The sequence below is a fragment of the Melanotaenia boesemani genome, chromosome 5, assembly GCF_017639745.1.
Source record: "Melanotaenia boesemani isolate fMelBoe1 chromosome 5, fMelBoe1.pri, whole genome shotgun sequence".
NCBI lineage: Eukaryota > Metazoa > Chordata > Actinopteri > Atheriniformes > Melanotaeniidae > Melanotaenia > Melanotaenia boesemani.
Window position 1 is genome coordinate 22860535 of NC_055686.1, and position 105342 is coordinate 22965876.

The following is a 105342-nucleotide window of genomic DNA, read 5'->3' on the forward strand; positions in this document are numbered from 1 at the left end:
ATTCTGATCTTAGACCTATTCTCCCCTGCTATTCACCTTCTATGGTTCATGCTCTTTCAGCTTAAATCTCAAAAATGACTTCTTAACTCCAAAAAGGTAATTTGACAATTATAATGGTTTCCATTAATTTCTGGCTTTCTCAAAAGACCATTCTTCATCTTACGTCTCATCATTCATTCACACCTTCATTCCATCTTCACTCTTACACCATAAAACTCAGTCGAGTTTTTCTTTTCTTCCTTTAACACATTACTTCTCAGAAACACAGCCACTCAACCTCATCGCTGCTTTAATTTTTCCTCCTCTTGCACTTTTCCTTTATGTCTTAAACACCACTCTCCTCTTCTTTTGTCCTCTTGTCATTCCCAGGCTTCAGTGAAGGGTATATGAATGAGTGGACCATGCAGCGGCTGTATTTTCAACAGGGCTAATAAGGCTCGTGTTTTACCTTTAGCGAGGTCAGAGAGTGCATCATTCCTATGCTGATGTACAGCTACTGTGCAGATCGAGAAACATGGAGCAAGTCTGGCATGCATTACTGCCATTCAGTGAAAATTAGCATTCACTCCACATAACATGTTGTGGCTGCTTTTATCACCTCTGGCTGCCATTCGCATGTACAGTTTTGTCACGCTCGGCCACAGTGGGAATCAAACCACTAACCCTGCTAGCATTGCTGTCACGCTTTACCAACTGAGCCATACAGAGAGCGTTCCACTTGCATGGGATTATTTAAAAATATGCTGCTGCACAGGGCCAAGCGCCAGCACCAATTCCTCAACTGGCTTGCTAGCTCATGAGTTTATGAAAAGTAGAGCTCTTCCCCAATTTTACACACAGGCTTCAAGTGTGTTGGAGTCCTTTGGTGCAACCAGCATCCAATCACAGCCTAGTCAAAGAAAATGCTAAAAATGATGATTGGTCAGGAGTGGTGTGTCTTCAGCAGAACATTTTTCGCTTCACAGCCTACAGTAAAGAGTTTTGATTTGTGTTAGCAGGGATCATTTTAAGGTGTGCAATGTGGAAAATAAAGTGTGCAAGTTGAAGCGCCACACACACACAAAAAAAAATTGGAAATGCTAAACAGACCGCTTTTAAATAATAAACATTTTTAAGAGCTTGAGAAAAGGTATTCAAACTCAGCGGTTTCAAAACACAGACTTTGTCGCAACACCTGATCCTATGAAATTACAAATTAGACTCTAAATAACCAAAACATGTTATCCCTGGGTATGATGCAGGATCCAGATAATGAAGTCCCCAGTGAAGTGTGTTTCCCCACCCACCCCCTTTTTAATACATATTTTGAAAATTGTAGATTTGAATTTCTTAATCTTTGGGCTGCATGGTGGTTTGGTGGTTAGCATCGTTGCCTCATAGCAAGAAGGTCATATCTCACCAACATTTGGAGCCTCTGCCAAGCTGATGGGCACATCTTTCTCCAAGTCTTTGGCCTCTGCTTCCTCAGTGGAAGAAACAATGATCAGATAAAGGAGATCCACAAAGTGTTCCTTCTACCACTCAATGATATCCCCAGTTCATGTCAGCAGTTCTCCACAAAGTCCAAGAACTACCTGGGATAGACCCTGCTTTCTCTTCTTGAACCCTCAACCAGTTTGCCAGAACTTCTTTGAGGCCAACTAAAGCCTTTCTCCATGGCCTTACCAAATTCTTCCCATGCCTTAGTTTTAGCTTCTGTAACCATTTAGATTTGTGTAGCGATTGATGTATCTTGGATCAGGTGATGCACCCAAAAAAAAAAAAGGCTTTCAGGCAAAAAATATCTCTGAACACCAGAGTTTTGAATAACCAAAAGATTTATTACAAAAAGTCAGGCATCAGAAACAGATTCTGCAGAAACCCTGGAGGTCTCAGGATTAGTATGAAAACCTACTGAAAATATGTGTTATTATAGCTTCCCAAGATCAAAGACATTCCTCAAACTCGAAGTGAGCCAATCGTAAGCAGACACATATGTTTACATATATGATGTTCGTGTGCTGAAGTCTCTAAGACACTTAAAGCCTGGTACACACAACGATTTTTGGGCTGTTTTAGTCCCAATTTTGCCTCATCTCGACCTCGGACGGCAAACGCCCGATCATCATGAGATTTCCCTGTCCAATTATCATTTGGTCTGTCATGTGTTACGAGCCGATTTGTCCCGATAATCCTCTCCGAAACGGATTGTAGCCGACAACTGGGAATACTGAACATGATCAGCATTATAGAGCCGATTTCTGAGGAACGCCAACGACTCGTGTATTCTGACTGCATGGATGGTGACGTGATATGGAATGTAGCCAAACAGAGAGCCAGCTGGATGGGGAACAAGGAAGTAAATAAAGTCCGTGTTCACACCGTCTCCAGACTTATTTTTTTTCTGTTAACAATAGTCCCAAGACCACCATCGTTCCCTCGTCCTATAGATCCCCTTCCATGCTGTGTGTTGTGCTTTCCGATTGTTACCATGTTTCTTCTTTCTTCTTCTGTCGGTTGTTGCTATGGTTCTTCTTCTACATTTCAACGTTTGTCCAGCTTGGAGGACTAGATTGTAGATGAGTTGCGGGACAGCATCTTTATGTGTGTGTTGTTCTGTGATTAGAATATCGGCGCACAACAAACAACTATGATCAAAACTGTTTAATGCCTGATTTTTTATTTTTATGTGTGAGGTCTCGAACTGATAAAAATCTCATAAGATTAAAAAAAATCGTGTGTACCGGGTTTTAGACACTAAGAACCTTATATGGTAAAAACATGAGTATGCCTTATGGAAAGCTATGCTTAGAAACTATATCATCAAAAGAATAAGATCCCAAATACAAGCAGCTGAAATGAACTTCCTTTTTGGAGGGTGGCAGGGCTCAGCCTGAGAGACTGGGTGAGGAACTCACACATCCGGGCCAGCCTGGAGTAGAGTCACTCTACCTCCATGTCAAAATGAGTTTGGGCATCTGATTAGGGTGCCTCCTCATTGCCTCCCTTAGGAGGTTTTCCACAGCAAAACAGTCAAAATTTGTTATCCAAAATATGAAATTCAGAACATCAAGGAATTTTAGTCTATACTGCATGTAGGATTATTTGATAGATTTCTGTAATGTTACTAGATGACAAAACTGTTTTAAACATTTTTAGTTTTTGTCTTTTTTTTTTTTTTTTATTGAAACAGTTTGTTTTTTTTTTAACTGTAGGACTAATTATAATTTAAATTACAAAAAAAAACGTCTATATTTCCCTATGGGATTATTTAAATATTTTTCCATTGTACCTCCCCTTAACCTGTGTTTTGTTTAAATAAATTTTTCAAAAAAAGGTTATGGCACATTAGACAGAGTGAAACATCTACATACAGCTCAATTCACTTCAGTTCACCCATGTCTGCTTCTTGAAAGAAAGAGATCAACTCACAAAGTTGAAATTCTTGAAGACCTCATTTCTCCCATGTTGCCAAGGCCAGACATTTGCTTTGTGTCTTCTTTAAGAGTCATTTTTTCTGTTTCACATTAGCAACAACTTCTGTGCTTAATGGAAAAACTTAAGAGTTTTGCTTTACACAACAAACTAGTTTGAGATATATCACTTTAGATTGTTAACAAATTATGTATTTTTTTCACCCCCTTATTTAAAAATGGTTAAAGAAAATGGAAAAACTCCACAATAAAAGTTTATGCTCCAAGCATGTGTGGTTAAATTTGACAAACAATAGATGCGCAGAATGTGGACCTAAATTCAGGTTAAAGAGACAGGACGCCAAGGTTTAATAAAAAATAAAGACAAAACAGGATTAGGAAGACTGAAACATAGACTTAGCACAAGGGAAAATAAACTACGCTGATCCAACATAGAGTGACTGAAATCGAGGGGTTTATTTACTGGGAACAACTAACGAGGAGCAGGTGAAGCACATGAGCAGCTTAAACCAGGTGTGCCGATGAACAGGAAGAAAAACAGAATACACAAGCGAAAAGATCACAATATGAAACTGGTAACCAATGACTCAATGACAATGGAAATTAAGCAACAGAAATAAAACTGTAGCAAATTCAACATATTTAAAAACAACATAAGTGAAGTAATTAGTGAACTCTGTGGCTTGGCATCATCCACTTAGCGCCACAATGACAGTTTTTGAAATTGACATTGCAGTTTGCATTTTTGTGCATGATAATCATAGAAGTGCATGCCACAGATGTGAAACTTATGACTTATATATAACCAGTTTCATTAAATAATCCATTTAACACTGTTATTCTAGATTAAGCATTTTTCTATCCTTCAATGCTGCAATCTGAGTCATTTAACACAGGACACACAAATTTCAAAAATAGAGGGAACACCCCAAGAACTAGGGATGTTTCTTTATTCCTTCTCAGATGAACAGACTACAAAACAATTAAAACTATTCTGAAATAATGGTGGGGAGACAAAACTATGTAATATCTTTTAATATGTTATACTAAAAGAATTTTTCGAACATAATCTAGTAGTACGAGAAGACAAATGCTACACAATGGTTGATAAAAGAAAATTACCGGTGACTATGATTTAATAAGTATTTGCTTTCCTTTTTACCTCATACGTCATGCTAACCAGTTTAATTTCCTAAAATTTATGGTAAATGTGTACAATTCTTAGGATTCACTTACAAAATGCCCCCTTTCTCAATTTATGCCCCAGCCTGGCTCCCTACAAAAGATTTCTAGGCAAGCCCCTGGGATCAAGGATATTGTAGTTCTCTATTTTTTATGCATTGTACCACAGCATAAAACAATTTTTTTCAGGCTCCAGCAGCCTTGAATAGTGGAAGAGAGATATTCAATGCAGGCAAAAATCATGGGAATGACGAGCAGTTAAAGGTCACGGGTTATCTAGATAAGGTAAGTCAGCCTCTGTACGCTCCAGCTCAACCAGCTGAGCTACTCATTGCTCCCAAAACCAAATTTCTACATAAGTAGAAAGTAGATGAAAACTCATGGTTGGCTGGCCTATTTTACAGTTTTTACAACTTTGATTTGCATCAGGACCCACATGTAATGTGTTCTATCACTGTGGTCTGTCGCTCTACCAAGGTTCATGAATTTCAGCCTGATTCTGTTGTTTTAAAAGTTCTTTTGTTGAGACACATGGCAGCTCTTCCATACTTGAAATAATTAAAATGGGTGGCAATAGCATAAAATTATATGAACCATTAAATTATCCAAAAGAATACAAGCATAAGACTGGACCATGTGTTATCTACACTACAGAATAGCCCAAACTGCCTTTTTAGGTGCCTTTGGGGAACCATTACAATAAAACCGTGCCTCAGAGTATCAGCTGAGGTTTCTTTGTTTCGCTACCCAATAGACCTCTGGCACTTTGTTCGATCAGCTAATCACTGGAATGATTTGATTTGTGCCAAGTGTCTACCTTCACTTGATTTAAAGATGTCTTAATCACAATAACTGAGCACCAGAGTCACCAACACCAGCTCATTCAGAGGTGGTACATGTCACAAATCCAGATTACTAAGACAACATAAAGTGTTGTATAAAGTAGAAGGAAACAATCTGAAATAGCAGGAAAACATAGCGTCAACATTCCTATTTTGTCAGTGACACTTGTTAGTGTTGTGAAATAACATGGAGATTTAAAAATCTCCCTCAGTGAAAAGACAAGCTGCATGCATCTTTTATACAATCATCACTATTTTCTATTTTGTCTGACCACAAAGGATTTTACAGTCCAGGAGGCAACTGAGACCACTTCTCTCTCTGGATTGCTATCATTTATATGCTCTTTTTGACATACACACACACACACATACACAGGTGATACGGACACTGTAGTCAGTGTATGTCAGTTGTGTTAATGATGCAAGGGTGGAGCTGCTTATCTGAGCCAGACAGCCTGCACAGAGCTAGTCTGCCATCTACTGAGGAAGAGAAAAGACATCTTTAACATCTCACCTTCATTGATGAGAATGATGCAGATATTCATCTTTACAGCAATTATCTGCTGAACTTCTAAGTTGGGTCAAGGAAGCTATGAATTTTAATATCTAGATTCAACAGCAGACCTTCAAGTTTTATCTTCTTACAACCACCACCAAAATCTTATTCTACTTCTATAGAACTTTTAAAGATTCTTCATTGGATTATTTTTATGTTGATAAGTCATGGCACCATCACACATCTTTCTGCCTACAAATACACATTTGAAAAGAATTACTGACCTCTCTTCATTTTCCTCATGCATATGGCCAAGACCACCAGTTTTGCATGAGTAGATGGTTAGCACCATCTACACCATGTGTTAGGCTGTGAAGCCTAATAAATTCAAATTCAAAGCTTTACTCATTCCAGCCAAACCTAGGAATGGAAAATGTGCCAAAATTTAATTGGTATCATTTGACATTTCATAAGTTCCACACAGGTTCTTCAAAACTGGCTGGAAATGCAACAAGTCACATGAAAATGTCCTATTCCAGTGAGCTTTGAAGTCAAACCTCAATTAAACCAAGAATCAACAATTACGTCTGGAGTGCTTACACAACAAGAGTTAACACCCCAAACACTGGCACAAGACACTTAAAAGTTTGAATAGCTTATTCAGGCATCCCAAACTCCGGGTTTTGAGGACCACTGTTCTGCAGGTTTTTAGAAAATGCCACAATCTTCATAAAAAGTTCATAATTAGGCCTGAAAATAACTATGGACTCAGGAGCGAACCAGACCAAGCAGTTAGTCAAACTCACAGCTTCTGCTGAACATACAGCTGAGGAGGAAATAGTGAAAAAGAGCCAGAGGGAATTCCAAATGGGAGAGACAAGAGTTAATTTACACAGGAGAAGGATCCAGGATAATCAGGAGTGTCAGAAGGAATAGAATTGATTGAGGAGCTTACTTTAAAGCAGGAGGAATCCTTTGAATAGAGGGAAGTAAGACTGCTGATAAATCCAGGTAGACACAGGATGACCGGTGGAGGGTAAGCAGGCAGGGTTCTAAAAAACTGAACAGGAAAACATCGAGGCAGCTGACCATCTGGCAGAGAGCAAGGCTATAGCTGATCCTTTTATACAGCCAGTGACGAGGCAGATGGGAAACAAGTGCGTCTGGTTGAAACAGGAAACTTCTATTCTGCCCAGAAGACGGGGCCTGCTATCACCTTGGTCTCAGGGAAAGATGGAAAACCTAAACAGCAGCCAGATTATGACATAGGACTTAAGAACAAATTCATTCGGTTGGTGAATGAGGCTCATAGATGACATATGCTTTACCAAACCAAAGATGTTCTCAGTCTATGAAGTAAAAGATTGGGCTGAGCAATACTGCAAATTTTCGTAGAGAACCGATACCAAGTAAATCTAGGGTATCGCAGATGTGATACAATACAATACGATGCAAAACGATACAATACGATACCATACAATACAATACGATACGTTTTGCTTTAAATTTTACAATCATTTAATGATTGTCTTTAAGTATTGATGATGATTATGATCATAATAAAACACAGCAAAAAGCACAATTTTTTGTCATACCATTTTTATCAACAAACTGACTGACAGGATTGAGAAATTTAAATTTAATCTTTTTGCTTTTATACTATATAAAATAACATCAGTACTGTAACAAAATAATAAAATAATTCTGTTAGTCCCCTTTATTACACACAATTGTTTGAGAAAAATGGCAGGTAAGTGACGCTAATGCTGTAGGTGACGTAGTTCCGGGGGAGACGGCAGATTCAAACTAGGCGCGCCCAAACATTTCTACTTTCATTCGATTGTATTTTGTGCCAACTTAATCAAAAAATATTCTTTAAAGTAGGACTATAGTGTCTTTAAAAGGTACACTCTGGAGCACAGCGGGGAGGATTTGGCCAGCCTGACAGATTTTATAGATCGTTGTTACGACAGAATCGTCATGGGGAAACCAAACAACACCTCCACCCCCTCCACCGCATCTAAGTCCAAGAGACAGCGAAATGAGGATTCACCTGGAGCTATTTCACCACCGGGGAACGACTCAACAGATGTTCTGATCTCCATAGATAAGAAACTCAGTAGTTTTGATGCGCGTTTGAGTCTGGTAGAAATTCTCCACAAAGAGTTCCAGGCGCTACGTGAATCATTAGAATTCAGCCAGAAGCAGGTGGAAAGTCTGGCTGCAGAAAATGCCGGTCTCAGAGAGACAGTAAAATCCCTCACCGAGGGCTTGACCCGTCTCTCAGATGAAAATAAGAAGATTAAGGAAACGGTGATCGATCTGCAGGCGCGGAGCATGAGAGAGAACCTGGTATTTGCAGGGATTCCAGAGCAGACGGAGGAGGACCCCGAGACCACGGTGAAAAACTTCATCAAAACCCACCTGAAGCTCCCGGAGGAAACGGTGAAAAACATCTCCTTTCACAGAGTCCATCGGCTCGGCGGGAGGAAACCCGGGTCCAGCAGACCAAGACCCATCGTAGCGAAGTTCGTCAGCTTCAAACAGAAGGAGCAGGTGAAGAACCAGGGCCGCGAACTGAAGGGGACCAACTTCGGAGTAAACGACCAATATCCGAGAGAGATTCTGGACCGACGGAGAGTCCTGTTTCCCATCAGAAGGAAATCTATGGCTAATGGCGCTCGCGCTGTCATCGCGGTGGATAAACTGTTTATTAATGGACAACTGTACCGCGACCCGGACGTCACTCCGTGGCTCTTCTGATCCCAGGTGCTGTATGTCAATCTCTCCAAATGATCACTCTTAACTCGCCATTATAGATCACTGACAGTAGAACACACTGCTCGTCTCACCACAGCCTCGACACCTAGATCGATGTATTTTTTTCTGTTTTGTTTTTATATTTCACACAAATACTTTTCTCACTTTTCACTATCTTTCACGCTTTCACTGTTAATTGTAATCCAGCTCGTAATATCAGCAGCGCACGCGGCCGGTCGAAAAACCGTCAGGACGCACAGCCGCACCATACATGATAAATATAAACACTCGCGTTTTATGTATGAGAGAACACGCATTAAGGTACATATACGGACATTTAACATACGGACAAACGCGCGCAATCAGGCTGCATGCAAACACGCGCGAACACGCAAGAGGGGCGCACAAAGACACACGCGTCAGTAACACGCATGAAGCATTAAACCGTTCACAATAACCATGTTAAAAATCGTCTGTTGGAATGTACATGGAGCCGGTTCCAGGGAGAAGAGGTTGAAGATCTTTAATAAATTACAGGAGCTGCAGGCTGACATTGTCTTACTACAAGAGACTCATTTAACAAACTCAACCATAGACCTTCTTCAAACAGCTCAGTTTCCTCATGTTTACTCAGCTTGTTACAATTCTAGGCAAAGAGGAGTAGCTACTCTTATTAATAAGAGACTAAATTTTGACATAGATAGCACAGTAGCGGATCCGGAAGGCAGATTTCTGATAACTTTATTATCTATTTGTAATATCAAATTATGTATTACCAATGTGTACGGCCCCAATGCAGATGATCCCTCCTTTTTCCACTCCCTGTTTGCTACACTCCAGAATTATTCAGATAACAGAATAGTGCTAGCTGGTGATTTTAATGTAGTCTTGACTGAACAAGATCGCTGCAGCACATCAGGTAGTCATCGAGTCTGGCAGTCGTCAGAAACTATCAAACAGTACATGAAGGATTTTGGTCTTTGCGATGCTTGGCGCTCTCACCATCCTAAACTAAGAGAATACACCTTCTTCTCTTCAGTTCACCACTCCTTCTCTAGAATAGATTATATATTAAATAGTAACTCACTAATGGGCGACATTTCAGAGACTCAGATACATCCAATCAGCATTAGCGATCACGCACCAGTTTCATTCACTCTGAGAAACAAAAATAATAAACCGATTGGTAAAAGCTGGAGATTCAACACCTCTTTATTGAAAGATCCTGAGTTCATTGATTATTTTAAAAAAGAATGGTCAATTTATATAGAAAAAAATGACATGCCTGAAACTTCAGCGTGTCTCCTATGGGAAGCAGGAAAAGCAGTAATGCGAGGGAAAATAATTTCCTTCTCCTCACATAAGAAGAAGAAGGAAACAGCAAGAGTTTTAGAATTAGAACTCAGGATTAAATCATTGGAGGAGGCTTACCGCATTTCCCCCGAAGAGCACACAATGAATAATATAAGGAAAACTAAATTGCAGCTTAAAGAAATTATAGATAAAAAAACACAGTTTTTAGTGCAAAGACTTCGCTTGGAGAACTTTGAACACAGTAACAAATCTGGAAAGTTTTTAGCAAATCAACTAAAAACAAACAAGGAGAAAACAACAATCTCCTCTGTTAAAGATCAAGACGGAAACATCAGCCATGACCCAGACAAGATAAATGACACGTTTAGAAGCTTCTATAAAACATTATATGAATCACAGATTAATCCAACAGATGAACATATTGAACAATTTTTAAACAACATTAATCTACCAAAACTAAAAAATGAAAATAAAATAAATTTAGATGCACCTATTACTGTAGATGAACTCCACGAAGCTCTCCAACATATGCCCAACAATAAAGCCCCGGGTCCAGATGGTTACTCAGCAGAATTTTACAAGGAATTCTGGACAACGCTAGCTCCTACATTTTATAATATGTTGTTAGAAATACAGGAAAAACAAAAAATACCGCAAAATATGAACTTAGCTAATATAACACTATTGCTAAAACCAGGCAAAGACCCCACACTTCCATCCAGTTACTGTCCCATATCTTTAATAAATGTAGACCTGAAAATAATTAGTAAAGCTCTTGCCAGAAGGATAGAAAAAATAACCCCTCTTATAATACATCCGGACCAGACAGGTTTTATAAAAGGTCGACATTCATCTACTAACACACGTAGACTAATTAACCTCATTGATTACTCTACTTTACATAATCTAGAATCCACAATCATTTCTCTAGATGCAGAAAAAGCCTTCGACAGGGTAAACTGGAAGTTTCTATTTGCAACACTAGACAAATTTGGGTTTGGACCTTCTTTCATAGAGTGGATTAAAATATTATATAATAACCCAAATGCATGTGTGAAAACCAACGATCAAACTTCTCCAAGCTTCCGCTTACAGAGAGGCACCAGACAGGGCTGCCCACTCTCCCCCTCACTTTTTGCCATTTTCATAGAGCCGTTAGCAGCTGCTATTAGACAAAATATAGAAATTAAAGGAATCCAGGGCAAAAATATAGAACATAAAATAAGTCTTTATGCAGATGATGTATTACTCTTCCTTCAGAACTCACAAACATCACTCTCTCAGACAATCACGGTTATTAATAAGTTCTCATCAATATCTGATTATTCTATTAACTGGTCTAAGACTACAGCCATGTCCATCAACTGTGACCTACAAAACATCCCTAATATCAAAATACAGACAGGAAACATTAGATATTTAGGTATAAATATTTCCCCCAGATTATCAGATTTAACAAAATTAAACTATGTTCAGCTACTAAAAACAATAGAAGATGATCTCTTACGGTGGAGGCGCTTACCCATCTCAATAATGGGGAGAGTTGCCACCATTAAGATGATGATCCTACCTAAAGTTAATTATTTATTTTCAATGATACCCACTAAACCCTCCACCAGTTGGTTTAAATCTCTGGACTCTTTCATATCCAAGTTTCTTTGGAAAAACAAGCCGTCACGTATCAGTCTTAAAACCTTACAGCAGACTAAAGATAGAGGAGGACTGGACCTACCAAACTTTAATAACTACTTTATAGCTAACAGGCTGCAGTACATCTCCAAGTGGCTCAAACCCAGTTATCTGGATGAGCCGTGGCTAGATGTGGAGCAGGCTTTGTGTGAGGACTTAGTCATCTCTGACCTGCCGTTCATCAGCTCAACCATTAAACCATATAAGTGCTTTAAAAGCCTTAACATCCGTTTTTCCTTAATGGCTTGGTGGGAATTCTGTAAGATAACCAGATCTTCCCTCTTTCCATGTAGACTTACACCCATCTGGAACAACCCTGACATCCTGCAGAACAAAAAGATGATAAACTTCACTCAATGGAAGACTAAAGGAATACAACAGTTAGGACAGATAATAGAAAATGGAAACTTTGTATCTTTCAACACAATTGTCTCACAGTATGGAATCAACAGCAATAAATTCTTAGAGTACCACCAACTAAAATCAATTATATGTAAGAAGTATACCCCTGTACAGTTAGACTTGCAGCTTCCTGTCAGAATAGCAGAATTCCTGAATCATAATACTCCAAAATTATTATCAAAAATATATAGATTACTTGCAAAGCTAGAAGACAGGATATCTCTCCCGACTTCAAAATGGGAAGATGATTTATCTAATAACTTTGATCAGAAAAGATGGTCGCAAATATGTTTAAACACGTTTAAAATGACTCAGAATTCAAATATACAACTAATACAATTCAAAATTCTCCATAGAACTCATTATACAGGACACAGGATGTTCAGGATGGGCCTTTCACCATCAGATATCTGCCCACACTGCTCTGAGAACACCTCTGATAGCTACATCCATGCGCTGTGGTCCTGCACACCTGTCCAAAGGTTCTGGATTAAGGTGTGTGAAGATCTCTCAAAATGGTTTAAAACTAGTTTTCCTGCAAACCCCACACTTTGCCTACTGGGCGACCTGGGTGACACCAACATAGGAATACACTCCATAAACTTGGTCCTCGCAGTCTTATGCATCGCAAAGAAAACTATTCTTGTGAACTGGAAAGATAAGAATAATTTGTCTATCCAGCAGTTTAGAAATCTCCTGTTAGATCACATCAGCATTGAGACAATGTCTGCCTCCTCCAGGAACCAGTCAGATGACTTTCATTCCCTCTGGTCCCCTGTGACTGGCTACATCACTTAATGTAGGTGGAGGATTGCGGCTTCGCTGGGATGGGGGCGGATGTGGGTGGGGGGTCCCTGGTGGCTTCAGGTCTCCGGTTGTCTCCTGGGTGGGGATCTAGGCTGCTCCGCTGCTGGGTCGGCTGGGGGTTCCGGTCTGGGCGGGCGGCATTGGGTGGGCCCCGGGGTGGGGCTGCCTCGTGGCGGTGGGGGGTGGCTGCCGGGGTGCCTGGGTCGGTGTCCGTCGGCCCCTGGCCGGGTGGCCGGTCGGGCCCGGGGTGGGCCGGGTGGGGGCCCCGGGCTCTGGGGCGTCGGGTCTCCCCCCGCTCCTGGGGGTGGGGGGTCTGCCGCTGCTGGGGGGGGCTGGGCCCGTCCGGATGTGCCGTGCCGGGGGTTGGTCCGTGCCCTGGTGCTTGGTCGCAGCCCCGGAACCTGGGTGGGGGTGTGTTTGTGTGTGGGTGTGTGTGTGTGTGTGTCTGTGGGTATGCTGGTGTGTGGGTGGGTGTAGAGGGACGTGTGTGCCGTATGTGTGTGTGGGTGTGTATGAAGGTCTGGGTGTGTGCGTGTATGTGTGTGTGTGAGTAGTGTGCGGGTGTGTGTGTGGAGGTCTATGTGGGATGTGGGTGTGTGTGAAGGTATGTATATATGAGTGTGTGCACGTGGAGGTCGAGGTGTGTGTGGAGGAGTGAAGGAGTGGGTGGAGGCGTGAGTATGTATGGAGGTGCTTGTGTGTATATGCAGGTATGTATGTGAGTGTGTGTGTAGTGGTGTATGTGTATGGAGGGGTATGAGAGTGTGTGTGTATGTGGGCACCGGTGTGTGTGTTTATAGGTATGTGCGTGACGTGTGTGTGTGGAGGTATGTGCACGTATTGAGGTGTTGGTATATAGAGGTGTGTGAGAGTGTGTGTGAGTGGCTGGGGAGAAAAAAAAAAAAAAAAAAAAGGGAGTGTGTGCGTTTGCAGGGGGTTAGGACGTGTCCTCTGGGGGGCGCCCTGGCTGGGTGTTGGGGGCGGGGGCCTGGGGTTCCCTTCCTTCGCCTCGCCCCCCTCCCACTCAGAAAGAGGAAAGTGGCCCCTTGGGCTGGTGGCTGGCCCCTGGGGGGGTTCGTGGCGTGCCTGGGTTGGGGTGCCTGCTCTGGGCCTGTGACGCCCTTCGGGGCCGGCGGGGGACGGGGGCGCCCTAAGCCACTGGCGGGTCGTCTTCCAGGGGGGAGGCTTACCCCCCTCTGGACCTACATCTCCTGACCCCTCCCCTCCCCACTCTTCACTACATACACAGGTAGGGCCGTGGGGGGTGTGCTTGTTGCGCTGGGCGGGGCAGGGGGGGTCATCATAGTGGCCCCGTTGCTTCGCCGAGCGGCAGCATGCCTCCCAGCTTTTAATTCCACTTAGTCACTGAGCACAAATAACATTTGCAACATACAAACACGTTTTGGGGGGTGGAACATGCGAGGTCAGGTGGGTGGGACTGCTCAGGTGGCCCCACCCCCTCCTCAATGCAGTTACTGCCCCCCAATTTTAACCCTCTTTTTTTAATTGCAAACAGCACATAATATATTCCCTCACTAGTGGGGGAGGGAGGGGCGATGGGGTCTTCAAGCGCCCCTGTCTCCATGGATGGCCCGGGGGCGGGGTGGGCCGGGTGGCCTGTCGCGTTGGCCCGGGGCGTGGGCGGGCTGTCCCGGGGGGTTTGGCTGCTGGCCCTGGGGGGAAGGTGCTGTTTTGGGGGTGGGGAGTGGGGGACTGGGGCGGGGTGGGGGGGGTGGGGGCCTGGCTCGTGTCTCCTCGCCTCCTGGCTGGGGCTGTCCCCCCGCGGCGTGGGGTGGCGGGAGGATGGTGGTGGGGGGATGGTGTTTGTTTGTGTGTGTGTGTGTATGTGGGGGGGGGGGGGGGGAGTGGTGTGTGTGTGGGGGGATGGGTGGTGGAGGGATGGTGTGTGTGTGTGGGAGGGTGGGGTGTGTGGAGGTGGATGTGTGGTGTGTGGGAGGGGGGGTGGTGTGGGTGTGGGAGGATGAATGGTGGAGGGATGATGTATGTGGGGGAGGATGGGGTATGTGTGGGAGAATGTATGGTGCAGGGAGGGGGAGTGTGTGGGAGGATGGATGGTGGAAGAATGGTGTGTGTGCAGGAGGATGGATGGTGTATGGGAGGGAGGATGGTGTGTGTGTGGGGGAGTGGTGTATGTTTGGGAGAGTGGGTGATGGAGGGGTGGTGTGTGTGTGTGTGGGAGGATGGGGTACGTGAAGGTGGATGTTTGGTGTAGGAGAGGGAGGACGGTGTATGTGTAGGAGAATGATGTATGTGTGGGAGGATGGGTAGTGGAAGGATGGTGTGTGTGTGTGTGTGTGGGAGGTGTGAAGGTGGAGGATGGTGTATGTGTGGGAGGATGAGTGGTGGAGGGATGATGTGTGTGTGGGAGGATGGGGTAGGTGTGGGAGAGTGTATGGTGGAAGGATGGTGAGTGTGTGGGAGGATGGATGGTGGAAGGATGGTGTGTGTGTGGAAGGATGGATGGTGGAAGGATGGTGTGTGTGTGTGGGAGGACAGAGTATGTAAGGGTTGGATGGTGTATGTGTGGGAGGATGAATGGAGGAGTGGAAGGAGAGTGTGTGTGTTTGTGTGTGTTGGTCTGGGGGGGGGGGCAGGACTGGTTCTCGGGGTGTGCGGCTGGGCGCTGGGGTGTGGGGCTGGCCTCTGGCGGTGGCCGTCTGGGCGGGCCGGGTCCCCCCGGGTGGCGTGCTGGCCCTTGGCCTGAGGGGGTGGGGGGTGTCCCTGCGCTCCTGGGCCCGGGCCCTCTGCCCCGTCTGTCCCGGGCGGCCGGTGCCCGGGGGGGTCGGGGACTGCTGGCCTCGGCCTGCCGGGGCCGGTGCCCTGTGTCCGCGGGGCGGCTCCTGCTGGGGTTTCCTGCTGCTGCCTTCCTGGGCGGGCGAGTGGTCGTCTCTGTGGACCGGTCGGGATCTGTAGCCTACGGGGGGGCTGGTGGCCTGGGTCTCGGGACCGCTGGCCTGACTCTGGCCTCTGTTCAAGTGAGGTGGCATCTGCATGATCACTCTGCATGGTCACTCCTTCCTGAACGTCTCCACACAGTCTTTGCGTCGCCATGTGGCCGAGTTCTCCAGCATATCCACACAGGTTTCTCTGCGCGTGTTCTTGAATACAGCAGTTTCACTTATATCTATTATCATATTTTTTTTTCTTTTTTTTTATTATTTCTGTTCTTATTATTATTATTACTCTTACTCTTATTATTATTACTACTACTATTATTATTATTACTATTATTGTGATTATTATTATTGTTACTATTATCAACTAGTTGTGTAATGACCTACTGGCCAGGATGATCTTAGCTATATATGTTGCAAGTAGTATGGATTACATGGTTTTCTGTATAATGTTTTAAGTCCCCACCCGCACTCCCCACACCCTTTCTGTCCCTCTCTCTCCCCTCCCTCTTCTCTCTACTTTCTTTTCTATCTCTCTCTCTCTCTGTCCCCTCCGGTCGAGTCCAGCATTAAGAGTCTGATTTAATAAAGTTTTTCATGTCATCAAGAGGGACTTTATACATGTAGTATAAATCCCTGCTTGATAGAGTAAAATTGCCCAGCACCAGACAGCAGCCAGACAATCATTCTGTTTGCAACGATGCTGGACAAGACAAGTGAAAAAAAAAAAAAAAAAAAAAAAAAAAAAAAAAAAAAAAAAAAAAAAAAAAAAGGAGTGTCAGAAGGAATAGAATTGATTGAGGAGCTTACTTTAAAGCAGGAGGAATCCTTTGAATAGAGGGAAGTAAGACTGCTGATAAATCCAGGTAGACACAGGATGACCGGTGGAGGGTAAGCAGGCAGGGTTCTAAAAAACTGAACAGGAAAACATCGAGGCAGCTGACCATCTGGCAGAGAGCAAGGCTATAGCTGATCCTTTTATACAGCCAGTGACGAGGCAGATGGGAAACAAGTGCGTCTGGTTGAAACAGGAAACTTCTATTCTGCCCAGAAGACGGGGCCTGCTATCACCTTGGTCTCAGGGAAAGATGGAAAACCTAAACAGCAGCCAGATTATGACATAGGACTTAAGAACAAATTCATTCGGTTGGTGAATGAGGCTCATAGATGACATATGCTTTACCAAACCAAAGATGTTCTCAGTCTATGAAGTAAAAGATTGGGCTGAGCAATACTGCAAATTTTCGTAGAGAACCGATACCAAGTAAATCTAGGGTATCGCAGATGTGATACAATACAATACGATGCAAAACGATACAATACGATACCATACAATACAATACGATACGTTTTGCTTTAAATTTTACAATCATTTAATGATTGTCTTTAAGTATTGATGATGATTATGATCATAATAAAACACAGCAAAAAGCACAATTTTTTGTCATACCATTTTTATCAACAAACTGACTGACAGGATTGAGAAATTTAAATTTAATCTTTTTGCTTTTATACTATATAAAATAACATCAGTACTGTAACAAAATAATAAAATAATTCTGTTAGTCCCCTTTATTACACACAATTGTTTGAGAAAAATAACGTCAACAGTGCAAATTAGTTAAACAAAAGCAAGGCCTTCTATTGTTTGGCTCTTATTCACATTCTTTGGCTTTTGCCTCAAAAGTCCTCTGCAAGAAAAATATAGACGTCATCACGCTGGTATCGAATGATACTGATACTACCCTTGATATCGATAATATATCGATATTTGGATCAATCCACCGAACTTTGGCAAAAGATGGAGTTGAAGACAATTTCAAAATCATCATGAAGCACAACACCAAACATAGTTTACTGTTGTTTTAGCAGGGGTTTGGGAAGGTGGAGATGTGATGGGCAGAGATCCAGTTAGGACACAACTTTAAATGGGAAAATGTCAAAACAATAATGATGTAACTAAACTATAAAATACCACAGAGAGGTTCAAAGTCAATGGAAAAGACAGCAAGATACAAGCATCAAACTAAGCTTCATAAATTCCACCTTTGTTGTCCAACCACAAACTCAAAATAACAAGCAAGAAACTTAGAAATCAAGATTAAAAAGTCATCTAGTCACAAAGTTACAAAAACCCACATTCAACTTTAAAGTCCTGAATTATAAACCGAAACTCTTTAATATAATACATCAAATAAGAACTCTAGACAACAGCTCATGTTTTAGTTTGACACACACTGCATTTTACATATATATATATGTGTGTGTGTGTGTGTGAGTGAGAGAGAGAGAGCGAGAGAGAGAGAGTTAATGTCAGATCATTAAATAAGTGTGTGTGGTTGAGTCAGTTCAGATCTGTTCAGGTAGGAGAGATGTGTGTGTCATTGACCTTAACTGCCAAGAAAACCAGAAGTAGATAAAAGGAGATGTGTATCAACCTGAGGCGAGAGAATAGAAGAAGTCAAGACAGATCTACACTAAAAAAGACAAAAAAAAAAAAAAAAGACTCATCTGAACATGTGTATCCAAGCAGGTCAAAGAGTTAGTTGAGTCAGCTTTGTCCACACTTACTCCAGGGATCAGCTCATTTCCAGCAAAGTGTGCTGAACAAGAAAAGTTTATCAAATCCAGACTTGGAACAGCTATTTTCTATATTTCTCTGCCTCCTATCTGCTTATATGTTAAGAAAATGGACCAAGTTCACCAATTATTATAATTACATAATTATCATTTTGCTGCTGCATGATTTTCTTTCTCTTGCAGCTCTCAGGCATGCCTCCAAGTCCAGGTGGTAAAGGGTTATTCTGTGCATTTTCTTTTTTACTGCTCTGCCACAGCACCTACAGTTCCACAAAGTTTAAATAGATGTGTTTGGATGTCTTTTTTTTTTTAAATGTTTGTATCCAAAGCTGTAAACCTCACTTCTGAAAAGCAAATCAGATTTCAGTTACTAATATAACCCCACAGCCCACTTAAATGTCACACACAGAGTCACTTATCAGAGTGAACCTACGAGTGAAGCCGTGGATTAAGGAGTAATGTATACCTTCCATAACTCCCACACAGGCCTCTTAATCCTCTCATATCCCATTTTGGCACAATTGAAGGGATTTGCACAAGTTGTACACTGCAGATGACATCAAAGATCTGCTTTCCTTTTCTTTGTGCTTTTTCTCTCTCCTGTGTGAAATGCATGATTCATCAAAAGAACTGGTCCAAAGTCAATCTCCTTCATCGCGTCCATGTGTTGCATCTACCTGTATATCTTAGCGTTTGTGCAGTTATCTCGCCTTGTAGCCAGAGCTGAAGATATACAGCAGAAACTTCATCTTTTCTGTTTCATCCTGCACAGGGGCTCCTATACTGTGTCACCGCTGAGCTCAAAGGAGGAATCTGTGACTTGATAAGTCCGGGTAACATCAAGGAGAAGAAATGTTTTATTCATTGACGCAAAGCTCCTGAATTCACTCAAATCAAATTCGCCCGCCTTTGTTTGAGAGATCAAGCTTGAGGTTTGACACGTATAGAAATTATTGGATTTCTTAGAGGTAGAAGAAGTAAAATCAAATCAAAAGAGAGAGAAGAAGAAAGTTATGAGCGTGGGAGAGAGGAGGAGAGGAGGGGGATGTTTGAGCGGGGTTAATAAAAATAGATGTGCTTTTTATAAATGTTAGAATTTACCTAATAGCTGAGTATGTTTTCATAAATGAATCATTACTGTTTTTTAAAGAGGGGGAAAAAAAGGTTTATTACACAAATTCTAGCATTTTGTGTTTCATTTTTCTCCAGTTCACTTTTTCACTCTGTCGCTGTCTTTTGATAAGTCAGCCACTCTCACATTCGGGTGACCTTGGCACCCTGCTGATTCACTTGTTTTCTTTCAGTTCTTTCATCCTTAGCTTCGCTCTCCTTTCAGATCCCATTCTTCCATTCCTGCACCTTCCCACTCTGATCTCCTGCTGTCACAGAAATTCAAATTCCTCTTGAGCGGCGCACACTGAGGTCAGATTAGATTTGCAAAAATTTAGAATTTGCTTTATTTTGTTTACAGCGATTCTGGGGCTGCTAAAACAAAAAAAAAAGGGGTCTCATCTCATGATAAAGACGAGCTGAGCCCTGTGGGGAATTTAAAACAATTAACAGATAGTTTTTATGAAGCATATTTGGGCTTTTATCTCATCGACCAATTTTTTTCTTTGCTTGTTTTCTCATTTCTCTCAACTCGCCGTGTTTCACCAGTTTGAGTAAATAAAACCAAGCCTGACTCGACGTGTCAGCTGTGCTCATAAATATGACCCACGTCATTGCAGCAGTGTCAGAGTTAGTGTTTTTTCTGACCTCAACTCCTATGCAAGGTTGAAGCTACATAACCTATGTTACTATAACGACATGCAAATAGATGCCAACACAGGCGGCTTTTTGTGGTTGCGCGCCATCATCAGATTTCTCCTGCTTATTTGGCTTTTTTATTATTATTATTATTTATTCATAGCCTTTCAGTCACGATTCAAAGATAAAGAAGAAAAACATAAATCAAAATCTTGACAGCCACATCACTACACAAAGGAAGAACAAACTGAAATACAGTAAAGATCTTGTTTCATTTCACACACCTCCATAGCCACAGTGTAGAGAATGTCTTAATAAAAGGCTCTTTAACTTTTGTTTACTTTACCCTTTTCTCCTCCTCCTCAATTTGCACAAACCAGGTGCAATTCATTGGCAATAATTGCAGGGCGGAGCATAATGTTTTATATTGGGGCTCCTCCTGCTGCTGCATGGCTGGTTTGCCTCAGGAACTTTTGGTCGCCTGTTTGCCTGCGGCAGTTTGCTCGTCGTGGCTGGGGTGGCCTGCATCTAGTGATGGTTTAATGAAGCCCTGTGAATGTGCTGAGTCTTTCATTTATCCTTGTGTCAAACTAACATCATTACCTGCATCAGCTTCACCCTCGTAAGTTGGCTGTTCCTCCTGGTTGTTCCTCCTCATCATTGGGCTGGTTTGTCTCCTCAGTTACCCTCCAGGAGTGTGGGTATCCATTCTGATAATAAACCAAGTATTCACCAAGTTTTCTATCATGTCTAAACTTAACGATGGTAGTAAAATGAACACTGAAGTAGTAAAAATACACTTTTTGTCAAATTCCTAACTTTCTTCAAACTCCAAATGTTTACTTTTTTGGAAGTAAAAGGCACTTTTTCTGTCCATAAAGAAACACATAAAAGGCAGATATTTTTCTTCCAGGACAAAAATTTGTAAAAGTATAGTAGTAGGAATAGTATAGTAGACTATGTCAAAGCTACTCTGAAGTCCTCTGAGCAAAGCTACTTCTGTAAACAAAGAAAAGATAGCCTGGTGGGTTTTACAAGCGGCTGAATTGGGAAAATGCAAAGCCCCCCCACCCCCCAAAAGAAAAAAAAAATAATTTAAAACAAGGATTTTATCACAAACAAAACAGATTTTTTTTTTGTTTTTTATCAAAGTACTTTCTGGCACTTGCCATGTCAACATTAGAAATAAGAATTTGTTCTTAGTGTTTGTTGCCTGGTAAAATAAAGGTTTCATTATAACTATTCTCATAGTCATGCAGAAAATCACTTGAATTATTGGATTCAATAGCTGACTGCTATCAATAACATCTAATTGTCATACAGTATCTTGCTTTTGGACTTTTTTTTATTATTTATAAGGGGAAAAAAAGACATTAAGGCTGGTACACACATAAGGATTTTCTAAATCTGAAGAGATTTTTTTAACTATATTAAACATGTTCAATACTTCCAATTGTTGGCCATGACCTGTTTCGGAGCTGATTGTTGGGACGAATTTGGTTTTCACATAGTAATTGTATAGGAAAATCTTATAATAATAATAATAATAATAATAATAATAATAATAATAATAATGATAATCAGCCGTTTGCAGTCCTTGGTCAGGTAGGGGAAAATCAGGACAAAAACAGCCTGATAATCTTTGTGTCAGCTTTAGATCTGTACTCTATGACCATGTTTCTTAGGACCCACTGCCCTGCATGTTTTTGGACCAGGGCTGCCCAAGTCCGGTCCTCGAGATCTACCATCCTGCAACTTTTAGATGCAACCCTTCTCCAACACACCTGAATCAAATGAATGGCTCATTACCAGAACTCTGCAGAGCTGAAGGACATGCAGATGACATCTGATTCAAGTGTGTGGAAAAGTTGCAGGATGGTAGATCTCGAGGACCAGACTTGGGCACCCCTGTTTTAGACGTAACCCAACTTTAGCACACCTGAATGAAATGAAGCAAAAGAAGTTGATGAGGAAGTTCGTTAATCTGAATCAGGTGTGTTGGAGTAGGAACAAGTCTAAAACATGCAGGGCAACGGTTACGTAGACTACAGAATCTGCAATTGAATTTTTGAAATTTTTTTCCACAGATTTATCGCTGCTGTCGGGTGCAAACCTCCTATCTCCAAAACTGTCATTTTTAAAAAAAAATAAAAAAAACTACGGTTTTGTAATAACTGGACATAATGTCATCAAATTTTGACTTGTGTTTTACATCATATATCTTTGGTTAAATATTTGTAAAACAACAGACAGACATAAAGGGTAACCAATAGTACTGATTAATAAGGGAAAACAAAAATCATGAATTTTGGCCATAGGAGGTTTTTGCCCGACAGTAACATTATGTAAAATACTGACCCTGGAGAGAAATCAGGAATCAAATGAAAACATCAGTCATTCCTGTTTTTACTGAGCAATTTATCTGTGATGGACTAGTTGCATGTAGATAGTTTATTTAACCCTTTCAAATATAAGGCTTTATTTAAAAAGGCTTTTTAAAACCTAAAGGTATTTATTTTAAAGACAAAACAAAACCCAAGTCACTCCAGGTGAAAAAGGGTTAATGGAGCAGAGGACAAACGGGGGTTGAACTGTTTACGAGGCAAATTTACAGACAAGGAGCAGGTGAAGGGCGGCATCCAAACCTTGAATGAGTTTAAAATAAATTAAATAAAATGGAGGGGAAAAAAACAACAAAACAGGAACAAGTTGAGGTCATATACTCATTAGAAAAACTAAGATTAGCAGTCAGAGAGCTTGTCATATGGAAATTTAGACAATCTAGCCAAGAACAACAGAAACCAGGGAGTGTATACAGACCGAGTAATGACTGATTTAAACCAGGTGTGGATGGTAGGAACAAAGCAGCGTTAATTAACTAAATACAACACAGGTGTGGACAAAGCTTGAGAGGCAAAAACAACAGTAATAAACAAAGACCAAATCTGACTAAAATAAACCAAAACTAAAAGTAGAGAACCAATAATCATTCCTAAAGCATTTTTTGATGTGTGTACAACCAAAGCTAATTTCCATCACCAGCCCCAAGCATGGAAGAATCCAGAATAGCCCTAAAAATACCATTTTACACTAAAGTCAACAATAGGTCACATAAACTGGTTTTCCAACCAAATGTATGATAAAATTTTGCTTCATTTTCTGAAAATCTGCTAGATAAAATGTATGTGATTTCCATTCTATGTTGTCATGTGACTTGCTTTTAACTTTAGCTCAGCCTGGAAAAATATTCAGCTCACAATAACAATTAAGCAGGGAGAAGAATGACAGCCATTTGAGATAGCTGACTGGTTTCTAAAGGCAACGTCTGCTGGCATTTTATCAAACCCCTTCTACGCTGGAACTCCCTATGTTAATCTAATAGGTGCTGTCACATCTCTTAGACCTCAGCATGGCTCAGCACTAACCCTGTTTAGACTTCATCATGTCTTCTGACACCCTGTTGACAGTAACAACAGGGTAATTGCACAGGAAAAAAATTCTTGACACCTATTAGAGTGGCCAATACCTCCTTGCTAGAAGCTATTTTTTCAATACATGATTGAAGGTTACTCTGTGACTTGTGTCTCATAACGAGCTTGACTGCTACTATGAAATGTAATTTTAGATGACAGGCAAAAAGACTACAATCAGAACTCGGCTTTATGTGAGTCATGAGATGAAGTGCTACAGTTCCCTATGCTTTATGTTCATTCAGAAAGCCTTTAAAACGCCATTTTTTATGTCATTGGTTTTCCTAATCAGTCAGCTTTTAATGCCCTATAATGATAAAACAAAAACCAAATTACAAAGAAAATGTGGGCAGGATTAGAGCATAAATCATCATAAGAAACCACATTAAAGCATGCCTCTTAGGTTATTCCTAGTCTTAGATCCCACACATTTAGCTGTGAGTCAAATAACTGATTTTCAAATGTGTTTCTTGATTAATAAAACAGTAGTTGGTTTAAACTGGTTTGCAACTGAGATTTAAAACCTATCTACAACCACTACTCAGCGTGAGATGTGACAACACAAATGTTTAATTCATCCTTGACAGACATTAAGACACCCTTTAATCCAGTCTCTTCCTGGTACAAACTTTACGGACATTATATGACTGGCTCTAAATGAAAGACTGTACACTTCTTAGAAGGATACTTCACTCAGGCACCAAATCTCTCAAGTAGATGAGATTTAGGATATACGTTTTGTAAGGACTGAAACTGAAATGATCAAATTAGTGACCAAAAAATGGTAAGATGTTTAGTTAAGACCAAACTACAAATTGGCAATTTGACCACAGCATACTTCCTGCAATAATTGCTACCTATTGTGGAATATATCTACGCACCATTCCAACACCAGCATTTCCACTATAGAAATGCATCTGACATGGACAGTGTTCTTGTCCTTGCTACAATATGCTGTGGTTGTTGTAAGACTATGGGTCTAGAAAACATAACAAAGATATCATGATTTGTTACCAACCCCATTTATTGGAAATTAACAACTGTTTTCACTCCTAAAATCACTAAAACATACATCAAACCAATTACACTAACAAATACATGAAAATAAATTAGTAAAAGGAAAAAATACTGAAAATAATAAAACATAAATGAGTTAAAAAGGTATAAAAACCAACAAAATAAAACTGAATAAGAAAAAAGCATCACCAAACTACTGGGTATTAAACGCATTAAGCATTTCTACTAAAAAGAGGACAGGTGTAATGTGTTCTTGTCCGGAGTTGCTTGGTAAATGGTAAATGGTCCGTATTTATATAGCGCTTTACATTATACATCACATTCACCCATTCACACACACATTCATACACTGATGGCGGAAGCTGCCATGCAAGACGCTCGACCACGACCCATCAGGAGCAGTTAGAGGTTCTGTGTCTTGCCCAAGGACACCTCGACATGAACCCGACTTGGCCGAGGATCGAACCGGCAACCCTCAGGTTACGAGACGACCGCTCTACCTTGCTGAGCCATGCCGCCCCTACTTGTTAAAAGTCTAGCCTCCTAAAATCAGCATAGTCATCTTATATTAAATCCTCACCAAGTTTTGTGTGTATGTAAAACCTAATAAAACCAGGACTGAAAATAAAGAGAGTAAAAGAAAAGCAAAGCAAGAATAGTTAAATTATAGGTTCTCTCCTAGGTGAAGCCAAAACCTAAGAAAGTCCTTCCTGCCACCTAAAACTCATGAGAAGACGCATGAAAACCTGAGGAGTAAAACAAGTAAAAAATGAATGATTTCATTGGGGGGGGAAATGATTAAATGCTGTGCTAAACCTCCTGATGGAAAGTCTTACAGCTGATTTATACCACCACCACCCCCTCTGCCTCCCAGTTTGGATTATTTTTACAGCATCTACAAATATATGGTGGTTTTAACTGTTAACGTCCGTTTAATGACATTTTAATCAAGTAGATCAAAGATGTTAAAGTTACAATTTTGCTTCACCCTTTCATTAAACAGACCAAATATGACTCATATCTAATTTTACCCTCTATTTTCCTTTTTTTTTTTTACAATTTTATTGTTTAGCTCTTGATCTATATTTTATATGTTGTCATGATTTCATATCTATTTTTAATACCCTTTAAGAAGCACTTTAAACTCCTTCGTCTTGTGTTACCTCCTTATAGATGAGAAATTCACAAGTTTTCATCAAGTGAGATATAGCTAGGGTTTTACCTTTTTCCTTAATCCTACAGTATTTAATCTTTTTGTGGGCACACTTGGGTATTACCACTCTCAGTTTATAAGCATCCAATCCCCAGGTGTTTAAAAAGTATATTTTGTAGTCAGCTGGACAGCCAGACCACAAGTGTAGGAAATTAATTTACAAATAGACACATTTATGATCCTGTCTCACCTTTGTCCCTTAAAGTGTCTTAAAAACTTCAATACTGTGTAAATCGGAGTACTTCACAGCTAACATATGATCACTGTCTGCATGTGTAAAATTATACATAAAATGAGAGCGAGCACACTGGTGCTTGTAGGGTTGTAATGCTGTCTTTTTCTATCAGCTTGTATATGAGGATGACTAATGTTCAGCTGATGTGATTCCTGTGATCATCTATACAAATCTGATTAAGCTCTGTCTAATCACACCAAATCAATCAGAGTAGAGTCATTCATGTCAAAAGATATTTAGACAGCTCAAGTCTGGATAAGATTTTTTTTTTTTTTTTTTTTTACAGTTTGTTCATTTCTGTTAATGGGGTCTTTGATCTATTTTAGCTGCTGTAGGCCCAACAAATTAAACTCGTCATTGCTTGATAAAAAGACACATGCAGCACTCAAGTGTTAAAAAATATGTTAGAGGCAGTTTTAATCAGACTTACTTTTGCTAGAAATTGATGATGAAATTTTCTTTTTTGACACCCTTTCTGTGGTGTGAACAAATTGTGCTGCTACAGTGGATGCTGTATGGGTTGCCCTGATAGAAAGTCTCATTTTATCAGTAGATTACTTTTTGTCACAGAACAAAACAGAGACTTTCACTTCATACAAATATAGTAGCCTGCTATATTTTTGGTACTTTTGTAGAGGGCAGCAGTTGGGTGTTGGCTATTTCATGTATCAGTCAAAGTCGGGACAATATATTCATAGTACAGATATAATATAAAGCCAGCTTATCAATACACATGGAGCAATGCTATAATTTACATTCACATTGCCTCCTTGTTGGTATACCAGCATAAAAGGTATACCGTGGTCCCTCATGTATTGCAGGGGTTGCGTTCTGAAAACACCCCGCAACAAAAAAAATCCACAAAACAGCAAGACCACAGAAGATGAACCGCGATATGGCAAAGGACCACTTTACGTGCAACTTTATGTTTGTTAATAATGACAGTGTTGGTCATTCTGATCAACACACTACAGGCTGCATTGTTGCTTGAGCTTAGTATGTTCTGTGAGACACAAACAAGAATCCAAATAATATTCAAATAGGGGACTAGCATCTGCTTCATAGATGTTAGCTAGCATTATCTAACTTATATAGTTTGATTATCAGGTATGTTTATACATATTTTGAACTCTGCTGATCCCCAAATACCAAGTAAAGGTCTTTTGGGGGCAACATCTACAAGGAGACGGAATAAATTTCATTTTAAAACATTTTCTGTAAAATTGTATACATCCACACAAAACCACTGGAAAAGTTTTATTATATATGCGAGACCTATAAACTGTGCTGTAACGCTGCCACAGAAATACACCAAAAACAGAAAATAAGACGTGGAACATGCACATAAATTCTTGATGTTAAAAAGTTTATAAAACTAAGATGGTGGAGAACAGAGCTAAAAATACACATTTGCTTTAGATTTCCAGCAGAATTTGCTGTAAAAGCCATATTTTTTCCTTTATTTCGAACATCTAAAGAAGGTATACTCCAACTATATATTAAGTGTATGCATAATTAATAAAGAAAGTAACAAAAGTTGAAACAAAAACAAAATTAGCTTAAATGAAGTATCTAAACAATTATTAAGTCAAAAAGAAGCAGTATGAAGTATCAGCTTATTTATTTCTGCCCGCTTTACTGGTTATAATTTGCTCTTCCTATAGATATCACACTAAATTAAAAAAAAATCTGTCAAATTATCCAGATAATAAAATGTATAATAAATAAATAATAAATAAGCATATAGCCTAAACCTCTGAATAGTTCTGTATGCTAGGTACAGTGTATACCTACTCACATTTCCATACCTACATACCTATACAGAGACATTTGTACATTTTACTTCTTAATTTTTTTCTGAAATTAAAATCTCCTAATGTACTGTGCTCAGCAGCATGAATACAATATTGTAATCTGTCATTATTGCAGCCACTAGGGAAAGTTTGCATGTGCAAATTAAGTGAGAAGTGGGGTTTTGGTGTGATTAGTTCAGAGAGCTGCATTTATCTGAAATGATTAACAGGAATGTCAACAATTCTCACACTCTGTTTGCTATGATTGAAAAACGTACAAATCCTCCTATACAGATAAGCCCAGAGCTCCTTTCCACTGAGAAATGCAACCAATTTGCCAACTTTTTTAGCCAAAAAGTTAAAACAATTAGGCAAAATATTAATTCCACACAGTCACACAAGAAAAGTAGTCTGTGTCTAAAACCCGGAAATAATTCTGATGTTATGTCGCAATTTAAAATGGTTGATTTAAAAATCCTACAAGAAACAGTTTGGCATTTGAAATCAACAACAAGCACTCTGGACATGATACCATCCGACTTTTTAAAAACAGTTTTTACCTCAGTAGAAAGTGATCTCCTACTGATAGTTAACAGCTCACTGGCATCAGGCATTTTTCCCAAGTCACTAAAGATAGCTGCTATTAAGCCACTCCTAAAGAAAAGGACTGTAGATGCCTCTATAATGAACAACTATAGACCTGTCTCTAACCTCTCTTTTATTTCCAAGATTATTGAGAAAGTTGTATTTCACCAGCTTAATGACTTTTTAAATGAAAGTGGAAATCTTGATAAAATTCAGTCCAGCTTCCGACCTCATCACAGCACTGAAACAGCTCTGGTCAAAGTGTTAAATGACATTAGGTTGAATACTGATTCTGGTCAAGTATCAGTCCTGGTTCTGTTGGATCTCAGTGCTGCATTTGATACTGTAGATCACAGAATCCTGTTGCACAGGCTGGAAAACTGGAGCGGCCCTTAACTGGTTCAGGTCCTATTTAGAAGGCCGGAGTTATTTTGTTACGATCAGCAGCTATGAATCTGAGCGAGTGGCCATGACTTGTGGAGTCCCCCAGGGGTCAGTCCTTGGACTCTTCTGTTCAACTTGTATATGCTCCCTTTGGGTAAAATATTACAGAACTATAGCGTTAATTATCAAAGCTATGCAGATGATACACAACTTTATGTGTCTCTGTCACCAGATGACTGCAGTCCAAAAGACTTAATGTGTCAGTGTCTGGAGCAAATAAACACCTGGATGAAGGAGAATTTCCTACAATTAAATGAAGACAAAACTGAGATTATTCTGTTTCGTAGCAAAGAGAAGAGGGTCAGCATTGGAAAACACCTGGAGACTCGGGCTCTTAAAATCATCAACCAAGTTCGTAACCTTGGAGTCTTGATAGACTCAGATCTGACTTTCAGCAGCCACATCAAAGCTGTTACTAAGACAGCTTTTTACCAGCTAAGAAACATCAACAGAATTAAAAGTTTAGTCTCCCAGAAAGACCAAGAGAAACCCATCCATGCATTCATCTACAGTAGGCTGGATTACTGTCATGGTCTTTTAACAGGACTTCCAAAAAAGAGCATTAAACATCTGCAGCTCATTCAAAACGCTGTTGCTAGAGTTTTAACCAGGACTAAGAGATCTGAACACATCACACCAGTTTTGAAATCTTTACACTGGCTTCCAGTCAGTCACAGAATAGATTTTAAAACCCTTCTGATTGTTTACAAATCCCAGAATGGTTTAGGCCCAGAATACATCTGTGATATGTTCAGAGAATATAAACCTAGCAGAGCTCTTAGATCCAAAGACTCTGGTCAACTAGTCCAAACCAGAGTCCAGACTAAACATGGAGAAGCAGCATTTAGTTGTTATGCTGCAAACAAGTGGAACAAACTGCCAGTGGAGATTAAACTTTCACCAAATGTAGACATTTTTAAATCCAGGTTAAAAACATTTCTTTTCTCATGCGCCTATGCATAAAATCTGCATGTTAACTTCTTTTCAAACTTATCTTCCTTTTAATCATTTTAATGTAATTTATTATTTTATTGTGATTATGTGTTGATGCCTTTTACTATTTCTAAATATCTGTAATGTCTTTGTTTTATGTAAAGCACTTTGAATTGTTCTGTACATGAAATGTGCTTTACAAATAAACTGCCTTGCCTTGCCTAAAAATACATCTTGGTTAGAAACATGGAAACACAACAGTGGCATTTTCAGATATATTCACCTTGTGACCAGGGCCGGTTCTAGGAATGCATACATGAGGGGGCAGGCATAAATTTGAAGGGGGCATTATGAGTACATACTTCAGCATTTTCTTGTTGTTGTTTTTTAAGTGTTTCTTTAACGGAACTGTGCTGTTAGTGGAGTCCAACTTCAAAGAAATGGATTGCACTTTGTCAGGCCTCTACTCTAAGACCTGTCCAGCTTGGGTGTCCCACCTGAAACCAAAGCTCCTGCTGGTATAGCTCTTAGAGTCACTGAGGCATGCAAACCCCCTGACCACAATAAGGTGGCAATCCCTCAGGGGGGGAACAGAAAATATCAATAACAAAATGAAGTAAGAAAAAAGAAAAGAATGATCCATTATCAAAGCTTTAACAACCAACAAAATAACAATTGCCCTATTGGACAGCCATTAGATGTCTAAGCATTTTGAATAAATTTGAAACTAATAACAATAAACTCAACTATCTGTGTGTTTGTTTCTGTCTGTATATAGACCATAATGATTAAAGAATCATAACTATCAAGCACAACAATAACAGAGCAAAAAATTAAACCCCCTACCAAAATAAGGCAGTGAATCTTCAGGGGGAAATAATGATAATAATAAATGAAAATGAGTAAAAACTAAATGATCCTTCATCAAAATTTTAAGAACCAACAAGGCATACATGAAGCTCTGAGCTGAACTGCTGAAAGCAGCGGGAATGTAGAGTGAAACTTTCTGTTATTTTTTTCTTCAAACTAGCATGCTGAACTAAAGGCTGGGCGGAGCTTGAGGGGTCTCATATGCGCAGCTCGTTTTCCCTCAGTCTAGTACCGAGGAGGCAGTCACATCTATGGCCCGTGCGTGATTGATCACTGCTCCTACTAACAGGCGTAGACACGTTTAAATAGAACAGAAACAAACCCCAGTTGACAGAACAGATGCAATAAATACGTCTGTTATTATAAGTATTTATTCAGTATCGCTACAACACATTTAACAGAGCTTTACTCTATAAGTTTTACCGCTGGAGCTCAGCAGCCGCTCTCTCTACGAGGGGGAGAAATATGACACCGCAAGATCAGGCTGTATGTCAACTCATTTGCATACTAAACACTGATTGGTTGTTTTCTGTGGTGGTGGGAAGGACTTGTTGAAGACAGTACAATGGATCCTGTGAAGCTCCGACACACAGAGTTCAGTACAGAGGGGAGAGAGCGTTTGGAGAGATTTGCCCATTTCGGCGCATTTGATTGAGGGGGCAGAATGTTTGTTTGAGGGGGCACTGCCCCCTCTTGCCCCTGCATAAAGCCGGCCTTGCTTGTGACCCTGTTTTAAAAATGAGCATTTTCTTGCTTCCAAACTGCAAATTCCATGTGGACAGAATGCTAAAAATCCTTAGCAGATACACTTAAACCTGTCTCCATGTGGACATGACCTGGGACTCTGATGTGTTGCAGGTGTCAGCCACTGTTTTCCTTCAGGGTTTGTCTGATTCCTGTCGGACTGGACTAACTTCTTTTATTATTTAAAAGTTTTTGGTTTGTTAGACTGTCATAGTATTTTTTTTCTTTCTTTTTTGCTTGTATGCACTATCTTTTGGCAGTTAGTTTTGTGTCAGCAGCTAGCCATTGTTGACATTTCAAAGTCTGTTGAACAGTGTTAGCAACATTAGCTAAAACCCAGCAGCTCAGAAATCTCTAATTCAGCAAGAATGATATTAGAAGTTTGCAGGAAGGTTTATTAACTTATGTTACAGTAAGCTTAAACATTGACTCCCTACAAAAGTGATGAATACACCTAAATTCTTCATACTCTTACTTAAAATACTTTTTTAGCACTAAATATTCCGTTATGTTTACAGCTAACACTTTCTGTGTAGCTAACTGAAGCGCTAATTTAAAGCTAATTTTTATAAATCTTGTAACACAGATGTAATGACAGGTTGAGTAAAATTATCTGAGGGTGATGTTGTAAGCTCAATATTGAACAAGACACAAACAAAAGTAGCCACTTCAGCAGAGTAGAAGAGAAAAGGAGGAAATGGTTTTGGGGATTTAAAAAAAAGTATGGTATGTTATACATATTACTTCATCCCATGTTAAGTATTTGCCATGTTTCTAAAAGTGAAAACATTCACATGATTGAAAATGAATAAATTATGCGCAAAAATAATTTTATTTTGTGTTTAAACTCAGTCAAAAACAAAAATTCTGTCATATTTACATTAAATTTTTTATTTAACCTTGAGAAGTGGAGCAAATCAACTAATCAGATGAAAAACATTTTAGACCGGAAAAGAGATTATTTGAAATGTTTCAATCATTAACATTTATTTTTAAGCAAACATTTACTGTTTGTACTCAACGCAGTACATAGCAAAGTCAAATCCAAAAGATGTGCTCCAGTGGTTGTTCAGACCCCAACTCCCCCTCAGGTAAAGCCTCCACCCTCTAAATCTCTGTTTTGGCTCAGCTCTTGCAGAAAGAAGAACACCATGGTCCCATCTGGAATTGTTTCATTATACCACAAACTGGCTGCAGGTCTCACTGGTACAGTTTTGGAGCAAAAACATTAATTTGCACTGAGCACGTCTAGTTCCAAAGATGACTTTGTCTGTCCCAGTCTGGGTAAACATGGCAGTTATCAGCCCTGACTAGGCTAGGCTGTTTATTATAATGGTTGTGTGGATGTGCATCTGCACTCCAGCATTCACAGATGACGTTTCCTTCTTTCCAAATTTGACAAGGTAAATTAAATAATTTCTCTATTTTTGACTCTTCATTTACTTCACTCCTTAGTTCTAATTTGGCTTCTTTAATGGCCTTTCCCTCTTTCTTTATTGCAGCTCTTTCACACCCCATTCATGTTCTGCTTCCCTTTTAAAAACATTCTATCTTTTCTTTTTTTGTGTGTGGTTCAGAAAGGTAGATGGCAAGCCCCAGTAGGTCACAGTGCATTAACCACACTAATAAACCCATTACACTGCAATGGAATGGGATCCAAACGAGAGAGGAGAGAAGGTTGAGTGATGAGGATAAAGAAAGGAGAAAGGCTGGTTTTGGCAGAGGAGTGGTAGACTGTAGAGTAGAGATGAGGTACTGTGGCAGGTTGGGTAAAAGCTTCACTGTTACACATTCACTTTATGTATGTGTGCCTTTAAGGCTAGCTCTATCTGTTCATTAACTTTTTCTACCAGCATTCATTAAGGGTAGGATCTGCCATCTTGTGCCATTGCATCACTTTCTACTCCCATACACAGCTTCTTTTTCTGAGCATTAGCGTCATTGTGGGGCCAATTACCACACTGCAGTCTCGTTCAGGGGCCATAAATATCTGCAACGTGTCCCCAACCTGGAAAGCTCCTGTGAGGATACGGAAGAAGCAGAGATGAGAAAAGTAGGAGGAGAATATGGAACAAAGTTGCAGCTGAATGCAGTTTAAAATGTACTTTTCTAGAGAATCAGATCCCTGTGAAAGTATTTGTTGTGGCATGAAAAGCTGTGGGATTTAAGCACTGAAATGTGTCCTTTTATAATCCAGGAATAGTTTTGGAGCACTAGTTAATTGGAAGGGAACAAACAATACAGTGATAGATAAAGGAAGAATTTGCCTTTAAAAAGTTGGATTTAACGTCTTCACCATGATAATCAGGACAGGTCAGAGGTCTCTATGGTAAACAGCTGCAATAAGGTCCTCTCAGCACCTGCCAGGTAACCTGAATATCATAATAACCAATGCCCACAAACCAAGAGAATGCTTTTATTTCTCTGTAATGTAATAAAGAAACAGCAGCTTACAGGAGTGTAGCGATCTAGTTGAGATCTGGAAAAGCAAATTTTCTGAAAGAATTGCTTACAAGAAACCCATGTTTGATGGTAAAAGACCTTTAGGCATATACAGAAAACAATTCTGTCCTCTTCAAAAAATGCATCATCGGATCTTTTTATTAGAACATCTAAGCAAACCTAATGAATTTGAGAGCAAGACTCATTAGTTACCTATTGGCTGCAATGTACAAAAGCATGTTTAAAGAGAAAAGGATTACATTATTTTATGAAAAGAACTTTGGATTGAATAGATCATGATTTGGGCTTGTGTCACTGCCAATGGCGTAGGGAATATTTCACTCACTGAAGAATAGATTCCAGTAGCTGGAATAGGCTCCAACCCCCCGATGACTGCATTGAAATAAGCGAGTGTAGACAATGGATGCATGAATGGAAGAATGGATTCCACTGAATTCCAACTATTTCTAGATGAAAGCATCCCCCTCATCTGTAAAGACAATTACGATAAGAGGGCATCCTGAACACAGCTAAAAAAAAAAAAAAAAAAACACACAATTGACTCTTAAAAGGTGCACAAAACATCAGCACATGCAAGAGGGATAAGAACCTGATTGAACCAAAGTCCTTTACAGGAAGGAAAGAAGAAAAATGTCAAAACAAGTTGTGAAATGCTGTTAAATGGTAGTAAAAAATAAATAAAAATAAAAAAAGTGTACCTGTACCTGAGTGAACATTTGACTTACTTATCTTAGAGCCAAGATTGTTGTTATTCCATTGATGTAAAGCATTATAAGATAAGATCGCCACACCAGGTACAATCAATGCCAACCAAAATCAATCCAGCAAAACTGTAGTGAAAATCTATAGTGAGGCATCCTACTTATCCACTGATCAATATTATCAAAAATCTTATGTCAGACAATTCAGATAAAATGCTGCATAATTTAAAAGTAGTACAAAGTTGTTCCCAATCCTCCATCTAGTCTGTCATAGCTTTTTTTTTTTTTTATTCATGTGAAATCTTTGATACAACAATCTCCACCAGGAGTCGGCATCCTTCCCTCATTCTTAATTAAGTCAAAAGAAATATCTTGTTTACAAGCTACAATAGCCAACAAAAGCTGCATTCAAAAGAATTACTTTTTTAAAGTGTCTTTCTGGGAACCAGTTGAAAATGTTCTGTTACTGATATGAAATATCTGGTGTGCAATTCTACAAACAACACATCTGGTTTGCAAGGATGATTCTGTTAGGTACAAGCACTGCTGCCTTTTTTACAACACTTTTGAATTTAATTTGCATGTGCCTTGCCAAGATACACAGAGTGGCAAAGGTAGTTAAGACACTAACACAATACCACAAAAAGTTTGCACACAACCCATTACAATGAAGGACTATGGCGTTCTCATACTTTCTGCTATATGTTGTACAGTTGTAAGCAAAACCTGTCCAAGACACAGCCTTACTGATTTTGTATAGGAGAGAAGCCGAGAGCAGCCATTGCTGCCATGATTTATTATTGATGCCACTATTTTAAGATCACAAAGCTTGTTTTTACATGATTGCAAGTTATTTTGTTTTTGTTTTTTTTTACATCATATGACTACTTACAAGAACTGGTTATCACAAAATAACAAGCTTTGTTATGTTGAGATCATGAAGTGATAGAGGTGAGCTTCAAAAATGAGCAATTGGGACGTCATTTTCTCAGCTTACATACTGTAGTTACCTTAAGTTGCTTATTAACCCAGCATTTACACTGGCAACCTGCTCAGCTGTGAGCATATTTTTCCACATACTTGCTAGTGGACCACGTTTGTTACCAGAGAACTCCACTAGAGGGCGCATTAGAGCTCTTCAAACAAATAGATATGCTGAATTTGTAGGGTGTAAACAAGACAATAAACATGGTAACAATAGAGAAGATTAACATTAGCAGCAGTAAAACAAGCGTGCTGTGTCTTGGCTTCTAAACGTCTGGTAACTTTTACATCTGTCCAACATCATACCTTACATCCAGTCAAATTGGTCTTAACACTGCCCCTAGTGGTTACTTACACAATGCAATTTCTGAGGGATAGACATAGCAGCATAAAAAAACTCTTCTACAATGGACCAATCAAATATGTTGGAGATTTTAAGATAGTTAACTCTGGTCAGAAAAATCTGGTCTGGTTCACAAATACATTTTTTTTTTTCTTTTGTAAAACTCTGAGGACAACTGTAAGCCAGCAGTCCTTTCCTCGTTCTTTTATCCAGTCTGCTGAAGGGTGATGGAGTGAACCGAGCTGTAAAAGTTTGTCTACTTTATAGACAACAAGAGAAGAAAGACTATGTGCCACTGAGTTTCCTGCTTCATTAAAAGAAACTGCAACAACACACATAAACACACACAGAAAGAAATCATTCAGAAGAGTCTGGCTTTTCAGAGCTTGTCTTTTTCTTCTAAGTGAATAAATACTTATATACTTTCACAACCATAAACTTTTATAAATTCATTATACTTGCCACTTTGCACAAAGTCAGAAGATTATCATGCTTAATAAATATGTTGACACCTTTAAGCACACATCTTATCAGACTTTAATTTTTGCTCTCCATGTAAATACGTCTTGGAGTTTTCAATCAGAATGATTTCCATATTTGTCCTTGTAAACATAGCTTTCTTTGCCATTTTCATTACAAAATCTTGTGCATTTAAATGCTGCTGTAATGACGGACACGCAGTGTGTTAAAAGTATTGGTAACAAAGTAGATGCATAATACTCTGCTAAATATAACGGGCCACATACATAATAGCTCTTTAAGTATGAGCTGTACAATATCCTGTAGATTTATGTATGCTTTTTTTCAATTAATAAATATTTAGTATGTGGTTGGTTACAGGTTTATGTCTTAGCATCCTTTTAACGCTATTTAAGTGGCTATTTTTTATAGAAATTGCAGTAAATGTCAGTTTGCTCTGTATGCTTTTAAGCAGTGAATCTTCAGAGGGGAAGTCAGGAAACAAGATGCTGTTTTGGCTCATAAAATCTCACTGTAAACCTGAGCTGGCAAGAAAGATACCAAGTAATCAGATATAAATTATCAGATTTAGCAGGTAGGAAACACATATCTTTAGCAATGGACTTCTCTTCATGTCTTTGCAGAGATGGCAAGTCTGACTCTGGTTCATTACAACACGTACCAACAGCCAGCAGATCTCACCGTCAGGGAGTGGCTCGTGCAGCTGCTTTCCTCCGGTGCTCTGCTGACACCATGTGGCCGTTGTAGGAATTGCGCCTTCCAGCTGGGGAGGTGCTGCTGTTTGGTTGTTGTGTACACTAGCACCCAAACAACATTCATCACCAGCAGACGTCCCCGCTCCTCTCCTGGTGTGCCAAATTGATGAACCATCAACACAAGTTTCATCACGTTCACTTTATATTGATAAAGCAATCATGCATGGTTTTCTTCTGTGTTCCACGGTTTTCCCCCCACTCGCAAGACGAATGAGGGGTGTCAGAATGTGATTTTTCCCCACCCTTGTGCGCTCTGCTGGTAGGAGGGTCAGGGCTGTTTTTCTGTGGGGAAACAAAGAAGCATCACAAAACTCTGCGCTCAGCTGGATGTCGATCAGCTTGAAAATGTGGAAGAGCTTCGGTGCAGCGACGTCTCAGATAATTGATTTATTATTGAATAAAGAAATGTGAAAGTTTTGCAACTATTTCAAGTTTGATTTTTCTGTCACATTAATCAAATGCAACATTAAAATACTTGCTTTAAAGTTATCCTCAATATTAGATTGAGTCATTTGTAAAGGTGTAGTAATAAAAGCTTATTTTTCAGCTTGGAGGAAAATGAGCATTAATGCAGCAGCAATCATGACTCAGAAACATCTTAGATGCTTCCTTTCTTTCTATTTTTTTTTATTAATTCTTCTACAGTATACAAATATTCACACACAAAATGTTCTCCAAAAAAAAAAAAAAAAACCTAATGTCTCGTAAACATTCGCTTCCTCCTCGCCTTATTTTCTTCATTGTGTTGCATTGTCCACAAACTTTCATACATACTTTTTTTTTTCTTCATTATTGTTTAAAAACAGGCCACTGGATCCTCAGGTCATCCTGGCACATCACGTCATCCAACCCTACCCCCTCTCCTGATGTTGCATTTGAACATGTTTTAAGCTGCAGCAGCGACAGCCAGGTCCAGGATGAGTGGAAGCAGCCAGAAATCACAGTGTGAAGCTCTTGACATCAGTGCGCTCGGCGCAGGCCCGAAGGTGAGGAGCAGGACTGTATTGCATGGGTCGGCTTTGAGCTTAGTGTTTGTTGTGGTGGGGAAGGGGGAGGGGCTAGTTTTGCTGCATTGATTTGCTTCTTCTTTGAACAAATATATTCTACTGTTTGTCTTTTAAAATAAAAACTTTCCAACAATACTTCTCTCCATTCTGTGTCCTTGAATGCAGAAAAGTAGCATTGCAAAGCCGATTTAACCAAAGAGGAAACAGTGACTCAGAGTTTAAGAAGGAGGTAGGAGGGCAGGAGATTCAAAACAAGACTGTCATGTCATATTTACTTACTTTATGGCTACAGGATGCAGTTAATCAAGTCATAAAGGGCAACCAGAGAACAGATAAAGTGACTGGTGTGGGTTCAATCTTTGATAACCTAATTTAAAAACATCTAGAAGAATATAATGATCTGAAAACGTGGACATCCATAAACGGCGGCACTGAAGACACATCAAGTAATTTTGGCTCTGTGTTGCATCTTCATTGCTGCTGCTCATGCATCTCGACATCTTTGCTGAATATGTTCTCCGCCAGCTGCGGTTCTTTCCTAAAATACCAGGAAAGCAGTAGTGCAACAAACATTTAGCAGGATTTTTTTCTCTCTCTCTCTCTGAAGGAAATGAATCAAGTACTGAGTTTAGAACTCTTCACAAGATGAACTAAAAGAGGTAAACACATTTTACCTTCTCTGTGGGAGTTATTCATGAGCTGCTGCCACAAACACAGCAAACATGGCTGTACTATACATCAGCAGTGAAACTACACATTGTGTTTAAAACTAAATGTACAGACTGCACTTCCAGACATTTTAAACAGTGGCTTTCTTTTGATTCAAACTCTAAACATGAAGGAAAGACAATGAGCCGGTGCGAGCTTTGAGCTTTCATTGACTCTTCCTTGACCTTTGCAGGTTTCCCTGTGAGTGAACTAAAAAAAAAAAAAAAGCATTATTGTAAAATAAGGCTACCGGTCTGAGGAGCGTTTAAAGGCACCCAGACTGAGCTACATTCCATCTCTGATGGTAAAAAGAAGAGAGAAAATGAAATGTTTTATCTTACAGCGATGTCCGTTTTTTCATATATGTGATAAAACAGCTCTTGTAATTTTAATTTTCTCTCTTCCTGCCACTTAAACACACACGCACTATTTCAAGCTGCAAGTTTTTATTTCTTCTTCTTAAATAAGCCTTTGAGTTTAGAGGAGGAGCGCTTGACTTTCTCTCCATTGTCGCTGGAGTCCTGGGAGGAGGTGCTCTGGAGCTTGTATTCCCTTCCCAGACTCCGGCCCTCTGAGTCCAGCGAGGTAAGAGACGGATAACGGCCTACGTTGGGCAGCATGCTCGCCGGCAGCTGGCCGTAGCTGTAGGACTTCTCCAGGATGCCGTTGTACACGCCCTTTCCTGTCTGAGAGGCCACGCCGCCCTGCGAGAGAGGCATGCTTTGGGATTCGGACATGACACGGGTGAGATCAGGCGAGCCACTTTGTGCAAACTGGTGGTGCTCCAAAGCCGGGGAAGGTGAGGTGGAGGGCGGGCCGGAGGGGGTGGTGGCTGGGGTGGGAGGCAGAGGAGGAGGCGTGGAGTCCCTGAGACTACTGCTGCTGCTGCTGCTGGTGGTGTGGGTGGACGCAGGGAGTTCTGGGTTCTGGCTGAACAGAAGCAGCTCGTCACGGGAGATCTTGCGGTAGGGGGTTTCCGAGTGGAGCTGCTTGCGACCCATAGAAGAGCCGAGAGAGTCTGTGTCAGAGCCGCCCTCCTGAGTCGGTTCCCTGATGAAGAAGAGGAGATGCACCAATAAGGCAAACATAGGGAATATCACCACGGTGTGAAGATGACTTCACGCATTGTTACAGTTTGTGTTATTTCTGCAGCAGTTTTTAATCAGAAATGTTATATTTTGCACAGACAGAAAGCATTGGGGGAGGAGGGGGTTAAACATGACTGTTGTTCATAATTTCTATCATTTATAATTTTAAAATGGTGTTTTTAGTTTTTCTGGTGCATTTTTGTTATTTCCTTCCTTGTGTTTTTAGCTTTGTTGTGATTAATTGCAATAAAATGACAGACATTAATACTCACATGGAAACTATAATATTATAAATGAATATATATCAAAAGTGTTATAATTTTATTATTTTGCTTGATGTGCTTTTTGTTTTTCTGGCTACACAGTGGTGTGGTAGTTCCGTTATTTTTTCTTAAGAAAGTAAAAATCTGCAGATGTGATAAGGTCTGTTGGCATTTTTAAAATAATAAAATAATTTTCCTTTAGCAAAGAAATCATTGAAGTATCCTCCATGAAAGAAAGGAGACAGTTCCTCACAGCTGCAAGTTTCAATGCGACGCTCCGTTGTGTTAATACAGTTACGTCATTATTATTTATGTGGATGAATATGAGGACGGTGGAGTGAGAATGAAGAGACTGTAGCATCTTTCCTTGTTATGTCTATCTAGAAAAAATGTCTCCACTCCTCTATTCTGGCGCGCAACACGTACACAGAAAGCCCCTAAACTTTCCACCCCCTTCCAGCTTGAAAGTGAACAAGGTTAACGTGGGTGTGGTTTTCTCAGCGAGTCGACCCTTAACGACGGCTAATTCAGCATCCACCTTGCATCCTAGCTAAACTCTGAGCTCTCTCCAGTCAGAAGAAGTACATGTCCACTTTTATCTGATCCCTTGCTTTGTACTTTTCTTTCTTTTCCTCCGATAATGTCCACTTAGGTGTCTTTAGTGAATCAGCCACGGTGTGCAAAACAGCCAGTGTGCTGATATCCAGTTGCTAACGTGTGGTGTGTAAAGTAAAACTCTGCTGTAGTGTGACGCAGCAGCCCAGAAACGAAAGTTGTCAAGTGTGGGTTTGTAGCATTGGATGCTGCTGGGCAGCGACAGCTCCAGGAATGTACATAGTGGCACTGTGCCATCAAAACCAGTCAGAAACAAGTATTTTTAAGGTCAGAAAGTTATAGTGCGACTTTAACCCCATTACACTTCTCGCTATGCTGTGCTATAAAATATGCTGCCTTTAGTATCAACTCCTATTAGGCCTGAGAAGAGCTGTTACAATATTGTTATTATATAATATAAATGATTAATGTGGTCTTTGAACAGACAACCAAGTTGTTCGGCTGGTCCTGCGACTTATTATCAGGTGCGATATATATGAATATATATGCGTGTGTGTGTGCATGTGTGTGTATGAAATTATTAAAATTTTTATTCATTATTAATCACAGCTTCAAATTAATCATGATTAATTACCATTTGCAGCTATGCCTGAAACCTGCCTGTTTTCACTGTATTGTATCAACAAAAAGGAATGTGTGTTTTTATGTACAATAATGTGAAACTTCATCTGTGGCAGGGCGGCGTGTGCGTGGCAGTGTGAGTCTTTAGATGTCTAATGTGATATATACATTTTCATACTTTCTCAGCAGCTCAATCAGCTGTTTATTAAGTGTAATAAAGAGACTAGTTCTCCCTCACAGTTTAGAAAAATCCTGGAGGAAAGCCTGGTGTTACGTTAACATACCGGACACATATTCAGCCTGTTGTTCTGTGTGCTATTGTGCAGTGGAATAACTTGCCTTTCCAGGTTAAATGTTTGTTCTTAGTCTTGGATTTTGTAAAATAAATTTCTAAATAAATGTGACCTATAGTCCAATGCGACTTTTAAATGTTTTGTTCTCTCTCTCTCTCTTCATGGCTCATTTTTCGACTAATGCGACTTATACTCCAGAGCGACTTATAGTCCGAAAAAAATCGGTAATTTATTAACATTGAGTATTAAAATGGTAATGTTACTTAATTAAAATCACACATAAAGATTAGTGTTTAACCCAAGTTTAGCTCAGCAATGTGAATGTTTGAACAAAACACCTTTGAGTCCATTCTGTTAAACCATTCCACGGCGATCCGGCCACGGCTACATACCCCCTCCTATCAGTGCTGAACATGATATGTTCGTCGTCTGCCTCAGGGTGATAGGAGAGGGACGAGCCGGCCATGGAGAGCAGGTCTGGGTCAGGAGACATGAGCGAGGACTGCGGGGAGCTCAGCAGGCTCCGGCGGGAACGACACAGACTGCTGTTGCGCGTCAGCGGGGGGCGAATCAATGTAGCTGCTGGGGAAAAACATGAGGAGGAATTAATGGGGATACTGGAGCTGTTTTTCAAGACACACAGCATCTCTTGCTGCTTTACTCACTGGTGAACTGTGGAATGATGGGAGGCGTGTCCTCGTCCAGATCGTCTACACCACCTGCGATGGGATAGGGAGGGACCGACATTCGTGGCATCACCACCCAGCTGTGGTCTGAGTAGAGGCTGGCCGTCAGGCTCGGCAGGCCTGAATTATTGACAACCGGGAAGCCGCAGAGCTTCTCGATCTGCTGCCAGCGGTGAAGCCGCTCCCTCAGGCATGCTGTTACTTCTGACAGAGCTTTCCTGGAAAAGACAGACAGCTGAATGATGATCTAAACTTGGCAAACACTGAGGTGTCTCTGTCTGATGCAGTTTTTTGTGTGTGTGTGACACAGTAAGAGGTCATCTTTTCTCTGATTAGCAAGGATTTACAGTTTTTTGGCACACAAGCCTGGTTTGATACTGAACTTCTGCCAAAGCAGCCACACTGAAGAGTTGACTTTGCTTTTCTTTCTTTCTTTCTTTTTTTTAATCCTTTTGAATACAAAGAAAGTCTTTACTCGGGGCCAGAGCCTGGCCTTCATGCCAAAACTTAATAAGATAGTATCATTTGAGATGTTTGATAAAGGTTTTTCTGATGCAATATTTTCTCTGATTACCTAAGTGAAGTGTTTGATCTCTAAAGAGACAAGTGACCAAAGCTGAACATAATTTGGGGACCTAACCACCTGACAGTGTAATGAAGCTCTGACAAACTCTAAAATGTCCAGATTAACCATGATAGGCAACAAAGCAGCATTCATGTTGGATTAGAGGCCTTAGTCTTCGTAAGATGTACCTAATAACATGACCTAGTACTATCATAAGAATGAAAATGACAAAAAGAGTCATCTAACATGTTTGGTTACACACACACAGTAACTATTAACTAGTGCTGTATGTGAAGCGTTCTTACTTTGCTTCTAGTATCTTGTGGTCCACCTCGTCCAGTGATGAACTGTGGGCAACATGAAGAGTTCCAAACACAGAACCTCGTTTCTTTTTTATTTTCTCAGCCTGAAATCACAACAAAAGTAGAAAAAGTCACGTTGGCTGAATAACTAAGTTGTACTGAACCATCACCCATTTTTCTGTAGTAACTCAGTGTGTTGTCATTCTTGTGCACCAGTACTTATTATGCGTGTAAGAAGGTGCAGAGTCTGTATAACTACATAAAACTGCAAAAATTAACAATTACCCTACAGTACAAAGGTATGAGTTCAAATTAAATTCAATGACATTCTGACTTTAGAAATTAAAGTTTACTAATTATTTCAGTTCAGTCCATCACAGGAAAATTATTATATTTTTTAAAAATATCCTCAAAACTTCTCCAAAGAGACTCAGAAACAACAGGTTCTTTTGGAAATATTTCTTTCACACTGAATTGGTGTGTCATTCATCAACGAGCCAGCTCCTAAGAGCCAATTCTTTAGAGAGCCACGTCTTTAGCCTTCCCTTTTCAGCTGGATTTAAAAGCAAGCGCATCGGAAAAAACTGAAGAAATTAGCAAAACCTGTAAAAGAAGCTGCATTTCACTAATATTGGGGGCGCAGAGTTGATTGCAGTGACATTTGAGGTGCAAACTCTAATATGAAACTGTCTAATCGGAGAGCAGATCATTCTGCAGCCTTCAACTATGCTGCAGGTCCTGAAAGTAAAGTAGAAGTAAAAGATTTTCAGTTCTTCTGCGATTCAGACACAGTCATGAAACTAATGTTGTGTATGAAACATTCAGTTTTACAGGTCTATTTCACTTTCACCGTCAGCAGAGTTAAAGAAAACAAACTTATACATAAATAAACACTTTTTTTTTCTTAGAGGATTTATTTAATTGGGTGATTTTAGAACTAAAATACGGCTGCTCCAGCTGGTAATTTCATTGTTGGACTGAATTTGTCATTTGTAACTGATGTTGAAGTCTGGCTGTACATGAGGTCTGACGGAGTGCAGAACAGCAGGGATTAATGGAATTAAGATTAATGTGATGTACGTGTTTTGGGAAGCATCTTCAGCTTAACCCTTTCATCCTGTCTAAAGTGACTTACCCAAAATAAATGGAGTGGATTTTCACAAATACAAGGGCTGTATGTATAATCTTGGTCTCAAAATAAAAGCTAAAACATGTGAGATCATTACAGAAGTATCAGAATCAAGAAATCTTATGACTTTGTGAAGTTTTTCTTTGCTGCTCTTTGGCTGCTACAATTTTCACTGCACAGTGGAGATACAGACATCTTTGTTTCTGCTTTTACGCGACGCCATGTTTGTGTGGTTTAATCGTACTAGTGTAAACCTCTTAATGCGAGTCAGTTCCTGGGAAAGTAAGTTACCTCATCTTTGGCGACGCACAGCTGAAATTCAGCGCTCTGCTTCTTGATGTTGTAGTACTGAACCTCCACTTCGTGTGTGAGCTGCAGCCACATCTGCAGAGCTTCAGGCACCGAGCGCTCCGACTGAATCTCCTTCTCGGCTCGCTTCAGAGCCTTTCGCACCTACACAGAGGAAATGTAATACATCACAATCTCGGGTTGGCTCAGCTTCACCACAAAATGTTAAGAAAAACTCCTTTTGCATGATCGTTGATCAAACACATTGCAGCAGGTAAATATAACTGTTCGCTGAAGTCCAAATGAACTGTGCTGACTAAAAATGAATCCAGTCCTGGCTCGACTAGGAGGAGAGAACCCATTACTGAGAGCAACACTTGGATATATCGCTGCTGTGCTTCTATGCGAAGGCAAATGAAGCAATCTTGGGGATATAAAACGTAGATATTTTGGGGATGAAATGTAAACTTAACATGGAAAATATAAAATGAATCTTTCATTTTAAAGTTACACAGCCACGGTAATGAATTCTGATATGGCCTGTGTCACACTTTCCTGTCTGTGTTCCTCATTTCATTCTTCAATGTTTCATTGTAATGTATATTTACATAAACATGACCACAGTGCAACAGTCCTCCCAAAGAGTTTATCAAGTCTTTAATGTGAGACTATAAGATATTAAATAGGATTATGTGTTCTTTTCTTTAGAAAAACTGAGCAGGATTTGGTCTGTAACAGCAGCTTTAGGAAAGAACCAGCCTGGAAAGTCGTACCTGTACTAGCTCCTCCTCTGCATATTTGAGCCTGCTGAGCTCACACTCAGCACCCTCTCGCAGCTCTCGGAGCCTGTGAGCCTCCTTTTTAGCCCCACTGATCTCATCCCTCATCTTCTGCTCGAGGTTCTCCTTCTCCACGGCCACCGTCCGGTTCTCCTCCTGAGCCTTCTCCAGCCTGGAGGGAAAAAAACACAACATATAAATGAACTAAACTGCTGAATAAAGTTTAAATCAAAGCTAGTGTGAATAGTTTCTGTGTTCAGTTACAAAGAGAACAAGTCTGCACAGAAATCTACATTTTTGTCTCTTACCGACTCTGCATGTCTAAGAGGCTTTGCTCAGCGTGTTGCAGGCTCTCCAAATCTTTCATCATCTGGGAAATGTGCACTTTGCTGGACTTGTTCTGCATGTAGGCAAACCAACAGCCGCCAACACCGATCACTATGGAAACCATCAGGACAAAGTCTTTCATCCAGTTATGTTGTGGACCTGCAGGTGAAGGGAGGAACAGGGGAAGATTAGTAGTTTTATGGTACTCATGAGCAGCGATGCCTGAGGAAGTTGCGGTTTTAAAACAGGGTGATTACTTACGGAGGGGAGGCCCAAAGAGCACTGCATCTAGTGCCTTTAGGTTTAACTTTTGTTTGTGCCGTTGGTCTAATATCTTTAGCTGCATTGACATAAACGACGGTTCATTTGCCGCTATTCTGTAACGGAGAAAAATGAAGATAGAAACAGAGCACGGTGATGATATCCTACAAAGCAGTTTTAACAGGTAGATTTGTGTCTTTTTGCATTAAAATCTGACTGTGATGTCATACTTCCAAGGCTTAAAAAGAATAAAAAATGTTAAATTTTTTTAATAACAAATCTTGTAAGAGGAACCGGTGGAAAACAGATCACCAGTTAGACAGCATAAAAGGTTGGGAAAACTGTACCCTTTAGCTATAACATCACTTCACGAGTCAGCGCCAATCAGCTCTGAGGCGCAACATGAAACCCCTCAATAATCCGCCACCTCCCCTGTTACAGTCTATTCATTCAGTACATGCAGTCTGAGGCGGCTCACATTCCACATGTCCCACCAGTTTTTTTTCAGTAACCTCAGCCCTTATATAACAACTTCATCTTCACTGGAGGGCTTTAAAACGATCAGTTTACTGCATAATGTAACAAGCATTTGGAGGCTGTGAGGACAAGCTGTCTGTTAAGAGTGTGATGAAAAGAAACCTCCTGAAATCAAGAGAAGACGTCCAAGTACTGCATATCTAGACATTTTTTGCCTGCATTGCCTTCTGCAACCAGCAGAGGGCAGCAGTACACAGAGTTTAAAAAAAAAAAAAACAACATATTTCTTTGGATGCCAGAACTACTGCTGTTCACTCACTTCACCGGTTGGTAAAACAGAACTAACACATCTTAATTAGAGGAAACGTCTACTGAAAGTGAAAATATGATAATCTGTTTCTTGTTATGCATGTTAGTGAAGTAGAACAAGGATGCATCACACAACTATGCACAGCTTGTGTAGATGGGATGGAAAAGACAAAGAGCAAGGTTGTTAGAACTCCGGCGTACTAACCGAGGTAAAGTGTTCCCCGTGACCCGGAAGTCCCGGAAGTTCTTCTCATACTGCGGCAGCTCCACGGCCTCCTTCAGCCACTGCACCGTGTCATCCATGGTCCAGTTATGGACTAATGAAGGGGGAGAGAAACAAAGAAGAAGAGACACTCAAAGAAAAGTAATCTTTGAACTCTTCAGTGAGAAGAAGTTCTTTGTTCTAGCTGTTAATAAATAAATATTAATTACGCTGATATGTGTTGAATGCTGCTTTTTTAAAAGTTTTTTCTTTTTCTTTTTGTATTTTATGAAATAAAAAAGACATTGAAGGCAGAAGTGATAAAGAAATGTTGAATATAAAGTGGAAATTTTACAAGACCAGCCTTCAACTGATTCAAAGCCACTGCTCTGGACTTGAACTGTGCTTCTGACTTGTTTTGATTGTACACCAACATTCATTATGTAACTTCCTGGAGCCACTGTAGCCCTGTGGCATTTGGAGGCTGAGAAACTGCTTTTCACAGCTTCATTTTCCAGTTAGGATCATCATATAACAGCTGTGTTTTTTTATTTAAGCCAGAGTCAGATGCCAGGAACTGAATGTCAACATAAGGAAGCAAAAAAAAAAAAAAAAAAAAAAAGAGGCAGAGCATTAAATAAGACAAGCGTTAACATCGGACTGATTTTTACTGGTTTGAGAGAGCTCAGAGAAGAGACAGGACATGGCGGATGTTGAATTCGCCTTCGTTGGGGGGCACGGAAGTACAAAAGTGCCAAATTTCAGTAGTGCAGCTTTAAAACTGAGACCTACTATGAACTAACAGATCTGTACAGTGGCAATAAACATTGTCATAAGTTTATCTGGTGTTTACAGAATGAAGGTCATTCAGTTAGATTATTATATAAAAAGGAAAGATTTTGGTTGGATGCATCTTCATCATCACTGAGGTGCCACTAAAGAGTAGCTGATGTAAGATTTACATTTCCTTAAACTTTACTAATACAAAACTAAGCTAACAGCTAACATGGTAATCCTTTGCGGTGTGTACATATTTTATCCATCCACCCATCTTTTTTTTTTATACCCACTTATTTCAATGCAGGGTCATGGGGGGTGGAGCTTATGATTGTTATTAAAGTATTTATCTGAACAGAGAGACCTGAGTGATCAACAAACTCGGACACTTCCTGGATAAGAATGACAGAATGAGGTTATGTGTTTGACGATAAGAGGAAGTTTAAAGAGGAAGAGGAGGAACAGTAAAGACAGCTTTGTGAGCATCTTATAAAAAAAAATCTTTTTATCCCCTCTCTCTCCAATTTGACCTCAAACAGTCTAATAGTGGAAATATTAGCAATAAACGATTAAACTAAATATTGATAATGTGCAAATATGTAAACATATCAGAGTCAAAGGCAGAAACAGGTACTTGGCTTCACCTTCGGAGGTCTTCCAGCCCTTCCACAGCTCCTCCACTGTGATGTGCTGGTCCTCACGATGCAGGTTGCTGTGCTTGTTGGTTTGCTGCTGCTTCATGTCTTCAATTATAAACTGGAAAAAGAAGAGAAACAGCTGAGCTGCCAAACCTTTTTGGTAACATCACAATATAGAAATCTGGAGAATGTACAGATGACTGTGCTTGTGTGGTAATGACAAAGAGCTGCAGAGAGCTGGCTTTGCATTAAAGTCTGGCTTTAGATCACACATGCACACACTCTCTTTTTCCTTTGCTTTCTTCCTTTTAGGGGCTTTTTAAAAAGAGGCAGAGAGAGAGAGAGAGACCCGTAGCAGAGGCAACACTTCCACCGTTGTGTGAAAATGTGTGTGTGTGTGTGCTTTGAGCTTCCGGCTGTTCTCCTTTGGTTTCTTACAACTAAATACCCCTGCAGAGAAAACCATAGCAAACAAATCTACTAAAGCGTTGCCAGAACACCAGCAGCATTAACAAGGATTGTGGTTAACTACCAAACATCTCAAAGCATCCATCTTGGAGGACTGTGTGTCTGTGTGTGCCTTGGGCATAAATTTAAACCTAACAACTTCCGTTTAATTCATACATCCTGACTGCTTTTGATTACTAATTAGCCTTTGACCGTACTGCCGAACAACTGTAGAACACATTGCTTCTCTTTTCCCTTTTTTGTCCACAATTTCAAAATAAACCCGCTTATTAACTGTAGTGGTACTGACTATCATCTCTTATTTTTTTATCTACCATTAACCACATATCATCAGTGGTTGTGTGAAATTTCTGGTTTCTTTAAGTGTTAAACTGGACCTGCACCAAGCAAATGCTCCAGCATCATCACCTTGTCCAGTGATTTCAGCCATTTTCTTGCAGTTTAGTCACAAACATTAAGGCCTGTTTCTGCCTCTTTGTTTTTCACTGATTTATGTTTTTTTAGGCATATTGCTTTATGTTTCTGGCCCAGATGTTTTGACATCTTTCTTGATCTACCTGTATGTTTCTCGTTACAACTTTCCCATTTTGTTTGTACTCATTACAAAATTTTAGACACAGCTGTCTGGGAACATCCAACATCTTTTGTCACACTTCAAGCTGAATTTCCACAGAGTTTTAAAATCTTTCTTAATGTTTCCACACAGTTTTCATGTTTTTGGGGGACATATTTTAGACGTACTATCCGGGTATAATAGCTCATTTACTCTGCAACACTCATAACTGCAGATGTGTTTATATATTTAGGATTGTGCAGGTACTTTTTTTAAATGACTCCATATTTTTCTCCTTCCATAAAATCCTTAAACAGATACAGTAAAAATTCTATTTCATTAAAAGCTTTCAAGGTATACTTTATAAAGCCAGAAGAAGCAGCTATTGAATAAAACATGTTTCTGTAATTTCTTTTTTTTTTTTTTCCTAACTATTTATTTTTTTTTTTACCGGAGTTCCATGTTATTCTAATTATTTAAGTGCTCACTTTATGTGTAGATTTAAAATTGGTATTAGGGAGAACCAATTAATTTAAACTTATGTTAGTTATACGGCAGGTTGTACTATTTTTTCAAGATTTTTCCATCTTATTCTGCCCTAGGAGCAACCTTTTATTGTGTGTGTGTGTGTGTAAAAAAGCCGTTTCCCTGCACCTCATGGTAAGCTAGGCTACTATTTAGCGCCAAAGGAGAAGCATATTTTCTAAAATGTTTAATCACATAAATATATATTTAGACATGTTCATACTTTTGGAAGTGAATACTATGATTTAAATAAAATACTAACAACTTTGAATGTCCAATAATGCATTTATTTGAAGGCTTTTTTGTTTGAACATGCAACAAATGAGAATGCTATCTAGGCTAAAGCAAACATGCAGGTCTGCACCTAAATACTTTTGACAATGATTCAGGGATACATTTAGAAAAGTTTAACACAGAATTATTTGTAAAGTTGCTAAAGTATAAAAAAAAAAACCTGTAAATTCAGTAAGGAGATTAGCATACTGTCTCTATTGCTAGCATATTCTCTCTGTAGCCTTCATGTCAGCAGCAGCAGCAATTTGAATCAGGTAAAGATCAATTCAACAGCTGCAGCTGAGGACATTTTGGCATTTCAAACGGATACCAATCCAAGTTACAGATCAATACGTTTCACATCTGACTTGATAAAAACAGCCCAGACTCTCGCATGACTTCAACAATTTCACAAAACAGATTTTATCAAGTTTTGACTGCACTAACTTCCTTTGAAATACACCCTGGAAGCTTTTTAAGACACATCTGGAATTACAGTATTAATCATGACACAGAAATGTAGATGTGGCAGTCAACATCAGAACCTACTGGCACTTTCACGTCTCTGGTGCACGCTCAGAGAACCTGAGTTAAAGGAGTGCTGTGAGTTTGACATCGAATAAATAATGGCAGTCTGGTGTCGAAAGTCTGTCTGCTACAAATGTTTCCTGCATTTCTCCTGTCACAGATTTTTTTTTAATTTCTTTTGCTGTCAAGCATTGCTCAAACACCCCTCTGAGATTCAAGTCTGGTACATCTACTCATTTAAATGTCTGCATATTTTAATCAGATATTCAAAGGGATGCAGGGAGGGGTACTCAAGCTCTCAAACAGAGAATTTACAAATTCTTAGTGAACACATATGCATTAAAATCTGTAACAGAATGAATGAAAGTGCGGTAAGGACAGCAACTGACGCTATATCAGTAACCCAAAGGTCAGCATCTATATCCATACTGGCATGGAAAGAGATTAGGATGCATCATTTGATGCAAACTGTGTTTATCGGGAGTGTAACTTCACTGGCACACAAAGAGCTAGTGTGTTAAACAGGGTATGAACTCACACCTGAGTGTGGACACTCATCGCTACTGCATTTAAGACAGCACACAGGGAAAATGACAGTTTAGTGAAGACTGGTGTCTACAACTGTTCCTACTGCTAAAACATAAGAAATAGCCACTATTTATTCACTGTAATCCAGATTAACACACAACTGTTCTGCTGCAAAGTCTTCCTGTATAATTCCTTTAATACCGACATTTATGAAAAGATTCTTAGATAATTTCTTTTTCTTATGAATTGGCTTGATATGATCACAATTACTATACACTGGAATAAATTGGATTATGAAATTAATTTGATTTATAGCATTATAAATAAATTACAGTGAATGTGGTTGAATTAAACTATAATTGGACTAGACTGTATCTTTAAAGGCGAGACTTGAGATGACTTTCTCGTGACTTGGTGATTAAATAAAATTAAACTTAATTCAATATACTGTACATGTATATGCTACAGCTCTGCATTAGACACATTAATGTTTAGTTTGGACCTTGTTCCTCAAATTAATTGTGTTAATGTGCTTGCAGGACATAACTCATATGGTCAGGAAGACACTGATGACTAATCATATTATAAAAGGATCTTGCACATTTGAGAAGATTATCCTTCAGAACTGATTATTCTCTGAATGCATGACTGTAGAAATGACTGATACTGAACTGAAAACAACCCTAGCAGATTGGAATATTCACACAGGGTTTCCCACGCATAGACCAATGTGTGGTGTATGCCACAGCTATCTTAAGAAACATCTTTATTAGCTCTTTTTCAGACTCGTAACGCCTTAATGTGGATCAACCTGCAAATCACTGATACATGAACACAATGACAGCTGATTCACCCGCTCCTCCTCTCCACGCTCAATACACAAAGCCTATCAAAAGTAAGCCCGAAGCAGCAGAATACTTGGTACGGAGAAGAAGGTCGACAACATCTGGAGTTTAGTATGATGTACTGCGCTCAAACATACCTGCCAAAAGATTATTGTTACTCAGAAAATGTGATGTTAGTCTTATGAAATAAACGCTATAAATACTAAACATCCCGCACCCTAAGTCAGAATAAAATGTTGGTAATGCAGCAAACAATGTTGTAGCGATCTCGCTATGGCAGGGGTAACCCGGCACAGCAACCCCCACTATGGTAGGCTATGCAGCTACAGTTCCATGGGTGTTTTGACACCAACACTTTTCATGATGTGAGGGTCCAACGCCCACACCTTTGCCCAAGTTTTTTTTTTTTCCCTGGAGCAGTCGCTCTCTGCCTCTACGCCTCCTCTCCTCCCCCCTCTCTTGTTGCTCCTTGAATGAAGGCATGACTGCTGCTGATCAGCTGACTGGCTTTTCTGTCGCACAGGTACCTTTCTCATGTTTATCATAGAGCTTAGGTTTGGGAGGAGGAAACTACCAGGGTGTTGACTCGAAACGTAGCCCGTTTTGATTAAATAGCCTATTGTTTACATTTATTTGACATTATTTTCATTGTTAGCTGTGGTTTGCAGAAGCCACAGCTGTGGAATCTGCTGGTTATATTACAGCAAGATGGATCGGGTTAAGATTTCTAGTGAGAGTGAAACATCGGGACTGAACCAAGGGGATGTACTCTCTAAACCATTGGTTTACCTTTTAGAAACCATGAATGTGGCGAAGGGAAATTTTAAAGATGTTCTGAAAGTCAGAGCAGGACCCTTGACTAACCAGGTGACTGACGTGTAAAAGAAAGAATTTATATGCAGGGGCGGATCTAGAAAAGTTATGATGAGGGGGCCAAGCAGGGGCACAGATCATGAAAAGGGGGGTACCAAGGATTTTTTTTTTTTTTTTTTTTTAAAGGGTCCAGATTTTAGAAAGTAATTTTCTGATTATTACTAAGATTATTACTAACTTAAGTGGTCATCAGATGTTTAATGTGCAAAAACAAAACCAATTATATTTTTCAGTGTTGATGTAGAACAACATATAAAGGTGCATTACATGCTGCATTCACCAATACTAGGGACATCTGAAGTTTACTTAAGTGAAGGTTAGTTTACACTTATTATTTGTTAGCAAGTAAATACCCCAACCACGTCTTTCTATGAAGATAAACAGCCCTCTGATGGTAAAATAGGTATTTTGTTCATTCGTTACCCCCAAGCCACAGTTATGGTCCAGAAGATAAAACTGACTTTGTTCAGTAGTATGATACTGGAGTAGCTGAAAACATTGAATAACCCCCTTGTAATATAACTTGCAATATAAAATAAATGCAAGTTCTTTTCTTAAAGAACTTGAAAGAATAAAGGTTGAGCTAAATAATTTAAAATGCTTCTTGTAGCTTTAAAATGGCCTCAGCAGGCGACTAAAGAACGATAGATAAGCATACAAGTGTATATTTAATATGGCATCTCAGAAAGTGTGTGTTTGAATGGTGCACACACTTTGCATACACCCCAATGATGGATTCCACCGACCACCGCAACACCACAACACCTGATTCCCTCACCAGCACCAGGGAAGCACCACACATTGCCACCTGGTCTGTGGGAAACACTCATTCACACAAGCCAAAAGGTTTTTCTACAGTTTTTGTTTGAGCCTCAAAAACTCTTTCTGCCACATGAGTAGTGGACAAAATGCTCAGGAGGAAATAAGAACTTTGCAGAGTTTTTTTTTTTTTGTCTTCTTGTGTTTCTTTTAGAATAGAAATGCAAATTTGTTTTTTCACTGTGGCAACACCAGGCAACAAATAAAATGAGCAATCTGCCGAGTGAGTGGCGGGAACACAGTGTATGCAACACAAGTCCAAACACAAATCTTTGTAAGCCTTTAATGCCCACAGTACTTTAAGGACCCCCCCCCAAAAAACAACAACAATCAAGACCTTAAGGATATAAACAGGTGATATTCTCTGGTAGCTTGTCTTTATGATAATGTTTGCAGTTTTTCCTTTATTTTAATCACAAGTGAAACTGTGTTTAGTTTAGAATGAAGACATGCATTTTTTTTTTTTTTACACTGGCTTTCTTGTTTAAGAAAACCAATGAAGACATAAAGGCAATAGGTTTGCACAAGTTAAGCAAAGATTGTCCAAAACATGATGAAATTAACTGCACAATCATTACTGGTGACTGTCGGAGCCGCTTTGCATGTGGTGAAAGACAGCGTTGGAATGTTTTATAGAGCCATATAAAGTAAGCGGAGAACCACAAAATGTAAAGATAAGTCTTTGTGTAACCCCTAATTTCCACCAGGTGTGTGTGTGCCGCAGTTTTGTTCCGACCTCCGTAGCGCGTCAGTCCACCCCAGGATGTCAGGTGTGGAGCACACACGAGTGCAGTCCACCTAGCTGGATCAGCGATATCATGAAATAACAGGAGAATCTTTTTATTCTCCACTTCCAGGATAAATATGTAGTCGTCCATGATGAAAAAATTAACACTGAGACACTCTGACTGATTAAAAATGTAATGTTTATGTGATCCAGTGAGAGCAAATCTGCAAATGGGCTTTTATTTAGAAAATTACCGAAAGCTTTTACACTGCTCCCATGTCTGATTTCCTGTCTGCCCCTATCTGAACTGCTGAGTTTGACACATTGTGGATGCATGTTCCATCAAAAATAGACTTGACGTGTACGTTTAGCGGAGAGCCGTGACAAGGCGCTTCTGGGACGCTTCTGAGAAGCACCACGGCGCACCCGGTGTGAACCAAACCACTGACTAAAATGGCTGTGGATAGATGCAGAGGCCGTGGCGCAGCCGTAACGTGGCGCACACGCACCCGGTGGAAAATGGGGGTGAGAGTGTTTTGGTGGCTCAAAATTATGATAGCTTCCTACAGAAGGTATGATGAAAAAGACTCGTTATGGAGCCTGTTAAAATGTGGAATTTCTGCAAAGAAAATAACAATAGAGATAAAAAATCTTTGGATTAAAAGATGATGTTAAAACTCTGCCTGATTATCAACCACCAGTCCTGAAAGGACAATGATACATCCATATGAACTCACAAAGAGGCCTGGCACAGCAAAGTGTGACAGTCAACAGCAGACTGAGACAGACTCACACTTATACAGCAGCAGACAAAGATATTTGTTCATACCAGAGTCCTCTTTTTTTTTTTTTCTTGGCAGCGAGCGGTTGGGTAGTGGTGGGGGGTGGGGGGTGTGTGGGTTGGGTGCGGGGGCTGTCGATGACATTCATCCCATGAGGCAACACTCACATCACTCTGCACACCCCCAATATCAACTCTGTCAGTCTATCCACATTTAATTTGCTGAATATTATTTCACCCACTGCTCGTCTTCCATCGCAGCTGTATGTGATGATAACTTTACTCAGCAACATGCCTCCACATTAATGAAAGCAGCTAGTAATGTGAAACTAAAGACAGAGTACAGTGATTTTGATTAATTGTTATTAATATGTCATGGATTTGAGACAAAAGGCAAGGGGCATTTAGCTCTGATTTATTAAGACACAAGCACCTGGGAGCAAAGATGGTTTATCTGAGCAGTCTGACCTGTAAAACCATCACTCTCTGTGTCTTAATTGGTTCATTGAAGCTTGTTACTTTACAAGATCATGAACTATATAACCTCTATGGCAATATTTCACCACATTTTGTGGGAGCTTAGTCAAACTAAAATTTATTCATTAGAAAACAAGTTTTGACAAAAATAACTCATAAATGGTTCCAACGTATTAAACATAAAATAAACACATTCTCCTCATCATGTGGACATTTACTTTAAAAAAAGAAAATAGGAAGGGGGCTTCTGAACATGTACTAAAGCCCTTTTCATCCACTTACATACACTTAAACAAATACAAACCCCACACACTTTATTGCTCTGACTTACACTTGACCCTTCATCTCTTAACTGTGTTTCAGACCAGATGTAAGGATCCACTCTCCACACATTCAGAAAATAAAGTAAGAAAAAGGATCGGCGTTGGGGTGGTACCCTCAAAGGAACTGCTGTTGTACTCTCAACAGTGTACAATTATTTTTACCCTTTCAGTTTATACTTTACAAAGACGAGCATTGCTCAAATAGGGTACAAGATGCCCCCCAGAGGTACAATACTTGTCAACAGAGGTACATTTAAAGGTAGCACCTTTGTACGACTCACTGTCTAAAGGAAAGAGTCAAAGACCAATAACTTCTTGCTTTTTAACCTTGCAGCCATGTAGCCAACTACCTCTGTCCTGAGCAAACTTACCATACCTAATTGTGTATTATGTTTATTATCAGAGTATTTTACCAGAGGGCACATTATCAAATTAAGACAGGATGAAGCTGCTGAATTTAAAAGATGTAAAAGAAACTTAAACATAAAGAGGTTAGTGTTTGGTTTATTTTGCCATAATGCAAAAAAAAAAAAGACAGCAGACTATCAACGTTGGTATTTAAGACCCCTAAACCAACACATCATTTCTTTTTAGTTTTTCATCCTCCATCCAATCTTACATCCAATCAATTTAGTCCCTATAGTCCCCCTACTGGTTGCTCGTTGTGAAAACATACCACAAATTTCTAAAGCTGTGCAAAAACATAAAAAAAAGGCAAAATTAGGATGCAGCTATGATTGACAATACAATCAATAATAAATTCTCTGTCTATCTACTCAATCACAAACTTTCTGCTTCTACAATGGTTTTGCATTCATCTCCTGTAAGTGTTTGTCAGTGGTAAAGATACAAATTTCACTGTGGTCATTATTTTGCAACTAAGTGCATAACCACACTGTAAAATGATGTCTGAAGAAAAGGGCCCAAACTGCACAGTGTTGCCCTGGGGCAACTAACAAAAAACTACAGTTTTAATATACAGGTAATGACAAAATAAGTCTTAAAATGATCAAAACACTTCTTTACATGTTCATGAACACGAGGATATATTTTATTCAAATTTACCACAAATATAAAGTGATGTGTATCTTGCCATATTGTAGTGGGGTGCATCATGTGGCTCTGCTCCACTCCCATATAAAAGAACACATGCAATTCAATCCTGCTTTTAATTGAACGGAGTCGCATCTGGTGATATTTAAAACTTTTTACCTCTTCAAAAAACAGTAAAAGGGGCAGTGTGAGGACCAGATATGTGGTTTGTTGCATGAGGGCAACACCATGTGATAGAGGATTGATTTTGACATGATTTTATTAAGTCGTCCTCTTAAGCAATAGAGGAACTATTCTTTCTAAATTTCCAACAAGTTCAATAGCAAAAATGAAACCTCTTTCTTTTGGAGACATCTTTCCAGGCTTTTATTACCTTCCATCTCCTTTACTGCAGCTCCCTTAATGTGGCAGTCAGATGGTCCTCCCTGTCTCGCCTCTCAGGTACCAAGAGGAGCAACCACAGTCATCTTCCTCAGTTATTACTAAATTACAACCATCTTTATAACATTTCTTAAAAAGTTGTTTAAATGTATTAACTATAATAAATTGTAGGCTTGTGGATCACAATGAGCAGCTGTGATATGCTTCTTAAATTCTTATATCTGCATTATTTACTGTCCTAAAAGAAACCCACCTCATACACATGTTACAGCCTACAAATCACAATGGATCAACAAACTCACAAAACATTTAATAACACGTGTGTAGAACTAAAAAATATAGTATTTCATATTATAGTGTAGTACTTGAAATGTACATACCTGTACATTTCCACAAATGTGTAGTAATCCAGACCACTTAAACTAACTCACCTTACAGTATAATACAAACTAAAGTCTGATTAATGTTATTAATTTTCCTACGTACCCCAAGGGCAATGGGTGCCCCCCATTTGAGGAATGGTGCTTTAGAGCATTCCCATGCAAGTCAAATACTTTCAAGAACCTTCTTTTAATAAATAAACCATATCTTAGATCCTCTTTGCAGCTCCTCTAGTTTCCCTCTCTTCACATCAGTCATGAGTAACAAGTAATGTATATAAAGCACGTCTTATGTACATGTAGGCTAATGTTTTTCACTAAGATGTTATGAATGACTTGTCAAGAACTAATAAAGTGGCATGCAGCAGCAGCAGGACCATTGCCTCTTGCTTTGACATGATTTGAGTACATGCAATTCAAGTGATGCAACACGATCCAGTCGAACATCTTCTTGGCAGACGGGCAGCTCTGCAACCCCGAGGCGGAGACATGCACCTGCCGTCCCCAGTGACTTCGCTCAGCAACTGACCCCCAAACATCATTCAAAACCCCTGAGAACGCCCCAGAATCTAAATTACTGTGTTGGACCATGTTAAAGTGGGCAAATTTCTTAAAATAAATAACAGTTGAAAAGTCAGATGCTGTCCGATTGCACTGAAACTATCTTTGCATATTGTAGAGGGTTGAGTTTCTGATTAGAATATATTTAGGTTGAAGAGACAGGGAGGGGAGAAAGCTTTAACAGTTTGATCTAAGATTGGCTTTATGGGTAGAAAAAAAAGCCCTCTCTGGGATAATTCTGACACAAAATCATAAATACACTTATATTCACACACCTTTTAACATCATATCACTGTGACAGCGTATAATAATGCCCACTGCGTTACCCTCATCATGCCAAGTGATTCTGACAAAAATGTTTCATTTAGCTTTCCCAGAGCCGTTTGTGTTCATCTAAATATGCATTTCAAAAGGATGCAGAGGCTTTTATTGCTCCACATCCCGACTGATAACTGAGATATTGGTGATGCTCATTTCCCTGACACTCCCTCGTTTGCTCTCGGTGCTTAAACACTCCAAAGCAACTGTCAAAACAACCAAGTTTACAGACAAAATGCCTGAATAAAAGGAGGATGCTCAGGTCACTAGACTCTCATACAAAGCATATAAACAGCACCTCTGAGGATTCCTTCAGCTAAGACAAAGCAAAAGTACTGTCTTTGCCTTGCTAGCTCTTTTTTTCTACTGAAACTCATGAGAAGCTTATTACCCATGCCTCTGTTCACTTAAAATGAATATATATGGACAATTAACTGAAAGCGTGAACCAGAGTCATATGAATAGAGGGGCTTGAGGTATCATGAGGTTAAACAATTAGCCTTGTTGCTTTTATTGGACATTTATTCTCCTCATTCTTTGTGTCTCAGAAGTTAAAGCTGACGTACTGCTTGTTTTCCACAATCACCAGTAAAACAAAACAAAAAAAAAAATCAGTTTCCTGTTGGTATTTATTTGTGACTTGTTGTTTTGAGGCATTGAGATTGGCTTTTGGCTATCAGAATGACAAAATGGCCATTTCTGGTCATGAGTATTAGCTGGACAGGGACACCTGATAGCTGATTGGATAAAAATCTTTATCTCTATTGAACTTTTTATTTGTTTTCATCACCAGCATACTGATCAGAAATGATAAATCTAACAAATAGTTGGTGTGTTTAGTGAGATTTTTTTGTTTTGTTTTGGGGTTTATTGCCTCTGGATGCCTAATTGCTTTGTAGACGATTGAACCACTCACACTGATTTTCTATCAAACCAGTTAGCCAAGAAAAGGCAACCAGATGACCCTGTTGGTAAAGTCTTGTCAAAGCCAGTTAGGAACCTTAAATCAATATCATATAATATGAGAAGAGCTACTATCAACAGTTTCTATTATCTTTTCTATCAGCATAAGAATGTCTGAAATGCTTTTCATCAATAACCACAAATACCACCAACTCCTCATGTCAGTCATTCTCTCAAATTCTCGACTACAGGAAGCAGGAAGTACGACAGAGTTATTTGTTTGACGTTGAAGGTTTCAGTCTGGTGACACAGGGGCAACAGGGGTGATGAGGTCTTGTCACCCGAAGGCCAGATGCAGGCTGACATCCCCTGACCCCACCTTATTACTGCGTCACTGCCAGGAAGTGTCTGACCTGACAGTTTATTTACTCTCCATCCCAGAAGTAAGGATGGAATCACAAACCCTACTCTTACCATTAACACTACGTTGCTTCCTGGATGGCTTAGATTAGAATTTAAGGTGTCATTTTCTACTTTATAAAAGGCACATCTCTGACCAGATAAGCCCAATATCCAGACACTTTTCTCTGGAAAAGAATGGACTAGGATGTGTATCAAAAAGGGCTGGTGTAAATGTACCCTTAAATTAAAATAATCTGTCCTTCTGACAAAAATAGACTGGGCTACTTATACTGAGCTTTAAATGTTCACGATGTAAAAGAAATTACTGAATTTTTTTTTTTATTTGTATGCATATGTTACGGCTGCCTGTCATTTCACTAACTGCCCTCTCATTTTGCATGGAAATGCCTGTGTGACGCCACTCATCTGAGACTGGTCATGCTCTACACACCTTGATTCCTGCCTACTAAGGATTGGCTCCATACGCCACGCCTCTGCCTTCATCGAGCTGATTGGATAATTGCCAGGCCAATCATCATCCCTACAGTCACCTGATAAGGAAATAAAAGCCATCTGCAGCTGTGGAGTCTGGACAGTCTGCCGTTGGTCTGACAGCTTTGGTTATGAGCATGTGCTTTGTTTGGTGGTTTTGTGAAATAGAGAAATATAGTTTAGTGTAGATCTCCCACAGTGTTAAAACTGTTTGGGCTTTTGTGTTCTCCTTTTGTGGTTTATTGACAGATAGTCTTGTTTTTCTTTTGTGATAAGTCTTAAAGCCCTTTTGGCTTCTCCCTTAGTTATATTTTGTTAGTTTAGTGGTAAAATTAGAATGTGTTGGGCTAGTTAGGATTGTAGTGGTTTATAATAACTCTTTTGGTTAAAATTTAGGAATTTGAGCTGCTTCACCTTTTGTTACTATATAGATTACTTGGCCAGTTTTTGTTCACTTTTTTTTTGGTTATCAGCTTTGTTTTTACTGGCTTGTTTTGTGTTAACTTTAGAAAATAGTTCTTATATTGATTTTATGATTTAAGCAGCTTCGCTAACCCCAGCACTTGATTCGCCACCTTTGTCCTTGTATTTATCCTCATTCCCACTTGTATCAATAAATTCTGTTATCTCCCGGTTTTACATCTGTCCACAATTCTCATTCTTTAGTTACGTCCATCATACCCCTGCACTGGGTCGTAACAGCATAAAGCAGAAAATAGTGTACACCCTACTACTATTTAGAGTCTCAATTATAGAATTTACTTAACTAAGACCGTACAGTCACTTTTTGGATATCAGAATTAACCTTCAAAATTAAATGGGAAGTTTTTATAGTTAGAAAAAAGCTAATCTAAACAATTCGACATGTTCTTTCTTGAACACTTCTACTGGATGAATGCTTGATATTTTCATTTTGAATGAATGCAACCCGATAACTGATCACTGAATTAATGTATGGATGTAGACTGATGTGTTGTTACGCCCTCCGTAGAAGGCATACTATAGATAGAATAGAAATATTTTCCTTTGATAAATTTTTGCAAAACTTTTATCCTTTCCAAAAAAGACTTTATGGCCAGTGGAGGGAACAACTTTGCAAAACACAGGACTAAAATAACATTGCTGATCAGCATCTTCCCAGATATGATATAGAGTATCAGATATTTTAGGAGATTAAAGTAACTGCTGAGGTATTAACTCATTAGATTTCATTAGATCAGTTAATCAGCTTTAGTTTCAGAATTTAACAGCCTACTGGGAATCTGCTTCTCTATCTTTTGTTTATCTTACTGATCTCACCATCTAATCAGTTTCTGTTAAATAAATTTATTCTTTTCTATTAAACCTGAAAGAATTACAACTGCTCTAAGGCTTTCTGGTTACAGGTTGTTATTTTTCTTAGTTTTTTTTTTTAACCATGGTTACTTTCAGGGACCTTCTCTTCGATCACGATCTCCTGCTTTCATGACAATGTCCTCCTTTCAGGGAGTCACTAATAAACTTAACTAATTTGATGAAATGAGCATCAACCATGTTAGGAAGCCGTGCTCAAACTTCCAACAGAGGTCAGAGAAGATGTTGAAAATCCTTGATAATGAAGAACACATAAAAACAAATCCAGGTTTCTGCAGGAAGGAGAGACACACAGCTCACTGCTCCTTACAAAGATAACAGGTGAAAACAAGCAAGGGGGAAATTTGTACATTACTCCTATATTTCACACGCAGGCATCGCCGGTGCATGTCCAGACACGCATCCCTTTAATGTGGGCAGGGGTCCAGGTCTGGCCCTGAAACCCTTAAGGTTCTTCAGTCAGGACTTACACAGCATCAAGCCCTTAACTCAGACGCCACCGGAGAGCTGCAGGGTATAACCATCTCTCACACCAGCGCTTCCGTGCCAACACATACACACAAACTAGAAAATGTGACCACGGGCCCGAGTCGATTATTAGCAAGAGACACACAGGTCACGGGGGGTTAGAGTGCTCTCAGATGTCAGTCATACCCTTCTAGTCCCTCACATAAAACCCGTGCCTTCGCTACCAACACACATGGCAGCAGCGGTGTTATGAACACCCCTTGAGTTGCTTAATCTGCAGGAGAGAAAGAATAGATTCCCCAAACATCTTCACAGTGATACTGTTAGATCACAAAGGCACCAAACCTCATTCATACACATCTTTTAAAGACAAAACTATTAATCATAAGTAAACATCTTCAGCTTTTAATGACACAGTAATGTCTGGTAATGTAAATAATGATCAGTGTGCGTGTGTATGTGAGATGCTTTGTCACAATGCTAGGAATGCTGACTTGGCTGTCTTCTCTGATGACTAACTCCTAAATATTAAAATGATTTCACTTTTAGTCTGACCCACTGCCACCCGCTGTAACTCACTGTTAGCATTGTACACTAAATATTTACTCGTGCCGTGTGTGGTCGTTCCCCTTCAGAGATGATGAGAAACTGTCTCCGTGTCAACACTTCAAACATTTATGGCACCGCAGTGCCAAAGCTAACATGGTCAAATATTCACAATACAGAGAAACTTGCAACCACACACTGAGAGTAGGGTTTTTTCTCAACATTTAACTTAATATTTATGCACCACACTGGCATCAAGAGCACCAGTGATGGCAGGATCCTCTGCTGCATGTGATTTACAGTCGGTGCATGCACAAGAAGACGCAACTTTGTGTGCAGCATGAAGCGAAGGTCTATATGTCATTTAATAAGACACAACAAAATGTAAACAAAATAATATTTGTGTAATGTTTGGTCATTATTATCTGTACTACGTTTGTTACCAGAAGATTCCACTAGGGGGCGCATTAGAGAACTCAGCTGGACAAGACTTGTAAGGTGTAAACATAACTATGAATATGGCAAGAATAGAAGAGGTAGGTATTTAATTAATTTTGATATGCGGCAGGAAAACAAAAGCAACAGCAGTATCTTAGATGGTATGTAGGGCTTTCAAACAGGCCTGCCCCATTTTTCTGCTGTCAATCCTTTTACCTTACTTCCAGTCAGCTTGTTCCAACACTGCCCTACAGTAGTTACTTGCATATTGCAGCTTGCAGACACACAGCGTTAATTTCTGAGGACATGCACAAATGATGCTTCAAGCAAACAAAATAAGCAAAGCCACTATGACAACATAAAAAGCATGTTTATTTCTGGCCTAAGTCAACAAAGTGTTACACATTCCAGTTTGGTGTAAAAATGGACCTCAAATGTTATCATAATGGGTCTAACATTTTTACTTGGAACAGGCTGTAAACTTGGCCACATGTTTGGTCTCTGGTAACATTTTAACTTATCTGCTTCAGTTAGTTTCCCCAGGTAACATCCTGTGTCAGCGTCAGCTGAATACACTAAATGATAAATGTACAACCACAGCGCTCACCTCCACGCTCTCGTTGACCTCTATCCCCCCATCGTTGTCGTCATCCAGCTGTTTGTGGATATGCCGCAGCGCCTCCAAACTGAAGCGGTCGGCCTCACCCACGCATGGCGGCATCACTATAAGACAGGGGTCTAAAAGATAAAAAAAAAATTAGGTCAGGTTACATGTCCAATTCTTATAGGTCAGACTTTGTCACTTTCTGTATTTAACACTCTTTTAGCTCTCCCAGGAGGTCTAGTGGCCTCCAGGCAGGTAATATGCAAATTTATTATGTGCTGATGCCATTATGTAAAAACAGGGGAAAGCCTGGACCACAAACCAGGCAGTGCAGTGCCAGTGTCGCCCTTGCAGAACTTTGAAATGCACAACACCTACTGAAAAAAAAGCCTCAATAAGCATGTGACCTTTTCAAAACAAATTCAACTCAATACATCCTGGACTTCAAGGACCTGCTGCTTTGTGACTCATTGAAAATCTTCCACCTGCCATGCAAACATGCCACCTGCCACGAAATGTTGACAGTCACAGAAAACAAACTTCGGTGACACAATTTCTGTCGTACTAAAATAATGTGTTAGAGGAAAAATCCCATTGAGCCTAAATGAAAAGCAAAAATGTTTTATGCAGTGGAATGGGTCTTTTAGCATAAAAAAGGTTGGCAATCTTCGTAGCTGCAGCTTTTAAAAGGGCTTTCACTGCAATGTTGCAGTGGTACACATAAAATGTAGATTTTGTGGTATTGTGAAAAGGAGATACTGCTAAAATAAAAAGTATTTAAATGTGGTTTAATACATTAACTATAATAAATGATCAAACAAAATATTATGACCACTAATTTCCTATATTTTCTTGTGTATTTCTTTTAATCATGTAGAACATATTGGGTTGCCTTTGGTATGAAAAGGGCTCTATAAATGTCTTGTTGTATTTTATGAACAAATAAATTGTCATGATTTTTGTGTTTTGGTTCCACTTTTGGTTTTGTTCATGTTAGATTTCCTCTTAGTCTTTTTATTTATTTCCTTTGCCGGTCTATAGTGTATTCAGTTAAGCTCGCTTTCTGCTTCACTTGTCACACCGGATTCTCAGTTTCTGTATGTTAAACCTGCTTCTCAGTAATTGTTAGCTTCTTAGTATTTATGATTCAGGTTTTCCTTTGTTCTGCATTAGATAATCCCTTGTTTTTGCCTCTGTTTAGCTTGGGAGGCAGTGTTCAGTGTCTCTGTCATCATAAAGTCTCAGTTAAGTTCTCCTACCTGCCTCCCACCTGCTTCCCATGTGACAGAAATCATAATATTTGTCCTCCTCAAAAGGGAGGTAAGGACTAGCTTTCTCCCCAACTACAGCCAGGTAAGTCTATGCAAACATAGCTCCACCAACCTTTCAATTATTTGTTTGAATACACACCGTTTTCATGTTTGATGTTTTGAAACTCTGCTCTAAACACACAGAATAAATGCTTTTATCATTATAGTCACTAAACAAACACACTGCGTCATGCATTTACAAGTTAATTATACAACCAGAGGGCTTCCGTTCATACAATAACATTATAAGTATACATCACTGATGAAGACCTGCAGCTGAACCCAAGTCCTGAGTCCTTATAGGACAGCTTCCTTCTGTCATCTAGGCTAAATTTAATCTTCAGATATTGGATTTGTGCTTAAAGAACTTTAAATGAGGACAGGGCTTTCACGTTTATTACAAGATTGCCTAATTACAATTACTTAAGTTGACATCAAGCATTTTATGTGATCATTCTGATCCACCTGTACACACACAAAAAAGCAAATGACAAAAGGAGAGGACTGTAACTTAGAGATTTGTAGCACGAAAATGGAGATCAAACGTTCTAATGCATGTCATCTAAAACAAATACTATCACATATTTACTGTAAAATGCTCATCAACAAGTGTTATTGCAGATTTTGTGTGACATCAGTGATCATAAGTTGAAATTTAATGAGCCTGTTAACCTTGAGCTAACATCACAGTTGTGCCAAATGTTTTGCTGACGATGTGTATGAACCTGCTTCATCTTTAGACGGCAGCACGCAGACAAACTGCCGTCCCTGCTGGACTCTGTTGTGTGCTGTTTTCATTACTGCAGCGTCCCCCGACAACCACCCCCTTGTTTTCATTCAGCGCCCCTTTCGTCACCACTGGGGAAATGAGCCCATTACTTTCAGCCTTCCAAGAGATGGACAGTTTCAGCTGGAAAGCAGCCAAACTGTCTCAGCAGAGCCACATAGCACACACACACACACACATGCACACACACACACAGGCATACAGACAGACATGCAAAGCCATGTTAGGGGAAGGGGGGAAAAAAAAAAAAAAACAGAAACAGCGTCTCCTGTTCAGAAAACCATATCTGCCACATTCTTAAAGATGTTACATAAAACTTTTTTTAAATAACTATTGATTCATAGCAAGACCTTTGTCCAAAGCAGACAAATAATGATGCTTCCTGTTGGTCTCAGACCACACAAACAGCCATACAGCAGCCAAGGTCAATACATCAGCACTAAACAACACACATCCAAACAAATGTAACAGGCCTGTTGTTCCTGTTGCTACAAGCAGCCTTTTAGTTTGCCTGCAAGTATGATCGAAAGCCACCAGAATGCCATTCTTTGTCAAATAATAGCCCCATTTCTTTAGATGCAATAAAGGCAAACATTTAGACTCGGAAAATTACTTCACTTGTATACAAAAAACTTTTTTTTCTTATTTTATCTTCTTCCATGATTGAAAAGAGGGTGAAAAAAGTTTTCCCAAAAACTAGGGTTGGGCAAATTATCGATATTATAAAATATATCAAGACTTTTTCACACAGCATATAGAATGAGGTAATATCGTTTATATCCAGCTTGTTTTGAGTTAAAACTATCTTTTCTTTTTGCATTTTGCACATCTGTTTTTTTTTTATGGTCATTGAAGTATTTTCCATTCAGTTTGTTTTAGGGATGCACGATATATCGGCATTAATATCGGCACTACATTGTGGGATGTAACTGCAGCAAGAAGCAATTTCAGCTGTGTAGTCATTTTTACAGTGTAGAAAGAAGGTACTCGAAAAGCAGTATGCAATATCTGCAAAGTCGAAGTAATGTGAGGAGGATGCCGTGTGAACTCGTTCAGCACCACAAATTTGATATGTCATCTGAAAAACTGCCATCCAGAACTTCACAAACAATGGTGGGAAGCTAACACCCCTAATGTTTGCCTTATTTTCACTTTGTACAGAATTTGATCATCTTAAACCTTTTAAAACAAAATATATATATCGACATCTGTAAATATCGGTTATCGGCCATAACAACAATATTAATATCGGATATCGGTATCGGCCAAAATTTTCATATCGGTGCATCCCTAGTTTGTTTTAAGAGCATTCAATTTAATATAACTGTTTTAATGCACATGCTGCTGATCCTTAATTAAAGACCATTTAGCACTCAAGGCTATAAATTAAATTAGTTTCTTTTGTTACTTGACAAACAAATAATAATAGAGATATATATTATATATTGTGATTGAGGTTAAAAAATTGAAACATAAAATTTAGTTTATATTGCTTAGCCCTACCAAAAAAAAAAAAAAAAAAAAAGAAACAGTTTGGGGTTTTTAAGCTCTGGTAAGTCAGTGGGATGCAAGAAAACAGGCCTCCAGGATAGCTTGACAACTGACCACAGTTGGGATCTTAATGTTATACTTGTTCAGCATTCACAACTTTGCTGAAGTCTTGATTTATGATTTGTAGTTGTCACAGATTTTGAACCAATATAGATTGCATCCATTGGCTCAATCTGTCTGACATCGTGCTAATGTAGTTGCTAATGCTTATGTTAACGTGCTACTGCCCCAGTGCCAGTGCTTGTAATCTTAGATGAGAACTGTAATATAATTAAATGGAATGACACGTACTGAAAACAAAGTATTTAAATACAGATTTTTAAAGTATATCGTCGTGGCAGAGCACAAATCTTCAAAGATTCAAAGCCTCTGGGTCTCCTCTTTAGAAAATAATATATTATTTGTACAAATAATCTCAGTTCGTCAAGCTTAAATAAAAACTAGAATCACTTTACAAGTTAAAACTGGGCTTTTGACAATTTGTTTTTATGAAAATTTGATTTTTTTTTCTCCCCTTTTTCTCTAACATGCACTACCAACTCTCATCCCCCCTTTTCATAACTCTAGGCTCCCCAGTTTGGGAAGCAACCAAAGAAAACATGGCAGCTAGCAAGCAAGAGCTCATTCCCCAAAAGGCTTTAAAGTGTTATCAGTTATTTGGAACTGGTTTGGTTTTGTGACTTCAGACTCCAAACAAGTAACGACATGTTTATCATCAGAATCAAAAAAATTATTAATCCTGGAGGAAATTGTGTATACATTAGTTTGAAGGCTGTTTCTACCAAAGATGGCAGCAGAACAGAATATTTCAATACCTCAACAGACAACCCGCCGTGCGAGAGAAACAACTGCAGTCAAGTTAGCTGATATTTAGGAAATTTGCTCAGTTGTCTGAATATATTATTTATTTGTGAAAACCAGAGGTTAAAATGGAGCCTGACAACTCAACCATCAACTTTCATGACCAACTCTCCAAACTGTTTGTGTTTACTTCTGCGGAGTAAAGCCTTCCCACTTTGGTTCCGGTTAAACTGGTGTAAACGTGGGCCGGTTCTCCTAAAAGAACCAAGGTTCTGAGACCCGGAGCCAGAACCAGAAGCATGTTTCCCTAAAAGCACTAAAAGGAATACAGTCAACTGATATGTCATTCATGGCTGGAATTCAGTTAGGCAACTGGCCACAAATGAGAAATGCTCCTTTCTACGAAATGGGAGGAACTATTTGAGCTGAAAGGAAAATAAAAGCAGGATTTTGCAATACAAACATGAGGCTAAGCCAGTTAGAAAGAATGATAAAGGAACAAAAGAAAGGATGACGATGCCACCAGTTGTGCAAATTATTATTTTTTTTTAAACACACTTGAGAATTAGATTTTTTTTTTCTTTTTTTTTTCTTGTGTTGATGGTTCATCCACAAAAAAAGTTCATTTTTGTCCTTCTGCCAATTTAACTATGACTGGCACTTTTCGTATGCATACACAGCTTTGCTCACATACAATGCCCCCTTGGAGCCAACATTTAAAATCAGACAGGCTGCAAGTGAATCTGGTTATTTCTAATAATGCTTACGCAATTCCCAGTATTTTGCACACAGCTGTTTTTCCTGTTTTAAAATCTCTGCCATGTAAAGGTTTGCTCAAATCCTCTGCGCTTAACTGCAAACTCACACACACATATCGCAGAAGCAAAAACGCTCCCACGGGTGTAGGTCACTTACTTAGACTCTCCTACAGGCTCTGCACAGATCTGATGCTGAAGGTTAAAATTTAGCTTAAGCCCTTATACGCTATGAAGGAGAAATTTTCATGTTTAAAACCTCTTGAAATGTAATTTTAACAACTTTTACATGCTTAATACTTTACTTGGAGGTTGAATCTAAGGATTTAGGAAGGTTTTCTTAGTAATTTAGCTAGAAAAAATAAATAAATAAAGCTGCAAATGTCATGGTACATGTTTTTTTTTTATTTTTTTTAAATGTAGGATCTGTTTGCTGCACTCTTGACACGTTATAGGATTGCCACTTGGCAATATAAAGAAGAAGCAGAAGAAGGCATTTGATTGGACGTCCGCCTGGGCTAAGTTTGGACCGGAGAAGACGGAGGAGGGATGAATGTGTCAAATGAAGGAATCAGCACTGGCCTAAGCCAGAGTTAAGACAACACTGTGGTCGCTTGTTCTTGTCTAAATAGATAATTTGGGCTGTTTGAAAGTGAACCAACCTCCTGATATGACGCAGGGGCAGCACAGGCCAAAACTTTTGTTTTGACTTTATGGTCGCAATTATAAAATCACAAGTTGCTTGCTGACATAACAACATGGTGCACACCAATCAATAGCTGGCCTGTTTAACCACAGCTGCACAAATCAAGCATGTAATTCCTGTGAACACTATACACTGAAACACAGTAACAAAGCAACCGCATAACACCCCCACTTCTCCCCCCAAACATGAAGAAACTAAAAATATTTATGAGCACAAAAAAGGTCTTTCAGATCAGTCTTATTTAAACAGATTTGATATGTTAAGCAAAAAAAAAGCACCTGATACTTGACAACAAGTTATATAATGAATTTGCTTAGTTCGCCAGGGAAGTTTACATAGTCTGCTATTTGCATTAGTAGCACGCATATCTATTTGGTAGTTTGGTTATTTAAAGAGACACAAAGCTACTTCAGACTTTAACAAGAATACACACACAACTGCATATCCCACTGCGAGAAGTGACAGCAGTGTATTTTCTATGATGTTGATTCATTTGTTGTCGCTTCTTTCCATACAGCACGGTTCTAGTGGCCTAATTCTGCTCTGTGAGGAGCCCTTCATCAGTTGATGAAGGGCTCCTGAAGCTTAGAAGATTATTCCTAGATAAAGCAAAGAAAAAAAGCTGTCATTCCTAGATGATATTTAAATTAAATCTGCCACCAGCTGTGCTCAGCCTTTCCTTCAGAAGTGTACAACTCTTCTCTCACCCACTCTCCCATCTCCCCTGGGTAGAAATGATGGCGGTTCATCTCAAGCTCGGGTCCTCTCAGATACCTGGGAGTTTGAAGGCCCTGCTCTGTATCTTTGCTGTTCTAGGACTGCATTCTTCTGGATGGAGATGTCTAATGTTTCACCAAGTATCTGATGGAGCCACTTTTCCAGTGTGGGAGACACGACCCCCAGTTTTAAGATAACCACTGGTACTACTGTTGCCTTCACCTTCCAGGCTTTCTCCAGCTCTTCCTTGAGTCCTTGGTATTTCTCCAGTTTCTTGTGTTCTATGTATTCTTTGCCTGCCAGTATCTTGCACCCTGCTGTGAGGTGCTGGATTGTTTCAGGGGCCTCTTTGCACAGCCTGCACCTGAGGTCTTGCCTGATGTGGTAGATCTGGACCTCGACTGCTCTGGTGCTCAAGGCTTGCTTCTGTTCTGTCATGACTACTGTGCTGTCCTTATGTCCAGGCCTCTCTAGCCATTGGTAGGACTTGTTCATATCCCCCACTTCAGCTATCTGTCAGTGGTACATCCCATGCAGGGGTTTGTCCTGCCATTATGGTTCCTACAACTCCTTCTCCTCCAGTGACCACCGCCTAAGAGGTTTTGATTTTGAGGTTTTCATAAGCAGTAAGCCAAAATCATCTAAATTATAACAAATGTCAAGCATTCCAGGGGTGCACACACTGAATTTAAAAACAGCCGGACCTGGGAGATGACAAATTTGGAAAGCACTAGAATATTTTTAGCTCATCACGCTCCCAGTTGTCAGTACGTGAAAGCTAAACAATGGCAGAGGTCTCCCTTGCTGAAACACACCCGGATATTGAGTATACACACACAAACAAGACGTGCACACAAGAAGGAAAGCGGTTGTAAAACGCTATAAAAAGTCATTCACTTTGTTTCGGCTCCCAGATGCGTGCAAGCTGTCAGAGAGGGCAGCAGGTTGGCTTCAAAAGAATCTGTAATAAAAGCGTTGAGCTGTCAGCTCCTTCCTTGAAAGTAAATCCTCACACTTGAAAATGTTTTGGGTTTTTTTTGTATGCTATAAGCATGTAATTAACAGGCTCCTTTTCTCTCTTTTTTCACAAAAGGCTGAAAACAGGAAAAAGTGTGAGGTAATTAATGTGTTTACTGGGTCTTCCTGAACCTGATCTCTGTGACAAATGTCCATCATGTTGATACAAGTGTAGCGATGCAGCAGACATCACGCCTACCCCCTCCCCTCTAAACCCCTTACATTCAGACCCTGCATAACTTCAAACTCAACTCTGGATGAGGAGCCAGCTTCAGTGTAAGAGTATCCCTGGAGGTGGGAGCGGGCGAGGCGATGTGGAATTAAGACAGCAGGATTATGATGGGTTTGACGTGCGACTGCGGCGAGCTGAACTGGGAGAGATTTTCTCAACGTCCTCAGCTATTTCCTGCTCTCAAACGCACGGCCGCCTTCTCTCCAGACTGCTGGCAGAGCAGACATATGAAGCAAACCCACCTCCCACGCTCATATGACACCTATTCAGACTGATTCTGGGTGTCTAAACGTTGCTGAATGGCAACGTAAGCACTGGCAGGAGGTGGAAGACAAGTGTCTTCCTGTTTCCTTTCAAAGAGTTTCTGTCGTTAAAACGTCATTAGCGGACACGTAGTCAATAAAAGCACTACAAAGCCATATTTACATGTCTGCAGTGTGAAAATGAAGAGTAATAGAAAAAGCTGAGTAAGAGTGAAATTCAACAGCCTCCACCTCTTAACCTATGAAAACCACATCACCCACCATCAGCAGTTCAAAGTGATCAGATATGATGCTCTAAGTTTCAAACACAGGCGAGTACAAATCCTGAATAACCCAGCTTGCAGAAATGGATGTAAACAATCAGAATAATCCAACTTCTGCACTGCAGTTCATCCATGAAAAAGAAATCATTCAGCCTGATTGTTAGGCTTCAGGAATGAAAACAAAGTTTGGCAGGAAGTACCAAATGTAAACATTAGGTTGGTTTGTTTGCAAGAAATAGCTATGGTGCACGTCGAGGTCAAATGAAAATCTAGATAACATTTATTGCAGCTTGAGTAGGGTAGTTTAGATAAGCTCTACAACAGCAGTGGCATTGTTGGGGCTGCATCTTTCCTTGCGACTCGCAGGACGCCACACAGATTGAAAGAAGAAAAGATGTTTGACTTGTCCAGACAACTCGGCAAGTGAAGCACTGTCAGCTTGCTCATGGACTCTTCAGCCTTGCAGGGACTTTTAAAACCTTTCTTTCCACTCTAATGTAAACAAGGCTCCAATCTAACAAGGCAAATTCAGGTGTCAGGTCTTCTATAGAGTGCATCCTCTCTCCACCATTACTGATGTCAGCAGTTCATTACCGCCACTGGTGCTGAGCCAAACTCTTATAAGCTTCCACACATTTAGGACAGATGTACTTGCCATATGGGAAATATATGGCATGCTAAGCAGGTTGTTATAAAATACCAACAGAGGGCATCTCTCATGTCTGACTGTCTATGAAGACAACACACAAATAATTTGGGTGTAGGAATCTGATGTCCTAGTACCAGACTCATCCAGAGTAGGTGGTGTCCATGTGGCAGTGCCATAAGTCAAGCTGATGGGTCTGTATTAAAGGCGAGTAAATAAAGCTTCTGGAGGGTCTACCATTTCAGCTCATCAGCAGCCATTGGTATGGCACAAATATCATCAGCCTCTAGCTAGTGTGGATAAAGAAGGAGAGAGAAAGAGTGGTAATTAAGGAAACAAGATACAGAAAGTGTGCTAATCTTTCACAAGATGGTAAAATGGACACTCCACAAACATTAAAAAACAGACCTCGTTCATGTTGCTTTCTAAAACTGGTCAGTAAGAGGGAACGAAGCTGCAAGCTCAGTAGCAAGTTGCTGTCCTTATCTTCGAAGAAAACACAAGCAAGCTTTTGAAATTCTGCTGCACTCAAGCATGGCAGAGAAGCCTGTTCATACACAACCATCAATGAATAAAAACAACATAGAGCAACACACAATGAGAGTTACACACTAGATGACATAACTGCTTTCATTTACGAATATGATTAAGATTTCTTAGGAGCCACCTACGCAGAAAGAACCATGGTGCAAACAGAACAGCCATGAGCTTTCTGTTCAACATGTCTGAACTAAACCTGACCCACCCTAAACCTGAGATGAATTACAGTTTGCTTAATTTAAAAAAGAATCAAACAATAGATCATGCAAATAACACAGGTGCATGCACTCAAACAAACAAGTGAGACTTTCTGACTGAAAATACACTGCAGCTCCGCAGTTGTGCTGCACTCTTTTTATACATAGATGTATTAGTTTTACCCCAAAGTAAACTCTTAAAACCTGCACTGCTACAACATGAATATCTAAAACTGTTCATACACCACACAGATACAATCGTATCTTCAGTACTTTAGTCCACTGGAACTGAGATACTAAATCACCTTAGTGGGCACCAGTAATCCTCTGCTTGGGCTACAGCAGGGCAAATAAAGAGGAGCAAGAGCGCAACTAGAGCAAAACGTGTCAGGTCTCACTAAGTCTGATCTGAAAACTTCCAGAAAAGGAGACTGCTCTCCGTGCCTTCTGAGGAATGCTTCAATAACAGCAGCCCAGAACACGAGATGTGATGTACGCGGCTGGCCTGAGGAGGATAAAGCAAGACGAGGGCAAGCGATCGGTTAATTAACAGGCTTCGACATGCTCCTCTGGATCTGAGGTTAATGGACTGAATGTCTCCAGAAAATGAGACAGGCAGAGCAGACGGTTAGACCACACTAGACTTAAGAGAGCACAATGAACAGCATGAGAAGAATGCAGTATTTAAGGTACTTGTTGCATAATGACTGAGTGTTGGGCAAAAAATAGCTTATGCTAAGTCAAACTCATCCATACGGGCGTACAGAAGACATATCTGGGTTGACTCCTACTGGGATTAAGTGTTCCTCATCTTTTGCAAGGCCTGAGGGATGAAAAACGGAGGATTAAGACTTTCCCAGTGGAATTTTGGGAAGCAATCCATTTTGAAATGGTTACAAAAACAACAAGTAAGAGAGCAGAAATAAAAATCAACCACCAGATGTGTGTAAAAGAAAACAATAGCTGTGAACACTCAAAATGAGAGAAAGTAGAGAGAAATTGAAGGAGAAATTGTAGTGCTGCGTTTTAAAGATTAACTTCCTACAACTTCTACTTCCTGCTTTGTGAGCAGATGTTGGGTTCAAAGAATAAAGTTAACATGAAAGGTTTTAAATGGAATAAAAGATTTCAATGCCATACACTCTGTTTGTTTTGTTAAATATCAGTAATAAGTATTAAGTGGTGGTTAAACACAATGCTAAAAGTGTTCATCCACTTCTTATTTCTTCATATTTTGTTTTTAAGAAGCCAAACTTCATTGTAATCTGGTCTTAATCAGTAGTTCTGCAGGTTTTCTTAAGGTCATTCAAAGTTTTTCTTTATAAACTCGCTGCTTCTTTTTTTTCCACTCCTTTCAGTCCAGGCCTTGTACCCAAACATTTTCAGAGGAAAGTAAAATCCTTTTTCTTCTTCTTCTTTCTATTTAAGCTTCTCAACACAAGAACCATTCAGGCATTAAAAAGGCACCTCACTTAATGTGACACATACCAGACAACGTACCAAGGAATCTATTTTAAATAGAATCTTTAGGTACTCTGTTATCAGCATCCTGTTCCAAAGATGCATCATTTGTTCACTGTTATTTAGGTGGATCTGCAAAACTGTTTTACAGATATAAAATAGTATTTTTGCACCAAAAAGTTGATTCAAAGAGCCATTAGTAGAAAACGTCATTTTCTCAGCATTGTCTGCAGCATGTCCACAAAAAATCTAAATAACCTGGACAAGTGGAGGACAGAAGAAGATGTGGCAGACCTAAAAAGCTATTTACAGCAGATTAACAGTATTTAAAAGTGATGCTCTTCAGAAATAGTGGCCAGCAAAGATCTGATATATGACCTGAAAGATGCATCTGGACATGGGGGTTGATTCGTTTAATGTTTAGGTCTCATTAGAAATAGTCTCAGTGGCGGTCAAGAAGCCACTCTTAAAAAAGGGAAATAGGGAGAAAAGGCTAGATTACACATAGGGCTGGGCAATATATAGAGATTTTCAAATATATCAAGAGGTCATTACACATAATATAGTATGAGGGAATGTTGTATATATCGAGATAGCTTGTTCTGAGTTACACCTATCCCATTTTTTTTGCATTTTGCACAACTGTATTTTTTTATGGTCATTGAAAAGTATTTTTTATTAATTTTGTTTTGTTCTAATGCACATGCTGCTGATACTTAATAAACATTTAGCTCTCAAGGCTGTAAAGTAGAACAGTCTGTTTAGTTACTTTATAAAAAAAAAATGATATGGAGATATTATCGTGATTCGATATATCGCGATATGACATTTGGTTCCTATCGCCCAGCCTTAAACACACAAAAACTGAGCTGAAAAAACTGATGAAGCCTTCCCTGAGCCTGGACCTCAACATGTATTGAAGCAGTGTGGAATCATCTTGACAGAGAACAGAAAAAAATCTAAAGAAATGAGGGGTAGCTCAAACATTTGGATTGTGTATCCCTGTCAAAATCCCAGGCTCAGACTCTTACAAGGCCTTGAAGAAGAAAGCTTTAAAATGACATGTATGTGCAGGAATAGAACATTAAGAACATCATGTTCAAACTTTAATAGCTGACTTTAAACTTTGTGTGCTCAGTGGGGTCCCAGTTGGAAGATTGTACCTGACAGCAGACAGTAGCTGGTACTCTGCGAGCATCCTGTGAGTGGATTTTGTCTTCTTGCTTGTCCTATTCCTTTTTTTCGCCTGATGCTTCTAAGTATGGGTGCCTGTGCAGAAGCTAAAAATACATTTTACATGCAGACAAAAGAAAACAAAGTATTAGAGTTCTCCCATATGGGGTAATACCCAATGCTGAGAGGCACAACTTTGAATTACACCAGTCAATAAACTCCCTGCATCCAAAAACACAAAGCAGAAGCAGCTCAGCTATGACCGTTCTGGTCAGAAGAAGACAGCATATTTTTAATCAAATGCTTCCCAAGTTCAATACTTCAATCTCGTGTTTGTTTTTCTTTTACTTATAAACTTATTAAGACTTAATTCAACATACAATCATGCCTTTCCTGTATCTAGAGGTCACTTCGAGTCTTTTAGGGTAATTAAATTACCATTAACTGATGGGAGGCAAACATGGTTTATTTCTAGCTTGTGTAATCTATTTTTAAAACAAGTCTGTTTCACTGACTGAAAACAACCTTTTAAGTTTGTTAAAACAAGAATGTTCATACAAGGAGTAAAACGGAAAGAAAGAAAGAAACAGGTCCTCTAAGAGGAAGATTCAGCCTGCTACAAGACTACTCACATCCAACTGTGATTAAGTACATTTAAGATGCCTGAAACCACACCTGAACGGACCAAAAAAGGGGCGGTTCTTTGAGTTTATTATGACCTTCTTATAATCAACAGGTGATGAAAGAAGCGACAGCAGAAAGGAGCTTCTTTAGTTGTTTTTTCACCACTGACGAGATCTGCATCCGAGCCTGGCTGCTGCCCGTTGGCCTCGTCTTGTAAATGACTTTGTTATGAGTGCAGGCCGGAGCACGAACGTCGGTGGAGACAGACTCGAGAAGGGACAGCATACCAAAGAAATCCACACCGCTCCTTGCCCTTCTTGCCCGGGCCACCATGTCACGTGCCCTCTGCAGAGGGAAAGTCCCTGAAATCAGAGGGTGGCTGGGCCTCACATCTAATTTCCAACTCCTTAATTCCACTGGAATATCGATCACTGCATGTATTTGACAGACTAAGTGTGAGAAACTGGCGTCTAATTTTCATCTAGTTCAACATGGAAGTAACTGACTAATTCTAAAAGATTTAATCAAGCAAAATAAGAGTTTTTAACTTGAAAACTAAACATAATAAACTTATTTAGACAGGAAATGACATGCACAACAACAAAAGACACAGTGCCAATTTTAGACCTCAGTGAAGGGCACAACATTGGCTTCTTCCGGTGTTAAGGTGACGAGTATTATCACAACAGGATCCTACTCTCATAACAGGACATGGCTGTGACCCCTGTCTGCCTTTTATAGCTTAGCCAAAGTTGCATTTGATCCCGTTTAAGGGATGCAATAAACAAAGATCTTCATGTCCAATAAAAAAAATCTAAATTTTCAAACAATAAATGTGCAAAACTCTCAAGAGTTTCAGCTGAGTGACTTTTGACCCTACTTCATGAAGAGAAAAGCCAAAAAGAGAGGGAAGTGAGATTAAAAAAAAAATTAAAAAGGAACAAAAACCAATTTCTTTTTAACCAATGTTTTTACATATGTCTTTATCCAACAACATATGGCTCTGCCTGTTGGTACAACACTGCTCATTACTTCTGTCATGAAGGGCTCACGGTGCCAATGGGCCCCGTGCACTGCCAGCTCGTGGATCAACGCCTTAAAATGAGCTGCAGGGGGGACAACAATAGCCCACTCTGGGATAGATGGGTAAGGGCAGCCTTGGCTACTGTAAGTCACTCACAGCAGGAAACGCTGTACAGTGAGTACAGTGACCTACATCTCCAGCTGAAGCTCTTTCTGCACAAGTGAATCAGCTTACAGGCTGCCTGTGATGTCTGCTTGGGAATGAATTATCCCGAACACCTGGGGGTGTGCATTAGAGATCCTACAAGGTGTGACAAGAGTTGTTTCAGTCAAGTTATTCAGGTTTATGACAGCATTATAGTGTAACTACCAGCCAGTTAATAAGGTTTCTGATTGTTGCCCTGCCCTGATTATTAGAATCGTCTAATTTGTTTTGTTTTTTTTAGCCTCATCGACTGAATGATGACTTTTTTTCCCCCCCATTCTCAGTCAGTGAACGCACCATGCATATAGCAATGAAAAGTCTGATTTTATTAAAAGCACCATTTAGCTGTTGAGGGGCACAAACATTTTTATCATCTGCTACATCAGCTTTCATTTCCCAAAGTACAAATATAGCATTGTATTGTATTTTTTTTTTTTTTTTTTGGTTTTGGTCTACTCAAGAAAACAGGGGCAGCCCCTGTAGCCTGGTGCAATTTAAAGAGAAGCCAGTGTAGAAAGGGTTATTAATGATCAATGCTTTACTTTTTCTTATGACAACAAACGTTAGAAATCATCTAATATAACGTCATTAATCAGCACAGCTGAAAGGTGAACCGGTTACTCCGCACAGTGACAACAACAGCCTTGACATCAGCTACAAGTACAACAAGAACATTATAGAAAATGAGGATGGAAAACTTATCCAGCAACCAAGGCCACAAAGCAGCGATGCCACTGTGGCCTTTTGTTTGAGGTTATTAATCGTCTACAACTGTGGATGTTATATGAAAACTATATTACCCCCAAATTTTCAGTTATTTGCTGTACTATAAACATTAAATTATACAAGTTAAACAAGCTGCAGAACCCAGAGGAACGTCAGAATCTGCTCCGTAAACGTTTTTCACAGGAGCTGTAAAGCCTTAAATTTTCCAGATATAACCTGAAGGAGCACATAAATACCCATACCTTATATAGATTACTTATTTGTCCCTTTTATTTTTTTTTTATTTTGCCTCAGAAGCAGAAAAATGTGGCTCTTTTGTCGTTTTCAGTCAGGTGTTTTCAGACAGTTACACAGACGTGATCACATTTTTTTTTATTAATTGTTTAATATGTACAGAACAGCTGTGTGATGATGACATTTCTATTGTGTAAATCAGGGGGTGTTAAACATACAGCCCAGGGGCCAAAACCAGCCCACCAGAGGGCCCAAAACTGGCCCACAAGATAAATTAGTTAAATGTGACAATGACATAGAAGATATTACCTGCAATTATTTAATAAAAGTGATAAACTGAGGCAAAATAATGTTGAAACTGCACTTATTTTTCTCAAGAAGCTTCAGGTCGTTCATAATTTGTTTTCTAAGAAGAATAATGTAAACATCTTGAAAATTTAAACTTGTATTTCTTTGCACTAAAACACAACAATTATTTAAATGTCATTATGCTGTTATTTTACTGGTCTGGCCCACTTATGATTAAACTGTGTTGTATAAAATGAGTCTGACTCTAGGTGTCATCTATGTGCCATCAGTGGTGCCAAACTAGAACACAAAAGACTCAGAGTGAACAGGAAAAAACATCAACTAAAACATTTAACTGTAAGGAAGATGATATTCAGGAAGTTATGTCGGTGAAGGTCTACCTGGAAATCATCACACTTGATTATGAAATCATGAACCAGCTACGTCAATATTAAGCCACTTTATCTTTTTTTTTTTATTTCCTCTTTAGCTAAATTACAACCAGATATCCACCACCTGTGTGTGCCTTACTCACATGTCTCAAACACTGAAACTATGAGCTGAAAGACATCATTTTAGTAGAGAAAGTTGTTTTGGGAGCCATGAGGTGCCCTTCAGAACAGTCTGTTCTCATCAGAGGGGCCTGTAGAGCCGTAATAAACAGAACCAGGACGTTATGACACGTTCACACTGACACTGTCACGATAAGCCTCCAGAGCAAACCTGAAGCTCTCTGAGGCTCCAGTTCCAGCCAACTCAAGTTGTGCTTGTATATGTCAGACTGATAGAGCAGAGGCCGGCCGACAGCAACGGAAGCGTCACCAAATGCTAATCCGTGAGCTCCCTGCAGGACTTGAGCAAGCAGCGGTGCGATAAGCAACCGCTGAACCCCCTTTCCAAACAAATCCCTTTATTAATGCAATCACTGTGCTCTAAGATAGCAAGTGTCACCTCTGATTTAGCTACACCAAGTAATACTGATTGAACTTGTTGCAAACTTACAGATCAAGAAGGAAAACCAGTCAGGGTGTGTAAGTGGTCCACATCCATTTATGTAAAGTTTCTGTAAATTTAAGTAGCATAGAGCTTCTGAAACTATCACCCAGACGATGTACCACATCACAACTTGAACTTGATGCTCCTTGTAGCCAGGAGGCAGAGCTTTGTTTGTTGAAACACCAAACACCACGATTAAAAAAGATCATGTTCACACACACCCCACCCCTTTTTTTTGTTTTGTTTTTTCTTTTCTTTCTTTCTTTTTTTGTGTCTTCTGCTGACAGTCCAAAGAAACAGACAGCATGACTCCACTTGCTCCTTTGAGGTGCCCAGTAATGATTTATGGTTTCAATAGTTTCGAGCTGATGTGGATTTGGCCAGAGTCTGAAAAACTTGTTCGGTGTGATGCACTGTTTGCAGGTAAACTCATAACAGAGCAGGAACTGTGCAAAGCTGAAAAGAGTCATGATGAGGAAACGGGGTTGTTGATCTGAGAAATGTCAAATAACTCAGAGAAGCAGTGAAATGGTTTCCAATCAGCTGAAAAATGGTTCTACACCTTTCACTTCACTTTGGATCCTGTGTTGTTGAATAACATGAGTTCTTACTTCAGAACAAGAGTCACTTATGTCTTCAGTCAGTTTTCATTTTAAAAACCACACAAAAGTCTTAATGATGACGTTGCCTGCTGCTCAATAGTATCTGCAAAAATATGAATTCCTTATATCAACCCAACCACAATCATCTGTCTGTCAAGATAAACTAAACACGGATGTAGTTAAATAGTGTTGCAATTTATCGTTTCCTGTCTGCACTCATTCCTCTTGCTGGTTCTAAAACACATTCCCTGTCTCTGTGGACCTGAGGCCTGGCCTTTGAAGACCCTAAATCACAGGGGAGATGCCAAATGTTAAACCCAAACCCCACTGTTTGCACACTTAGCTGCTAACAGCAGGCTAAATGGCAGCTTTAAAGCTTGTAATGCTCGCAGCCTCCACCTCTAACTTTGGAAATTGTCTTCCCCTGAACATGCTTAACTTCTCTTTTTCTTTACAACAGAAAAAAACAAAGTTACTGGGAGATTTGATAGCAACACAAACACTAAGTTTTTAAACACACACACACAGACTTGTGTTTTCCTCGCCTGACGCCAGGACCACTGAGAAGGCAGCTGACCTTTCCAGGGAGCCGTGTGGGAAATGGGTAACACTGCGGTCATGTTTACTGACATTGTATTAAAACACCACTATGTCTGCATCCACTGCACTTCATTGTGCACAGTTGGGTGGGCGGGGGGGGGGGCTTACATCATTACATCCAGCAACTTTTTCCAGAAATGTGTGGACACCTTGTGTGAATATACAAACATAAATGGAGTGTATGGGCCTGCATTTATGAGGCTTTGTTCATGTCAACTGAGCCGTCATCTGACAGCACGGCACAGAGCATGTGTTGTTTATATAAACAACTCGAAGAGTAAAAAAAATAAACACTTGAAATTGAGACTTTTAATTTACCTTGATGGGATCATACTTGAAAATGTTACTAAAGATGAAAGTAAATGTTTGCATTGGTGACAAATTGTTTGAAACATCCTTGAAAAATGTGCCTGCAGGAGTTAAGTCTGCAAAGCAAGTGAAGGGTATGACTTCAAGAGCCCGTGTGGCTAAATATGCAAATGTGAGTAAAGAGGATGTTGTTTGAGCTTGAGAACAGTCGCTGATTTGTGCAAGAAAGGGTAGTGTTGGTCTTGTAGTGATAGAGGATCATATATTAAAAGAAGGCTCTGTCAAATCCAGTTTATGATCAGCTACTTTAGCCTTACTTTGTACCATTTTTGTTAATATACAAGCGATTCCTTCCATAAAGATCTTTAATGTGCACTGATAAATTGGTAAAAATGGCAGCATCTTGGGTTGTACAAATGTATCAGCTGATGTCAGATTCTCTATCAACTGATTTTCAGTCTGTTGATAAGGGGACATCAACCAATGGTAGATATCTTTCTGGTGATTTTGATTTATTTGCATAGAATTTAGATTGAGACAGAAATATTTTGAATTGGTGTTATTTTTAATGCATAATGCTTTTTTTTCCTGCCATTTAAAATGACAAAAAACTAGACTAGATCAGCTGTTTGTCTTTGGCTAAATCATCATCTTTAACATCCAATCTGACCTGCCTGGAATTTCACAGATCGCCACCTCACATGTTACATACTGTAAAAACAGTGAGTTTTGAACAAGGACATCCTGACAAGGAACTTCCTGAACTCTTTTCTCATTGCCTGACAACTGTTCCAGTAAAGACACTTTCTCAGAAGCAAACACGAAGATAAGTTACCAAACAGCTCAGCTTTAAGTTAGCAAGCTTAGATAAGACAATAAAGGAGAGTTGTGACAAACAATCCAGTGCTTGGAAAGGATAAAGAGGCTCACTGCACAATCTTAAATAAATAAATTTATGCAGTGTTGTCAAAATACATCATGGATGTGACTTTTGTATGATGTCATGTCCAAAAATGAATCCAACTCCCACATAAAAAGAACATTTTCTTATGCTTTCTTTCTTAAAACAGTAGATCAGAGTCAGAAGTTTGGCAGAATTTGATATTGGCCCTAAAATACCTGAATGTCAAACTGCTCGTTAGGTATGGTAAAATACATATCAGGGACAGGGGCTGCCATTTATTTGTAGCATCTGCTCTAATCCTCATGTCAGTTTCAGGAAATTATTGTAATAAAAGAAAAGTGGGTGTCTTTATTTATATTGCCAGTTAAGGCAACTACAATATGCAAAAGGTAGTTAAATGAACAATCAATGTGACCAGGTTAAAAACACATCCAAATAGATGGAAACCGTGCTCTCATTAGGGCATGTCAATAACACAGTAAAAAGGGGCATTAGCTGGCTCAAATGACCAGGATTTAACACGTGTAAACAGATAGAATTTGGGTGGTATTTATGTGTTTATGCATTCCTATTTCTGGATTCTTCAATGTCAGGCAAAAAAAATGATGCATCCTCAATGATAAGTGACATGCAAATATACCTGCGTACATTGAGGATGCATCCTGCATTTCTGTCATGTCATGCATCCTTCAGCAATGTACAGAGAAGCAGAAGAGGGGGGGAGAAAGACATCCCTCTCCATCAATGCGCAGGGCATTCCTCGGCTTTCCCCGAGAAAACCACCGGGGACCGAAGAGGGGAGGAGGCGAGAAAGAGAGGTGGGAGAGAGGAGGAGGGGGAGGCAATGTTGCATATGGATAAATAAATAGGAAGAGACGTATCAGACATGGACTGCGCTTACCTGTGATGGCTACATTTGCAGCATCAGACGAGTGGCCGGGTAGATCATTCGAGTAAGTGCACTCCAAGCCCAGTACCGCATAGATGACGAGTCCACGTAGCAGTACATTCACAACCATGCAACTCATGGTGGAAATGAGGGGGGAAATCTAGTATCCTGCGAGTGGGAATGGAGCGTGTAAATCACAGGGGGCAATCCCGGAAAAAAAGACACGGAAATATGTCAAGTTTACACTGGGAAACACAGCAGCTGAATGAACAGAATAAGTGTTGATGTGACGGGAGGAAAAGACACCTGCAGCAGCAGACTTGTTTAAAAGCCTAGCTTGAAAAAAAGGAGCAATCACTGCTGGCGTGAAAGCGTACGGGCTCGTGGAAAATGCCCACAGAAAAATAGTTCATGGTGGGTTTGAAAGGCGAGCCAAGTGGCGTTAAAGAAAAGCTCTAATAGCTTCTAATGGTTTTACAGGCTGTTTCAGAGGGGTGACAGCCGCGAGCTACAACAAGCAAGCACCCCATATCTGCTCTTATACATTTGGAAGATATATGAGCTTACAGACAACGACCTAGAGAGTAACACATGCAGCCTATGTGACAGAATTCCCTGTCCAAAACAAACAAGATAAAAAACAAAAACTAAAAAAAAGCTAATGGGGAGCTTTTTTAACCGAGGATACCCGAAAGCAACAGATAATATCAGATGTCGTGTTAAATCCTTACGTAGAGCTGTGAGTTGGGAGAAAATAGTCTGTAATTCCACGTACAGTATTCAAACACCGTGGACCGCTTCAGCATTTTCCGCCTCTTGACACGAAAGTGGCTAATCCCATAGCATCAAAAATATACATTCCTCTTCTTCCTCCGTTTCCTGGAGTCCGTCTCCGACCTGTATCGGCCGCACACGACATCCGCCTACTTCCCAAATGAAGTTTTTAAGTCAGCTTTTTCCTGGCTCGGCGTGATACTGTATCCTCCTGTCATATCAGCTGCTCGCCGGCTGATGCGGACCAGTAGAAGGAAAGCCGATCGGGGCGGAAGTCACTATGCAAAACGATTTGACGCGAGGATGAGGAGGGGAGGAGGGGAGGAGGGAAGGAGGGGGGGACTTTAATTTTGGCCGCGCGCAGGCCAACACCTGATAGGAATGATTTGGGAGGTTTTAATATTGGATTTAGGAGAGAAAAAATGGAGAGGAGGGTATCATCTCCCTTTTACTCTCGGGGTTCATACCAATTGAGTGGGCTCATAAACTTCCTGGTAACGGGTGTATTAAGCCCAAACACGGTCAGAAAACAGGGAACCCCCTGGAAAAACTTCGCATGTTTTTATTGTCGTGATGACGCGACGGAAGATGCGCACGATGCACTTTCTCATTGTTCTTCGTCCTCAGTCCACCGGCCCATCCAACTTTTCCTCGCGGCTTTGCGCTCTCATTGGCTAGACTGTCCCAACATGGCAGGCTCTGATTGGCTGTCTCAAACTGCTCTTTTTTCCCCCTCTTTTGAAGATGCTCCGCACAGAAATATTAACTAAATTTTAAAGGGCAATACCGGTGTTTTTTATGCTAATGCTCCTGATTAAACGTGCCTTCTCTTATTGATGTGGTGGCAGAATTACAAAATCCCTTATCTATATAGAAGTCATTATGTTATATTGTGAAAATATGTCTGTACAAGTTAATTCCAACATTCAAAATCATACATTAAAGTATTGTCAGACATGTGCTTTGACTATGAAAAATCTTATTCAAGTGTTTCTTCAAAGTGTTTTACTGTTTTAAATTATGTTTTTGCTCTGTATCTTACATGTTAGGGCCCAAGAAAAATTTCCCCATGAGCTTAATTTACTAATACTCCTGTACAAATGTATATGTTTATTACTGCAGTAGGTTTTTAAGATTTAAGGTTGGGATAATTTTACATCAATATGTCATGTTCAAAAAGCTCATCATGTGTAGACTAACTTTTACCATGCAGAATACACTTCATCAGCTCTGAAAATAGTCTGTTTTCTGCTTTGTGTCGTTTTCTCTCTATCTTCTTCTTTCCCCAGCTAAAGTAATGTTTACAATATTTATTTAGATAAAAACAGTAAGTATGAATTTCTCTATCATCTTTGGAGATGCACTGCTTTTTACATGTAAGAAAAAGGTAATTAGACTAATTATGAAAACTTAAAGCGAACAAATGAAGTGGAATAGAAGGTACAATTGTTGCTTGAAGAAGACAAAAACAATTTTCCGTATAATTACAGCACCTCGTATTTGTAGGAGAGTGCTGTGCAGATTGTGGTGATCTGTTTTTTGCTTCTGATTAAAAAATCCTTAGAAACTAGATAATGTGTACCACTGCAGTTTGTGTTTCATTACCAGCTGTGGAAATCACACAAATCACTACTTGTTGCATGCTACTGCTAAATGGTCCTTTTACAGGCTTTTACACTGGCTGAATTTTACATATAAAACTATTCTTGGCCTAGCACCTCTATATCTCTTTACCTACATGTATGTAAATGAGAATCAATATGACCTTTGCTCTCATTCCATTCCACAGATGGTGGTCCTAAGAATAAAAAAGCTTGGGGGAAAAAACGGTGAACTTCTGTCTCTGGGGCAGTTTAAGTCGGCGATGAGGGCTCGAGAGGGACTCATCTAGTCAATATGCCTGCTTCTAAACTCCTTTGCATATTTTATCCAGTGATTTTATTCATGTTAGCTACTGTGTTTATATGTTGTGTTTGACAATTCATATGTCTTTTTGTTTTGTAGTAATTAAACCTCAATGAAGTTTAATCTAGTCAAATAAAAGACATTAAATTAAAATATATATATATACTAAAGAGAGTATATAAAATGGTACACCTTAAAATGTGTCCAGAATATCAGTAACTATTTATACCCTTAATCAGTACTTGCTGCAAGACTGCAATATGAATATTAGCAGTCACATCCATTAATTTTCTTCTCTGTTGTTCTGATCAGTGTAAATATGTTTTATTAAACACTTTTTAATGCCTATAAGCTTTTAATTGACAAAAACAGCTTGACAGAAGGCAGAGCTCAGAATGAATCCCGACCATGGCAGCGTGTCTTAGTTTTAATGCTTAGAGTTTATTTGATCAACCATGAAGCAATAGCAAAAATCAAATATTTTATTGCACTTACTGATAAAGACGTTGAAAAGTTGACATGAAAACATGATTTTTTGATAGACTGAAAACTTTTTTTTTGGTAAAAGTTGGGTTCCCCATAGAGGATCTTTGTATAAATGAAATGGTAGCCTGAACTATTCAGGCATACGATTATTTGTTAAAGTCTCCACAAAACCAAAGACAACCAGAGATTCTTGAAATATGGGACAACATTAAACTGGTTCCATGGGATGATTATTTATTTAGTTAGAACTGGTAGAACTGGACGTGTTATGGTTCACACCCATCCTAAGTTTTGCTTTGACTAATTAGCCAAATTTACTGTTTATAAGATGTTTAAAGAGACGTATAAATCACATATACGATCCAAACAGAAGCTGCTCATGGTGCAAATGTGCCACTGATGAAAGGGAGGCTGATTTTAAAGGAAATGGTTTAAAAAGCTAGCCTCTCCACTTCGGAATAATTTTACATCAGTAACAAGGACATAGAGCCAAAACATTATTTCTGTTCATAGACTTAATGAGCTAACTGTACTTGATATGATATTCAATGGGAGATCTTCCAGTGATGGCCAGCCTCCGGGTGTTGATGGACAGGCACACCACCTTGCAATACAGCATGTCAGCCACCAGAGGGGACTGCCGCATGCGTGAGCCACCACAGCAGGTACTAGTCTCAGTAGAAACAAACTTGTGGGGGGCCAAAGAAGGTGCATGACTGATAAAAGAGTCAGCCGTGGGAGTGCTAGTAAACAGGTGGCAGATGTAGCATGTACCAGGAGAAGAGGGAGGAGGAGGAGGGGGGACGAAAGAGAAGAACAGCATAATTTGATATGAGCTTGCAGAGGGGGCAGCAGGGAAGGAGGGAGGCAGCCAACAACGAAGGAGAAATAGAGCAGATGCTACATGTGCGAGGAGGGCCGGGAGGAGGGGGCCTCCTGTCACCCACTCATTCTGCCGTCTCCAGACATGACTACAGTGAGCTTGTGAAGCACACTGAAGCCTTTCCAAATATTTATTCTGTCACACAACCTGAGGAAAACATTCAGGGAAGGAGTAGGTAAGACAAGAAGAAACTTTATTAACCAAAACAAAGATTTAAGCCATTAATAATCCACATACTAATTGTAAAAATGTGATATTTTAGGCTGCAGGAGAGCATTTAAAATGTGGCACTGACTTGCAGTGAATCATGTTAAATAAAAAAACACTAAATCTATTTTAGATCTAAAATCATATATAAATAAAAGACATAAAATAATACATACTTAAAATGCTCACAGTTACATTAATATTGGCACAGAAGGTGCTAAAAGTCCTTAAAGAGCGCGGCGACATACAATCGCCTTCATAAATACAATAAACTGCACGTGCAGAGCTTTTTAATTAAATGAGTAACAGCGTGACTCTGTGGCTTTTCACCGTTTCTTTCAACTTGCTGAAGCAGAGCATCCAATCTCCTCATTCATCAGCAACAGCATGATCTAATAGTGTAATAACAAGCAGGAGCCATGAAGCAGAATAAATTGTAGGAGCTAATTAACACTTCATTAAGTCAAGCTTGGAGACATTACTGTTGTTCCCTCTCTCAACATAATTACTGCTTTGTGCAACTTATTTCCTGCTGAGCTTCTCAGCTGGTCCAAAAACTGCTATGTGGATCATCTTCCTGTAAGGGGTCTGGGTTCTGTAGGATTTGCTTACATACTGTATAATATCTAATAACATCATAAAGGGTGTTTACTATTTATGGTGCATACGTGCTGAAGATGGGTTTGGATTTTTGCTTAAACCAAAAGAAGATGCAGGTTTTCTTTACTTGGCTTCCATTTCTTGATAAATGATGAGTCATGTTTAATGTGCTTATGGCATAGCAAAGTGGCATTTGTCTGGTGACACCATATCCTCCTTGTGGTAGCGCGGCCTGTACTGTCGCCTCAGCTGTCTTCAGATGGCGGTGGCGAACAGAAAGATCTGGATGAGTGGCATAACCTTCAGAGTTGAAAGGTCGGCGAGGACGGCCTGCAGTGTGTTTGTCAGATACAAACACAAATCACACTAATGTCGAGCCCAGAATGACCTCCCCTTCCCTCTTATCTCAAGAGACATTTAAAAACAGAAACACACAGATCGACATGCATGCATGATGATGATGATGATGACGATGCAGGATACTTGGGAAGCAACAATCCAAGCTTAAGAGCACCTTGCTTCCCACCCTGTCCTTTTGGGATCACTAAGAGATTAAATTTAGGGACCCTATCATGTTCAGAGTAAGGGTTTAATATTTCAGCTCTGGGCCTGAGGTTCTAAATATAATATAAGGAGCAGTATGTTATGATATCTTCTGTCAACTGGGGCAGGTGTAAAATGAGCAAGCAGATAGTGCCGGCTTGCATCTTTGCCCTCTGCACCATGTTGTAGTTTAACAACCCTGTACTAGGAAAGGAGGGGGGGATGTGGGTGAGGATACACACGAACTGCATTAGCGGTTTCTTAAAAAATGTGAAAAGAAAAAAAAAAAAAAAAACAGGCTGCATCCATTTATCTTCCAGCTATTCTCTAGTCCAATTTTACAGCCAAGTCTGAAGCCATGAGAACACTTTCTCGGCACACTGTTATTGCTGGTTCCTTTCCATGTGCGCTGGGACATCCAGGCAGAATTTAAAGCAAGTGTTGGTGGGCTGTGCACATGGTGGGGTACGAAGGTGTGGGATCGTAATACATGTGCATTCAGAAGACTGGGTTACTAGCACTGGCTGGTTATTAGTTGCTATTTGCAGCCCAACATGTGTGTGTCTGTGTGTGTGTGTGAGTGTGTGTGTGTGTGTGTGTGGTGGGGGGAGCATCTGCATACATGCTTAAGTCTAATGTGGGACAGACATACCTCAGCCGAGGCCAGTGACGTCACCTCCATCAGGTTCTCGGCACGAAAAGCAAACACAGCAGCTGCAAGAACTAAAGGGAGGAGGAGGAGGAAATATTAAGAATTGTAAATGGAAGTGTGATCGATAAGTCAAAGACAAGCTTTAGAAATCAGGAAAAGCAGCTGTAAGATTGCAAAAGTCTCACTGCATAGTTTGTATCCAAGCATGAAAGTTACACGTCCCTACCTGCAACTATCTCCAGTGAATCATATCCAAGAATTCGATCCCAAAGAAGAAGCAGCTGATCAGTGGAAAGGTACCCAGAGAAGGCCCGCACCATCCATTTAAAGGCTATACGTAACCTGCGGACAAAGACATTACATCTGCCTAAAACATTTACATTTAGCACAAACAACAATCTGAGACCAGTCACATTAAACTCAGTCTTTCTATGGTCTGTTTGACTCTTTAAGTGAGAAAAAAACTGCAATTTTAGCAATGCAACACTAGATGGCAGCAGGTTATCAGTGCTGGACTGCATCAAGACTGAATCTGTCCATGCAGACAGTATATGACACATACTGTAAGCCTCTAGTCTGAACTAAGAGTGATGCTGTAACTCACGGCTGCGCCTCAATTTGTCGGAGGTGGTAGAAGAGTTGAGGCAGGTGTGTCTGGAGCAGCCGCTCGAACTGCAGGCACAAAGACACTATACCCTGTGGGAGCACACATGCGACCATGTTAAGTATAGAGAGGTTAAGCTGAGAGAGAAAAGCTTTAAGCACACACAAACTCTTACCGAGGGAGAGGAGGAGATGGAGTGCAATCTAAAGAAGTAACGGATGTATATCTCTCTGAAGACGCTGTACAGCTTCGACGGCTCGTTGTATAAGAAACACAAAGGCGCCACTGAGGGACAAAAATCCGCAAATTCACACACGCATATTCTTGTGGAATTTTTGTGAAAAAGCAGTGGATGCAAAACACATACTCACCATACATCGAAAAGCCATGAAAAGGAATTACGCCTGTTCAGATGACATTTTTTAAAGTGAGTGCGTTTCCCTAATATGAAGATGTTTGGTATGACATGAATATCTAGATGCAAACTCACCGTTGGGAGGATAAACAACAGCACATTCCTCATCTCCCACTTTCCCTGTAAGACACATGCACACACCATAAAGGTAGTGATGAACCAAGATTTACAGAACAATTTCATTCCAACATGTGAGAAGACAAAGATGTGTGTGTCATGGGGACATCACCTCACCATGGATGTAGGATTTGGGAGGAGTGGCGCTGTTGTATTTGAAGTGCTCCAGGACGGCAGTGTCCCGGGAGAAACACAACAACACCTGGGACACACAAAGACGGTGTTAAATGCACACACTTTCTTTAATGGGCTGAATCTAAGAATATTTATAACGCTTAAATAAGTCCAAACACTTTTGCTGTGCTACATATGATACTACTGCAGGAGGCCAACACTGCCATAGAGGATGCACCTGGTCACTACAGACAGTGTGCTGGTCTAAGAGACGGTTGAAGTGGGTGTTATGTGTTAAATTAACATGAATGCCAAAGCCCAGGGTGGTTATGCAACAGTATCTTTGCCTGTCAACAGTGGATGTGGTGGTTAATGCCCATTTTATTTGCTCTGGTGTTGGTGACAGCATTGAGCTGCTTTATTTCCTGCAGGGTAAGAATTCTATGAAAGCAGAACACCTTCAGAGATTTAAGATGTACTAAGGCAGCACAGAACTTAGTAGATACTCATTGCATAAAATGACCTTTTAAGTGGGAGATCGATTCATAACAGTCTCATTTCAAACCTGAGGGAAAAATCTTGAACTAGTAAAACCAACCAACCTTTCTGTATCTGAACACATGACTTATTTAGCTGAGAAACACAGTGAAGTTTGAATGCTGTGTCTTGTAAACAGTAAATCCTGAGTCTTCTTTTAATAGTCAAATGAACAAATTTCAAGTGGCAGCATTGTAGTTTCGCTTCAAAGATGTCTGGGAAACAACACTTATAAAGGTGTCTTCTAACTTTCTTACATCAGCCGTAGAAAAACATCCCAGCGTAAGTGGATTCTTTCACTGCCAAGCGAGTTTAACATTAGTCAATATTGACCAGGATGCGAGAGCTTTGTTCTTCATACAGCTGTGTGCACACTGGTTAAGCACCAAGGAGCGCAACAGGCAAATAGTGGCTGAGTAAACGCGTTGCCACATATATAACCATATTTGTCAGCTGAGCGTCAAAAGCAAATAGAGCAGTGACACGCACGGGAGTTAGTTAAATTGCAGCTGAAAGGTGGGGTCCCCCAGGGGTCTATTTTAGGCCTGCTTCTTTTCTCCTTATATTTGCTGCCTGTGAGTTCTATCTTAAAAAAAAAAAAAATACCAAAATCACATATCAAGGTTTTGCTGATCATGTGCAAATCTATTTACCCCTGAAAACCCGTGCCTCTGTTCATGTTTTATTAGACTGCCTCCAGGCCATTCAGTCTTGGATGGCAGCCAAAGTCCTCAGCCTGAACAAAAATAAAACTGAGATAACGAGACTTTACTAGATAATTGTGAACATAGCAATGTACATATTACAGCAGTTTTAAAATCATTGCATTGGCTCCCTACGCGTTTCAGGGTTGATTTTCAGGTTCTTTTATTCGTTCTTAAATGTCTTAATGGTCTTGGACCTTGTTTTTTTATTTGACTTGCTTTTAAATTATGAGCCCTCGGGGACCCTGAGGTCCTCTGGTATCAGCCTTTTAGCTTTTCCAAAAGTAAAGACCAAAACTTACGGCAAGGTGTCTTTCCACCTTGTCTGTGGAACAGCTGCCAGAGAACCTCATCGCTGAAGAGACTGTTGATAGAAGACCCACCTTTTTACCTTAGGTTTTAACTGAATTCTACTTTATCTTAATGTAATTCATGTTTATTTTTGTTATTTTATTCTATTTTATTACTTTTTTGTTTTATTCTTTTTTATTTAAATCGCTGCTCTTATTTGTCCTTATTGTTCTTAAAGGGTAATTTAATCTTTGTAGGGTATATTTAAATATAATGATGCAATAGTAATTTCATTTCAATCAATTTATTGAAACAAAAGTTAACATAATAATGTCAATGTCTCAATAACTTGCTGTGTATTAAGTGTCATCTTGGTATGATGATGTAAAATGTGAACAGTATGATGAAGAGGACTGTTTACACACAAGTTGTCATAGAAGCAGAACCATTAGCAGTTCTGATGCTTTTTTCTGGAGTTTTTGTGGTTAATCTCCTTGTCAGAGAACAACATGTTCTGCAATAAGTACTTAAATACTGAACAGTTGTACTTCAAAATTGTAATTCAAAAGTTTACAGCAAGTCAAATTAAGTTCATCTGTGAAGGTTATAGTGCATTTTAGGTACATTATGAAATTATACAAAAACAAATATTTAAATAAAGTATAGTATAGCTGGATTGAAAAGCACTAACTTTAATCCTTTCAAGCAACATTAATGAACTCTGGTAGATTTTTCCAAGAAGGCTAATTCGGCATTCGTCTTGCATCCTGTCTCTTCTCTGAGCTCTTTGCAGCTAGCAAAAGTTAGTTTGATGTTGAGTCTTTTCTTTTCTCTAGCTAATGCACTTTCTCTCTGTCATTTCCTTTTTGGTGCGTGTTCAAAACGGCCAGTGAATTGATATCTAGTTGCTGTCGTGCCATAAAGGGAAAAAACAAAAAAAAAGTTGAGAAGAGATAAATGTCAGCGTGCCATCAAAACGAGTCAGAAGCATAGTTTTAAGGTTGGAAATTTACGCAGTAGTGCTTAACTTCCAGCTCAACAGTTAAGTAAAGTAAATCTTTAAGTGACTGTACTGAAACCTTTTACAAATTTGTGGACGTACACCTGCCTAAATCATCTTTACCCCTTGGTTTAGGTGTGTCATGCCAAAAGTATGTGTTATCCTATTACTTTTTCAAGTCATGATCTTTTGACTATTTGTACTACATTACTAATTATTAATCTTACACTTTCTCAACCATTTGGTGGCGCCATACAAATGGAAGAGAGCCCACCTGATAGAGGAAATCTTCAAACACAAAGTAGTAGTCATCGTTACTAGCAGTTAGCTTCACATCCTGTTGGGGAAAATCATTTAGGCATTATTACAAAATGAGTAAAAAAGCTCAGATTTAAGTTCTGTGAATGTATATCTACATACATCCAAAATATACAGATACGCTCACCTTATAGATGAGGTTATCCACCAGCAGGTCATGCTGTATGACTCCAGCCTTTAGCTGCTCATAATACATCACATCCTAAAAAGAATTTAGCAATAACTTTAGCATGTGGAGTAAACAAATCATTTGTTTCCAGTGTTAATCCTTTAATAAAATTTTGATAAGTACAGTAAGTACAAATGTTTTCAGTCATGTATTATTTAAAGAAAAGCTGAGCTGACTGGGATGACAGCAGGATTAAAACAGGCCTAACGAAGGAGTATAGTGGTGGCGTTTCCGACCACATGGTTAAACTCAAACACACCTCCGGTTTGAGACAGCTTAGAGTGACTGACTCAAACAAAGTAATAAAAACGTCCTATCTGATGGTTGTGAAGTGTCTAGACAATGATCAGTTCTGCGGATGTGAGAGCAGAAACAGAGATGGTCATTTTGACAGCTGAGAAAGGACACTGAAAAATCACAGTTGTATTTGAATCAATAATAGAGTAAGAAGAAGGTCTGCTAATGTAAATGTTTCTGGCTATATATATATATATATATATATGTATATATATATACATATATATATATATATTTTTTTTTTCCAGAGATTAACATATTTATAAAGCTTTCTAAAAGATATATAGACTTACAATAACAAAGATGAATGTTTTCAATTTGAAAAAAAATAAATAAAACTTATGCTCATATTTTACACAATTTACAAGATGCAGTCAATTTGAGACAACTGATTACTTAGACTGCGTGACACCGGCCAACTCCGTTTAATATGTTTGCCCTGGAGCTGTACGGAGACACGCTAACACTCTCCAGACCTCACTGAAGTCCTCCGTAACAAATCGAACTTCCAATCACAACCTTTGTTTTCTTGACTTGGCCTCAACAAAAGACTCTGGACTGCAGCGTTTACATAGGCCTTCGCCGCACAGGCAGGCAGCAGCACTGTTTGGGCTAACTGAGCCGAAACATTTGATTATCTTAACATTCGTACACACAGGACAAGCCAAGGCCAGCTAAGATAAACAGCACAGCAGCAAATACACAGATTATGTAGAAATTATAGGTCAGTTGGTGTTATATGTCAAATGTTGATTTTTTACTGCACTAAGCAATGTGGCTACTAGAATACAAAATGAGTAGCACTGGCAGAACTCACAACTGGAACAAACAGATAAGACAACATCAAAAGAAAAAAGAAAAAGCTGCAGATGAGGTCAGCTTGTAGTTCCACTGTTTGGGAATTGTTGCAGCTGTGTGTGCACGACTGCCTTGCAACACTGACAGCAGCGTCCAGGGTGCATGCAGTCGTGCATACGCATCTACTACTGTACCTGTGGCTGGTTTGTGGAGTTGAGAATGAGGGCCCAGAGGTCCGCCCGAAGCCCGGTGGGGCAGCCCTGCCTGCTGTACTGCTGTGCTGCTGCGCTGTCCTGCTCCAGAACCGCTAGACGAGACAGAGACAACAGCAGAGACAAGGCAGTGCATACATCACACAGCTGTATGCTCAAGTCACTTAATAAGCAAAATATGGAGAAAAAAAAAAACATACAAAAAAAGTTAAATTCTTCCTTAACAAATTAAACAGGATGCTGTACAATCTGTTACTCTAAATAATGTTACAGTATCTCCACTTCCAATTAAACACTTAGTAGTCATCACAAAGATGCCCGATTATTTGCCTCCAGAAAAACATGATACACTCCAGCAGAGACAACCAGAGCAGCACAGATGGGAAAGTGGACACCTGTACCTTATTCAGCAGGCGGTTAACCTCTGACGCTGAGCCTCGATTTCTCAATATGACTGATAAAATAAAGCATCTAAGAGAAATTACAATGGCACTCGGAAAGTATCATAAATGTGTGAAAAAGCATTACTCTGAAAAAAGTTGCAAGTCTAGAGAATATCCTATCTTTCTGAAAAAGGATAGACATCAACAGGCCTTCTCTTAAATGTGATTATTGCACAAGTTTCCAAAAACCCCTCAGGCAAATGCTGGAAAACAAACTTTTCAGCTTCCCCCATTCGACCCTAAATCTCTGTTGTGACAGTAGCCAAAAACACACGGGCCCTTGGCTTAAGGTACTGGCCAGTCATAACATAAACTAACTCAATCCTCACCCTCTAAATTTCCTGTTAGACTGCACTTAACACTTGGCCTGGAATATAAGTTGCAGCCATGCTGCCAAAACAGACCCAACCAAGGCTGAAATAGTGGACAGGGGCCATGTGGCTGTGTGTAGAAATTACAGACGGTATTTTAATATTACTGATGCGTGATTGGCTTTCATAACATGGTTGATGTTCATACTAACTTCATGGCAGAGAAATAACTTCATGGTTAAAGTGTCCGTCTCTGTGATTGGAGCACTTAAGAGAGCAAAGAATAACATTTGTAAGTGGACGTTTTGTAGGTATAAACCCTAAATTCTGATTTCATGATAGCGTTTTATGTGTAGGATCAGCCTCATGTTTGTAGAGGGATTATACTTCATTTGCTTTGATAAAATGGAGTGTTAAATCAGAGTTTAGTCTCCAACTGTGGCAGGTTATTAAACACTACAAGGACTAAATAAATAGAATGATAAACAGATAATATTCGGGAGGCACCTGGTTTTGATTTATTTGTTGTATCTAACACCAAGTTGCTAATAAAATCTAGTAGTTATATCCATTTAAACCATTAAATGCACATAAACACCACATGCAACATACAAGCCTGATGCAACATAAGCATCGTTCGTCATTTTCAAAACAGAAAAAAAAACAATTAAAAACAAGGATATAGCTAAACATGAGGATGCAAACAAAGAACAGACTTTGTACTGTAGATAATAACATCTTAACATCAAATGGCTGAAGTATTAGTGGTAAATCCCTCCTCAGCTTAACCCCCGAAAGCCTCATTCTTACCATGATATTCCCTTTCTATGACAATTAGCTTAGCTAGATATAAGATTTTCCACTGGGTATTATTTCAGCACTAAACACAATTTCTGCTGACCCTGTGTTATTTAACTATCTGCTCTCATTCTTAAATGTTTTTATGCTATGCACAATTTTTAATCAAAAGTTAAAGTTTAAAAACATTTGCAAATCTATTACATGATAATTTTATGTACAATACAAGCAGCGTTCCAACTGTACTAAACACCAACCTTTTTTCCCGATGTGAACGTACTCGTTTTCAAACAAATCTGCACATGGACAAAAAAAGCATAAAGAGATTATTCAGCGACGTTATCAGACTTACTCACAAACAGTCTGATAACGTCGCTCTAGTTAAGGTATGAACACCAAACTGTAACAATGTCAATATCTGGACTACACAGAGATATTGTTTGAGAAATGGCAGACAGTCATGAGGCACGAGAGAGGAACACCAGCTGGTATACATACAAAGTGGTTTTACTGACAATTCACCCAATCTGTTCAACAATTAGAAATATGTTTGTCTGATATTTAAAAAGCTGCTAAATGTCCCATGTTCTGTTAGTTACACTGTTTCTTAAAGGATATAACAAGTTCATATGTGAGCTTCATATTCATCATGCAGCTACGACTTTCTATGAATACCTGGATGGATGTGTGAGTTATCATCGATCCCCAGCTGTCCAGCGTTCAAGCTCAGCTCCGAGTAGCCCTGTCTCTGCACATGATCAAAGAAACATCCTTAGTTTTAAAATTCTGAGCCAACATGACAGAACATTTAATATTTTTACATGGGTTTACAACCACAGACGAGCACGCAGATCCCTACCAGCTGGGGGATGTCCCTGACATCGAGGGGGACCTGGATGAGACCCCAGTGGCTCTTGGTGCTGATGTCCTCACTGCTGTCATGGTTAGGGTTCCGCAAACTGATTAAAACCTGCTCAGGCAGCAACAATGTGGTAAAATGGAGTTTAAATTCAGCTCTTTTCTTTGTTTGTTTTTTTAATAAAATAAAAATAAAATAAAATAAAATAGACTTGTTGGCAGTAAGGAATCAGCTTACCTCAAGAAAGTCTTTTGGGGCATAAACAGGCCTGAAGCGACTTAAATCTGCAGCAAGACAAACACATTTATAACTTTATTTATAAACGTGTATTTATTGTGCATTTATTACTTAACGGCAACCCTTACAAAGTTCTCCATGGGACACATCAAATCAATCAAATCAAATCAAATAGCCCCCTTGCTACAGTAGCTGCAAGACAGTAAATTGTGTAACAGTTAAGAAGATACAGTACACCAAGACAAATCGTGCAAGATACAGGCAGAATATACAAGTAAGATTAATACCTAACACTTAGAAAGATGAAAGACTTGAAATAAAAAAAACAACACATTAACATTAAAATCAAAGACCCAGAGTGTGCCAAACAACGTGTAAAACAGAGTGCAATTCAAGGCCAAATCACTGAGTTTCAATAGTGTGATGGATGTAAGAATGAATGAGAGCTTTGTAAAAAAAATCAGGAAACCAGGAAGTGTCATTCAGAATGTGAGCTAGTCTGAGCACAGTACCTTCACAAATGGTCTGAAGGAAAAGATAATCCTTTTTACCCAATATCATTTAAGCTTTTTATCAAGTTCTGTAATTATGGTTTCTAGTAAGAATATAAGTATAAAATATGTCTTTGAAGGAAGTGCAGACTCTGACTTAACATATCACACAGATAGTCTAAATGTCCACTGTATTTAAAACTACAACCCAGCCGTATGCCCAAATATTTAAAAACACACACCTGTCCAATAACTCTGTCTCTGATTATGACCACACGATGCTTAAATATGTATTTTAAGAACTAGAATCTAGACTACACACACACACACACACACACATCAAGCCACAAAGTTAATTTCATAAACTTTCAACAGCTGGATGCATTTGCACAAGTCAAAGGGAGACTGCAGAGCAGCTGAGGCCAGAATCAAGTGGGACTTCCACCCACTGTCTCCATTGCACGGCTGTAAATCTAAGTGGCGCGACACCCCTTCAGAGAAGAGGGAATGCTGGCGTGTGGGGCGGAAGGAGGGGTGCTGCTCGTTATCGCAGCTCCATGCAAGAGGTCTGGACAGCTTCTATATTCGCAGTACAAAGTGTTTACAGCAAGAGGACGGCACATCCTAAATGTTATGATACACCCCTGAGCTGTGGTAGCGCTGTTAGGACACAAGACTAGCGCGTTCTCTGGAAGTGGCTAGGCTTCGAGTTTAAACTGAGACAGGTACAAACTAATAAATCCTCATTTAAACAACTAAATTAATCTCTTAGGTAATAATCATACATTTCTCCACTGGATAAGCTCAACTAGAAATATTTCTGCACACAACTCTTTCCCATAGGCCATGATATACACAATTAAAGTTTGGTATAACCCCACAACAATATCCAGAATTAATACACAGGAACTAAAGGTGTAGCCGAGTCAAGTCCCTGAGAAAGCCTTCTCTGCATACATAAGGTTTACAGAGTAATCAAGAATCTGGTAGATCTGGTTTAGAGATGCAGTATGCTAAGATAAAGTTAAATACACCAGCACACAAACAAGTGTCAGCATTAATCTTTCATAAAAAGATAATTGCTCTGAGGCCAAACCCCGGAATGCCGTCTGCAGACCTGGTTCGTCTGTGCCCATCTCATTCCATTTGTTGGCGAGCTCCTTCTGCTCGACGGCGGGCCTCTGTGGGGCGAGACAAGAACTCAACAAACAAAATCCACACTTCCAGGGAATTTTCAGGGTTATTGAAAGAACACACCATTACCAGGATGTGCAGCTAAATCCAGCTAAACAAGAGCCTTTACACTGGAACAGATTCTGAACTGAAATGTGTTGTAGTTAAACCACATTAGCTGTGATTGACAGTATTCTACCTACCATGCGAGCCAGAGGCACGCCGAGCTCCGTGCTCATGCTGTTCAGGCTTTTCAGGACACGCTTCTCCCAGCTGGCCTGTGAGGAGAGGGCACACACATCCATTTGGCTTCAGATATCATGTAAGTTATATGAAATGAAGGCTACGTCTTCAAATTTAGCAGGCGAAAACGATCCGAGGCAGAGGAGGCACGAGTGAGACGTGATGGAGATCAGAGGAGACAGACCGACCTGAGCCTTGCGCATATAGGCCAGCGGCTCTTTCAGATGCTCTGGAGGAGCTGTAGGATGGCTCAGGGGCAGCTGGCTGGAATAAGCAAATGCAAGAATTAATTATGTGAGGACTGATCAAGTCAATACATAAAAGTATTTTTTCCACTTGGCTGATAGCTTTAAGAGGTTGGCACCAATAAAAGCACAAACACTGCTTTATTTTAAATAGAAAAGTGCTGTAAAGAAAAGAATTGGTTGGGCACAAACGTAAATTAAAAAGGTTAGACAGTCATTCATTATTAGTTCCTCGTGAATAGAGCTCAGATGAGTCAGAACACATCTCCACCAGATGCTCCAAATGACTCGCTAAGCCTGCTCACGGCATATTGAATGACTGAAGGTCTGAGAGCATTAAACAGCCTTCAACCTAATATAAACACATAGAAGAGTGTATAGGGCTGCCTACAGGCCAGAAAAGGGAGGCATCTGTCATTAAAAGTCCTGTGTTGCCTACCGAGCCTGCAGAGAGCAAAGAGGGTCAATTATCTTTAAAGACAAGCAACACATTTTTCAAAACCGTTTATTGGCAAAAGAAGAGGTTGAACCACAGTAGATGGATAAAAGGGTAAAAATTCTGGATTATTGTACATAGAGTAGCTACCAACATTTGATTATGTTAACCTTTTAAAGGAGATATAAGATATTCTTTAGACTTTTTTGATAGAGACAGTGTAAAAAAAGAAGAAAGGAAGGAAATAGCAGAGATGATATGCAGCCCAGACCAGAACCAAACTCAACATAAATTGTGGAGTTCCACAAGGCTCAATCTTGGGTCCAATTTTATTTACTGTACATGCTCCCGCTTGGTTCTTTCTTTTAAAAAGCACAATGTTTTATTTTATTGTAAGGCTGACAATACACAACTATATCACCCTTTAAATAAAGAAAGTCCGGACTCAGTCTAACGACTTAGCGTATGCCTTCTTGAGGTCACATGTTGTATGGCAAACAATTATCTGCAGTTAAATGAGGACAAAACACAGAATATTATTTTTGGTTTACATGTTGTCACTGAGCAAATAGCCAGTTATTTGGGTTTTCTGTCAATCAGTATCCACCAACAGACCAGAAATCTTGCATTTACTTTTTTACTTTAATTTAGCATTTAATAAACACATCAGTGCTGTAGTAAAATCTTGTTTCTTCCAGTTAAGAAGTGTAACCAAAGTTAAACCGTTCCACTCCTGGAAAAACTTTCAAATATCTCAGCACTCATATCATCAAGGCTGGATTTCTGTAACTCCCTTTATTCAGGTGTTTCTGAGTCTGCTCTGTCTCATCTGCAGATAGCACAAAATGCTGCAGCTAGACTCAGAACTGGAACAAAGAGACAGCACCACCCCTGTCCTCAGGTCTCTGCAATGGCTTCCAGGAAAACATTGTATTGAGTTTAGGATTCTTTTATAAGTTTGTAAAGCTCTAAATGTTGCCGCTCCCATTACATTTAGAGCTTCTTGAAATATTTACATGTTTATCTTTTGCTTCTGATAATTGTTAAGCACTTCAGTCAACTTCAGTTGTTTTATTAAATGTGCTATACAAATAAATTTGATTTGATTTGATATCCAGCAATGACTTAATGTTGAGACCAAATATCTTAACTTTTCCAGTTCTTGCAAAGCCTCATCAAGGACTCTTTTTTTACAGGCTGGGCCTAAACAAATTCCCAGAAAATTCAGATTATCTTTCTAGTTTCTACTTTTGCATTGCTACTCATCAGACATAACAAATTCCTAGAATAATTGGGCTGCAATCTACTGGTTTTCACTGAGAGTAAAGTGTTTTTTTGTTTGTTTGTTTTTTTCTTTTTTTCTTTTCTTTTTAGGAGGAGATAATAATTTGATATTTCTGCTGTGTTCCAGGTGAATTTACTCTGATACAGTAATTTGGTTCTCTCACAGGTCTTAGCTTTCTTTTTGAGACCACAGCTTTACATATAGCGCTTGTAGTTGTTAAGATATATTTAATTTTTTGGGGAAAGTGATTTTGGACAGGAGGCAGGGCATAAAAAAAAAAACTTTATATGAGTGATGCACACAGAATCAAAACATGACTATAAGCAACTGAAACCTAGTGGAGATTTTAATTTTGAAAACATACATGCTTTAATATAAAATAAAGTCATGTAAAAAAAAAAGCTCAATTATTATATTTGACTCTCAATTTTAAATCCCCAAGTAGAACTTTACAGTAAAAAAAATGTTCTCTTGAAAGAAAAATATAACTGTGTTCACGTTGTAGCTGTAACTGAAGCATCCTCTTTGAAAAATAACATCCAGATGTTGAATATCAGAGCTGGAGTCAATAAATACTCACAACTACACTTTCAAACAGTTTCTTTTTGCATGAAAAAGCTACATGTTAGCATTTGTTGGCATATAAAAGGTGTGATTTGTTCAGATTCTGAGGCGACTTATTTAACATGTGACTTAAATAAACATTAAATATAGTATAGTTTAAGAAAATCCTATCATCTATTAAGTGTTTTTATAAAGGCACCCTTTTCCAAAGTGGTCTTTGTAACACACCATTTGGTGGGTCAGATTACAGAACAGGCCCAATCTGCTCTGACTGGTCAGCTCATCGGTTTGTGCACAGATGTGCCAACTACCCACTAGTTCTGTAATATGGAGATGTAATACAGTTATGTTGTTTAATCTAAAATTCTCAAAATTAGGTGTTTTATGTACTGTCTTTGTGTCATGTTAACGTTAGCCCTTCATATTTCTAAAAAACACAAATAATGACCCAAATACAAACATATAACACTATTGATACTGAGAGGGGAAAACTGAACAGCTGATTCTTACACACATCTTCCTTCCTGGGTGCAGATACCCAGACTGTAGTAAACCAAAGCAATAGAAACCCTGTGAAATCCTGATATATGTTGTGTGTTAACACGTAAGCCTGCTATCACTTACACATGCAGTTCTCTGTATACTGCATTCTGCAGCTTTTTCTCCCAACCTGAAAAATAATGAAAAAAAAGTTATAAACAGTACAAGGGAAATATAGTATAGCAGTCCTAGTTGTATTGCTATTAAAAATAAAAACGGAGTGGTGTGGCTGTATTTGTGCTGTATAAGCCGAAGTGATGTAAAAAATGCACCGGGGTGACATGCCCACCTGATGTTTTAAGAAAACTGCGCACGTCCTCTTTTAGAGACTCCAATTTTATTTCAGGTCGATGTAAACAGTCCTTAAAATAAACCAACAAGAAAAAGTTCACTTTTGTTAGTCGTGTAGCTTGTACTTAAAGACTGTAGAGGAAAATATCTGAGTGCTGATGCCAGTCTCCGCATCGTTAGCAACATGCTAACCTACTCACTTTGGCTTGTCTCTCTATCTGAGAGTGTAAATGGCTTCCTCTGAGCCGCTGCACGATCTGGGCGATGCTCAGAGATAACTCGGTGCCTTCGTCCATCCTCCTGGTTTACTTCAAGATCTGACTAGGCACGGCTTCGCTTGTTGTTACAACAAAACATTATCAGCATCCATCTAAGCAGCTGTAGCCGTATCCTACAGAGGTTACTTAGCAACTGAAGTCGGTCAGCATGCGCGCAGGGTAAACAAGAATCCGACATTGGTTCCGACCCTGAAAAAAGGTGTGTTTTTCGAGAAAAAAAAAATCAAAGCTTGCTGTGTTAAAATATTTTATTAAAATAATTTATTGTTATTTTCTAACGCTTTGCAGATATTGAAATTAACTCTACATAAAATACAATCACTGTCTTGGGGTCAGATACTTCTAAATTAGGTTAGCGGCACTCACAAAATTAGTCAATTTCCAACACAAATAATGTGTTATTTTTTTAACACAGTCATTGTGCTACTTTTAACACAGTGACTGTGTTGAAAAAGTTAGCACATTATTTGTGTTAGAATATGAGCACAATAACTGTGTCAAATATATAAAGAAAATGTGTTGTGCTTATATAGACACATTTTTGTGTTGGAAAACGTCTTAAATCTAAACTGAATAATTAAAATTCAAATAAAAGAAACCTTAGTGTAGAAAAGAAATATTATATTATATTTATATTATATATATTATATATTATATTGTAGAATTACAACAGCCTTTTCTACAAACAATCATTAAAAATTTCATGGAAAACGTATAGGTTCAGTTACTTTAGTCATTTTAAAATTCAACATGGAATCTAGTTTTCAAGCACTGAAACACTCACATTTTGTTGGTACAAAGATTAGTACAAACATTCTGCACAAAACTGCAAACAAAATTCATAAACGTAACAAATTACATTTTCTACATTTAGTTTAAAGTTTCATCACCACATTCTGTTTGAAACTGGTCAGGTGCATTAATGCAAGAAAAAACACTATAGTCACAGTCATATGTTTGGTCCTAAAGATGCCATTCATAATGACTTAAACAATCTTGTACCTGGGATTTAAGTAGGCCCTATCTCCCTGGAAACATGACAACAGGCTTAATGGTCTGACATCTGCAAGGTCATTTAGGCAAGTCATTTCAAATACGCCTGTTTTGGACACCACATAGATATTGATCTGAACTGATAAAGTAACACCTAGAATTGTAAAAGAACTATTAGTACATATTTATGACAATCACCTTGAGATCCATCTGAGGAATCTGTGCTAAACACAAAATAATAATTTCTCAGTGGATGCTTTACTTGAACGACAAGCTGTCCCCAAAGTTAGAAATCTGCTCCAACTCCTTACACCTTTCATTCTTAGCCTGTCCCTTATTACCAACATTTTTAAACAATATTCTAAATAATATATATGGCTAACATAGTAGATAGTGTTGTACGGATCAGACTGAAGCAGTGAAGAGATAAGAAATAAAAATAAGACAAATTCAATAAAAGAAAATAAATTTAAGGAGGTATAAAGCACAAAAATAAGAGATAATTTTCACATAAGAATTTTACATATCAACTTCACATTTCAAGGGAAAAAGCAGTAGAAGAATTACCCAATTTTTTCTGCAGGTAGCCAAAATAATCTGATCCCATGATGGCCCAAATCTGGCAGGCCAGATGAAA

At 39.5% G+C, this 105342-nt stretch overlaps 2 protein-coding genes across 7 annotated transcripts; both read right to left on the reverse strand.

Moving 5' to 3' along the window:
- Window positions 1-37816: 37816 nt before the first annotated feature.
- stim2b (stromal interaction molecule 2b) lies at window positions 37817-85255 on the reverse strand. 6 transcript variants are annotated; one of them, XM_041986008.1, is made up of 13 exons: window positions 85134-85255; window positions 83905-84060; window positions 64077-64207; window positions 48461-48572; window positions 47043-47154; window positions 46052-46167; window positions 45772-45949; window positions 45458-45635; window positions 44688-44849; window positions 43271-43371; window positions 42380-42618; window positions 42053-42296; window positions 37817-39944 (listed from the first exon to the last, which is right to left on the reverse strand). In XM_041986008.1, the coding sequence occupies exons 2-13, from the start codon at window positions 84029-84031 to the stop codon at window positions 39341-39343; spliced, it is 2304 nt and encodes a 767-aa protein (XP_041841942.1). In that variant the 5' UTR covers window positions 84032-84060; window positions 85134-85255; the 3' UTR covers window positions 37817-39340. The 6 variants fall into 6 exon arrangements, with proteins under 6 accessions (XP_041841942.1, XP_041841945.1, XP_041841943.1 ...); XM_041986011.1 differs by lacking the exon at window positions 85134-85255 and adding an exon at window positions 84624-85108 and having other exon boundaries at window positions 42107-42293; XM_041986009.1 differs by lacking the exon at window positions 85134-85255 and adding an exon at window positions 84624-85108 and having other exon boundaries at window positions 42053-42293.
- Window positions 85256-88117: 2862 nt separating this feature from the next.
- tbc1d19 (TBC1 domain family, member 19) lies at window positions 88118-103843 on the reverse strand. Its single transcript, XM_041986639.1, has 21 exons — window positions 103635-103843; window positions 103433-103505; window positions 103228-103273; window positions 100262-100337; window positions 100034-100108; window positions 99775-99838; window positions 98167-98213; window positions 97930-98040; window positions 97746-97818; window positions 97328-97366; window positions 95501-95613; window positions 94170-94244; window positions 93999-94061; window positions 91196-91280; window positions 91037-91081; window positions 90918-90950; window positions 90722-90831; window positions 90547-90638; window positions 90169-90284; window positions 89943-90013; window positions 88118-89077 (listed from the first exon to the last, which is right to left on the reverse strand). Exons 1-21 carry the CDS (start codon window positions 103728-103730, stop codon window positions 89003-89005), a joined length of 1578 nt encoding a protein of 525 aa, XP_041842573.1. The 5' UTR covers window positions 103731-103843; the 3' UTR covers window positions 88118-89002.
- Between the last annotated feature and the right edge of the window lie 1499 nt (window positions 103844-105342).

Excerpts from the sequence above, each read along its gene's own strand:
- stim2b (XM_041986008.1), bottom strand. The coding sequence starts at position 84,031 with ATGAGTTGCATGGTTGTGAATGTACTGCTACGTGGACTCGTCATCTAT. Across the intron at positions 46,168-47,042 it reads ACGGGGAACACTTTACCTCG|AATAGCGGCAAATGAACCGT; the intron begins GTTAGTACGCCG and ends TCTCCGTTACAG. Across the intron at positions 44,850-45,457 it reads CAGAGGAGGAGCTAGTACAG|GTGCGAAAGGCTCTGAAGCG; the intron begins GTACGACTTTCC and ends TCCTCTGTGTAG.
- tbc1d19 (XM_041986639.1), bottom strand. The coding sequence starts at position 103,730 with ATGGACGAAGGCACCGAGTTATCTCTGAGCATCGCCCAGATCGTGCAG. Across the intron at positions 91,082-91,195 it reads TCCCAAATCCTACATCCATG|GGAAAGTGGGAGATGAGGAA; the intron begins GTGAGGTGATGT and ends TGTGTCTTACAG. Across the intron at positions 90,832-90,917 it reads TCATGGCTTTTCGATGTATG|TGGCGCCTTTGTGTTTCTTA; the intron begins GTGAGTATGTGT and ends TTTGTCCCTCAG.